The sequence below is a fragment of the Schistocerca gregaria genome, chromosome X (assembly GCF_023897955.1).
Source record: "Schistocerca gregaria isolate iqSchGreg1 chromosome X, iqSchGreg1.2, whole genome shotgun sequence".
In the NCBI taxonomy this organism is placed as follows: domain Eukaryota; kingdom Metazoa; phylum Arthropoda; class Insecta; order Orthoptera; family Acrididae; genus Schistocerca; species Schistocerca gregaria.
This window is the reverse complement of record NC_064931.1, coordinates 728,810,776-728,932,671: the sequence shown is the minus strand read 5'-3', so window position 1 is coordinate 728,932,671 and position 121,896 is coordinate 728,810,776. Positions and strand designations below refer to the sequence as shown.

Sequence of the window (121,896 nt, the reverse complement as noted above, 5' to 3'; positions counted from 1 at the left end):
GGCGACAGCTGAAAGGCGTTGCCTGTTTCGGTAGTGGATTTGCAGGCATGGAATCTCTCGCCCTTGTAGGTTTTGGGACCATGGTGCCAGCAGAAGTCAGGACATTTTCGGCCCTATGTGGCTTTTTCCAGGGGGAGTGGATTTGGTATCCCATCAGCGGATGTCAAGATGGATGCAGATGAGTTGACATGGTTATTAAAGAGGAATAGTATAAAATGCTCTCACGGAGTGAGCATGTGAAACATGGAATGGGTAGAACCACTGTCAGAGGTGTTTACTTGTTGTTGCTGATAGACCTGGCCTGCTAGCTCTTACACTGATTTCAGCTGCAAGAAATCAGGTCCTCACCTCGCGCTCTGCTCTGTTTTCCATGTGCTGGTGACAGCCTTTCGTGATGGTTGGGTTTGACATTATTTCCATGCTTCATCTCTACATGGTGTTGAGGTTCTATGCTTGTATGGATACTGAACTCTTGATGAGGAGAACACCATTAGTATGTCTGTCTGATACTGTAAATTTAAATTATTCTTTAGCAAGATTAATTTCACTAACAACGAATCACCACTGTCATCTCTAAATGTCTTTCTCTTCATGTTCTGTAGAAAATGGTTAGTGTTAAGATGTTTTCGTGTGCATTAATGTCTGTATTTTCATGTAAACTGCTACAAGTGTATGGCAGCTTAAGAAGGCATCACGTTAGTGAGATGAGCACCAGACTCAGCTGTCTGAGAGAAGCAGTGCATGGCCACCCTCCTTTGGCACATGGGTAGGTGCTAATGGGGCACAGTCGCTGGTTGTCCCTCATGAAAGATGACTGGCTTTTGTAGTCTGAGGTCAGCATCCATTGTGGACAGAGCAGTGCTTACCCAATCCCCAGAGAAGGGCATGCTGATGTGACACCAATGTTGGCTGAGTGGCTGCTGCTGCAGCAATTAATGGGGACTATCACCACTGTGGTGATGTCAGAAGCCAATCTACTATCACCTCACGCACTGTGCCCAGCAGTGATGTCACACCGACTGTCAGATTGCAGATAGAGATCCCAATCTTTCTTGTTATGAGTTGAGTGTCACACACACACACACACACATTACTGACAATAAATGGGAACTGCACTAGAATCAGTCAATGTGTTTCCCATTTGTCAAGTTAGAAGGGCATATATATATATATATATATATATATATATATATATATATATATATATATATATATATATATATATATAAGGAGGAACATCATGTAATATTGTTTTCTTATTCAGTGATTGCAACTGACTGTCACGATCGCCAGTGGAGAAGATGGAGAGTTAGCTCCTGCCTAGACAGACCATGTCTCCTATGATTGTAACGCTCTGTTGCCTTGATGGATGATGGTTTTGGACACTTGTTTCTGTCTACAGTTTATTTTACTGCTGTATACCGAAAAACTCTGGAGATTTTATAGGGTTCCAGGAGAAAAATAAGATACAGATGGAAACCCATGATAAGGTCTTTCCGCACAGCATCTGGCTTCATATCCTCCATTGGCATCGTGTCATCAGTCACGATCACACAATAACAAACAACATTGTGAGATGTTCTGGCTATGGTCTGTCTGTGTAAAAAGTCATATTTGCTGCCAAATGGGTGGCCTAATGGCAGGCATTGGCACCTATAAGGTCGACACTCTGTAACGTCTTTGGATTTATGTCAGGCAGTTGCCCAAGAGGCATGGATATCACCTCAAGATAGGGTAGTTATCTGAGCCACAACTGGGCCTCATGTACTAGGTGTGGGAGGAAGAAGCTGCATCTGAAATGCACAACACGCAGTTACCTGTTTCCTGTTCCCAAATTAAGCTGTCACCCTAGAATTAATCAGACTTCTAAATAAAAATGTATTATGTCAAAATCACCTTATAATTACTAAGTTTACATCACAAGTTTTGGCAGTTTATTAACTTTTAAATTGTGATTAATCCACAAAAGGCTTCGTCGTGATAGTAAAAATTCAGGTTATGCATTCTGAACATTATGAAGCAGTACAAATATGTCAATGAATTTTACATCATATTACCACATGGTAAAAGGATAAATGTCTCAACACTCATGTTGAACCCTGCCATTTACAAAGAGCATCTAGTATTTTCAGTTCATAGCTGGCTACTGATTGCCCATTGAAAGAAAGCTTAACATTTATTTCAGGTGTTTCGGATTCTGTCTTAACACAGCCTAGGGACTTTGCTTTTCTATGGTTGCAATGTGCGACATTGCAAACTTGTGGAACTGGATCTCTTCTGAATTGGAAGGAACACTCTTGTGCTGTAGCATTCTTCTCTTGTATGTTGGGAAGCTTGATGTATGTAGGGGCACTGTGTGGATTATGAGACTCTTTCAGTTGTGCTGCTGGCTGCCTCCTTGTCAGTACTGACACATCGAAAAAAGTGTGCAGAAGAAAAGTATCTGAGATTCGCAAGCAGCTGATTCATTGGCCAAATAGTCAGTTATGAAACAAAAATTACATGTTACATATTATGTGAAAACTGAAATCTGATGTTTCTTAGATATAAGTCAACATTAGTGACAGACCTTACAAGTTCCTCTAAGCCCTTAAACTGATTTTGATCAAAAATAAAGATATGTCCTTCAGAAGTGTAAATGCTGTCAGACTGATACACAATAATTTGTCCCAAACTCAAGAATATTTAAAAATGAAGCTAGGTAAAAGATAATTTTGTTGCCTTTCGACATTTATAAGGCTGTTTTCTTAATATTTCCACTGAATGAGACAACCGTGTTCCAACACTATCAGAGTGTCTACACAAAACACTACCACTAAAGGTCAAGGGATGAATGATAGTTTCTTCTATAAAAATAGTATCGTTGTAGTAACACAAGAAATTACGATTATATCATAAGGAGCACTTTGACATACGTGTCTATCTGGATATGTCTGCAACATATATATGGATATGTCACATACTACAAATAAAATAGATGAAAGAAGTATGCTGAGGCTCAAGTGTAGACTAACTTGTCAGTCATTTGCTGCAGTTTCACATTCACAAGACTGAATAAGCTGAATGAAGTTTCCTTCAGCAGGCGATATGCAATTATAAATTCTCCAAATTGTTTGGTCTCTATCTCAGTTTCTTTCAGCTTTTCATTTAGCGAACAATTGTGCAAAACCCCATCATCACTCCATCATTCTACAGTTATTTCTGCCATACTCGTCAAGCTTATTCTCCAAATTACCTCTCTTGCACAATATGAAATCGACAGATAGCATATCCCAGTTTTACATTCCTGTTAGGTGCTATTACACTCTGATACAATGCAGTCCTCATGCTTTTCCAAGAATAAAGCAGTTATCCTGAGTTTGTACAACCTTCCCTTGGAGGATAGCATGAAGCTACTGAGTAGTCAGAACAGCATACTAGCACTCCATTTTCTACAACGATCACCAATAGTCAAGATAAATAAAACATTGCCTTAAGCTCCTGATACTTCTCAGTAGAAATCAGTTCGAATAATTAATGACTCCTGAAGTCACGTTTTTAAGAATAGTTTGCAAGAGATAACCCAGTATGAAATTTATAATGAACCAAGGGGTAAAATAAAATTTAATCTATTCCATGATACAACTGTTTGTCATGTAGTGTACACACATTACAGAGTAAGAACTAAAGATGATTGCTACAGGAAATCAAACGAAACAGATATATAACTGATACTACTTCATATATTCAGTACTGCCAGTCATTACTAGTACATATTTCAGAACATTTTTTGACACAATGCACCATTATAAAAGATAACTATTACAACAACATGGCAATTCAGTTGTAAAATTGTACTATGGAAAATACAAAGAAATAGTGAAAAGAAAAGCTAATACATAAAGACTTGAGAACCATAAAATCAAACTGATTCATAATAAGAGTAAAGTGTAACAACAACCAAGTTGTACAGCAGGCTGGAACATCACTCAAGTGCACAATATACGTATGAGCACTTAGCTTAAAAACATATTACAAAACTTGATGTCACGTGAACTTTCATAGCAACATTGTCAACACAGGTCAGGAAATATGTGACCTCACAGAAATATGAGCTAACAGCTATAATACTAATTACACAGTACCCTCAAATAAGAGTTAAAGTTGAGAAAACAAACTTTTCTTATAGAAAGCTAGATGCATTATATAAGTGCAAAACGTGCGCAAGTAGTGTATCAGAGTATTGTAAAAAGAACATGCACATGCAAATTTCAGCGAATAGCCTATTAATCACGAAATTCGAAAGCAAATTTTCGAAATAAAAAATTTCAGTTTATCATTATTAATCACAACCTAAAACTGGAGTTTATTACTCTACAATGCAACACGATTTTTCATTTTTGCGTGATTTTCATTGTTCTTCAGGTACTTCCTGTGCTGTTTTCCGATCTGTTATTAGGTTTTTCCTACCACATACGGTTCTCCATAAATCAAGTGAACTTATCTTTCATTTAAACCTAAATTGCATGTAAGGTTAACTTTTTTTAGTAAGCTGAAGTAGTTGGTCACACCTTTGACACCCACCTGGTAGTTAGGTGGAACCTTTAGTTCATTGCTGACATACCATAGTGTTGTGAGGTTAAATGTGGTTTTACATTTTCTTAGAAATGAATTCCCACAAGTGTCTGAATAACACAAGCGTATTCCATTGTGCTTGTGGTAGCTACATAATTGCTAAGCAAATAAAGGACTTGATACTTTTGGGGAAAATATCCACCACACATACTTCGGTATAAGGCTTGGTGATCAAGACGAAAGCTGGGCACCACGAAAGTCATGTAGTACATATGTTGAGGGACTGAGACTGTGGAAAAATGGGAAAAGGGAATAACTGTCGTTTCAGTTTCCTGGGTTTGGAGGGAGCCACAAAATCATGTATATGATTGTTAGTTTCGCGTGATTAACATTGAATGTCATCACACAAAAAGTGAGAAGGATCTAAAACATCCTGACATTTCTTCAGCCTTATGACCAGTTATGTATAGTGAATCTCTCCCTATTCCAATTCCACCCAACATTCTTGAAGATTTGCAACAGGAGAGCAGTTCAGACAATGAATGTTATGATGGTGATAACTCGAAGCTGGAAGAAGATCCTACACCAGAATTGTTTATTCATAATGAACTAAATGATTTAACTCATGACGTGAATCTGGCAAAAGATGCTGCTAGCTTGTTTGTGTCACGACTGAAAGTAAAACATCTTTTATTTCCCAGAGTATCGTTCTCTTGGTAATAAAATTCTTTAAAGAAGAAGACTATATGGTTTTTTGTTGTAATATTGACGGTTTATTGAATTTCTTTAATGTCACTTATGATTCAAGTCATTGGAGGTTGGTTGTAGACCTATCAAACCGTAGCCCGAATGGTATACTTTTACATAATGGAATTTTTTTAGTTCAATACCTGTTGCCTATTCAGTACACTGTAAGGACACATATGAAATACTTGGAATATGGAAAACATTTTTGATCAGTATGTGGGAAACTGAAAGTAGTTGGAATGTTACTTGGTTAATAATCCAGCTAAACAAAAGTGTCATGTTTCATTGTGAGTGGGACTGCCAAGCCAAAGACATGCACTGCAAGCCAACTAACTGACCTGAATGAAACACCCTGCAACTCAGTTTATGGAATATAACAAATGGAGCAATTGTTCAACCTAGCAAGATACCATTACCTCCTGTTTACATCAAGCTGGGATTAATGAAACCTTTCACTAAACCACAGTGAAAAGCTGATGACTGCTTCCTGTTCTTGGTAACAAGATTTCCCAAAGTATTTTATGAGAAACTTGAAGGAGAAATATTTGTAGGTCTGCAGATCAGAAATTTAATGAAAGACAATATGTTTGAAACTAGAATGAACACAGTGGGAAAAAAGGCTTCGTTTACAGAAGCAGTGACCAACTTTTTCTACAAAACAATCATCTAAATTATAAAACCATAATTAAAACAATGTTCCAGAATTTCAAAACATGAGGATGTAACATGAGTGCTAAGCTTAATTCTAGACTTTCACATCCCTGCAAACTCTGGTGAAGACAGTGAAGAGCAAGGAGAGTGGCACCATCAGCATCTCAATGACTTGGAAGAGAGATATCAAGGAAGGTGGAATGCAAACATGATGGCTGACTATTTTTTGATGCTAAAGAGAAATGGTACTGGTGAAGAGAGACAATCAAGGAAGAGAAGTTTCGACCCATGTCAGAACAAACTTCATGCAGTGAAATCAGAGAAAAGAAATTAAATTACCACACATGTGCTATATTTTTAGAATACTTATTAACATATTTAAATGAGTAATGGGTCACAGTCAGTACTGACAGAGAATGTGCTGACGTCAGCATCAGCACTTCCTTATCTGCAGTGCCATATTAGAGCAGAGACAACTGCACATTTCATAACAGTATCAGCAATTCTTTATCTTCAAGGCTGTACTGGGAATCGCATCCAGACACATTCCAAGGGCAAAAAGGGAGGGAGGGAAGGAGGGCCTCCACACCCCACACAGTCCGCCACCCCATGTATGCCTGCTCAACAGCCAAATACGATAAAGTATCTGAATTACCTAAAATACCAAAAAGTTTATCAATTATGATTGTATTACTGACTTCCAAAATTCGTTAAAGGACTGGCTCACAAGTCACCTTGACAAATTTCATTTGAAGCTATATATCATTTGCCAAAGAATATTGGAATGGGTAGGTGGCATATTTCCTATACGTAGTTAAAAACCAGCATTTACTTACAAAATATTAACAATGGATTAGAAATTCGTATTTGTTGAACAAGATTTTTACCTTAAATACTATTACGCAAACCCTGAAAAAATGAAATCAAATCAAATCCTGTTTCACATTCAAGTTGCTCACTGTCACCAACAGATGGCTGCACTGTTGAAAATAAGCATAAATCGAAATTGGAACCTCAGTTTCTTACTGTCACCAACAGTTGGCTGTACTGCATAAAACGTGCATTGTCCGTTTGTTGTATCACCAACAAAACGCTGCACTGTAGACAAGGATGCCTCCAATGATAAAAACAATAAGTGTTCCTTTCTAAGTATGATGGTTGCTTTAAGATGCAACACAGTAGCAAATGAACACTTTTCCACATCTGTGATACTTCTCAAATGCAAAAACATTATTTCCAACAATTCTCCACATCAGTGGCGTTTGTCAAGTGTCACAATATTCTAAACTGTATCCAAAGTACGTCTGCAAGTTTAAAAAAAAAGTGTGAATGCCTAAGGGACGAAATTCTGAGGTCATCGGTTCTTAGACTTACACACTACTCAAACTAACGCACGCTAAGGACAACACACACACCCATACCTAAGGGAGGATTCGAACCTCTGGCGGGAGGGGCCGGGCGATTCATGACAGGGCGCCTCTAACCATACGGCCACACTGTGTGGCTGCAAGGCAATGAAAGTGCAAGTGTAGAAAATTTATTTTCCATATATACACAGTTGCCAAATTAATACTCAAAATTCTAATGCATGTACTCCAATGCTACTTTTCGGTACCTAATAGCAGTTGACGTTTCAGAAGGTAGACCTAAGTAATCAATTTTTTCTCATTAAATTATTTTTCTGCAGCAAACGATACTGTCCTGTATCTTTTTTTACCTGTGACCGTAATCTAGGAACTATAGGTTAGCGTTGTGTTTTTGTAAAGAACTAAGAAATTTAAGTGTCTTGAGGGAATTTCTTTCTGGTAATATAAACGATAAATATAATATTTTAAATTATGAAACTTCCTGGCAGATTAAAACTGTGTGCCCAACTGAGACTCGAACTTGGGACCTTTGCCTTCCGCGGGCGAGGCAAAGGTCCCGAGTTCGAGTCTCGGTCGGGCACACAGTTTTAATCTGCCAGGAAGTTTCATATCAGCGCACACTCCGCTGCAGAGTGAAAATCTCATTCTGGATTTTAAATTATATTTTCTTAAAAGTTATAGAGGAGTACCTACATAGTGAAAAAAGACAGGGTATGTGCCATGGTAGAAAAATGGTTTACTTGTATCCTGTACAAAACTAAAATATCATTATAGTATTATCAAAGATCCACATAGGTCTGACATACTGACAAATTATGTAAAGCTTACAGGCTCATAATAAGACACAAAAAGCTGCAAAAAATATCATTGCTCAGTCACTAAACAAAACCAGCGGTATATGGGAAAAAATCACAAAAGAAACAGGGAAATCATCATACAGTAATAGCAGAAGCCTAAGGATCAAAGTAGACAATGAAGAAATAGTAAATCTTGTAACTGTTTGTAGTTATTTCAACAAATATTTTACCAACATATGCCAAATACAAACAAAAACTAACAAAAGTTGTCCTCTACAAGCCCTACTGCCACTTAAAAATAAATGGGATTTCACAATTCACTTGTGTTAATTGTATCTTATGACAAAGCAATGGATAGTAAAAGTTATAGAAAAATTTGATAATAAAACCTCCAATGATATAAATGGTGTTCAAATTAAATTTTAAAGTTAATGACAAATTAAATGGTCAAACGACTTTGCCACCTAGTCGATTCACTTCTGTCGATAAGCAGTTTGTAAATAGATGGGAAGTATCCAGTTTAGCACTATACATAAAAGGAGATCCAGTGTGCTCTGACATCTATAGACCAGTTTGTCTTTTATCCATTTTCTCAAAAGCTCTTGCAAAAATAATATAAATTAGATTCATGTCATATTTTGAAAGAAATTGATCATAAATGGTAGAGAGTTTGGATTACCGGAAAGAAAATCAATAGTTTCAGCTGCATATGAATGTATAAATATCATTTCAGTGGGATTAGATCAAGGCCGAAATCCTTTTGGTATATTTTGTGATTTGTCAAAACTTTTGACCTAGTTAACTGTGATTTTTAATAAGAACACTTGATCACTATGGAATTAGAAGACCAGCTCTTAGTATCATTGAATCGCACCCACAAATTAAAATAAAAGCAGAAAAGTACAGCTAAAACAAAAGAAATACCTCTCAGAATTTTAACAAATAAGTCACATTGTACCACAGGGTATTATATTTGGATCCCTGCTGTTCCTGATGTATATAATAAACTATTTGCCTGTTAATCATGAAAAGCTGTGATTTTTCTTGCAGATGATGCCACAGCATAACTACAGACAATAATTTACAGGATATCACAATGAAAAGCAAAACGATACTAGAGTCTACCACACAGTTTATTGGATCAAGAGGCTAACTACAAATAATGAGGAATCTGAAGTAATACTCTTCAGGAACAATAAGAGAAGAGGAGTAGAGGAATCATCCCAATTACAAGCATAGGATATATATGTATTGAGAACAGAAAAATGTTAAGACTCGTCACAGGTAGCTACTTATTTGTGCTCATTCTGTTGAAAAATTCCACATCGTAATGTTGATCACGAATTTGATCAATGGAACAAGTAAGTAAATAATGAACTTTGGTAAGACCACATTTTTACAATCACTAGCGAATTAGGTTGAGTGTTATTTGTTCTCCAAAATATTAACTAAGTAGCAGCAGATGACACTATGCAAATATTGTATTTCGCATATATTATGCTATCATGACCTAGGGTCCCCCTCCCCATTAACCATGGACCTTGCCATCGGTGGGGAGGCTTACGTGCCTCAGCGATACAGATGGCCGTATCGTAGGTGCAACCACAACGGAGGGGTATCTGTTGAGAGGCCAGACAAAGGTGTGATTCCTGAAGAGGAGCAGCAGCCTTTTCAGTAGTTGCAGGGGCAACAGTCTGGATGATTGACTGATCTGGCCTTGTAACACTAACCAATATGGCCTTGCTGTGCTGGTACTGCAAATGGCTGAAAGCAAGGGGAAACTACAGCTGTAATTTTTCCCGAGGGCATGCAGCTTTACTGTATGGTTAAATGACGATAGCGTCCTGTTGAATAAAATATTCCGGAGGTAAAATAGTCCCCCATTCAGATCTCCGGGCGAGGAATACTCGAGAGAACTTCGTTATCAGGAGAAAGAAAACTAGCGTTCTACGGATCGGTTCATGGAATGTCAGATCCCTTAATCGGGCAGGTAGGTTAGAAAATTTAAAAAGGGAAATGGATAGGTTAAAGATAGATATAGTGGGAAATAGTGAAGTTCGGTGGCAGGAGGAGCAAGACTTTTCATCAGGTGAATACAGGGTTATAAGTACAAAATCAAATAGGGGTAATGCAAAATCAAATAGGGGTAATAATGAACAAAAAAATTAGAAGTGCAGGTAAGATACTACAAACAGCATTGTGAACGCATTATTGTGACCAAGATAGACATGAATCCCATACCTACTACAGTAGTATAAGTGTATATGCCAACTAGCTCTGCAGATGATGAAGAAATTGACGTAATGTATGATGAGATAAACGAAATTATTCAGGTAGTGAAAGGAGACGACAATTTAATAGTTTGGGTGACTGGAATTTGAGAGTAGGAAAAGGGAGAGAAGGAAACATAGTAGGTGAATATGGATTGGGGGACAGAAATAAAAGAGGAAGCCACCTGGTAGAATTTTGCACAGAGCATAACTTAACCATAGCTAACACTTGGTTCGAGAATCATAAAAGAAGGTTGTATACATGGAAGAATCCTGGAGACACTAGAAGGTATCAGATAGATTATATAATGGTAAGACAGCGATTTAGGAACCAGGTTTTAAATTATAAGATATTTCCAGGGGCAGATGTGGACTCTGACCACAATCTATTGGTTATGAACTGTAGATTAAAACTGAAGAAACAGCAAAAAGGCGGAAATTTAAGGAGATGGGACCTGGATAAACTGAAAGAACCAGAGGTTGTAGAGAGTTTCAGGGAGAGCATAAGGGAACAATTGACAGGAATGGAGGGAAGAAATAAATAAGAAGAAGAATGGGTAGCTTTGAGGGTTGAAATAGTGAAGGCAGCAGAGGATCAAGTAGGTAAAAAGACGAGAGCTAGTAGAAATCCTTGGGTAACAGAAGATATATTGAATTTAATTGATGAAAGGAGAAAATATAAAAATGCAGTAAATGAAGCAGGCAAAAAGGAATACAAACGACTCAAAAATGAGATCGACAGGAAGTGCAAAACGTCTAAGCAGGGATGGCTAGAGGACAAACGTAAGGATGTAGAGGCTTATCTCACTAGAGGTAAGATAGATACTGCCTACAGGAAAATTAAAGAGACCTTTGGAGAAAAGAGAACCACTTGTATGAATATCAAGAGCTCAGATGGAAATCCAGTTCTAAGCAAAGAAGGGAAAGCAGAAAGGTGGAAGGAGTATACAGAGGGTCTATACAAGGGCGATATACTTGAAGACAATGTTATGGAAATGGAAGAGGATGTAGATGAAGACGAAATGGGAGATACGACACTGTGTGAAGAGTTTGGCAGAGCACTGAAAGACCTGAGTCGAAACAAGGCCCTGGGAGTAGACAACATTCCATTAGAATTACTGTCGGCCGCGGGAGAGCCAGTCCTGACAAAACTCTACTATCTGTTGAACAAGATGTATGAGACAGGCGAAATACCCTCAGACTTCAAGAAGAATATAATAATTCCACTGCCAAAGAAAGCAGGTGTTGAAAGATGTGAAAATTACCGAACTATCAGTTTAATAAGTCACAGCTGCAAAAACCTAACGCGAATTCTTTGCAGACGAATGGAAACACTGGTAGAAGCCAACCTCGGGGAATGTCAGATTGGATTCCGTAGAAATGTTGGAGCATGTGAGGCAATACTGACCTTACGAGTTGTCTTAGAAGAAAGATAAGTAAAGACAAACCAACGTTTCTAGCATTTGTAGACTTAGAGAAAGCTTTTGACAATGTTGACTGGAATACTCTCTTTCAAATTCTAAAAGTGGCATGGGTAAAATACAGGGAGCGAAAGGCTATTTACAATTTGTACAGCAAGAGTTGAGGGGCATGAAAGGGAGTGGTTGGGAAGGGAGTGAGACAGGGTTGTAGCCTCTCCCTGATGTTATTCAATCTGTATATTGAGCAAGCAGTAAAGGAAACAAAAGAACAATTTGGAGTAGGTATTAAAATCCACGGAGAAGAAATAAAAACTTTGAGGTTCGCCGATGACATTGTAATTCTGTCAGAGACAGCAAAGGACTTGGAAGAGCAGTTGAACGGAATGGACAGTGTCTTGAAAGGAGGATATAAGATGAACATCAACAAAAGCAAAACGAGGACAATGGAATGTAGTTGAATTACGTCTGGTGATGCTAAGGTAATTAGATTAGGAAATGAGACAAATTAAAGTAGTAAAGAAGTTTTGCTACTTTGGGAGCAAAATAGCTGATGATGTTCGAAGTAGAGAAGATATAAAATGTAGACTGGCAATGGCAAGGAAAGCGTTTCTGGAGAAGAAAAATTTGTTAACGTCGAGTATAGATTTAAGTGTCAGGAAGTCGTTTCTGAAAGTATTTGTACGGAGAGTAGCCATGTATGGAAGTGAAGCATGGACGATAAATAGCTTGGAGAAGAAGAGAATAGAAGCTTTCGAAATGTGGGGTTACAGAAGAATGATGAAGATTAGATGGGTAGATCACATAACTAACGAGTAGGCATTGATTAGAATTGGGGAGAAGAGGAGTTTGTGGCACAATTTGACAAGAATAAGGTACCGGTTGGTAGGTCATGTTCTGAGGCACCAAGGGATCACAAATTTAGCATTGGAGGGCAGAGTGGAGGTTATAAATCGTAGAGGGAGCCCAAGAGATGAATACACTAAGCAGATTCAGAAGGATGCAACAAAATGACCTAGGGAATAGAAATTTGGTGTCAGCTATGTGATATATTGTAGAGGTTTCACCAAACTAGTCTTTAGCTTTATTACCAGACAGTAATGATCAGAGGGGTCAATATCTCTTATAAATACTTTGCAATGTGAATACAGAAGTTTATATCTCGCAAAAATCATTAACAGAAATTTTATAGACTAATAAAATAACTATATGCAATGTCTAAGAATTATTTGTGGATACTTTCAAAAGAAGAAAATAAATGTTTAATACTTTTCGAAGCTTTGTATACACAAAATATACATTTGTATGATAAATAGCTAAAAAGTCACGATCCTTGCAATAATAAAATTCCTATCTCCACTTACAATAAAATTTTGGCCGAACAGCTACAGCAAATAGTATGTGTTTGGTTTTGTACCAACCAAAGATCTCGTTGTTAGCAATGAAGATTTAAATAACAACCTTGGAAAGGTACTTTGGTGACTATAATCTTTGCTAACTGTTGTTGACAAACATTTGCGATGCCGGGAGGCGTTGTTAAGAGGCGTTGAATACAGTGTATCTGTATCATGTTCTGAAAACAATACAATAACGTTTGACAAAGTTTGTTATGTTCATTTACTGTACGAACGTAATGATGACGAAAAGTGGGACAACAAGTGAACACATTATATAGTGGAATGTAGTATTCATTGGTGTGAAGGAAGTTTAATTTTGTTGACTTACTGAGGTATAGGCCACCATGAAAAAGAAAAGCCTTATTAAAATTTATGGAGTGCTTCGACAGCTGCGTAGCTTTTCGCTGAGTGCGACATCTACGAAATGGATTGAACCATCCGGATTTCGTACCCCCATCAATGTGTATAACTCTTTAACAAAGTGCAAGGTTCCTTTTATAACTAGAAACAAGAATTTCGTGTACTGGTATTCGTGTGGACCAACAGTATACGATTCTGCGCATATTGGACATGCAAGGTATTTAAGCGTGTTACGCTGATAGTAACAGAGAAGTAGAGGTAGTCACTGATCATTTTTTTAATGTACAACACATTATTTCTTTTGCCTTAGAGCCCTGGAGTATTACTTGTCAGGTATCTCCTGACGTATTTTAGTAGCAAGTCAGCATTATGTGTATCGTGACAAGGTCCATAATCCTTTAATCACAGCTTTGTACGTTGAGCGTTGTTAGTGACAGATCCCCAAGACAAGAACATTTTCCTGACTACCATAACAGATTCATTCTCTATTCTACCTCAAACTGGTTGGAGATTGGTGCCTCATAGAGGTTTTCTCGCTGCAACTGAACGATCCACGTACAAGTCATAGACATATGTCGTACATGATTTTGTTTCTATCACTATTTGGTTTTGAGTGAAAAGTGAAATGAATTTCTCTAGCTGATGCCACTTGTGAACAAAACAGATGAATACTGTGTTCATTATGTGATGTACATTGAGATAGTTTCATTGCGAAGACAAATTAAAAAAAAACAACTAATGAAGACAAGAGAGACGTGATCATTCTCTTCATGAAACTGTTGTTGTTTGTATATATGCAACAGTGTTACTACACACAACCACTCATGAATTGTTGTGGCCATCTGTGTAGATAAATTCTCATCAGTCACCAACACTCAACTGACAGTATGGGTCATCAAGCTTTATGTTATTAGTTTGAAACTACACTTAATTACATATTTATGAATGATTAGTCATTAAATAGAAGTTAACATATCAACACAAAATCGTATAGATTGTTTCAACTTGTGCCGTGAATTATAGGACAACAACTGATTGCACAATGCAATAGTTATATTTAGCATCAGCATAGTATTTGCCATAGATCTTGCTGCAATGCATAAGCTGTACAAATCATTGCGTACATGTAGCCCTACTTGTGGAACAAAATAATGATCTTTACTTATAGTGACTTCATCCTGTGTAACCATTTAAATGAGTTAATGCTTCATGTGATTGTCATGTCGAAAATGGGATGAATAGTAGGAAACAAGAACAAAGATATACAAAATATTAATTATGTAATAATGAAAACTGTAATTACCAGCTCTAGGTGCTTGGGTTGGGTTGTTTTGGGGAGGGCGACCAGACAGCGAGGTCATCGGATTAGGGAAGGATGGGGAAGGAAGTCGGCCAAGCCCTTTGAAAGGAACCATCCCGACATTTGCCTGGAGCGATTTAGGGAAATCACGGAAAACCTAAATCAGGATGGCCAGACGCAGGATTGAACTGTAGTCCTCCCGAATGCGAGTCCAGTGTTTAACCACTGTGCCACCTCGCTCGGTGCAGCTCTAGGTACTATTTCTTCTCCATTGTAGTTTCGAATTTTGAACAAGGCAGTTTCATTTGCTCTTAGCAGTACCCAAGTAACTTCACCCTCCTGTGGGTCTTATAAATAACCTGACGCATTAAAATATTATTAGAGAGGGAAACTGGAACAGGTAGCCAGATTTATATGTATAGTGAACTAGATAGAGAGGCAGCAGTGACATGTCTAAATCAGGAGCTTGTAATGTTTACCATTGAACAGTAGCATGGAGAAGAACTGTGGCTCCAGTTTAAAAGTACAATTAACCATCCATTTTATACAGCCGAAAGTTACATTCTGGGCCCTCCTTATATTTTTCACAGTATATGTAAACTATATCGACGTATTATGCATCAAAATGCCCATCGAAGGTGTATGCATCAGCTAATACAGGTTTTATGAATTTACTTTGCAGTTTTAGTTTTATGATTGAAAGTGCATTAAATGTGAACCAAACATAAACATCCAGGAGTGTTATCCCAATTTAATTCTCACATCACTGCAAAGATAAGTGAAATAGATATTAGTCTCAGGGACACCGAGAAACAGCTGAAATTATTAAAACTAAACAAACTGCTAGGGCCTGGTGGACTCTGTATCACTTTCTATATAGAATTTGTGGCAGAATTAGTCCTTATTAAATAAAAAATTTAAAAAAAAACTGTAGATCCCTCGGACAAAAAATTATGCCCAGTGGCTGGAAGAAAGCACAGGTCATGTTTCTCCAGAGGTTCCCTGCTAATGACTGTTCAAACTCAACAGTCATACACCCCATTGGTATGCAGTGCACTATGAGATTGAGGTTGTTATAACCCTCAAATGGGGCCACCAATTTTTGTAACAGGAGGGGGCATGCTGTGGGCTTTGTGCACATGTAAAGAATAGTTGTCTCCATGTTACCAAGGTAAACATGAATTAGCAAAGTCAGTTTAATCTTAATTTAATTAAGCAACAATAAAATGAAGCTACACTATATAAATTAAGTCAGTGTTTAATTACTAAATGCTGTGTACAAGTCTTACCGCACAGTAACAACATGCTCGAAGTGTTAAGGCAGCCAACCCCTTAATAGGTTGCTAATTATCTCATACTACCACCTCATTCTGTGATGGTGGCAGTAGCTGAGAGTCTCGGTCATTTTCTTGCACAAATCGTATATTTTTTCTCATGTGGCATGTAGTTTATTTTATATTACTGCTGACAACTTGGATGACTCACAGCACAACTTAGCGCTGGTTTAGCTGAAGCAATAATGAAGGAACCCATACCATGGGCTTGCGCTTGTAAAGCGACAGTACAAGACAACATTATTTATGGTTGATGCACTTTATATAAATGTGCCTGCTTGAGTTTTAGTAGAAGTTTGTACCATCCTTGCAATCTGGGTATTTAAGGCAAGACCACCTAATTCCCTGTGGCACACAATGTTCCACCATTGCCTTTCCACATGGTAGTCACTGAGGAATCGCCAGCCTTACCATTATAGAAGACTGGCAGTACTTAGCAAATCCCAGCTCAGGTTTTTCAGACCCTGCCAGGGAAGACTAAGCACCTGGGGGTGTTCACCATTTAGCAAGGGTCTCTTCTTAACAGGAGATTTGTGTCTTCTGGATATGAGCGAGCATATGCACTTTACCACTGCTACAGAGTTGTTTTCTGCCATCGGTCTTTCACTTTGCTCACCTGCTTTCCTATTCTGTGGAAAGTTAATCATGATCTACATTCCAGTGACCAATTCCTGATATGGATACAGCTGCCAGAAAGAGTAGTTCTCTAAAGATGGCTGCCATGAGTGATCCTCAGCAAAACAAACAGAAAGCATGATCGACCACACAACTGGAGCATCAATTCCTAAGTCCTCAGGACAACTAAGAAGACAGTCTGTTCCATGGTGGGGTGCAGTATGTTGCTCTGCAATCATGACCCTGCTTAGGTTTAAGTTCAAACCGTCTGTTGTATACCTCAGAGTTTTTCAAGTCGCGAGAGCAGAATGTTGCTGTGTTATAAAAGAGAGCAAACAATGATCATGGCAGAGATGCCTGAGCTCCCTAAACATTTCCACTAAGTGATTGATTTTGTGGGAAACTGTCAGAAGGAATTTGGTCAGAGATGCAAGGTGCGCACAATTACTCTTTTATGAAGATTGGTACCTTCCAGAACAGCAAAGGAGATATTGCCCAGAATAAAGTGGATCATTTTGCTCACATAAGTGCACCGTCAGACAGGACCCAGCTTTCCATCAGTGTTGAGTAATTGCTGAGAGGGGAAGCAATGCCTTCAGTTCCATCAATGTTGGAGGTTACAAGTGCACTTTCTCAATTTGGAAGCAGGAGTTGGCTCTGTCAGTGTCACATGATACATCACCAGGTCATGACAGTATTCATTCTACATCTACATACAAACTCCGCAAGCCACCATATCGTGCATGATGGAGGGTGCCCTGTAACACTACTAGTCATTTGGTTTCCTGTTCCACTGACAAATAGACTATGGAAAAAGCCTGCCTGTATAGCTCCTTATGGGCTGTTATCTCTATAATCTTTTCTTCATTGTCGTTACGCATAATGTATGTAGGCAACAGTAGAGTTGTTCTGCAGTCAGCCTCAAATGCTGGTCCTCTAAATTTTCTCAATAGTGCTCCTTGAAATAAATTTCAGCTTCCCTCGAGGGACTCTTTTTTGAGTTCCTGAAGTGTGTCTGTATTACTTGCATGTTGTTCAAACATAACTGGTAACAAATCTACCATGCCACCACTGAATTGCTTTGATGACTTCCTTTAATCTGACCTGGAGCAGATCCAAAACACTTGAACAGTATTCAACACTTGGTCACACAAGTGTCCTATTGCAGTCTCCTTTGCAGATGAACCACACTTTCCTAAAATTCTCCGAGTAAACTAAAGTCCAGCATTTTCCTTCCCTACTGTAATCCTTACATGCTCATTCCATTTCATATTGCTTTGAAACATTACACCTAGATATTTATTCAGTGTGATGTGTCAAGCATATCATTATTAATGATGTATTTGAACATTATTAGTTTGTTTTTTCTACTCATCTGCATTAACTCACATTTTTCTACATTTAGGGCTGGCTGCCATTCATCATGCCAACCATAAATTTTATCTAAGCCATCTTGTATCCTCTTACAGTCACTCAAAGATGACACCTTCCCATACACTACAGCATCAAGAGCAACAGCCACAGACTGTTGCATACCCAGTCCACCAGATCATTTACATATAAAAAGAATAACAACAGTTCTATCACACTTCCCTGGGGCAACCCTAAGGTTAGCCTTATCTCCGATGCACACTCACTGTTGATGACAACATACTCTGTTTTGTTACTTAAGAAGTCTTCAAGCCACTCACATACATGGGAACCTATTCTGCATGCTTGTACCTTCGCTAACAGTTGACAGTGTATCACTGTGTCAGATGCATTACAGAAATCAGGGAATGTGGAGGACAGAAGCCATTCACTCTCAAGGAAATTTATTGTATTCAAACTGAGAATATGTTCAAGGATTCTGCAGCAAACAGATTTTAAAAATATTGGTCCATAAAATCAGTAAGTGGGTCTAAGGCTTCTATTCAGTCACTCATTGACAAATCTGGTGTGGCAGTAGACGATATCAGAAGTAAAGCTGAAGTTTTAAATTTCACCTTTAAGAAATCGTTCTCGCAGGAGAATCGTACAATTGTGCTGTCGTTAGACCATCACACAGAGTCCCAAGTGGATGAAAAATCAATAAGCATCCTTAGTATAGACCAACAACTGAAAGAGCTGAAAACAAATAAGTTACCAGGTCCTAATGGAATTCCAATTACAGCATGATGCAGCACCCCAATAGCAATGTGAAAGGAATCCTCCTTGATTTTTTAAACTTTTTTTTGAAACCGAAAAATTTGCTAACTCATGAAAAGAATCTGTTATAATCCCCCTCCTCAAACCTGTAAATAGATTCATGAGTAGTATCAAAGTGTTTCTCTCAGCAGCTGTGCGGCGAAAAACTCAGAGCACATGATCAACCTCTGCCGTGTATGGATATTAGAATTCAGACAGCTATTTAGTCATATTCATTATGGGTTCAGGAGATATCATTCTACCTTGATAACTGGACTATGCTGGAAGTGGTAGCTTTGCTGCGCAGGTGCCATCTAATTTTTGACATAGAGAAGCCCTACAATATTACTTAAATGCATAATATCCTTTAACAACTTTATGTATCGGTCTTTTAGGGGTGTATTACAGTCCTGCTACGGTCCTTTCTTTTGCAACATTATTTTAAGTATATAGTTGGTAATATTCTATCAGATTGTTTTATACAAGAGAATGGTGTCCCACATGGCAGCATTTTAATGTGACACTTTTTTTTTTTAATAGCAGCTAATGGTACTGCATCCATATTAAAGACCCTGTGCAGTGCACAGTGTTCATGGATGGTTTTTCAATTTTATGCTCTTTTTTCCAGCCTCCCAGTGACCTTACTGTAGTTGCAACTAATTCTTAAGAGGTTACAGAAGTAGACAGGCAATAGTAATTTACTAGTTTGGCCATACAAACCACAGTCGGCCTTTAGCATCACCAGTCAGCCTCTTCCATCTTTCTCAGTCCAAGCTCATATTTTCTCTGCTCCTATCAGCCCTCTCCAGCAGTAGTCTTTCCCTCAGTCTGCTGCCTCTGATGTCTTCTTCCACCAGCTGCCTGGTGATCTGGCCTTCTCAATGCATTATGTGCCCGTACGACTTAGTCTCCTCTCGCTAATCACAGAAATTTGTACAACTCTTGCAATTCACAGTTTTTCCTTTTTCTCCAGTGAACTCCACCCTTCACTATTCCAAGACTATGTCTCAGAACAGCATCCTCAAATGTCAGTAGTTTTCTCTTTGTCTTTGTCTGTGGACAATACTAGTTTTAAATTTTCTACTGAAAAATCTGTGTGTGTTCTTTTTAACCATTCCATAAGTGTTTTTAATCTTCCAGAAATTGAAATGAGGGGCATGATTTTTAAATTTTAATTTGTTGAGTTTTTTGGGCTTCATTTTCTACAAAAACAAACTTGGTTGCAACACTTGAGACATCTAATAACACGGCCTCTCAGAGAACTCAATATTTGAAAATATGTAATCCACATAACATGGGGAGTACACAGAACACATTTACTTTAGATCTATAGAGCCTTTATGTGGTACTGCCTTGATTATGGTTGTTATCTTTGGCTCTGCTGTGCTATCGCACTTGAAGATTCTCACTTTAGCCACTGCAAGGGAATCAGGGTGGCCACAGGGACATTTAAGACCAGCCCTATTTCCAGCATCTGTGCGGAAGCCAGGGGACCACTCATGATGCGGCAAGTGTATAAAATCTATTCCATACTGCAGTTACTGAGCAAAGAGGTGAAATGGTTAGCACACTGGTCATGCATTCAGGAGGACAGTGCTTCAGATCCCCATCCGGCCTTCCAGAGTTAGATTAACCTTTAGTAATTTGATCTTGTGCTCCACCTCTAATGACTGGGTTGTTGATGGGATGTTAAACTCTAATCTTCCTTCCTACTGCAATCACCTGTACACCATATCATTTCTGGTCCACCAAAGAAGCCCAATGTGGCAGTTTTTTAATAATTATGTGAGAATAATGAGGTCCTTTTGGAAAGGTTTTCTATTTTCTCACATGCTGAGATTTCCCCAGCTCTCTCCAAATAATTTGACAAATGAACCAAGCAGATAAAGTGCTTCAGATGATTCGGGAGTCTACGGTGTCTCTCTGTGACCACAGAAAGGAAGTGGTATTCTTCTGGGTAACAGGACATGTCAGAATCCAGGGATATGGGGAAACTGACATTGCAACCAAGAATGTATGTGTTGCCCACTTATGAGCCATTTCCTCATTACTGAGCCAGGAAGTTATAAACCATTGTGAGACAGTGTGGCTGGAAGAGTCAGAAAATAAGCTGTGTTCCTTGAAACTGACTGTCCAGTCATGACAATCCTCCTTTCAGTCACGAAGAAGGAATGAAGTTACATTTACCCATCGCTTTGTACGTTGTAATCTTCTAACCTAAGACTCTCGCTCTTGTGAGAAGACCTGCCAGGCTGTGGCAATTGTGGAGTATATACGTCAAAAAATTAACTTTTAACTATTTGTTTTGTACTTGAACAATAGGGCAGCAGTAAATTGAACTGGGAATCTACCCTCTATTCCAGCTGACAATAAGACAAATGTGGTATGCATTTTGAAATTTTGTGAGTTGTCCAAACTGTTAGATTGGAGATTTTAGTGTTGTTAAGAATCACTGGTGCATCCATTTTTTGCCTTGTGTGTGTGTGTGTGTGTGTGTGTGTGTGTGTGTGTGTGTGTGTGTGTGTTTTCCCCGCTCCCCCCACAAGAGACAGACAGTTTAGGAAATATGTTGTTCAACAATTATAACATTGTTACTCATTTTAACAACATTTGTCTCCCCCGACTTTAGTATGATGCTAAAGATCTTGATGTTGTGCGTCTAAAGATCTTGATGTTGTGCAGCTAAAGAATTCTATCATCATCATCTTATTAGACGTTCAGCCACATCATTTATCTTTAAAGTGGTGCTGTTTTGTCCCATAGTCAGCATGGTTATTTTACTTTGTAGTTTTGTTTATTTATTTATTTACTGAAGGTATAATTTGGTAGAAGTTCCAAGACTTTTGTATTTTTTACTGCTATCAGTCCGTCATTTAAAACTATTTCCATTCCCAGGTCTTGAACTTCATTTTATGCCACTGGACATAAATGAAACCAGTATCATTTGTTAATCAGTGCTTTATGACAGTTTTTACTCTTTAGTATTGTCCACGTTAAGTTGGACGTACGATGAAGACCACAAGCCAACCAGAAAGGAGCCTCGAGAATAGGTGTTATATAAAAATTAATAATAAGATAAATAAATGAAGACTGAGGTTGTGTAATGAAAGTAACTTTATTGTGGAACAGAATTAGAGCAGAAAAGATTAAAATTTATCATTCCATTATCATTCTGATCATTATAAAAAGAGCACTCACTTGAAGTGAATGGCAGAGGGTGAAGAAATTGGTTGTAACGTTACTGAAAAAAACCACTCAGGCATTTGTGTGAATGTTTTTAAGATAGCCATGGAAAATCTGTTTCAAATTTGCTGGTTGTGCATTTAAATCTCATTCTTCCCAAACGTGATTCTGTTATTATGCCAACTGTGCCTCATTATTCAATAGTAGAAGAAAAAAAGGACAGAAGAAAGAATGCAGCAAATACCAACAAAAAAAGGACTGGTGGAGTTCCAGTTTGGTGACAGCTGAAAGACAGTAGGTTTTGTTACAGGACTGTTCCGTAGTTACGCAGTCGAGAAATGGTGTCGTGTGAGAGATAAGAGAGGTCCAGATTATTCAGTACAGGCCATAAAGAAACCACCAGGCAAGGTACCACAGTGGTTAATAAATGGGCTCATATTCATGAGAAACAGGGTACAAATTGTTATGTTACCATTCTGATTTATGATTTCTATTGTTACCTTCAGGCTCTTCAGACACACCTATTACTAAAGACTTTACATTGTGTTCCTTTCTCATTCATTCATTATCATAATTAACTATTTGGTATCCACTGCTGGTAAAGACCTCCTATACACTTCTCCATTCATCTTCAATTAGGCCATTGCTTTGGTCACTTCTCATCACTTGGAATCTAGTAGAAAGCTTCCTGGTCCTTTTACTATCCCCTCACCTAGTTACATGCCCAGCAAACATTACAGTCATAATTATGTCTTCCACCTCAGTCAATTTCCTGATCTATTTGCTTTTCCTGTTTCTCACACTAACTGTAAGTGTGTGTTTCATTATTGTTTGTGGAGCTACCCTTAATTTTTGATTTTTTTTCTCATCAAAAATCTATATGAATGGCAGGCAGCAAAGTAAAATTCGAACACAAACTGAGAAAGTTTCTCCTTGATGATTCCTTCCATTCTGTAGAAGAAAGTCTATTACTGTACTGTGTATAACATCTTGACTAGGACTTACTAACTCACAATATCTGTATATCTTTTTTTTTTTATTTTTGAAAAAGAAAAGAAAATGCAATAATGTAAAATGATCCATGGAACATGAAACTAACTGTCTCAGTCAAAAGTTGAAATACACGCTGATTGTAAACTTACATTTGGCAAATATTGGAGTCCTAGTTTTAAAAATGTTGTTTGATTTACTGAGAGTACACCATTCCATTTTTACTCTTCTCTTTATTCCTTGTACTGTTCATCCAGTTGTCTTCAGCTGCCTCAAGTACCATATTAATTCTCATCATTTATGTCTGTCACCTCACTGTTAATTTACAGAGTTTTATTTGTGATGTTTTGACTGTATATTGTTTTAATCTTACTAAAATTGTTTTAAGGTCAGCTTTGAAACTCATTTAGTTAAGTTATTGCATTAGTCATTTAAGGTAATCTGCACTATAGCTAAACACTCCAACAGTATCAGAAAACGGAGGTGTACCAAATATGTGCCATTAACAAATATTCATTTTTCTTTTTCACATTTTAGGGTTCTGAAGATTTCCTTTAGCGCTGCTGTAAGACTATGTCTGACATGGAATCTCCTTTTTCAATTTGTTATTATTCTGATTTAATGTAATAGAAGCTGTTGCATTAATATATGTTTGCTTCACACTCAACCAGTGCCACGTTTCTCAAGCACTATTAACTTAATTGAAATTGAGTCAAGAGTTTTCTCAAAATTTACGAATCCCAGGCGAAGGTGCAGTTCATACTAAATGCTCTAATTTTGTGCCTTCTTTCCATTTCTGTAATTGTTTGTCCTACAGTCCCCTCCCAAGAGGTGGACTAGCTCTTGCTTCACATTGCTGATAATCTCTCCTGAATAGTCTCTCTAACACACTCCCGATCCCTCTTTCCTTAAGACTACATTTCACTAGGCTCTTCATCTTTCAGGTTAGTTACAGGCTGTCCATATAACTGTCATGTATGTTCCACCCCTTAATTTACATTACTACTGCCAGAGACTCTTCCATATCAGAAAATGATAACCATTCTTCCATAGTTTAGAATATGGAAACTGGATATTTACACTACTGGCCATTAAAATTTGCTACACCACGAAGATGACGTGCTACAGACGCGAAATTTAACCAACAGGAAGAAGATGCTGTGATATGCTAATGATTAGCTTTTCAGAGCATTCACACAAGGTTAGCACCGGTGGCGACACCTACAACGTGCTGACATGAGGGAAGTTTTCAACCGATTGCTCATACACAAACAGCAGTCGACTGGCGTTGCCTGGTGAAACGTTCTTGTGATGCCTCGTGTAAGGAGGAGAAATGTGTACCATCACGTTTCCAACTTTTATAAAGGTCGGATTGTAGCCTATCGCAATTGCGGTTTGTCGTATCGCAACATTGCTGCTGGCGTTGGTCGAGATCCAATGACTGTTAGCAGAATATGGAATCGGTGGGTTCAGGAGAGTAATACGGAATGCTGTGCTGGACTCCAACGGCCTCTTATCACTAGCAGTCAAGATGACAGGTATCTTATCTGCATGGCTGTAACGGATCATGCAGCCATGTCTCGATCCCTGAGTCAAGAGATGGGGACATTTGCAAGACAACAACCATCTGCACGAACAGTTCGACAGTTACCCCTGACGCTGCATCACAGACAGGAGCGCCTTCAATGGTGTACTCAATGATGAACCTGGGTGCACGAATGGCGAAATGTCATTTTTTCGGATGAATCCAGGTTCTGATTACAGCATCATGATGGTCGCATCCGTGTTGAGCGACATCGCGGTGGACACAAATTGGAGGCATGTATTCGTCATCACCATACTGGCATATCATCCAGTGTGATGGTATGGGGTGCCATTGGTTACGCGTCTCGGTCACCTCTTGTTCGCATTGACGGCACTTTGAACAGTGGACGTTACATTTCAGATGTGTTACGACCCATAGCTCTACCCTTCATTCGATCCCTGCGAAACCCTACATTTCAGCAAGATAATGTGTGACCGCATGTTGCAGGTCTTGTACGGGCCTTTCTGGATACAGAAAATGTTCAACTGCAGCCTGGCCAGCACATTCTCCAGATCTCTAACCAATTGAAAATGTTTGGTCAATGGTGGCTGAGCAACTGGCTCATCACAATACGCCAGTCACTACTCTTGATGAACTGTGGTATCGTGTTGAAGCTGCATGGGCAACTGTACCTGTACATACCATCCAGTCTTTGTTTGACTCAATGCCCAGGCGTATCAAGGCCGTTATTACAGTCAGAGGTGGTTGTTCTGGGTACTGATTTCTCAGGATCTATGCACCCAAATTGCGTGAAAATGTAATCACATGTCAGTTCTAGTATAATATATTTGTCCAATGAATATCCGTGTATCATCTGCATTTCTTCTTGGTGCAGAAATTTTAATGGCCAGTAGTGTAGCATTATGAATAAAAAGTTGAAATCGTGAGCTAAGGGATTTATTCAGTCGCACTAGATGTGTAATACATTATAGCCGACAAAGTAGATTGTTTGTCTGGGAGGACAACAGTACTTACTGGAACTACGTGACATGCAGTATGCTCATGTTTTTTGTCCTCCTCCTCTTCATTATTATTATTATTATTATTTATGTAGTGAGTCTTCTAGAAATTAGTAACTGTGAATTCAAAAAGCAATTAGTCTCTGAATTGAGTGGACATGATAGAGTACCTGTTATATTCTATGTCAGTTGTATAAAGCAACTGGCCCATCTTAGCACAGTAATTTGTTGTTTATTTACAAAGCAATGGAGTGTACCTTGTGACTGGAAAAGGTGCAGGTGTTTCAAGTTATTAAGAACTGACAAATGACAGATTCATGGAATTACAGATTTATACCACTTATGTTAACTTGTTGTATAATTATGGATCATGCTCTGTATTCCTGTATGATAATGTTTTCTGAGACTGAAATACTGTTCAGCAAGAATCATCATAAATTCATGAGGTTCTGAATTTGTGAAACCCATACACTCTAGTTGCACAAGACCCAGAATTCTTTGATAGTGTTATGCAAGTTGATGACATGTTGTTCAAATAATTTATAGGAATGCATCTGGGTGACATCCTCAACAACTGACAGGTGCACACCTTGTCATTTTCAAGGCACAAATGCAGCAAGAAAAAACTGTGCAAGGGAATTTAAAACTTCAGTTTGCAGATCATATCTGGAAAGATGCTACACACACACACACACACACACACACACACACACACACACAAGCATCACTACGCAACCAAAGATGACCAATGTAAGAAGTTAGTAGAATAAGGTTTCAGTGTCCATTGTCATTTTTGTTACATGACATGATCATAATATTGTTCCATTTGCCATAGTTGTGCATCGTATTAACTCTCCTGCTGTCAGTTGCATCAAGCAATGTGCTGGTTTCACACATGTTCTTAAAAGGCTCCAGTACACTCACCGCAGTTAGATTTTATTTCCATGGAATTATTTTGGATTCATTTAATGATTGCTTCAAAAAAATTTGAATGTTCTTTTAATTGGTTGGTCAGTACTTCATTATTGCAAGTGTGTATGGAAATTTCCTACTTTAACTGCTCAGGGTGCTAGGGAAAGGTTTAAATTTTGCACCAATGACCAAGCGTTTACCAGTTGTTGGTTTTATAAGTTCTGTTGAACAGGCTGTTTTGAAACTACCTCCTGATGCTGCAAAAGAGGTTAGGAGGGAAGCATGCTATGTGTTGACTGGGGCACGTCCACCTAAGAGTAATGCAATGGCAGCTGAGAGGGCTGCTTTATGTTCTCTCAGAGTAGATCTGGATATTTCTATTTTACCCACAGACAAGGGCAGTGCTACAATAGTGTTGGACAAGTAGGATTACTTTCAGAAGCTACGGTGTTTACTGTCTGCTTCAGCATATCGTAGGATCGGTGCTGCCCCTGCAAAAAGTGTTGAGAGAAACACTAATAAGCTCCTGAAGAAAAGTTCCTTGTTACAGGAGATTATCAAAAATCCTAATTATTATTGTTGTTTCCCCCTTAGATTATATGGTCTTCTAAGATCCGTTAGGAAGGTGTTCCTTGTAGGCCAAGTGTGAGTAACATTGATGCTCTGACATATCATTTGACAGTACACCTTGCTACTCAGTTAAGCTGACAACACCGAGGATACAAGGCCTGCCAACAAATTTGTGACACCATGCTTGATGGCCCACGTAAACTGATACATCACGAAGCCTGCTGATGCGCATTACTTAGTCACAAAGTACTGCAAAGAAATCGCGACTGGAGTGCCTAATCACTTTGCTTGAATTCTTCATTTAACAGTGATAAATTGTACTTAATGACCTACCTTCCATTTGAACTTGATTGTTTATATAAAAACAGGCCAGTAGCAAATTACTTAACAGAGATGCAGTTTTGTTTATTAATATGAAAGGTACTGGTTATACCCTACAAATTTATTCCCATGAGGTAATGAGTGCTCTCTACAAGGGATCTCAGACTGATTCCATATTCCTAGGTCTCCAGAAGGCTTTTGATACCATTCCTCACTATTAATCAAATGGTGTGCATATGGAGTATCATCTCAGCTGTGTGACTGGATTCGTGATTTCCTCTCAGAGAGGTCACAGTTCGTAGTAGTAGACAGTAAATCATCGAGTAGAACAGAAGTGATATCTGGCATTCCGCAAGGTAGTGTCATAGGCCCTCTGCTGTTCCTGGTTTACATAAATGGTCTAGGTGATAATCTGAGCAGCCCCCTTAGATTGTTTGCAGATGATGCCGTAATTTACCATGTACTAAAATCATCAGATGATCAATTCCAATTACAAAATCATCTAGAGAGAATTTCTATATGGTGCAAAAAAGTGACAATTGGCACTAAACAAAGAAAAGTGCAAGGTCATGCACATGGGTACTAAAAGAAATCCGATAAATTTTGGGTATACAATAAATCGCACAAATCTAAGGGCTGACAATTCGACCAAATACCTAGGAATCACAGTTACGAGCAACTTAAATTGGAAAGACCACATACATAATATTGTGGGGAAGGCGAAACAAAGACTGCGCTTTGTTGGCAGGACACTTAGAAGATGTAGCAAACCCACTAAAGAGACAGCCCAAAATTACACTTGTCCGTCCTCTGTTGGAATATTGCTGCGCAGTGTGGGATCCGTACCAGGTAGGAGTGACGGAGGACATCGAAAAAGTGCAGAGAAGGGCAGCTCTTTTCGTGTTATCGCACAACAGGGATGAGAGTGTCACTGATATGATACACAAGTTGGGGTGGCAATCACTGAAACAAAGGCAGTTTTCTTTGCGGCGAGATCTTTTACGAAATTTCAATCACCAACTTTCTCTTTTGAATGTGAAAATATTTTGTTGACACCCACCTACATAGGGAGAAATGATCATGATAATAAAATAAGAGAAATCAGAGCTCAAACGGAAAGATTTAGATGTTCTTTTTTCCCACACGCCACTCGAGAGTGGAATGATAAAGAAGTAGTATTAAAATGGTTCGATAAACCCTCTGCCAGGAACTTAAGTGTGAATTGCAGAGTAACCATGTAGATGTAGATGTACTAGCCATATTTTCAGAGAGGGGAAGAAAATATAAACACTGAAAAATTTCTTGTGCAGCTAATTTCTCTAAGAGTCAAGATGCATTAATTACTTGAAATGTGCACCATAAGTGCAGCAATTATTCAAAGGAACTCTGACAGTAAGTTATCTTGGGCTGTGCAGCTTGACATTGTAATTTGTTTTGAGTACATCTGGAAGTATGAGTATATGGTATGTGGTAAACAGTGCTTATTAAGCATTCAACAGGAAGTGTATGTCAAATTATTCCAACAAATTCAGAGTTTTGTTTCTACCATTTTCAGGAGATTGTACAGCACTTACACTTTATGTTACTCACTGAGCACAGTATCATTCATTTAAAGAGTAAAGGCATTTTAATCTGGGCTCAACTGGAGGATAGTGACAGGTAGCAAGCAATGAATGTTATGTAGTAAAACAAAAAATTGTCACACTATGCCCAGAAAAATTCAGATCTTTGTTTCCCAGAATTTTCTAAACACTGTACAGCACTTATGTTTGATTTTACACTAATCACTGAGCACATTATGCACTTCATTGAAGAGTAAAAATATTTTGCATTCAGGATATGTGGAAATATGTAAAAGGCAGTAATAAAGCAATATAGATATACATAAAAATAAAAAATTATTTCAAGTTGTGGCATAGTGTTTGAATCTGCTTCTTATTAGAGCCTTGAAGAGGCTGTACAGGAGTTTTATTATTTTTCTTTTTTTAAAAGTTATTTGGTACAATATTTACAGTGGTCTATATAATTTTCTTGTACATTTCTGGCACAATATGTCAAGGACAACAATTTGCACACATCCCATCATTATCCATAATTATTTTCAAAATGAGTTCAGCTGCTACTGCTCACTGATTCAGCAGCTTCGTGAAGAGATGTTTTACAAGCAACCTTCGCAGAGTCAAGTAACTGTGTGCAAAAACTGCCACAGGAAATTCATATGGGAATTTAAAACTGCCTCTGTCCAATCATCTAATTAAATTTAACTGCATATAAATTGTTGTGTATTTACCAAGAGTAAAAAAAAATCTGTGCACTCTGCACACTGAAGTTTCCTTATCAATGAGTGACAAAAGAAACCAACAATTTATGTTAAAATTGGATGATCAGATTCAACATTTTTTTTATTACCGTAAGCGATACTGAAATTAAAAAATAAGTCACTAATGTCACACCCACTGATCTTGGTGTTTTCATCACAGGTATGAATCTCTACACTGCCGCAACTTCTTTTGTGGGTGCACATTTAGTTCTAAGTTACTCATGAGCGTTAACTTCTTTTCAGTTTCCAACAACTGCCTAAATGAGATACAACACTGAGGTCCCGATAATTATCTATGAAGATCAACTTTTGCTTCCAGAGAACCAGTATGGAACTTCCTTGGCAATTTATAACATATGTTTAGTTCCTTACTACAGTATTCAGTTACCTGCATTCATCCATTATTAGTAAGCCAAAGTGTGAGTTTCTAGGGACAGTTGATACTCTTCTCTGAGCTTAAACTCCATTTGTCTAACCAAGCAATAACTTTGTTCAGGAACCTATAATACATGTCTCCTGCTTTATTGATGAGAGGCTTCTGCATGTCTTCTTTATGCTGAATTCCCTTCAGAGGTGTTTCAACATTGACAATGCCCATCCATATCCTAATCAAATTTATAAATTTAGCTGTACCCTCCCAGTTCTGTGCACCATGAACTGATCACAACTCTACCAAGCTACTTTCAACATAATAACTGAACACTTAAGTAACCAGTTTAACATTTTGTCTTTCTGAAGAGGAACGCCACACAGCTTTCACTGACATCACATAACTGTATTTTAGCAGCTTTTGACTTTCTGTATCATATACCTCCCTAATTGCAGCAAAAGATGCATCCCTAACAGTATTAGGATTATCAGGGATTAACCAAATCTGGATATCAAAGTGTTTGTGTATGGTTCTTCAGATTTATCCAGTTCTTTCTTATGCACTTTAAAAATATGAACAGTGTCGGGCAGAAAAAAACAGTGGTCTTTTACTATGTGTTGAGGATGGGTACACAAAAATGGCTTGTGGTGGATTTGCAAAATGTGTAACACATTTTCTATTGATGGAATTGTTATCTGCAACAAGTGAAAAAATTTGAAAGCCAACAGCATTTACACATACTGTAAAAATACTACATGAAACAAGCTTTCTACATTCTGTTTCTTCACAGGCAATACATTTACCTTATTGAAAGGAAAAAAGAATACCCTGAATCTTGAATACATGTGCACCGTTTGCTATATTTACAATATCCAAAGTCATTCCAGTAATATTTCCTGCTTTCGAATCTACATATGGCTTGTGTAAATTTCATCTAGCATAAAGGTCATGAACAGATCATGTGGTTCCTAACGTGAAACTTCTTCCGTCGAGTGACTTAATAAATTAGGATTACTTGGGTTCACATTTATATTGCAGCTAAGCTCCCTTAATGAATTTGGATGAGGTTCAATGACAGAACCAGCTGATCATAAAAATGTGTAAACGTGGAGAAAGACTAAACAAATAATCAAAAGCTCTGGATAAAATTTATGAAAAGCCTTCAATTGTAGAGGCAGTGCAGTTTGTGACTTCATTAATGAAACAACCTTCTTCTTACCTTCTTTGACTGGTAACATTTCAAGAAGGGGTAGTATAACTTGGATGTGTAAATCACTCTTTCTGCTACTAATTAAGTCTGTACATAACTTCAGTACATTTTCAGCTTCAGTTACACTGCTTACGGTCTTTCATAGTGTGTTGGCAACAGGGTCTACATCCTTTGTATACAGTTTGACACTGAGGTTTCTGCGAACAGTTATGCACAAATTATCATGGAGAGTTTTCTTAAAGCTAAAATACAGGAACAGTACATAATCTTTCTTCACAACTTTACTCCACAGTTCATTCACTGTAACATTTTCACTTTTTCTCACTATTCATCATAATCTTGAAAATTATTTTTCTTGTCCCCCTTGTTTGCAGAAGCTCTTGCTATGCTTTCACATATAGTCACTTCCAGCCCTTGTCTTCTTTGCCTTGGGTGTTCTTGTTGAACATTTTGTCTTGAGCTCAAATAACTGGGATAGTTTGCTAATATACAAGGGATAGCAATTTCTTTAAACTGGGGTTCTGCAAAGGAAGTGTTCATCTTCTCCCTGTTTTCCTGTCAGTTGCAGTGTTTTGATGAATTAGATCACGTGAAATAAAGTGTTCTTGATAAACCTGGAAAGCAAGAAAAAGAAAATAATTTCAGAAAAAATTTTAAATCAAATAATTGTACTTGCACATCATCTGACTGTAAAGATTTCGCATTTGTGAAAGCATGCAGTACACCTTTGATAGCAAAGAACTACGACTACCTTAAAAGTATTTTGTTTTTAATTATGCAGAAACAGAAACAACTATTCATAAAACAGAACATTTTAGGACCAAAATTTAGGTATGCCAGAATTACATTTGTAATTACTGTAGGGAGTTTTCACTAAATAAGTTGTTTACAGTGTCACATATAGTTGTGGCGTCCTGCCCACTGATCTATTACAGTGTGCCTGAAGGATGCTGCCTTTCCTGATAGCTATACAACAATTCAAGCAAATCACATTAATAGTTTTTATTACAATAAAGAAGATTGACAACACTTAACTTTGGATTTAAAACGAGTTGTCGCAAGCGGGGGCAACATGCGAAAAAGTCAGTGTCCTTCACTATCTACAATGTCCACGCAAATAATGAATATGGTTCACTAATAACAGCTCCACTATTGTCCATCTTCTAACTGTCCCAACGAGGCTGGCAGGAGTGGCACTTATATTATCTTTGTATAGAGGCTGCTCCTGTCGTCGTGCAATCCTAGTCATTGGGCTATTGGTTACCGTCATCTCACAGCCTTCTCTGCTCCTGTGTTCATTTTCATGCTCTCACTTTTCGATATGCTGGAACAATAGTCTTATGTAACTTATGTACTGTAAAGTTGACACTTATTGAAGCCGGCCGGAGTGGCTGTGCGGTTCTGGGCGCTTCAGTCTGGAGCCGAGCGACCGCTACGGTCGCAGGTTCGAATCCTGCCTCGGGCATGGATGTGTGTGATGTCTTTAGGTTAGTCAGGTTTAATTAATTCTAAGTTCTAGGCGACTGATGACCTCAGAAGTTAAGTCACATAGTGCTCAGAGCCACACTTATTGAAACACACTAAATCTGAACTATAGAAGTCATTTGCACAACACTTTCAATGGAACTGTGCAGTGATAATGGAGCCTTTGCAGTTATGATTTATTGTTATGTACCACTTATATACAATGAAATTAACTTTGCTTTCTTGTTATAAATATAACTTCATAGTGATTACCACAGAATGTTCTAATGGATTGAAGTTCTCCTGTCAAATAGCATGAGTCCACTTCTTCATCAGTTTGGTGTTATTTGAAAATTTGAACACAGGTATTTTTCCCCATATCAGTAACTGTCAGTACAGCCTTGTACACAACACTTATTCGGCATAGTGTGATGGAAAACAAGTATTTTCTGCTGGTGGAAGAGATGTATAGTAAGAACAACAGTTTCAGTAACTTACAGCTCAACAGCAATCCACTCACAGTAAAATACTATTGCCATATTACCAGTATACTCTTTAGCTGTGGGCTGTTTGACGTGATGTCATGATGATGTAGCAAAATTGTTGGCTGGCATTGTTTTCTCAGAGGTGTCAGTTCAGTCCACTAATAGGTCGGTGTGAGCATCACATTAAGAACTTGGCAGATTTCTTATGTCGATTAGAGGGACTGTGTCTGAATGATTGTGATATTTCAGTACAAAGCAGAGGAATTATAGACACAGGCATGCTGTTGCACCTCAACTGACTCACTAAATCTCCTGATCTAAACCCCACAGAAAATGTGTGGAAGTATTTAGAACTGTGGGTAAAATCTAGCAGTCAGTATTCCTTCATTTTGGTGGGTCTATGGGACCTAATCATCAGTGAGTGGCTTCAACTGGATATGGCGTACCTGAACAAACTTGTGCTCTCTCTTACTTCTGAAGTTGAGACTGTTAACAAAGCTACGTGGTAGTGGTATGATGTCTTCTGAGGGTGATTTTTCTGGTGTTCTTACATTTACACATAAATTTAAAAGTAGTACTCGTTGTGTGTGTATCTACACACATGAAGAAGTGCATCATTCTCCTTTCCAGTTTCATATTATACACATGCATATTAAGTGAATAAATAATCAGTGCATTGTTAGGCCTGTTTAAGTAGTGATAAAGTCCATGTTTGGAAATGAAAAGTCATGAGATTGAATCCCTAGTTTTGACCTCTCATTTGTGTCAAAATTCACCAGGAACAACATGTAATTCAGATTCCTTGTTATACTGACCTACTACACTAATTAGAATTTCCACTTGTATCTGAAGTGTTTCTATTTTCCTCACTACTATTGTTTACTTCATTATTGTCCATTTTTTATTCCAAATTAAATCTAAGTTGATTAATTAATTTCAAATTAATTTGTATTTAATTTACCACTGCTGCTCATTCCCTATAATTTCATTTTTCCATTTTTTGTTTTCCTTGGAAACTGATTCAGCTCATTGAATAGTGTGTCCCTTTTCCACACTTTCCCTTAGCCAGTGAGTCATTCATCAAAGCCTGCAGATGATTGTTAATAAGTGTTGTAAACAATCACAAATTTGATCATCCCTGAGAATACAGGCCATAGAGGCCCTTCCTGGCAGCAATTACCAGTGAAACAGCCAACCCTGTGGGCAGCTGTGCTAGGACATAACCCAGCACTTTTTGTCACTCATCCCAATGTGCAATCAAAAACACTTAATTCTGATGAGTTTTATAGCATGTTCTACCACTGAATGCCTGTGTTGTTGTTATGTCATACATGTGTCTTAAACTCAACTTCTCCTCACATTCTGTTCATCCCTCATGTTGTACCCTTCTAAAGGCTGAATGCATAGTTTATCAAGGCAGTGTTCAAGAGCTTATGTTTGCTCCGATTTAAAATCTAAAATATTAAGTACATGGGACACAAGTGAAAGAGAAATAGAAGTCTTTTGCTAAGCACATACAGTGAATCAGACATTTTTAATCTCAGTCTTCAACAAATCACCCAAAATCAGTGTGGTTTCACCTTCCAATCAGTCTTGTCAGTGTGAACATGTTATCATTAAAGAGAAATTCTAATATAGAGCTACATCTAAAATATTGCTCTGCAGCGAATTTAAGGAAACTGTTTCACTCTAATGACGTGAGTATGATAGGTGAAAAAGTCCCCCAACAACAAAACTGGCAATTTGCAGTCTGGGGCATGGAATATTAGGATCCTTTAATTTAGTATGTAAATTAGAGAATTTAAAAGGAGAAACTAAAAAGTTTAAGTTCAGTGTTGTGGGAATTAGTGAAGTGCAGTGGTATGAAAAACAGGAATTCTGGGTCTTACAAATGCATGGTTACCAACAGAAAATGATATAGTGGCAATACAGGAGTTGGTGCAATAATGATCAAGAAAATAGGAATGCAAGTAAGCTACTATAACAGCATAGTGAATGCATTACCATAACAAAGACAGACATAAAGCCAGCACCTGCCACAGTTGTCCAAGTATTCATGCCAATGCCTTGCAGATACCAAAGAAACTGAAGAAATGTATAATGAGATAAAAGAAATTATTCAGATAGTGAAGGGAAATGAACATTTAATTGTGACGGTGGACTGGAATTCTACAGTATAAACAGGAAGAGAAGGGAAAATGGTAGGGGAAACAAATGTAAGGGAAAGTTGTCTGTTAGAATTTTGCTCAGTAAAAAATGTAATTATCACTAGCATGTGGTTTAAGAACCGTGAAAGAAGGTTTTACATGTTTAAGAGACCGAAAGATGCCAGGACGGTTTCAGACGGATTACGTAATGGTAAGACAAAAGATTTCAAAACTAGATTTTAAACTGTGAAACATTTCCTGGGGTAGGTATGAACCCTGGCCATAATTTGTACAGCTTAAAACAGAAGAAATTAAGAAAGTTATAAAACGAAGGTGATGGAACTTGGATAAATGGAAAAACACACTATTTGTGGGAAGTTTCAGTGGAAGCATTTGTCAGCAATTGACTGATACAGGGGAGAGAAATATGTTATAGAAGGTGAAGCAGTAGCTTTGAAAAATGAAATAGTAAAGACATCAGAGGCTCAAATAGTCAAAAAGACAAGAGCCAGTAGCCTTAGGTAACACATGAGGTATTGAATTTAATTGAAAAAGGAAAGTATATAAAAATGCAGCAAATGAAGCACACAAAATTGGTACAGATATCTAAAAACTGAGATTGATAGAAAGTGAAAATGGCAAAGTAGGAATGGGTAGAGGAGAAATGTAATGCTATAGAAGAGTGTGTGACTGTGTGAAAGATAGCTGCATCCAATAGGAAAATATAAGAGCTCTTTTGAGAAAAGAGAAGTATTTGTTTGAACATTCAGAGCTCAGATGGCACGCTAACACCAAACAAAGACAGGAAGGCTGAAAAATGGAAGCAATATATGGAATGGCTATGCAAGGGAAGTGAACTTGATGACAGTCTTCTACAAAGGGAAGAATCAAGATAAGGTGGGAGAATTGATGCTGTGAGAAGAATTTGCCAGAGCACTGAAAGACCTGAGTTGAGGGTGGGGGGGGGGGGGGATGCCCTAGATGATGTTCCTTCAGAATTATTGAGATCTTTGGGACAGGCAGACATGAAAGAACTATTCTACATGGTGTAACAGATATGAGACAGTCAAAGTATCCTCAGACTTCTAGAAGAATATACTGGTAATAATTCCGATTCCAAAGAAGGGAGGTGATGACAGGCATGAATATTATCAAACTACCTGTTTAATAACTCATGGTTGCAAAATACTATCATGAAATATTGACTGATGAATGGAAAAACTGGTAGAAGTTGACCTTGGGGAAAATCAGTTTCGGTTTCAGAAACTCGTAGGAACACACAATGCAATACTGACCTTATGTCTTATCTTAGGAAATTAGTTAAAGAAAAGTAAACTTATGTTTATAGCATTTGTAGATTTAGAGAAAGCTTTTGGTAATGTTGACTAGAAAACACTCTTTGAAATTCTGAAGATAGCAGGGATAAAATGCAGGGTGCGAAAGGTTTTCTGCAACTTGTACAGAAACCAGACTATAGTTATAAGAGAAACAGTAGCTGAAAGGGGCGTAATACCAGGTTGTAATTTATCCCCAGTGTTAATCAATCTATACATTGAGAAACCTGTGAAGGAAATCAAGGAGGAACTGAAATTTAGGGATTACCATTGATATTTTAATTCTATCAAAGATGGCAAAGAACTTGGAAGAGCAGTTGAACAGAATTTATAGCGTTATGAAAAGAGTTTGGAAGATGAACAATTATAAAAGTAAAAAGAGGACAACAGAATCTACTAAAATTAAATTAGGTGATGCAGACCAAAATTACAATAGAAAACTAGACACCAAAGCAGTAGGTTAGTTCTGCTATTTGGGAAGCAAAGTAAGTGATGAGGGCCAAAGTAGTGATATAAAATGTACACTGGCAGTAGCAAAAAACAATTTTTGAAAATGAGAAATTTGTTAACATTTACTGTAAATCTAAATGTTAAAAAAGACCTTTCTTAAGATATTTGACCACATTGTAGCCCTAGAGCATAGAAGCTTTTGAAATGGGGTGCTACAGGAGAGTGCCGAAGATTAAATGAGTAGATTGGATCTCTAATGAAGAATTAAAATATCAGATTGGGGAGGAAATAAATTTATGATGTGATTTAACTAACAGAAGGGATCATTTGGAGGATACACCTTGATGAATCAAACAATCATTAATTTGGTAATGGAGGAATGTGTGGAGGGTAAAAATTGTACCTGAGAGGATGTTGTCATCATTAAACTGTACAGTAGAGCTGCAGAACAAATAACAACTGTCATTTCCCCTTGCATGCAGCCATTCACAGTACCAACATAGCAAGGCAATGTTAACTAATGTCAGTCAATGATCCAGACTGTCACTCCTGCAGTTACTGAAAAGACTGCTGCCCCCTCTTCAGGAATCATATATTTGTCTGGCTCTCCACAGGCACCCTACTATTATGGTTACACCTATGGTATTCCAATCTGAATCATTGAGGCATTTGAGCCACCCAACCTAGGATTTAATTTACAGATTACAATTATAACAATCCTGTGATTTTTATATTGTACATAATTCCAGGCATTAAACACTGACTTTTTTTCTTTCTTTGCAGCTGTTACGTGAGGTTTGATATTGTACGAAGAATATTAGCCAATCACTTTGGAATGAACGTTGTTTTTGTTATGGGAATTACAGATGTGGATGACAAAATAATTAAGATGGCACTCTCACAAGGTGAAGACATTAAGACACTGACAAGGCACTATGAGAATGAGTTCTTTGAAGATATGACAAAGCTGAATGTTCAGAGGCCATCAATAACAGCACGTGTTACGGATTATATACCTCATATTATTGCATTTGTCGAGAATCTTTTAACAAAGAAGCATGGCTACATCACCAGTGATGGTAATTTATTCCCAAACAAAACATTAAGCACGTATTTTTTTTATGAATAATGAAAGAAGTAAAGGTAACCATATGCTGCATGCTTGAGACATTTAACAGTGGACCAATAGTGAAACTAGACCGAAAATGTTACCATGCTTTCAGACATTTTTCTCATTTGAAGCTCACACACACACACACACACACACACACACACACACACACACACACACACATATATATATATATATATATATATATATATATATATATATATATATATATATATATATATTCCTTGATGACTTCACTTTCCTAGTACTGCTGTCCAATAGAATGAGGGATTATGTCAGGTGAAGTGGAAGGAAGGGTGTAGAGAGTAGATGTTGATGGCCTGGAGAGGAAATCAGCAAAGAAACAAAGTAGGAATGTGGCATAAGTGATTCTGCTCTGGGCAGGCAGAGGAAGTTGCTTGTAGAGGAAGTAATGGAGTTGGCTACCGTCAGAGTGGTGGGGAGTTGGAGGGGGGGGGGGCAGAGGGGGCCTTGAACAGGGTAAGAGGGAGACCATGCAGACAAAAGTGTGACATTAGATTAGTGTAATGAAGTGGAAGGCATGTGGACACGGGAGCATATGAGAAGGGGGCTAGTGGAGACAGAGTACAGGAGTAGGGGGATTCGAGAATCAAGGGATGTGTATTAAGGACATTGCTCATCTATGTAATTCAGAAAAATTGGTAATTAGGGGTTAGGTAGAGAGATGGGACACTTCAGATTGCACAGGTTGTGACACAGCCATTGAAGTCAAATCTCTTGCTCTTCCCAACTATTCCCTCATCCTAGTCTGGCTACAGTGCCAGGACAGTGTCGTCAGCTGGGACAATATAGCAGTGCAAATGTATGTGTGTTCTTTGTTAACGCTGATGAAAGACACTGTCCAAAAGCTCGGCAATGTTTTCAGTGTTATTTATGTGCTTGCACGTGTTGAAACATGTAGTGATTACCTTTACTCCTTCCATTATTTGTCTTCCACTTAGTTCTTTACAGTATAATTTTGACTTTTTGACACTGATTACATTAATAATAATTTTCATAATTCATCTCCTGTTGAATTCCTAAACAGTTGGTATTATAATAATTTGGTTTCTGTGAATGTATTCTAATACTTACTCCTACTTTAATATTTACTGTCCTTGAGGTGTACTAGTTAAACATACTGTAACTAGTCCTTGAATGTATTTAAATTCTGTTGTCTTACAAAGGCAGGAGGTTGCCTGTAAACATGACTGTACTAGGCACTTTACAGTAGTTGAGGAATAGCATTAGCATCTGACCTCTTAGCTACCATTAGTTTTAAAAACGACACTGAAAAACTGTGGTATACTAACAGAATGTAGTTAATTATTGAAGGACAGTTTGGTGAAGAGCTGACTAAAGAAAGAATAATAACTTGCTGCTACTTCCAATTCTGCTTATGCTAATAGCAGTGATGGTAATGATTTTATCCACATTACTTGTACTTTACAAAAACATGATGAAGATATCATATAACACTGGTTAATAAAAGTTACATTTGCTGCCATAAGTAGATTTCAGGAAATAATTATGAAGTTTCTGGGTCCTCGTGATGCTCATTACGTTAATTAATTAAAAATTATAAGTAATTAACATAATGAGCATCACGACGATCCAGAAACTTCATAATTATTTCCTGAAATCTACTTATGGCAGCAAATGTATCTTTCATTAACCAGTGTCATATGATATCTTCATCGTGTTTTTGTATAGTACAAGTGACTGAAGTGATGCTTGTTAGTGTATCATTTTGCATTATATTTACTTTATAATAAGTAACTTTGGAAATTAAATGAGGAACAGATAATGCTCCTTTTGGAAAACACTCTTTGTATGCACATCTGATGCTCAAATCTTTCTGAATTGTGATTTAATTGAACAAGCATCTGTGAAGCACTAAACTCACCTTTGGAAGTGTGTGTTTCAAATCCCTACCAAGCCATTTTGATTTTGTGTTTTCCTTAAATCAACTAAGGCAAACTGTGGGGGTTGGTTTTTTCGGAAAGAATGCCCCCCATTTTGTTATGGTTAATCTTTAATAGCCTCTTTGTTATCTGAATGTTAAACTGTAATCTTCCTTCGTTCTTCGACAATATTTTATGTCCATCCTTCATCTTTAGAAATATTTTCTTCTTGACACATCATGTAAGTGAAAAACTTGCTGATTATAAAATTTGAGAAACCACTTTTCTTTGATTGTCTGCCAAACCCAGTGATGAAAAGTTCTCTACAACTCAAAAATCAAACTAAGGTAAATTACAAACATTTTATTATGTTTGCAAAAGATGACATTTACTGTTATTTACTTCTGAAGAAACATTTGGCATCAGATGCCCAAACTGTAACAATATGCAGGCTTTTCCTTAGTATTTGATCATGAAGCCGAGTCTACTACATTTTTAAAATTTAATTTTTTTCATGAAAAAAATAGTTGTCACATAACACTGTCCCAAACGTAGACATGATCTGTGTCAACTTTACAATTTATTTTAAAATGTATTTACATGTACCTCACAAGAAAATAGTAATTAGTTAATGGTTCCATAATACTTATCTATTAGCATATTCAAAGATATAGTTTTTGTTGGAACCTAAACCACAGTTATAAATAATTTTATTTTGTATTCTGTGCTGTATAGAACCTCATACCCCGAACTCTTGTCTTAAAAATTGGATACAGCTGCACTATGCTCTGTTGGGTAATACACAAAAGCTTTATGTGGAGGTAACTTAAGTAATGGAAGACATATTCTGTACCAAGCTGTTTTTCCAACAAATGAAGTTTGTGCATGAATGCATCAGTCTAACCATGCATGTAAATCATCAATAGATCCTTGCTTTGCAGTGACACAGTAGATCCATGCGTTGGAATGACATATGGGCTTATAAGTGCCTTGTTTTATATACAGTGTGGCTCCTCAGATTGGAAAAAGAGTCTAGAATTTTGCCTTACCAGATCATCATATTGCACGATGATAATACGTACCACCATATCATGCTTAAACATCTCACTAAAAGCCTTTGAAATGGCAGTTATTGACGTTATGGTGTCATACAAAATACCACAATTTACTTCAGGTGCTCAGGATGCCTCAGGGGCAGACTATTCCACCCATCTGCCTGGGAGGTATGTTGTGAGTGCTCGTGGCTGAATGTGCCCCAGGAGGGACAGTTGGCGATAGTAAAGCAAAATGGGTATTTGTCTGTTATTTTTTATAGCTTATTTTTCCTGGGAATAGTCAGAACATTATATGACAGCACAGATAAGTCAATGAATACTAAACTTCCCCAGAGAGAGAGAGAGAGAGAGAGAGAGAGAATCTGTTCAGTCTGAAGTAGTAGCAAAATTTGTCACTAGTACAATATAACATAATGCAAATAATGTTGATAAAGCGAGAGTTCAAAGAACGGCCACTGGAAGATTTGCTGATCACTGTTGTGGTAAACAAGCACGACCTGCAGCAAAACTGATGAGTATATCATTTGTTGTCAGCAGTCCGATATTTGAGGCCATTCTACATGATAGGTTGACCATATTGGGGCCAGTCTGTGGAGGCAGGACTGCCTAGTATCTTGATGATCTTGATGCCAGAGTTTGAAGTGCTACCCAGAGGGAGCAAGTTTTCAGACTTTCCAGAAGGCTGCCCAAATTTCTGATGGTCCATTGAACAAAAGGTAGCAAAAGTATTGTGAGATATAGAGAATAGATACAGTCTAAATTATTATGAAAGAAAATAGTTGAAAATCCTGGACCCAAGGCAAGAAATGGTATTGTGAAAGACAACCTCTGAAGCATTGAGTAGCATTCAGGCACATAATAAGGTGAAAGTTAGCATAGCTCAACTATTAAAGTTGTGTTCTTCATCAGGATGCAATCTCTCTCTCTCTCTCTCTCTCACACACACACACACACACACACACACACACACACACACACACACAAACTTGCTACACCTGATTACATTTGGAAATATTTCTCTGTTTTTAAGTTCAACACCCTTTCAGTTATTTTTGAAATGGTCTTTCCTTTTTAATTATATGCTACACAATTCCAAGATTTTCAAAGCTTTATTGCACAGTAGTCAGTTAAATAATCAACTGCTCTGCAACATTTGTCACCTGATTTATTCCTGTTTCCTTCGTCTTCTTCTGTGTTTGCCGCAACACAGCAGGATTAGTTAATGTTGAACAGTTGCCCATATATGATCTGGCTGTTATAGTTTAAATATGTAGCTGCATCTCTTTCCAGATGTTGCTGTCAATTACGCTTATTAAAATTTTCTGAGTTGTTATGCCTTGGTCGAATGAGTTTCTTTGAGAAACCCCACTTGTTGTTCTCTTCTGTGGATAAAAAATTCGGAGGGGGAAGGGGCATTGGTTCAAATCCCTGGCGAGCTATCTGGTTTGCTTATATGCTTGTCATAGGTAGATTGACATCCACCCATCTGTATTTGCAACAGCCGGTCAGGGTGGCCAAGTGGTTCTAGATGCTACAGCCAGGAACCGCGCGACCGCTACGACCGCAGGTTCGAATCCTGCCTCAGGCATGGATGTGTGTGATGCCCTTAGTTAGGTTTATGTAGTTCTAAGTTCTAGGGGACTGATGACCTTAGAAGTTAAGTCCCATAGTGCTCAGAGCCTTTTTTTTTTTGTATTTGCAACAGAGACAGTACAGTATTGTTACCTTTACATGATTGATTTTGTTAACCAAATGTGCCTACAGGCGTATATATTATTAGGTCAGAAGACAAGTGAAGAATAACTTATTTCATTGGGTAACCCTGAACCCAGAAACATGTGAAAAACAGAATGAGGAATGCAGTAAGAATATCTCAATCATCAGTTGAACGATCACCAGAAGCAGGTCACACATAGTGCTAAGTCCTTCACTGGCTGGGTAATGCAATATCTGATTACACACATCATATTCAGCCCTCCAGTGAGGCAAACCTCCATCTGGACCCTTGCCTCCAGTGCTAATGCTTAAGACTAGTATGACACCCAGTGAAACACAACAAAGACAAAGAAATGCAACACCCACCATTGCAGCTCTTATACCTGGGCTCTTACATGGTGACACCATCATCAAACGGAAACTCCCATGCATGATATAAAAACAGCAGGCATAGATACCGAAAATAGTTCAGAGTTAACATGGAGACTTCAAACCCAGATGTTGCGCTGGACTATACAAAACTACAGAGAGAGCTTGTTGTTGTTGTGGTCTTCAGTCCTGAGACTGGTTTGATGCAGCTCTCCATGCTACTCTATCCTGTGCAAGCTTCTTCATCTCCCAGTACTTACTGCAACCTACATCCTTCTGAATCTGCTTAGTGTATTCATCTCTTGGTCTCCCTCTACGATTTTTACCCTCCACGCTGCCCTCCAATGCTAAATTTGTGATCCCTTAATGCCTCAAAACATGTCCTACCAACCGGTCCTTCTTTTTGTCAAGTTGTGCCACAAACTCCTCTTCTCCCCAATTCTATTCAATACTTCCTCATTAGTTATGTGATCTACCCATCTGATCTTCAGCATTCTTCTGTAGCACCACATTTTGAAAGCTTCTATTCTCTTCTTGTCCAAACTAGTTATCGTCCATGTTTCACTTCCATACAAATACTTTCAGAAACAACTTCCTGACACTTAAATCTATACTTGATGTTAACAAATTTCTCTTCTTCAGAAACGATTTCCTTGCCATACAGAGAGAGCTATGAATCAGAAAATTAAAGTCTAGGGACATATTAAAAACCACACAGAGACTTATCATAAGACTCAGTCATTCAAAGGTCTGATCAATGTGCTTCCTGTTGACCGAACGGATGGAATGATATTAAGGGTTGAAAACCTATCAACCGCTACACTAGAATTGTGTAATTTGCTATGAAGACCATGCACCAGAAGGTCTAAAGGCCTGAATTTAAATTTAGATCTACAAGAATCTGATAAGATATGATGGTCATCTGTACTCCAGTCCAGCAAAAACTAGGAAAGAATGTTATGTATATACCAAATAGTCATGAGAACCTTATAGTTAAATGCTCACAGGAAAATAATGTTTAATGCAGAAATCGGTGAGCTAAGACAGAACTACATGTGGACACAATGGCTCTCCAGTAACCTTATTCTCGTGATGGTCACTTGTGACATACAAGACATCAGAGTAATAACAGGACACAGAAAATCTAAGGCAACCATCATTGTAACAAACCAAAAGTGACTATGAAACATATCTTGCACTTATGCACGCAACTCTTTGCCATGGCAGAATTGAAACAATTCAGACGGGTATTGTTGATTACAACTCAGCACACAGATGAAGTTGAACCCTACACTAACATGATAAGGCACAAAGGCTTTTTTTGCTGAGGAAAAAAATGCCTAGTTATAATGGCAGATGTCAAATCCCATTCCAAGATAGGGACATGAGATAAACATGTTACGAGATAAACTTAACCTATATATCACAAACAATGAAGGACACTCACTAACATATAATGGTGTAGCAGGGTTTCATAGTAATATAAATGCAACTGTATTAAAGAGAGAACCCTTGATGTAATACAAACATGGGAAGTTATACCAAATGTGATGCTCAGTGAACAAATCGCAATTCACAGAATTACTATATCAGAAAGGTACGCACAATAAAATACAGATAGGTGCCTCCTGCTATGTAAAGCAATGTAGAACACACATAGAGACATAATTGAACAGTATCATCTAGACAACACACATGGAAGCATAGTCTTCAAACCTCTGCAATTGCTGATGCCATAGGAAAAGCCAAAAACAAGCAATCCTACTGACTGATGTAACACACAATAACTGCAAGAGACAGGGAACACAGACTACAGCAATATAGGGGCAGTGAAACAAGGTATCAGACACTTTTATTAACCATTAAAACACAACATTGGCTGAATTTATACTGTAGCAGGTCAAATGTTGTTCTTCCACTGTGGTAGAGGTTAGGATGGCAAAGCTGCACCCTATGTAGGTATTTTAGGTTGGAACAGCAGACTTGGAGGACAGAAGCCAATCAGCCGGATGTCACAAACTGAGTAGAATACTTGTATTAACCATATGGGTTTCTGTACATTGTCTGAGAAGAGTATGCACCCAAGACTTGTGAGCACAGCCTGGTGTTGACCTGTGAACCGTGCAGAATAAGGCAGCGATGGCATATCGCAGAGCTCACTCTATGGTGTTTGACCTGGGCGGCAGTGCTGGGCTGGCAATGGCTTGTGCTAGTGCTGCAAGGCATGTAAGCTCCTACTGATCTCTTAGCAGTGATGGCTGGCAGTCACAGCCTTGCTGCTCTGAACCACTTGCACAGCCCTTAGTGCTGGGGAAACAGTGGGGAGCCAGGGTGGCATGGGCAGCTCTGAACTCCTGCCAGCCAGAGTGGCCGTGCGGTTCTAGGCGCTACAGTCTGGAACCGAGCGACCACTATGGCCGCAGGTTCGAATCCTGCCTTGGGCATGGATGTGTGTGATGTCCTTAGGTTAGTTAGGTTTAATTAGTTCTAAGTTCTAGGCAACTGATGACCTCGGAAGTCAAGTCGCATAGTGCTCAGAGCCATTTGAACTTCTGAGCTTTACGAAACAAGTGGCGGTTGACAAAGGAACAACAGTTACTCAGCAGATGTTGAAGAGATAAATGATCCAGGCCAATGGCAGCCCAATGTCCCAACTGGGTGATGTCTGTAGTGGATCCCTGGACTGCAAGATATCAGTGTGACTACAGTGATTGCCAGCTTGGTTGATGTATTCCAGGACTGTGATGGTAGTCTGCTTACAGTGGATAATGACTAAATGCTCATGTGGCTGGATGGGCATATATAAATAATGTCTTGGTGACTGCTTGTTTTCCTGTTGGTACTAATTCCAACCATTTTTTTAAAATTCAGAATAAACTTTTCCATGTTCTATCAGGGCTCCATGATACTGTATTCACCTGCGTAAGCTGCAGTGCAATAGGAGAGCGTCAATGTGTACCTCATGAACCTCCTGTTACAGCTACTCCAGTGCAATACCGACCCACACTCATCACATGTTGCACGCTATTTGACTAACCTAGGGAACATTTGTTGCTCATTTTGGTTTTTCTCACTATCAGTGATGGTATTCTTTACTCATTTGGCTCATACCTGAGACGAGCATTTCTGACACATGCCACTAGTGTATGTTGACATTACTGTTGTCTTGAATTTTGTTATTTGTTGTCACAAGAAACATCAGTGCTTTGTACAACACAGTTTACAATGATTGGCAATTTACTTACTGTGAGATAAGAGGTGTCCTGAGGTATATCAAAAACTGCTGTACATATGTTTTTGCATGAACATTTAGCTATGAGAAATGTGTGTTCTTTATGGATTTGGTTCAGTTTAATCAAACTTCGGAAACAGGCTCATGTGTGTTAGTGCAAGGAAATGTTCAAAAATTTGACTGAGGAAATGTAAAATCCATACACGACATCAACAACAGAAGACAAAACTTGGATATAGTCATATGAACCAGATACTAAGCAACAATCAACAGTTCGGGTGTTTAGAGATGAGCCAAAACAGACAAAAGTAATTTGTTCACTAAGTGCTTCTGAGAAAATGATTGCTGCTTTCTTCACTTACACTGGATGTGATGCAGTCATTGCTTTAGAGGATGAAAGACCCAAATAGTATTCAACAATTTGCGTGGTGCAAGTCATCTATTAAAATGAGAAAGAAAGCAAAAATATCGCATCGTTCATCATGATGATTCCAGCAGTCACACGACACATTAGATAACTGATTATTTTAGACCTGAGTTTCTCCCAGTGTATACAGTGTTCTAATAACTTACAGGATTGCAGCCAGTGCTGTGCAAGGGAATTGAAAATGTTAGTTTGTAGTGAGAAATTCTGAAAACACACTCACTCATTCACTCAATCAGTCTGTAAACATTAGTGTGTTTGTAAAATGTAAACTTTCACGGCCGGAACTGTCATGATTAATAAAATTCTTTTCCGGGCTATTATGCCGTGGTCTGATGGATTTCGCATTGTAACCCAACGTTTCGTCCCCATCTGCGGAGGACATCTTCAAGGGGGTTCGTGGCTTCTGTTAACTTCCGAAACACACACTGTCTCAGTGCAGTCAGTAGTGAGACAGTGTGTGTTTCGGAAGTTAACAGAAGCCACGAACCCCCTTGAAGATGTCCTCCGCAGATGGGGACGAAACGTTGGGTTACAATGCGAAATCCATCAGACCACGGCATAATAGCCCGGAAAAGAATTTTATTAATCATTAGTGTGTTTACATAAGGTGGCTGTCTGTTGTATTCCTTGCAGCTGTGCAGTGTCATACTTGGTCAAACTATCAGGGCTGTGAAGGACTGGTGTACTGAGCATAAGCATCACATCACACTTACAACAGCTGAGCAGATCGGCTATTGTAGAACATTGTCATTATCTGTATGCACTGTGGATATACAGTATACATTTTGTTGGCATCTTCAGAAATGCCATTGTTGACTTTATTATGTTGGTTTGAAAATGGGTCTCAGCCTGAAACTAGTCATCGAATGAAAAATAAAAAAATATATGCAACCTAAACTGGTTTTTTGTTCTATTGATTGTCATGACACTTTTCTTTCTGTGGAATATAACAACATGAAGATTCTGCCATGCACTTCCAGCTATTGGGATAGTGTTATTAAGAAATTAGTTGTAATTAAATTAGTGAGTTACCCTACAAAGAGATGAAAGTTTCTTCTTAAATTCTGCATGGAATCCTGCTCACACACACACACACACACACACACACACACACACACACACAGAGAGAGAGAGAGAGAGAGAGAGAGAGAGAGAGAGAGAGAGAGAGAGAGAGAGAGAGAGAGAGTCATCTTTCCAGAACTGCTCTGCAAACAAAAGTTTTAAATTCTCTTGCATAGCACTTACTTGCTGCAGTTTTGCTTTGAAAATGATGGAGTTGTCACCTGGTCAGAATATGGATGCTTGTCAATGACATCACCCAAGTAGATGCTTGTAAGTTATTTGATGGAGAAAACACAGAATTAAATGTGTCACTGCCTGTATTCACTTGACTTACCACGTTACAATTTCTTTTTGTTCCCGTATGTCAAATAAAAAAATGCACGGAAAGTGATTTTCATCATCTCGAGACCCTTTTGAATCCTTACAAAATCATGTTTTTTATGTATCAACATCAAATTGGACAAAATGTTTCCAAAATTGGTTGAAATGCATATGAAAATGTATAAATCTTAAAGGTAAATCCTTGGAGAACCAACAACACAATTTATGCGGAAAAGCATTTCCCTTGCATTGTTTTTGTAAAAAGTTAAAAAGAAGGCCCTTTTATTATCTCCATTAATTTGAAAACTCCAGGCATTCATTTATTTTGTACTCAGTCTCTCATAATTTTTGTATCCAGTATTTCATGGAGAGAAATATTTGGTTTCAGCTTTCTTCTTATGGGTTCACTGTTTAATAATCTCAGCAGTTGTTAGTCTTTTACATGTTTCTTGAGAAATTAATATCTAAAAATATTTATTTGTTCTGTTACTTATAAAAAGCACAGTGCCGATCTTAAGGCTGATTTATACCAGTCAAACAAAAATAAATATTGTAAATGTAAAACAGGGAATGCATATTGACACCAACATGAAAGTAATGATCTTGAAGATGTACTTTTAACATGACAATGAAGACTTATTGCTGTGTTACTCAAAAATGCACTTGTAAATCCATAGTAATAGATGTGACTAGTAGCAATTAAATTGTAAATAATAAATAAGAAACTAATGTTAATAGTTCCCACTATTGTCCAATGATTGTTGTATAATTTTCTTTGTACTTGTAGAAATTAAATACTTACATTCTCAATTATTCATTACATGGTTGTCCATTATTAATGTTAATGCAGGTTTTTGTTTCAGGTTCTGTGTATTTTGATGTTAAGAGCTTACCAGGTTATGGTAAACTTGTTCAGGTTGTTATTGATGAAGAAGAAGAGATTTCTAATTCTATGGAGAAGAGGTCTCCTCAGGACTTTGCTTTATGGAAAGGGTCAAAGGAATACGAACCGTTCTGGCTAGCACCGTGGGGAAAAGGCCGACCTGGTTGGCATATCGAATGTTCAGCAATTGCAAGGTACTCTTATACTATACTTATTACCATTTGATACTGTACTGTACTGCTCGGGTTAAGACAAAACTAGGGAAAGTTGTAGTAAAGGTCTCGAATCGAATTACACACCAATAAGTGGCTTCCAAATGTTCAGAGCAACTTTATATTGTTTACATCTAATGAATACATTTTGAGTTGCTTTTGAATATGCAACATAAAGCTGTGGGGTCCGAATGGGTCATGGTAGAGGTGCTGAAACATTCTGTTATGGATCAGGGTTTGGTACACGTGGATGAAACAGCAGTCAAGTAGACTGGAAGTAATAACACATTTATTCAGGGTACAGTTACAGGAAGAGAGAAGACTAGCAGGTAACTGTACAGTTCAATATGGGTTACAGGAAGAGAGCACTAAGCAAGTAACCATGTAGGGAGTTACTAAAGGAGATAACACCAGGCAGGTAACTTGTTGAAATAGCATGATGGAGCCTTAGGAGTGAGGTGTAGAATGGGGTGTAGGTCTGTGAGTTGGTTTCCGCTGAGAGAAGGATTCACCAGTTTGGCGGATGTCAGCACTGGTCAGGAGTTACTCCAGGTGAGTAACCGCAGAGTGCTCAGTGCAGTGGCCCGTCATAACTCCCAGCATAGCCTGTTCTTGGAGGCAGTGTGCTGTCCTAGGTACTGCTGAGACAACAGTATACAGCACAGACTAGTTTCAGGCGCATGACTTGTGAACAGAAATAGTTCCAATCTGGCTGCACCTGCAGTCGTCAAAATTAATCCCATCGGGCAGTGAAAGTAGCGCTTCGCTTTCAGTGTTGGCGTCCTGAGTTCCTGGTGATAATAAACTGCATTGTATTTGTTGTTGTGCTGGCTGCTCCCTGGAACTGGTATTATCGAGCTAGTGTACCCCTTCTGTCTTGTGGGGAGGAAGAGACGGTGGCACTCACCGGATGCTGGACAGAGGAATGTCGACAGGTTTCTACAATGGGAGCAGTGCCGCCTGCTGCATGATGTGGGATGTCCGATTGTGTCTGGTGAGCCAATGACGGTCATAGCCCTGACCCCAGAACTGCTACCTGACTTGTGAGAGATGTCGTGAAGTGGATGTTGTGGAAAGCCCAAGTGTGACAGCAAGCAATGGAGCGACCAAGAATGAGTGCAACTTAAAAAGAAACATATTAAGACTAGGATGTTGCAGGACTGATGACATAGAGCAGTCAGGAATGAATGTAGAAATGAAAAAGGTGGAGAACTGGAGGAATCAGTTGAGTGTGAAGCTGCCAGAGGATCCAACATGGAGAAAGCGTGGCAGGGAAAGGGCATGCACACTGGAAGAATGCTTCATTGCATGTGTGCCACTCTGGTATGCATGAGAGAGCACGGGAAGGAAGAGAGTAGAATGCCAGAGAAAGCAGTCTGTTGAGTGCTTATTGCCAGAGTGGGCATAGACACATGGAAAAAAAGGCAGAGCTCCAGAGCATGCATAAGAGCCCAGAAGGGAATAATGGGATAAGGAATGAGGAATGAATGGTCCCTTGGAGCTGAGGCAGCCATCAGGACGATGACGGTGAACCGGACTCATCGCAGGCTGGCGGAGCTGTGGGTACCAGATGACCCTGTAGGCCAGAAGACCCCAGAGGCCCGAGGACACCAGAGATGGATGGAGGGTGACTGCAGAGGGTCTGTTGCAGCAGAATTGAACTGGAGCCCCTTGGCCAGCTGTGCCACCCTCGAGATGAGGGCCTGCTATGGCTGTGACATGCATGTGCAACAGGAAGCAGCATCATGTAGCGCAAAGAGGGCTGAAGGTGGATGTGGGACAGATCTCGATGCTGCTGGAATGTACTCCAACCCTGTCTCCCAGAAGTTGGAAGACATCAAGAGTAACAGGTATGAAGATCATTCAGAAAAGGCAAGAGAGTAGAAGCAATACTAGATCAAGGCAGAAAAACAGTCAAAGACAGGCCAGAGGCAAACAGAGAGCTTGGTGTGAATAACTGATAAGAACGGGAAAAGGCAGCACTAGAGCCAAACAGGCAAAAGTTGGCAGACTTAGTAAGCAAGTAGAATCTTCACTAAGAACAACTGAGGGTGAAAAAGAAGCACATCATCACCGAACCATGTAAGGGATGAACCTGGAGAAGAAGTCATGGAGCTAGTGAAAAAATCGCGATCACACTGCTAGTTTTTCTGTCTGAAGCATTACCACTCTCAAGAAGGCAGTATGCACGGCTATAATGTTCTAATGCAGCAGGAAGCAGCATTGGGTGGCTGGAGAGGTGGCAGCTGGATGGCAGATGAGACTGGGATGCTAGGATTGTCACCAGTTCTGTTACATGGACAAGAATGGAGCAAAGAATTTGGTGACCTTTGGTGACAACAATTAAATGGACAGAGCACCATGGAAACTGTGTTGCCAATAATGAAAAGAGATGTCACAAAGAAGAGTTTTATCCTAAGTGCCGTCTGTTACAGTGGACAAGCCTACAAACCTGTGAGAGTGATCCAAACTTTATCCTCATTGCCGATCTTCAAAACAGTGACTCCACCGAAGAAAGATCACCCATGGCTGCAACCTGTAGAGCAACAGGAAGCAGCATCAGAGCTGGGAGGCAGTGGCCAGATGGTGAATGAGAGGAGAATGCTGTGGGGCTATAACTATCCTCATCACCAATCTATTATGGATTGGGTTTCAGTACATACAGATTAAACACCAATCAAGTAGACTGGAAGTAATAACACATTTATTCAGGATACAATTACAGACAGAGATAACACTGAGTGACTAACAACACAGAGAGCTGTGAAAGGAGGTAACATAAGACCAGTAACTCTGTTGAAGGAGTGTGATGGTGCCCTAGCTGTGAGGCATAGCACGGGCCTAGGTCTGCAAGTTGGTGTCCACTGAGAGAAGGATTCATCAGATCAGCGGAGGTCAGTGCTGGTCAAGATTTACTCTGAATGAGGAACCACAGAGCAGTTGGTGCAATTGCCCAGTGTAACTCATAGTGAATATTGGCATAGTGAAGATTGGCTTCTTGGAGCCCATGCACTGGCCTAAGTACTGCTGAGGCAGTGTGAGCTATTTTCACACACATGATTTGTGGAGGGAAATAGTCCCAAGGTGGCTACATGTGTTGTCTTCGACAGGAACATCACAAGGTGGCAAAAGCAGTGCCTGATGTGGTGGTGTCCTGCATTCCCAGTGATAACAAGCCGCATTGTATGTGTTGTCGTTGTTGTGCTAGGAACTGTTATCATCGAGCTGGCTTGCCAATGCCTGTGCAGGAAGTGGATGATGCCTAAAGCATAGGCCAGCTATGGGACAAAGGTGTGCATGTGTTGCAGTACAGTTGTAGTGCAGATGTGAATACTGCATCCCTTCTTCCTTGGGGAGAAGGTGGTGGAGCCACCGTGGCTTATGTAGCAGCAGTGCAGCATTGGAGTCAATACCTACCAGTATAGTCATTGTTTTCCAATGCCTACTGTATGGCCATGGGCAATAGTCAAATGAAAAGTGTCATTGCCTATAATGATGTCAGAATATAATTGTGTACCAGATATTTTTTCTGATAGGTCTCTAAGCTTCAGTGGTATACAGGGAAAGAAGACCCATCTACATGTCTATGAGTATCAGAGTACTGGAAGAATCAACTTGTCTATGGTTATGAAGTTGTTTGCACTATGGAGGAATTTAACCACGTAGATTGGCCAGGTGATGCATAATACCAGTTGTTTCAAGCTTATGGGAAGATTTTAATATGAAACTCACAGCGTAGATCTATGAAGGTTCTTACTGGGCTGCTGGTTTTTCCCAGAATTAATAAATTAACTCATTTAGTGTATGGCTTGGTGCAAACATTTTGTCATTGATGCAGGTTGGGTGACTTACATGTCTGATGTTTTAAGTGTAGCTGTGTCTCAGGTGTCTTAAATGTAACAGCTTTGTATAGGGGAATGTAATGAGTGTCTGTGTAGTGTAGTGTAGTGTAGTGTAGTGCTGTGTTTGTATTATTGGTAATGAGAGAAGGGAGAGGGTGAAACAAGGTGCTGGCGCACAGCCTACTCATCTCACAACCAAGCCAAATCTCCCCAGCTGATAGCTGGATCTCTGACAGTGGTGTCACATGCCCTCACTCCATAAGGCACTGTAGAGAGGTTTGGAATTAAACACAGGACTTTGACATAAAGTCTGATGATCAGGAAGTCTATACCATCACCTCTCCTCCCTTTTGACAGCCAAAAATTGGTGATGAAATTTTTTTCACCACCCTGTTTCAAACCAGCTACATTATAGTCAGTAGAAACTGCACTTGAGTGCATTTATAACCTGAGCTACAGATTTCAAGGGCAGAGGGAAAAAAGGGCCAAGGCAAGCGCCAAGGGAAAAAAACCTCTGCGATAGTCTGGATGGGGTAGTAAGAGCAGTAGAGGATTACTTGCTGCCTGCAACAGATCATGCAAGGGTAGGCTATGTTAGTAGTGGGTATCATGCATCGTTACTTTGTCAGAGCTAAAGTTTGTTATTGTAAAGGCAATCCAGTGCAGCAGTGCATTGTGCTGCGGTGAGTCTTCTTCTGTGCCATGTTGGTTGAGACTTGGCATAACATCAAGCTGCTATTGGTCTGTGGTAGATCACTGATGTTCGGCATCTTCTGTTTACTACATGGTGCAATTCTGCTGCAGTTTTCCCTTGTGGGGATGTCTATGACAATCTTTTGCACATTGGTGATGAGTGCTGCCTTCCTTTCTTCAGTCTTAGCTGTCGGCTTCACTGCCATTGCCACAGGGACAAAGGACATCTTCATGGCACTGTTCTCCTGCAACACTGCTGGCATGGTCACAGGGACAGACACACTAGGAATCTTTTGCTTGCAGGCGGTATTCTACATAGGTGCAGGAGTGGTCATCGGGGTTGGCATACCTGTTGCTGAACTTAGGCATTGGTCAAACACTGTACACAGTCACCTCAAGGTCTCCTCGTTCTCTACAGAGGTAGCTCTCTCTGCTGCCATGAGGGCCGCTGTGGCTTCCTCCATGGCAGTGCGGAAGTTGATGCTGCTGCTCTTCTCAGGGGTGTGAACAACATGTCAACTGTCCACCTTGGCGGTCATCCCCGCGGTTGGCAGGGGGATCTGCTTCTGCACTGTCCCTCAGCTGTGCCGGGCCGGTTTGTGCCCATCGTCAGTGCCGTCATCGTTGCCTCCTTCTTTTCTGCTGCATTGCCGCAGCCACCTCACTGCCTTCGACATGGTTGTGGCTTGAAAAAGCCTACCAGCTGTGCCAGCTGGTGACTTGTAATCCACCACACCAGGTGCAAGTCAACAGAACTTCTCTGCTGCACTTGTAGGTGCAGCTGTCATGCTCGCCAGATCACTTGACGCACTGCGCTGTGTTGCGGCACTACTTGGTGACGTTGCTCTCGCGCTGACACTTGAAGCACTTGGGCTGAGGGTCCATGCCAGACAGGAGAGCTTCTACCATAACAAGGAAGTCCAACAGGTTCTGCAACAGGAAGCTGTCACCCTCACCATCGGCCGTTTGCACGGTCACGGCATAGAGTAGCCGTCTCCTCCTGTTCGTCCAGTTATGCAACCTTGCGGCCGTTTTATCGAGACTGGCATGCAGCAGCCCTTCTTGGAGCACCGCCTCATTGCAGCATCTAGATAGCCACCTCAGAAATGCCTTAGTCATCTTCATTCTTCCGGGGGAAGGCATCTTCTCACACGTTGGTGGCGCGTCGACGATATGGGCGGCCACAGCGCTCTTTATCACCCTTTTGTTGGCCATGTTCGCTGCCAGCATAGAGATCAGTGAGCCTGAATTACCAGTCTTGTAGACCACCTTGTTCTTGGCACAAGTTGTAATTAAGTCAAACAGCACTTTCCACATGCCTCTGCATTTGACATACAAATGGGGGACAGACTATGATTTGTTTTCGTGAGTCTTCTCCCCAAACTGAATCAGTGCCACTTTAAATAGTGTACTTTGGAGCTATACCAGTCCCACAAGTTCAGTCCTGTGCAGAAAAGAAACCTCTGAAACCATGTGAGAATGCAGTGTATGTGGATTTCACTGATGAAATCTTCTTGTCTTGTGCTCTGAGTCACAGTGTCATTTTGGAGCAGTTTTTCAACAATTTCCTACTCATCCAAATCAGATTTTTAAAATAATGGTTTACTTACTGTAACATGTGTTACTCATTCTCTAAGAAGATTACATCCTATGTTCTTCATGGTTTATAGGAAATGAGTAAATGTTTGCTTGTTCTGTGGGGAAGAAGGTGTGGGTGCTGAGAGTCATCCGTGATTGAGGCCAGGTTATTATGGAAATGAAAGATGTGTTGCAAGTTATTGTTTACAAAAACTGCCACTGTGGGGAAGAATACGGGTGGCACAGGTTGTGAAGCAGCAGCTGGAATACAGCATATTGTGCTCAGCAATGTGTTCCATTACTGGTTGGTTAACTCTGTTCTTAGGCACAGCTGATGAGTGATCATTTTCTCACTTGGGTAATTGACTGGTGGTCACGTCCACTCAAAACGCTGTGCAGGAATTGTAGCAGAGCACCAGCATGACTTAGCTGGCTTCACAATGGGTCCTGCCCTTAGTGGGATAAGACGAGCCTATGATAGGACTGGAGTTAAATGTGCTGGGTGGGTGAATCAGGCAGGCCTTGCATGTAGGTCTTCCACAGTGGTATGACCAATGTGACAAGGGACTGGGAGTGGGTGTGGCATAGAAATGGACCAGGATATTGTATAGGTTGGGTAGATAGCAGAATACCACTTTAGAAGGGACAAGAAGGATTGTGGCAAGGATGTCCTTCATTTCCGGGCACAATGATAGACAGCCAAAACCCTGATGAAAGACATGATTCAGTTGTCCCAGTCTGGGGTGATATTGAGTGATGAGAAGGGCGCTACGTAGTAGCTGGTCCTTAGGTGTGGTTGGAGGGTTAGAGTTGTGTGATCATAGGGTGCAGAAAATCTATTTATGGACTAGCTTTTGAGGATATTGTCTGTCTAGTGAGACCTTCATCATACTGGGTAAGGGAATTTTCATCATGGCAGATGTGCTGTTCACACTGTTCAGACTGTACAAAAGGGAATTTTTGGTGTGTAAGGTTTGGCAGCTATCAATATGCAGATACTGTTGATGTTTACTGGGCTTGATGGGGACAGAGGTATGGATGGAAGCATCAGAGTGGTAGAGGCCAGTGTCCAGCAAGTGGACCTATACACTTCTGTTTGAGGAGAACCAGGACAAGCAAAAGGAAGAGTAGTGGTAGATGCTGTGTAGGAATGAGGATTGGGTGTCTTGGTTTTGGGTCCAGATCATGAAGATATCATCAGTAAACCTGAACAAGGCTACGAAGGTTTCCTCTAGATGGCTCGTAAACAGATTGGCATAGGAGATTGCCATGCAGATTTCCATGGCCATGCCACAGATTTATGTATACCTTCCCTACAAAGGAGCATTAGTTATATGTGAGAATGTAATTAGTTATGCATAAGGAATGATGTGGTGAGTTTGGTGGGATATCACTGGCTGGTCACAGTCTGGTAAATCCTGCATTTGGCTCCGATGCTTCTGGAGTCTGCCTCAGGGTTATTCTTCCAGTTCATCAGCTGGTTCAGTAGCTGGTCTGTTCGTTCACCTTAATTACAGACCTCATTTCTCATCTTCCAGTTCACCGGTGCACAAGAAAAATGAACTCTTAAATCTTTCTGTGCAAGCTCTGATCTCTCTTATTTTATTATAATGATCATTTCTCCCTATGTAGGTGAACACCAACAAAATATATTCACACTCTGGGGAGAAAGTTAGTGATTGAAATTTCACCAGAAAGTCATGCAGTGAAAAATGCCTTTGTTGTAATGGCCGCCACCCCAATTCATGTATCATATCTGTGGCACTCTGTCTCCTATTTTATGATAATACAAAATGAGCTGCCCTTCTGTGAACTTTTTCAAAGTCCTCCATCAATCCTATCTGAAGTAGATCCCACACTACACACAGTACTCCAGAAGTGAACAGACAAGCATAGTGTAAGCAGTCTCTTTTGTAAAATTATTACATTTTTGATGTTGTCAGCCAATAAATCACAGTCTTTGGTTTGCTTTCCCCACATCATTATCCGTGTGATCATTCCAGTTTAAGTTATTCGCAACTGTAATCCTTAAGTATTTGGTTGAGTTTATTGCCTTTAGATCTGTGTGATTTATCATGCAACTGAAACTTAGCAGATTCTTTTTACTGCTCATATGGATGACTTCATGCCAGTCATAATTTAGAATCAATTGCCACTTTTTGCACCTGTACTGATATCTTGTCTAAATCATTTTGCAATTCTTTTTGATCATCTGATGACATTACATGACTGTAAATGACAGCATCATCTGCAAACAATATTAAGAGGATTGCTCATATTGTCCCCTAAATCATTTATGTAGATAAGTAACAACAAAGGACCTATAACACTTCCTTGGGGAACGCCATATATTACTTCTGTTTCACTCGATGACTTTCTGTCTGTTATTAAGAAGTGTGACCTTTTGGAAAGGAAACCGTGCATCCGGTCACACAGCTTAGATGGCACTCCATCGCACGTAATTTAATTAGAAGTTGCTTGTGAGGAACGGTGTCAGAAGCCTTCTAGAAATCTAAAAATATGTATTCAGTTTGATGTCCCCTGTCAATAGCTCTCATTACTTTATAAGAATAAAGACCTATTTGTGATTCACAGGAACAATATTTTCTGAATCTGTGTTGGCTATTTGTCAATAAATCATTCTCTTCAAGGTAAAATGGAAATGCCATGTGGCTATGGCCTCCAGTTCGGGTAGACCGTTCGCCTGGTGCAAGTCTTTCGAGTTGATGCCACTTCGACAACTTGCAGGTAGATGGGGATGAAATAATGATGATAAAGACAACAAAACACTCATTCCCTAAGCAGAGAAAATCTTCGACTCAGCCGGGAATCGAACCCAGGCTGCTGGGTATGACAGTCTGTCGCACTGACCACTCAGCTACCAGGGGCGGACTATTCTCTTCAAGGTGATTCATAATGTTCAAGCACAGTCTATGTTCCAAATCATACTGCAAATTAACATTAGTGATATGGGTCTGTAATACAGGAGATTCCTCCTCTTTCCTCTCTTGGGTATTGGTGTGACTTGTGCAGCTTTCCAGTCTCTAGGAACAGATCTTTCTACGAGTGTATGGGTGAGTATGGAGCTATTATATCAGCATACTCTGAAAGGAACCTGACTGGTGTACAGTCTCGACCAGAAGCCTTGCCAGTCTTAAGCATTTTAAGCTGGTTTTCCGATACCGAGGATATCTACTTCTAAGTTACTCATGTTAGCAATTGTTCTTGATTTGAATTCTGGAATAGTTACTTAATGCTCATTTTTGAGGGAATTTTGGAAAACCGTGTTTAGTGACACTACTTTATTGGTGCTGTTATCATGCAGTGAAGGTATTGATTGCATGTTGCCACTGCTGTACTCAACAATTGACCAAAATCTCTTTGGGTTTTCTGCCAGATTTTGAGACAGGGTTTCATTGTGGAACCTATTAAAAGCATTGTGCATTGTAGTTCACACTAAATTTGAAGCTTCAGAAAAACTTCATCAATCTTGGGAATTTTGCTTTCTTTTAAATTGGATGTACTTTTTTGCTACTTCTGCTGTAGTGTTCTGACCTGTATTGTGTACCATGGGAGATCAGTGCCATTTCTTATTAATTTATTTGGTATACCTCTTCAATTGCTGTCGATGCCATTTCTTTGAATTTAAACCACATCTGGTCTATGCCTACCTACACAGATTGGAAAGAGTGGAGGCTGCCTCCTGGGAAGGTGACAAGCGAACTGTTATCTGCTTTTTTGAATATATGTATTTTGTGTTAGTTTTTGGTCATATGTTTTCACAACCATTTACAGTTTGAGTGGGCTCCCGAACTAGTTGTCCAAGATAATTTTCTGAGAAGACATTCAGTATGATTTTGGATGACATTTTTTGCCTACCATGACTTTAGACATGTTTTTTTGCCAACATATTGGTAGACTGAAGTCACTGCCAACTATGATTGTATGAGTGGGGTATGTATTTGAAATGACACTCAAGTTTTCTTGGAACTGTTGAGCACAGGGGCTGGTAAAAGGAACCAATTATTAATTTATTCCAGTTGTCGAATATAAACTCTATCCATACTAACTTGCATTAACTATCTACTTCAGTTTCACTGTAAGGTAAGCTACTACTGATAGCAATAAACCCTCCACCACCAACTGTATTTAACCTATCCATTCTGAACATAGTTAGGTTCTTTGTAAAATTTTCAGCTGAACATGTATATCTGGATTTAGCCCGCTTTCTGTACCTATAATGATTTGAGATTCAGTGCTTTCTACTAGTGCTTCGACCTCTGGCTCTTTTCCAACACAGCCACGACAGTTTACAACTACAATATTGATTTTTCCTATGTCTGCCCTCTTCCTGTGTTCATCATGCGCCCTTTAAAACTGAAGCCCTTTCTGCATGTTCATGAGGCCCTGACAAAATGTAAAGTAAATCGCTTTTTATGAGAAGCTGTGACAACTCACAGTACTATAATGCTCTGCTGTTGCTGCTGCTAGGGGATCTGTCACTCAGCTGGGGAATCTAACAACTATAAGTGGCTCTTGAAACACAAAAACAAATGTGTGCCATGATGCAAACAGCAGTTCAGTTTACTACACAGAACTCTGCCTGATAAGAAAACAAATATGCATGAAATATATCTGCCCTGTTAGCTGCACATGCTAACATGACTGCTTCTGGGACAGGGGGGTACACTGGCCCTGGATTGAATCCACCTGGAGGATTAATGATGGGGAATGGTGTGCCAATCAGCCTGGATGTGGTTTTTAGGCTGTTTCCCACATCCCACTAGAAGTGTATACCTGGCTGGTTCCCTTGTTCCGCCTCAGATACATGCTACACAAACATTTAAAACACTTTCTCACATTCGAACGCAGAATTTTCACTAATCAGGCATAATGGGTGCCTTGCTATTTCCAAACTATTTGAGAAACTTACCTATGACAGAGTACTGACTCATTTATCTGAGCAAAGCTTGTTAACTGCCACTTGATTTGGCTTAAATCTTACCTTCATAACAGAAAGCAGAGGACAGACTGTGTCACTGGCATGAAACTAACATCACAGTAGGGGGAACGTAACATGTTATCTCACCAGACTTGGTACTGGGCTCATTCTCAGTTTTAACCTACACAAATTATCTTCCAGTGACTTTAGTATGGTTCAAAAACTTTAGTGTTTGGTGATAACACAAGAATACTCATTATTGGCCCAGACTTAATCTTAACAGGCACAGATCTGTTGATAGCTCAACAGGTCTTCAAGTGGTTCACAGCCAAAACTTCGGCTTAATCTTACAAAGACTCATATTATGCAATTTCAAATGAGCAAAAAGATTTGCTACCATCTGAAATAAACATTAATGCTTATACACAAAATGAAACACTTTGTGTACAATTCATTCAGGTTTTGCCCTTAGAAGTATCTCTCTCATTATACTGACCTAAAGACAACAGTGTTGGCTTATTTTGCACATTTTTGCTCACTGATGTCGTATGGAATTATCATCTGGGTTACTCCACCTAAAGTAAATGAAGTATTTAATCAGCAATAGTAAGCAATAACCTTATTTTGTTAAGTCTACACAATCTTAATACGAGACTTAAAATCAAATCTATGTAGATTTTGCCTCTTCGCATAGGGTTCAGAGCGGAGTTGTGTAATATGGATTGAAGGTGTTTAACATGCTCCCATCGGACCGATGTCCCCTCTGTTTGGTTCCCTCCCCCAAATCAACCAACCAACCATGTTCCTATGCAACTTAAAGCAAGAAATTGAGAATCCAAAGCAGTTCAAAAGAAAGTTAAAAACATACATCTTCATCCACTCTTTCTACATATTATCTTAATATCTAGATTCAAGTATTGAATTGTTCTTTTAGCTACATGGCAAGCAGCAGTGTTTGTTGTAAAGATGCGTGACAAATAACAAAGGACTGTAAACATGGGTTTCTATTTCAGGTGTAGGTAACTATTTTCTTTGAAAAATAGCAATGTAGTTGACTAAATATCAAGCTAAAGCAGCAGCTATTTGATATAAATGAGGAAACAGCAGCATTATTGAAACAACTTACTTTTTAATTTACTTGGTTAAATTTAGCTGTCATAAGCATGAGTAGCATTAAACAATGTAGTGACAGTATGTTCTTAATACAGCTAAAGATTAAGTTTCTCTGATTTGTCTGTCTGTTGTTAATGGGTCATGCCATGGTTACAATCAAAACATTTATACAATTGACATGAAAGTATTTAAAAAAGCAGATAGACCTAAATATAAAAATGAACAGTGAAAGTTTGACAGTGCAAGCTGTGTAGATTTTTCAATAAACAAAGGAATAGGAGGTGTTACATATGTAACAATTCGCTTTTCATGGAATGGCCTGAATATATACCTTTACTTGTTCCACATTCCTAAGTTAATCAGTTAACGAGAACAGGCAGTGAACAGTGGACAGGCATATAGAAATGACAATAAATTGCTTACTTAGCTTCTTCAAAACTGATGGGCAGAACCAAGCAATTTATCATTCTTTGTACATGCCTGTCCACTTTTCATCACCTCTTGATCCCTCCTCATATCAATATTATATTCCGCCCTTGAATTTCCAGAGATAAAGATTTTCTTTTCACTTTCTCTTTTATGTGTGGTATTGTTGTATTGTAAAAATGACTGTCTACTTTTCCATTTAATTGATTTTATGGTAAGAGCTATTTGTATATCATACTTAAAGTACAGAAATAGTTTAAGAATAAAAAAAGTAGCAACTCATGTAACACCTAAATTTTATGTATCCACTTTTCTTCTAATGCTGAAATATTTTGTTCTTAAAATGTGTCAGCTTTGTTGTGATGTATCAATATTTTTAATCAACCTGAGTGACATGATTCATCTTTGGCTTTTATGGCAGGTGAATTCATTGAAATCACGATAAAAATTTTCTATGAAATGATGTCTACTTTTAGTGCACTCCTGGGAGAAAGTATTGACATCCATTCTGGAGGTGTTGATTTACTTTTTCCGCATCACGAAAATGAAGAAGCTCAGTGTTGTGCACATCATAGTATCCCTCAATGGACAAATTACTGGCTTCATTCAGGTAAGATTTCCGTTGCTTACCAAACTTGTAATGTATCCAAGAATGCCTGGTAATAGTAATTAATTCAAATTTTCATAACTGTCCAGCACATATAATTCATCCATTTGAAATAACAAAGAATAGTTTCTAGAAAAAATTGTTTTAGTGTATATCTTTCTGTACTTGTAGGCTGAGGCACTTAGCAGGATCTTTTTATTTTATTTTATTTATTTTTATTTTATTTTTAAGGGTTCTGTGGCAATGTAAATCTTCTCCACATACATAAATTGAAGTCCTCTGCTCACTTCTGTCTGTGTGTTCAGCCTAATCTCAAGAAGTATTGCAGGGATTTTGATGCTGTTTTCACTAATAGTTGGCTTACATTAAATGTGTTCACAGTTATGAATATGGACAATAGTTGGTTGGTTGATTTGGGAGAGGATACCAAACAGCAAGATCATCGATCCCATTGGATTAGGGAAGGATGAGTAAGGAAGTCGGCCATGCCCTTTCAAAGGAACAATCCTGGCATCTGACTGAAGAAATTTAGGGAAATCATGAAAAACCTAAATCAGGATGGCTGGAAGTGGGTTTGAACGACTATTGTCCTCCTGAATATGAGTCCAGTATGCTAACCGCTGTGCCAACCTGCTCTGTGTGTAGAGTGGAATGACAACAATGAAAATTTGTGCCAGACTGGAACTTGAATCCACATTTGCCACATATCTCGAGCAATCACTTTACCGTTAGGCTATACATGCTTGACTCACAGCCAGACCCAAACTATCATATGTTGTCAACCTTGTGCCTGCAACCTGTACTCATACATCCATTATTTATATTCCCATATAGCTGAGACATTTTACCTGAAAGTCGCTTGCATGGTGTCGGCAGATAAATACGCTATTGCAGTGTCTGTCTTACTCCAAATTACGATGTAATGTTCATTTGGACATGCATCCATGCTCCAAAGGAACAGACACTGTGGAGACTACAGCCATTACAAAATATGTTGAATGTATTCGCAGTTGCAAATATGGACAACCATCAGCTGTAGAATGGAAGGACAAACAGTGCAATATTGTATGTATCTGCCAACCACATGCAAGCTTATTTCAAGTAAAATGTCTCACCTGTACAGGAATATGCATAATGGATGTACAAGTACAGGCTGTAGACACATGGTTGATGACATTTGGAAATTTGGATCTGGCTGCAAGCTGTGCACAAATAGCTAAATGGTAAGGTGACCACTTGCAATAATCGGAGTATTTGGGTTCGAGTCCCGGTCCAGCATAAATTTTCATTGTCGTCATTCCATTCTACAGCTGACAGTTGTCCATATTTGCAGTTGCAAATACATTTAACGTATTTAACAATGGCTGTAGTCATCGAAGTGCCTGTTCCTTTGGACGCACATGCATGTTTAGATGAACATTGCATTGTAATTTGGAGTAACACAGTCACTGCAATATCATATCGTATTGTATAATAGTTGAACTTGCTTACTAGGTAGGTTTGTATTTATAATTTATAAATATTTGATGCAAATTGGTTGGGCCATGATGAATTGAAGTCAACTGCCTTTGTGAAATGGACACTATTGCCATCAAGAGCATCTACTTCTACATCGATACTCTGAAAATGACAGTTAAGAGTGTGGCAGAGGATTCATCCAACCACCTTCACAATAATTCTCTATTTTTCCTCTTTTGAACAGCGTGCAGAAAAAATGAACACCTCTATCTTTCTGGGTAAGCTCTGATTTCCCTTATTTTATTATGATGATAGTTTCTCCCGACGTAGGTTGGTGTCAACAAAATATTTTCACATTTGGAGGAAAAAGTCGGTGTTTGAAATTTCATAAGACAGTCCCGCCACAACGAAAAATGCCTTTGTTTTAATTATCTCCACCCCAAATACTGTATCATGTCAGTAATACTCTCTCCCCTATTTCGCAATAATACAAGATGTGTTGCTGTTCTTTGAACTTTCTCAAAGTACTCCATTAATCATAACTAGTAAGGATCCCAGACCACACAGCAGTACTCCAAAAGAGGACAGACAAATGTAGTGTAGGCAGTCTTTTTAGTATATCTGATGCATCTTCTAAGTGTTTTGCCAAAAAAAACACAACCTTTGGTTCTTCTTTCCCAGAACATTTTCTGTGTGTTCTTTCCAATTTAAGTTGTTGGTAATTGTAATTCCTGGGTATTTAGTTAAATTTATGACCTTTAGATTTAATTGATTTATCATGCAACTGAAGTTTAACGGATTCGTTTTTGCACTTAAGTGGATGACATCACACTTAGGGTCACTTGCCAATTTTTGCACCATACAGATATCTTTTCTAAATCGTATTGCTATTTCTTTAGATGTTCTGATGAGTTTACTAGACAGTAAACAACAGCATCATCTGCAAACAACCTAAGCCGACTGTTCAAAATGTCTTCTACATCATTTATATAGAGAAGGAAGGGTGGAGGGCCTATAACACTATCCCGGGGAACACCAGAAATCACTTTAATTTTATTAGGTGACTTTCTGTCAGTTGCTACAAACTGTGACCTCTCTGACTGGAAATTATGAATCCAGTCACATAACTGAGACAGTATTCCATAAGCAAACAATTGCACTACCAGCTGCTTATGTGGTACAATGTCAAAAGCTTTCTGGAAATACAGAATCAATTTGAAATCCATTGTCAATAGCACACACCACTTCGTGTGAGTAAAGAGCTAGCTGTGTTTCATAAGAACAATGTTTTCTAAATCAGTGTTTACTGTATGTCAAGAGACCATTCTGTTTGAGGTTATTCGTGATGTTCAAACACAACATATGCTCCAAAATCCTGCTGCATGTTGATGATAATGATGTAGGCCTGTAACAACTTTTCAGTCTTCGGGTACAGATCTTTTGTCGAGGGAGCTTTTGTATATGATTAAGCATGGAGCTATTGCATCAACACACTCTGAAAGGAACCTAAGTAGTACACAGTGTGAACCAAAAGACTTGTTTTTATTAAGTGATTTAAATTGCTTCACTACTCTGAAGATGTCTACTCAGCTTCTAAGTTACTCATGTTGGCAGCTGTTCTTGTCTGTAATTCTGTAATACTTACTATGTCTTCTTTCATGAAGGAATTTTGGAAGGTGTGTTTAGTAACTCTGCTTCAGCAGCTCTGTGATCAATAATATTTCCATTGCCATTGCACAGAGAAGGCATTGATTGTGTTTTACCACTAGCATACTTTGCATACAACAAGAATCTCTTTAAATTTTCCGTCAGGTCTCAAGACAAAGTTTCAATGCACAAACAGTTATAAACATCTCACAATTCTGTCAAAGATTGCCAGTATAGGGGATTTAGTGTTCGTTTGAATTTGGCGCGCTTCTTTTGTTGAGCTGCAACAGTGTTCTGATCTGTTTTGTGTGCCATGAGGGATCAGCTCCGTCATTTGTTAATTTATTTGGTATAAATCTCTCAGTTGCTTTCAGTATTATTTCTTTGGATTCAATCTATACCTGGTCTACACTTACATTGTTAATTTTGAAGGAGTGGAAGTAGTCTCTGAGCAAATTTTTATCTGATTTTTTGAGTAGATATATTTCTCATTAAGTTTTGATATATTTTTCATTAATTTTTGGAGGATTTGGGAGTTGCAGTATTCAGTCTCACTGTGACAACAATGTGTTCACCAATCCGTTTTGATGCTCGTTCTTAGCTCAGTATTATTTGTTGCTAAGAGGTCATGTCTATTTTCACAACCGTTTACTATTCGAGTGGGCGGATGAATTAATTGCTCTAAATAATTTTCAGAATATGCATTTAGCACAATTTCAGATGATTTTTTTATGCATACCTCCGGATTTAAACATGTCTAAAAATTAGATTAACATGCAAAGATTCAAATCCGATCTTTGTTTCTCAGTGCAGCGGCAATGATTCTACATTCGCTATGAAACACTATTGTTGAGATTGTGTGACATTGTCATTTTCATTTTTGGTGTTTGTTGTTTTTGTGCTGCCTATGCATCTTCATGGATCAAGTCTGTGTTGTTCAGTACAGACATAAACTGTCATCTAATTGAAAGACTTACACTAGGCCACTGAGCCATATGAATCTATTGTTACCAAACTCTATACATCTATATATTTTATAAGTTGAGGTCCCCCGTCATGTTTTTCTGTCAATATGTGAAGGGTAATCTCAGGAACTACTGCATAGTTTTCACTAATATGTACACAGATTTAGGGCGGATTGGGCAGCATGGTAGTTTGCAGCTTCCATCATTGCCATGAGATTTCACTCTGAACACCAATTACATATGGATCACATGACATTTGTGTCTCCTGAGAACTTTCCTTGCATGTGCTGCTTAAACTGTTCAAGTTACATGAAAGTTATGTTATTCTGTTGCCTGATGATGATGTCTGCACTTTAACCATTACTCTATGTAGTGGCCCCTAAATAAAATTACCACTGTGGCAACCAAGATGTCCATCCAAACATGCTTAGTGGTTACTTAAAACTTTTTAAATATTTTTTCAAAAATATTTTAATTGTCTGGATTGTATACATATATGAATTTAAAATATGATTACTTGACTACTTTCTGTTGTTTTGTGTTTACAGGGATGAAATGTAGGCCCTGATATGTCTTGCCAATGTCTCTTACTGGCACACAGTACAGGAATCTACTGCCCAATTTTACAAATACATTTGTTCTCCCACAGCATCCCACTAGCAACCTATAACTTCAGCAAGGCAATACATCACTTCATTGCTCCTAAAATGGGTTTTGTGATACCCCAGAACATGTAAAACTAATCCTGTTGAGCAAAGCTGGAATGCAGTCAAGCATGACATATTGCCTGGAGCCCAGTTCCGGTCAATCACCATATGTTGTGGGTGCCAATTGTGGGGTCATGGATCACTCTCCAATGCTGTGTTTCATGCAGTTCATGTCACTTTGCACTGCTACAGTCATCAGGGCAAGAGAAGATGCAGCACACTCACTGACGGATGTTTGTAAAGAGTAAGGAATTTATAGGGGCCATTTAATGTCAAATAAGTTATGAATCTGGTGTGCCTAATAGTACGAGAACAGAATGGAAAACCTGACAAAATTACAAGTCAACCAGTGGATAAAAGTGGAAATCAAGAATTGACTTATTTTTATTTTATTTTATTTATCTAGACATATATTGTAAACATACTACAGAGACGTCAGTGATTTATGTTTCTGCTTAAAATGCCAATAGTTGTACTATTAAATGTAAGTAAACATTGTTTTCTACGTTATTTTTTTTTCCAAATTTGATAGACTGCCAAACATTTTAACATCTTTCTTTATTTATTGGCATCATTAGATAGAGTTTTCAATTATTATTATGTTTTATTTGGAATGCTCATTTTATTTATATTCTCAGATTGACTTTCATGTCTAGCAAGGTTGTAAGTGTTTGCTCTTACAGGGTATTGACTGAGCAGAGTGACATAACTGGGCTCGTATTCAAGAAAGCAGGTTTCAGAACCCTGTTGTAGCATCCATCTTATCTGTAGTTTTCTTGAATCACCTCAAGCAAACATTGATACAGATCCTTTGAAAAATCGAAATATCCTAAACACCTGTAGCTGAAATGGTGCTATTTTTCTGAAGACCAAGATGTTAATGAGGCATTAAACACCTAATTTCATCCATTCTACATAACTGCTTAGAATTTAACAGTTACATACAATTAGCTGAAATATATGACATTATTGTAAATATGTTGGTATAGTGTGCCATTCCATTGCCAGAGAGTCGAAATATTGCACTCCATTATAAAATTTTTGTTTGCAGGTCACTTACAGCTGAAAGAAAGTGGGAAAATGTCAAAATCATTGAAAAATACTATTTCTATTTCTGATTTCTTGAAGGAATACACTTCTAATGAATTCAGAATGTTCTGCTTGCTGAGTCATTACAGAAACAGTAAGTTTTTTTAGAATAAAATGCATTCCACCTTTGTTGGTATATTTAGTCTCATGCCTGTTTTTACTAGAAAGAGAGGAGGAAAATATCATATTATAGCTGGAGGGACACCACATTTTAAAAACCATTTATTATGAAAAAGTAATGTTTGAGTTTTTCTGCAAGTCCATTGTGATTTCCCATGTCTCTGGGAGTATCAGTAACACACAAGACTATCTGATGGAGAGAGAACACAGACACTGAAAAGATCAGAGAAACAGGACAGCTATGCAAGAATCATTGAGTGAACACAGAATCAAGATCTTATATACTGTACTGCCACAAAAATGCTAAAATGGTTTGAATCTATATAAAATCAGATAATGGAACAAAATTGTCTGTCCAAATGGTAGTCAACCATGATAACACCTAAACAAAACTGATATAATGAAAGCCAAAATACTAAATTATGTCTTTTAAAACAGTTTTACTGAAGAAGATCACAATGAAGTGCCTATGTTTAACTTTCTTAAGAATACAAAAATGACATGTACTTAACATATGGCGCGAACCTTATCAACCATACACCTGCTGTATGAGCCTCTTCCATTACTTTTTGTTGACTGCATTGTTTGTCCACTCATGTTGATGTTCATCCCAGCTGTGTCCTCCCGGATATTATCTCTGCACCTAATTCTCGGTATTCCTCTTTTTCCATCTGTTGTCGTATCAAATGCTGTTTGAGCTAGTCTACTTTCCATCATTATTGCTATATGTCCGGCCCAGTTCAATCTTTCTTCTCTAGCACTTAAGCAATGTTATGGTGTTTGTACAGCTCTCTTAATTTTTTATTTTTTTCTTATTATTCCATTCCATGTTATTTTCATCCTACTCCAGTCCACAAATGTATCGTGTTTTTTTTTTTAATTTTGAATATAACAGTTTTTCTTCATCTTCCTTTCCAAACATTAATGCTTCACATCCTGATAATGTTACCAGTATAATAGTCAAATAAGTGGATTTTGACGTTAGTACTGAGTGATCTTTTAAGATTTTACTGAAACTGAAAAGTGTTTTTCGATCTGTTAACTGGTCAACTGTCTTCAAAGTCTTTACAGCCAAATGAGGGTCGCTTTGGATTTTATTACTTATGACTGGATATTCTGTCTTACCTTCATTAACACGTAATCCTATTATCTCAGTGATTTTTCAATAATTTTGCATTATTCTGATTAATTCTGTTTTGGAACTATGTACTAATGCTGTATCATCTTTGTAGGCAAGTCTAATAACGTACACCCCCATTGGGGATAGGGTGTACTAAATTATCTATTGATCTTCGCAAGACAAGATTAAATACAGTAGGTGAAATGGTGTCCCCTTGTTTCAGTCCAGCATGGCTAAACAGTAGTCATGTGAACAAAATCGATGTCAAACTTAACAACACCATGCACATTATTTCAGGAACAATTAAGTCTACACCTTCACATACGGCTACGTGTTCTGAGTCATATACAACCCCCAAAAATACGACGAGAAGCAGCCTTGGTGAGGGAATACAACAAGATTGAAGCAAACCCTGAGCTATCGGTACTTATCGATATACCTGATCTGAGTATCAAGAGGCTTTGTTCAAGACATCCTCCTTTTGCTCTCAACAGCCTCACTGGGTCTGACATCAATTCTTTGAGAAGGGAATGGCTCCAGATGCTCCAACAGCTTGCCACCTAATGCCTTGTATTACTGAGGCAGTTCCTGGATTTGATCAGCTCCACAAGATTGGGTCAACTCTGAACCTACTAAGAACTGGGTATGGAAGATGTGCTGACTCACTCTTCAAATGGGGAGTGCTATCTTTGCCAGTATGTGACTGTGACGCACCTAAGCAGACTATCCAACACATTAGAGAAGAATGCAGTGGTAGAGCGTTCAGTGGGGACTTTGAAGAATTCCTCGTGCCATCCCAAAAATCCATTGAATACATACTACGACTAGATGTTTGTCCTTGAATATATGTAATGTAGAATAACGTGATCCAGTATTGAAATGCACTTAAATGCCATACACTAAATAAATAAATAAAGTCCAGTGAACACCCTAAAATTTTCAGTTCCTCCTACAAGTGTCTTTATGCAACCTAAAGTTTCCTTTATACACATTGTAACTAATCTGATCAGCTTTTATGGTATTTCAGATTCCCTCATTGTATTTAGGAGTGTCTGTCAGTGGATACTAGATATGCCTTTTTGAAATATAGAAACAATATGTGGGCGTGTACATTGAATTCCCACACCTTCTCTGTTATTTGCCTTAGAGTGAATAAATGACCTAATGTGGCTATATTTCTGTGAAAACCACATTGGTAGTCACCAATTAGTTCTTCAGTTATTGAGATCAGTCTGTTTAATAGGCATATCACAAGGATTTTATAAGTGATATCCAATAAAGCAATTCCTGTGCACTTATAACACAAACATAGGGCATGTAATTGTGTTTTTCCAGTAAGGTACGGTTTCTGTCTTCCAAATTATTCCTACTATAGACTTTAGTTCTAATTCCAGTCGTGATCCTTCATTCTTTAATATCTCAGCATATATCTGGTCTTCACCACAAGCTGTTTTAGTCTTTAATTTAATGATGGGGTGGTGACTTGTACATCAACTGTATCAGGTGCTTCAAGTTAAAGCATGACTGTAGATCATCACAGTAGAGTATTTGCAAAAAGTATGCCTTCCATCTTTTTGTATTTCACTTTTTTTGGTCAGTATTTTCCCATATAATCTTAATAAACTGTTCTCTTTCAGTAAATTTACGAAAAGATTTTTAAATGATACATTGGCTTACTGTGTGATGCTTGAAATCACCCTCTGTGCAGTATCCTGCCCACTCCTCCAATAGAGGGTGCCTAGGAAGCCACCTTCTCAGATTGACAGACAACAATTCAAGAAAGTCACATTAATGGAGTTTATTACAATAAGTTAAACTGACAATACTTAACTTCACATATCCACAGAGGTATGTTGCATGCAAATAATCAATGTTCTTTGGTACATACAATTTCAATACAAGCAAAACAAAACAGTTCACAAGTCAGTGCTGTAGAGCTAGTATGATGGCTGGTCTTCCAGTCCGGCAGCGGCTAGGTGGTGCGGTGCTAATATTCTCTTTGTATAGATGCCGCTACAGTCATGGTGTCGTCCTAGCCAGCATACTATTGGCTAATGCCATCTCACAGATCATTCTTGATCTTCGTGCCGGCACTTGTCATCACACCAGAAAACTGTTTCTCCTATCATATTGTTGTAGTATTCCCTTTTCTCTTGTCTTAGGGTTCGTTGTGTTTCCTGGCTGATTTTATAATATGTTTCTTTCAGGGTCATATTGTTCCTTTCTTGTATCGACACTTTCCTTGCATTTCTATTACCCAACACTTTTTCTTGGCATTTTATGTTAAACCAGATTTTGTTACAATATTTTTTTTCTATAGCTTTGCAAGTAACTTCATGAATACTATTCTTCAGGTGTATCTATCTGCTTTTGACATCTCGTTCATTCCTATTAGCCAGTCTAGTCTTTGGTAAGTTACTTCCCATTCCTTTTGTTAACGTTTCTTGTGTATTTTATTCTTCCATATTTTCTATGTTGTATATAGTAATTTCCACTCTATTTCTGTTTTCATTTTGAGGTGTTTTTTTTTTTTTTTTTTTTTTATTATATATATATATATATATATATATATATATATATTGTTAACATATGGTCTGTGTCACACTCTGAACCCTGGAGGTTCTGATGTCTGTAATACTGTTTGGTATTCTCTTTTGGATAGCTTCATGGTCAATTTGCTTCAGTACATGTCCACCTGATGATATCTGTGTCCCCAAATTAATGTGTTTGTACTGAAATTTTGTGCTGCTTAATGTGAGAGCATTTGTCATTGCAAAGTTTGTAAGATGAACTCACTACAAAGTGGTTAGATGTCAGTGTAGCTTAACTTAAACGTATCTGAATTTTCTTTGTGTAAGCTGAAGTTGTCCATGGTGGTTTGTAAATATTGTCCTTTCCTACTTTGCCATTAAAATTTCGTAATACAGCTTTTAGATTATGTCTGTGTATTTAGTTGTATGTGTGTTCCAGTTGACTGTAGATTTCTTCTTTCATTTCATCATCCTTATCTTCTGTTGGTTCATGTCCATTTAGAAATGCACCATATAACCACTGAGTCTGAATTGTGATGTATGATATTGAGTTATTAACATGTTTGAGTTCCTTTATTCAGTCATTTGTTAATTTATGAATGTAAAATCTGGTTCCAAATTCATGATGTTGACTGCAATCTCTGTACATTATTGTTCCGTCTCCTCTCTTCAGTGTCCCTGTTCCTTGCCGTTTTACTTCTTGGAGAGCTGCCATTTATAGCCTACATACTTCTAGTTCGTATACTAGTATTTGGGCACTTCCAGTGCGGTATAGTTTTTTGAGCTTCCAAGAGCCAAAAACGAAATCCAAAAACAAATTCCCTCACCATTGGCTAATTAATTTGACTACACTCCATTACCCTTGTTTAATTTTTCTTGCTGTTCGTCCTATGATCACTTTTTGAGACATTGTCCATTCCTTCATTTTAATTGGCAGAATAACATTTCTCTCACCGAACCTTTAAGTTTTTATTTCTCCTTTGTGAACTTAAATTCCCTTTCCAAATTTCTCCTTGACTTCCTTTACTGCTTTATCAAATTCGTAGATAACAAGGTCATATCTAGTGAGGGGCAAGAGAGAACAGCTGCCTGTTCCTATGCCCCCCCCCCCTTTTTCTCCAGAAAACATATCTTCCAGAACAGCAGTCACACGCTACCTCACCAAATAGATAGATGTATTAATTCAGTATTAATTTGAAGAAAGAAAACAGATATAATGCATGTTGACTAGTGGCTAGTGTTACAAAATCTGAAAAATATTATATCATTTGCTGCATGATGAAGATGAGTTGGTCCCCTTCTCCCTCCTCCCCCCCCCCCCTCCCCCACCCCGCCACCTGTGCTTTCCATTGCCCTACTCCAGGATACACACTTGTGCTCCCTGTACTTTGTCCCTGATACCTCCAGAATTTCAAGGTCTGTATTCCAATCAACATTGTTGAAAGTTTTCTCCCATTTTATAAATATAGGTTTACCTTTATTTAATGTGTTTTCAAGGATAAGTCATAGTGCTAGTATTGCCTCATGTGTTGTTACATGTCCTTAAGAGCCCAACTCTTCCTGGAGGTCAGCTTTTACCACTCTTTCCATTCTTTTGTAAATAATGTATATTAGAATTTTGCAACTGTGGCTTACTAAACCCATGATATGATAAAATTCTTACCACTCAGCTTCGCCTTCGTTGTCTCTATTACAGTCTTTTTATAGCATGAAGGTATTTCCACTGTGTCACATATTTTTTGCACCAGATTAGTTAGTTGTGACTCTTCAGTTTCTCACAGGGTATTTGTTGATCAAACAGTCCACTGCTGTCCAATGGGCACAATATTTAGGTGATCAGACATGTCGCCATCATCAGGTGTGTTGAAGAAGTTAGCTCCTGAGGATGCATGGCTGACTTATGTCCCATCCCACTGCAATCCGTCCCCTCTGTGGTCCGTGCCAGAGGGCATGTGTCAGCATCATGAAAACGCTTGCATCGTCATCTCTGGTAGCAATGATATAGTTGCTCTGTCCGCCTTGGGTGCTATATTGGCTTTGCTGGGCATCTTCTTAATTAAACCCAGTGCTGGTTCCCAAAGCTTGCTGGGATTATAGCTGCAGTCCCAATTGATAACATCTTCATGGCTTCTACAATGACACTGTCCCAGTATTTGGAAGTCTGCATCAAAATCCTGGTATGTTTGTATTCCTTGAGTGATTCTCTGATAAGCAGTCCCTTCTGACTACCAACTTGTAGGAGTACATTAGTCAAATATGCTGCTGGTGTTCTCAGCATCAATCTTGGATGGTACACACTGTTTGTCCAATATATGTCTTGCCACATTGGCATGGAACCATATATATATTAGCCTTCTGCAAACCGAGTTCATCTTTAACACTCCCCAATAATGCCTGTAGTTTATCGGGTGGGTAAAAGACAGTTCTTACATGGTCCTTTTTCAATATGTGCCTGACTTTTTCCAATAGCCCACCGATGTATGGTATGAAGGCCACGACTACCTCTTCCTTCATGATTTCTTCCATCTCCACATGTTCTACTGTAGTGGTGAAACTCTGAGTACCTGTCTTTTTTTTTTTTTTTTAAAAAAAGAAAACCAGATCTGAGGTATTCTAGTTCCTGGGGCAGACTGTATGCATCTGAGGAGGTACTCACCCTCGATACTGGTGTTTTTTTAACCCCATTCCTCTGTGCAGAATAGTGGCAGCTATCTGCATCCAAATACAGGTCAGTGTGTGTTTTCTTCTGATACACGTTGTGGCCCAAGGTGCCATTTGCTCTTCTCTTGACCATGACATCAAGGAATGGTAGTCTTCCTTCTTCTTCAGCCTGTAATGATACTTGAATTATGTAACCATTATGGTACCTCACCTGAACCTCTCAATACCAGTAATGTTGTTGTTGTTATTGTTGTTGTCGTCTTCAGTCCTGAGACTGGTTTGATGCAGCTCTCCATGCTACTCTATCCTGTGCAAACTGCTTCATCACCCAGTACCTACTGCAACCTACATCCTTCTGAATCTGCTTGGTGTACTCATCTCTCGGTCTCCCTCTACGATTTTTACCCTCCACGCTGCCCTCCAATGCTAAATTTGTGATCCCTTGATGCCTCAAAACATGTCCTACCAACTGATCCCTTCTTCTAGTCAAGTTGTGCGACAAACTTCTCTTCTCCCCAATCCTATTCAATACCTCCTCATTAGTTACGTGATCTATCCACCTTATCTTCAGTATTCTTCTGTAGCACCACATTTTGAAAGCTTCTATTCTCTTCTTGTCCAAACTAGTTATCGTCCATGTTTCACTTCCATACATGGCCACACTCCAAACATATACTTTCAGAAACGACTTCCTGATACATAAATCTATATTCGATGTTAACAAATTTCTCTTCTTCAGAAACGCTTTCCTTGCCATTGCCAGTCTACATTTTATATCCTCTCTACTTCGACCACCATCAGTTATTTTACTTCCTAAATAGCAAAACTCCTTTACTACTTTAAGTGTCTCATTTCCTAATCAAATTCCCTCAGCATCACCCGATTTAATTTGACTACATTCCATTATCCTCGTTTTGCTTTTGTTGATGTTCATCTTATATCCTCCTTTCAAGACACTGTCCATTCCATTCAACTGCTCTTCCAAGTCCTTTGCCGTCTCCGACAGAATTACAATGTCATCGGTGAACCTCAAAGTTTTTACTTCTTCTCCATGAATTTTAATACCTACTCCAAATTTTTCTTTTGTTTCCTTTACTGCTTGCTCAATATACAGATTGAATAACATCGGGGGGAGGCTACAACCCTGTCTCACTCCTTTCCCAACCACTGCTTCCCTTTCATGCCCCTCGACTCTTATGACCACCATCTGGTTTCTGTACAAATTGTAAATAGCCTTTCGCTCCCTGTGTTTTACCCCTGCCACCTTTAGAATTTGAAAAAGAGTATTCCAGTCAACATTGTCAAAAGCTTTCTCTAAGTCTACAAATGCTAGAAACATAGGTTTGCCTTTTCTTAATCTTTCTTCTAAGATAAGTCGTAAGGTCAGTATTGCCTCACGTGTTCCAACATTTCTACGGAATCCAAACTGATCCTCCCCGAGGTCCGCATCTACCAGTTTTTCCATTCATCTGTAAAGAATTCGCGTTAGTATTTTGCAGCTGTGACTTATTAAACTGATAGTTCGGTAATTTTCACATCTGTCAGCACCTGCTTTCTTTGGGATTGGAATTATTATATTCTTCTTGAAGTCTGAGGGTATTTCGCCTGTCTCATACATCTTGCTCACCAGCTGGTAGAGTTTTGTCATGACTGGCTCTCTCAAGGCCGTCAGTAGTTCTAATGGAATGTTGTCTACTCCGGGGGCCTTGTTTCGGCTCAGGTCTTTCAGTGCTCTGTCAAACTCTTCCCGCAGTATCATATCTTCCATTTCGTCTTCATCTACATCCTCTTCCATTTCCATAATATTGTCCTCAAGTACATCGCCCTTGTATAAACCTTCTATATACTCCTTCCACCTTTCTCCCTTCCCTTCTTTGCTTAGAACTGGGTTGCCATCTGAGCTCTTGATATTCATACACGTGGTTCTCTTCTCTCCAAAGGTCTCTTTAATTTTCTTGTAGGCAGTATCTATCTTACCCCTAGTGAGATAAGCTTCTACATCCTTACATTTGTCCTCTAGCCATCCCTGCTTAGACATTTTGCACTTGCTGTCGATCTCATTTTTGAAATGTTTGTATTCCTTTTTGCATGCTTCATTTACTGCATTTTTATATTTTCTCCTTTCATCAGTTAAATTCAATATTTCTTCTGTTACCCAAGGATTTCTAGCAGCCCTCGTCTTTTTACCTACTTTATCCTCTGCTGCCTTCACTACTTCATCCCTCAGAGCTCCCCATTCTTCTTCTACTGTATTTCTTTCCCCTGTTCCTGTCAACTGTTCCCTTATGCTCTCCCTGAAATTCTGTACAACCTCTGGTTCTTTCAGTTTATCCAGGTCCCATCTCCTTAATTTCCCACATTTTTGCAGTTTCTTCAGTTTTAATCTACAGGTCATAACCAATAGATTGTGGTCAGAGTCCACATCTGCCCCTGGAAATGTCCTACAATTTAAAACCTGATTCCTAAATCTCTGTCTTACCATTATATAATCTATCTGATACCTTTTAGTATCTCCAGGGTTCTTCCATGTATACAACCTTCTTTCATGATTCTTAAACCAAGTGTTAGCTATGATTAAGTTGTGCTCTGTGCAAAATTCTACTAGGCGGCTTCCTCTTTCATTTCTTAGCCCCAATCCATATTCACCTACTATGTTTCCTTCTCTCCCTTTTCCTACACTCGAATTCCAGTCACCCATTACTATTAAATTTTCGTCTCCCTTCACTATCTGAATAATTTCTTTTATAAAAGAAAAAAATACCAGTAATATTCTACTGTATTTCTGTTAACTACTTAACATATTTCTGAGACAACATTCAGATTTGATTTCACTTTTGATGCATCGATATGTTTGTATTGCAATGATATTATTCTTATGTGTATTCTTTCTTTTGTCACTATGATCTTTGACATACTTGTAACTCTGATTTTTGGGCGCGTAAGCGATAGTTAGTTAGTTGTTGAGTTGTTAGAGATTCGGACCTTGAGAAAGTCAAGTGTTGAACGTCATGTTGGTAAGATGCATATTGTAGTTGGCTTATAAAATGTGAGGAAGATGTTTTCAAGTATGTTTTGTATTGTGAAGTGATGTTTTGTGTTTACATGATATTGCAATTAAAAGGAAGTGTAACTTAAATTCAGAGTGCTGATTGCTTTTTTTTTATATCACCATTGTCCCGCAAAAGTGTAATCTTCAAGAATGATTTCTGAAGCACATCTACAAAACTTTTGAATATAGCAGAATAAAACCTAGGCCTCTTTGCATCTGGGCTTGGAATCATAACCACCTAGATTTTCAATGATTGAGCCATGATAATACAACGAGACCAGTGTGGGGAACTCAAAAAGATGAGTGCCTAGTTTTTTCATTATTACGTGAAATGACTATTAACTGTGCTCTAATGACACCTGCCACATAATATGACTGTTGTTGCCCGATAATGTAGTATTTAGCAGCGTGAGCAACACCACAATCGTTATTAAATGCTGTCCTTTTGTTGTGGTAGGGTTGTTAGAAGCCCCAATAGTGAATTTGTTGTTCAGGTGTGCAAGGAAGTCAAGGAGTTTGTCCCTTTCATGATGACAAACATGTCATATCCATAACGGAAAGAGCAGATGGGTGTCTATTTAGATGACGTCAGGACCTCTTGCTCAAAGTGCTGCAGAAACAAATTCACAACCACTGGCTAGAGTGGGCTGCCCATTGTGACTACCTCTGTTTGCTCATAGTATTCTCCATTAAATAGAAGATACATAAATGTTAGAACATGCCTGGAAAAATTGGTGGTCTTCTTGTCAAATTTCTGACCAATGAGTTTGAGTGACTCTTGTAGAGACACTCTCGTGACTCATGAAATGATGTCAAGGCTAACCATGATATCTGAGCCCTTCAGCCTGAAGGTATTTCACAAAATCCACAGAATTGTGAGTGTGATGTGGGGATTTATCCACATAAGTACTTTTCCAGCAAATATTTAGCAATTCTGATGTTGCTGACTGTGGGGCATAACTGCACCTCATCTTGTGGACCTTGGGGAGTCCATAAAATCTTGGTGGTACAGCTCCTTATGGTACAATTTCTTGATGACCCACTCTGGTAACATAGATTCCTTGAAAAGCGCACCGGTCTTGTTCTCCACCATCTTGGTGGGATCAGTGTTGATCTTCCTGTAGGAGTCATCATTTAGCAGTTTCTACATCGTATCGGTGTAGTCCTTGTAGGAGAGAATAACAGTAGCATTGCCTTAGTCAGCAGGTAAGATAACATTCTCAGGGCACACACTCAGGTTCCAAATGGTTGCTCTGTCTTCGCCAGTAATGTTAGACTTCATTATATATAATTTCCTGTGTTACCAAGATTTGATTTTGTGTAGATAGTTCTGTACTCATTGTCCAGAAAGCATGTTTTCCTGCAACAACAGGTCATTCAATCCCATAATATCTATATTCAACTCTTTTTCAAATTCTCTAACCTACCTACCTGATAATGTATCTAATGCTCCACACTCCAATCCATAGAATGCCTGGTTTTATGTTTTTGATGACAACGTCCTTTAAGTAGTTCCTGCATGGAGATCTGAATGAGAACTGTTTTGCCTCCTGAATGCTTCACCGAAGAGGATTCCATCAATATTAAACTGTACAGTAGAGCTCCATTTCCTCTGGAAATGTAATAGCTGTAGTTTCCCCTTGCTTTCAGCTGTTTACAAAGTGGCAAATTGCAAAACCATATTTCCGTGCAACTACTGAAAAGGCTGCTGCGTCTCTTTAGGAACTATATGTTTGCATGGCCTCTTCACAGGTACTCTACAGTGTGGCTATCTGTATTGTCAAGGTACACAAGCTAACTCACCAGGTCCATATATGAAGGTTGGAATAGTGGCAACTATTTATTCACAACTGATACAAAAGAGTTACATGTTTGCACCTGTTACTGTCCTTCAAAGTAGTCACCAGCGTTGTGTAGAACCCGTTGCTTGCGATATGGAAGGCGTAGTATACTGTTAGCAGAACCTATTCTGTTGATAGTGCGAATAGAGTGGTCTACTGCCTGTCGAATCTCTGGAACAGTTCTGAAGCGAATGCCACGAAGTGGTTCCTTCATCTTCAGAATCAAATCAAAATCACAAGGACTTAAGTCCGGGGAATATGGTGGATGGTACAGTACTTCCCATTCCCATCGACCGAACAGAGCAGCCACAGCTTGCGCTGTATGTGCCCGCGCATTGTCATGCAAAATTATGGATGGGTTGTGCAGAAAGCGTCACCGCTTCCTTCGCAAAGCTGTTCGCAGGTGATGCTGCAAAAAACAAACTGTAGTACTGTTCATTGACAGTCTTCTGTGGAGGAATGTAATGTGTTAGGATAACACCATAACAGTCTTACATGAGAATCACCATAACTTTCACCATACTGGTGAGGCTCTGACGCACATTCAACTTTTGCGGCAACCTATAATGATGCTGTTCGTTGGATTGGCATTTCAGTTTTGGCTCGTATGATGTGGCCCATGTCACATCTAGTATTATGATAAGGCATAAGAAAGCCTCTCCTTCGCGCTCATAGTGCTCCAAGTGCGTCTGAGCAGCATAGACCGCTCCATACGCACCATCAACAGTACAGGCTCTGCTGATGTGGTGCAACCCATCTACCTAGTGCACCTCAGACATGCTCTATGGGATTCAGATTGGGAAGGCGAGCATGTCACGCCATGCGTACAGTATCTTCTGCTTACAAGAAAACATCAGCCACTCTATGCTCTAAGAGGTCAAGCATTGTCATCCATCAGTACAAAGTGTGGGCGCACAGAACTTCGCAAAACCATACATGAGGGCCCAAGACCTTGTCATGATACCTGTCAGCAGTTAAACCTTTCCAATTCACCCTCACAATTTCATGAAGAGATGTTCGAATGACCAACATGATCCCTGCCCACACCATTAGGGACCCTCCTCGACACTTGTCTCTTTCCACGATGTTCAGGTCTCAGAATCGTATTCCACATGTTCAGATGTGAATCCGTCAAGAACCACTCTACAGAACAAATTGGGACTCATCTGTGAAAACAACATCGGCCCACTGTTGAGATGGCATGTTGACAACATACTCTATTTGTTTCCTTTTGTGAAAGGGGCAAACATACAGCAGGTCTCCAGCAATAAAGGCCACTCTGTCGAAGCCTTCTCTACACCATTTGTTCGATACAACACATCCAGTGGATCCTGTGAAAAAAGATGCCAGCAGCTGCACAGTACTAAGGTGATACCGTTGTGCGCTTACAGCCACATAATGGCCATCTCTTTCTGATGTCATACGTGGTTGGACCTGGCCTGGTCTTCGTGATACAGTTTTGGTCTCTATAAACTGTTGCTACATCCAAGAAACAACAGAACGATTCATGTTAAGCCATTGGGAGACATTAGTTTGCGACTGTACCGCCTCCATTATTCCTGTGGCCCTCCACCACAGGAAGTCTGGAAGGTGTTTTCACTGTGCCATAGTGCACTTTCTGTAACTGTGTACATGGCAATTGTGGATGTGTAACTACCTAGCAAATGCTACTCCATTTGATAGATGCCCTGACATCATCGTTGGCGTGGTTTTGCATTGACCAAAATGCCATCTTCCATGCACAACATGATCATACAGACATCTGTTGGCAGTTTGTATGATTATATCGTGTTTAGACACAGGACAGGGAAATGGCAGTTTGTTGCATTCATTTTGGATGCCTGTGTACAATGTACCTCTTTTGAGCTCTTACCCATGACACTAATTTTATTGGAATGAATTGGTTGCTTATGATAGTATATTAGAAGAAATGGTTCATGGTTCCACCTGCAAATTATCCATATAATCATTTATGTAAAAGTTAACAATAATATTATATAAGCAGGTATCGTAATGTATGGGACATTTGTACATGCAATACAATTTTCACAATCACGAAGTGTTGAAATTTCCAGAGATAATACCTTTAATTTAAATTTCAGTAGTTTCTCTCACCATTAACTCAAAGTTTGAAAAAAGGAAAAATGTGTATATATCACCACATCGAGATTCAAGTAAGCTAGCAATTATTATATTTCTCTTAATTAGTCTTATAGGAGTGGACTCTCCATATAGTTTTGAGCAGTGTAGTGTAGTGTCTAATCAAACTATACCTGATATAAATTCCGGCATCACAATTTTTTCTCAGTTTCCTAATATGATGCCCACGTATCCATGAGGAATGAAACTAAACAGTGTGCTAGACAGTGTTCTGATAAATGTGTCACCACGTAGTGCTAGGAAAATGTTTTACCTTTACCAGTTTATTTAAAATACAAATAATATTAATTTTTAGCAACATAAATGTTCTGTCTTTATTTTTGTTTTAATTTAAGCAGAAATAAGTATATGGCCTGTATGATTCTTACGTTCTGTAGCTGCCCAAGTTAGAACTGTTGAAGTGTTTTGCCTTTCATAAAAAAACACTGTTTTTGTTATTTCTTTTGATCTTGGGAGGCATCACTGCTATTTGATAACACTGCTTGCTTAATTACTCTTATTGTCCTTCAGAGAAATGATGTATGCAAACTCATGTTGCAAACTTAATTTCATGTGCACCTTTTAGGAAAGCAAACTGCTAAAAAATGCCTTTCCCAGTCTGATGAGATGAAATCCATGACCTGTTTGAAATCTTTTCCACAAACTGTGTAGCTGAATAAATGTTCCATTTTTGAATTGCCTACATACAGTTCACATCCATCTCCATAGCTGAGCAGTCAGTCTGGTACCAAGCGCCACGGGTTTTGAATCCGCGCCACACAGCATGGACCTCGATTACCACTAGAGGTCTCTACAGCTGTTGCGCCGCAAGCCACAGCTACGCGTGTTCCTGGCTCACGTATAACATAAGGGTGCCATGGTGGAACACATGGTCCCAGCAGCCAATAGCGGCATGCCTTATTATGTATGTAAGTGCCTGCTTCTCGCTCAGCTAGGCAGTCTGAACTCCGTGGAGTCTATCAACCTCTCAGCAACAGACAGCGTGTTTACAGTACTTTGTTTTCATTACAAGTGGACGTTGTGAACTCATTTGGTTCTCTCTGTAACCCCATTGCTTCTTGTGTGTTGTTGTCATAAGGTCTCACTCAGTCGTCCATCGTTGTTAGTGTCCGTCCTTTCTGTTCGTTTGTTTGTTTGCGGGCCGCTCTCCGTTTGGTCCCACCACGCTTCGTTCTTGGCCACCCCGCAACCGTTCCAGTCACGGTTACAACAGTCAGCATGTCTGACTGCCATGCAGAGGACCCGGGTTCAATTTTTCGGTACTGCCATGGATTTTTCTTTGATGGGACGACTGGAATGGGGTGCAGTCAGTCCCATGATGCCAGTTGAGGAGCTAATTGAATGAGAAGTAGCGGTTACAACATCTGAAATGCTGACAATGTCCAGGAGAGCAGTGTACAGTGTGTTCACCCCATCCCCCTCCATAACATTTCTAAATGATGTTATATGAAAGAGTATGACATGACGGTCAGTCGGCAGCATGTGGTCCTCTGGGCCTGACTGGAATTACATACTTACATTTAGTTTACACATCTGTACAAGTTTTTTTTTAAAGTGTCCTTACTCATATAGGACCAGTTTTGTGACTTTGTGTGAGTCATAATGTTGGATTTAATTTTAATTTGGGAATACTCATGCTTAGTAGTTTGGTGGCTACTCCTTACCATTGGCTATCAGTCTTTAAGTGTATTAACTCTTCTTGTGGTGTCCTATTTCACCTTTTATAATTTTTCTGTATTTTATAAAAGACAATAATACCTTGAGAGACTTGCTTATTGATGGTAAATTAATACTTTCTCATTCACATTTGGTTTTAGTTGTAGATTTGTAGTTGAATTTAATACCTTACTCAGTCGCGAAGACTGGGTTAAAATGATAATGATTTTTATGAAAGTTACTCATGTTTGTCTCATTAAATATCATTAAATATTTCACTCCCCCCCCCCTCTGCCCCCCCCCCCCCCCCCCCCCACACACACACACACCACCCATGTTTTCCAATTTCATAGTAAGCAGAATTTTGCACCATTATCGTATATGAGGTCCCCCTAACATTGATGGGTGGCTTGCTCTGAAAATAATTGCATCAGTAATTAAAAAAGGCAATTTTGCCCTATTTAACATTATGATATTATAAGGATGCCAGTTTTCTGTAACAGAGGTCTGATGTCATGTAGGTTTAAGTATCACGAAGATATCCGTGTTGTTGTATTCATTGTGGGGATCAAATTAAACCTTTGCTTTCATTTGTTGTTCTATTTTAGTGGCTTACTAAGGAAGAATTGAGCATGCGGAAGATTAGTATAAGCAGCTTTGCTCACACTGTGCTCTTGATGCTATGTTAAATTTTTCTCGAAGCGTTTTCTATGATTTATTGCTTTCAGGATTAGTGATAGTGACTTTTTTTAAGTTTACCTATGCTTTTTACAGGCATTGAGTTTACCAACTCGTCAATGGAGCACGCTCGAGGAGTGTATAGAAAGATTGAGGATTTTCTTGTAGACTGTGAAGCTTCTATAAATGGATATAAAGATACAGGAGTAATTGATGAACCTGAAGTTCTGAAGGTATGTTAGTTTTATAGCTTTATTGAAGAAATTGTAAATAAAGTACTGAAAGGTAAATATTCTCATTAGTGTATATTTTGCTTTTCAGTCATTAGAAGAGGCAAGGATCAGTATTCATTCAGCACTGGCTGATGACTTTGACACAAGTAAAACAACAAGTATTATAATGAATCTGATTCACTTTGTAAATAAAATGCTGTTAACTAAAAGGAATGTAAGTAAGAAGTATTATGTTCAGTTTTTATTAAATTTGTTATTGAAGATTATGTTTGTATTTAATTTGTAGAATAGAGAAATTTGTTTGATAATAACTTAACTCATCTTTATTAATATGCAAGTAACAAGTTGAGAGCAATGTCAGAAGAATGTCCACACTTTATTTATTCTCTATTATCCTGTGGTATTATATTCCAGATTATTCCTTTCATGTCACACAATATATTTTTTAATTGTATTAAATCAAAAATTCAGTTGATAACACCATTAAAATTGCATTTGCACGTAGTTGTTGACTAGTACATACCTTGACAAGCAAAATTCCAAGTACTGTTGTGAGTACAAGGGGAACTGAATGTTTTAACTTAGTTCGTGAACTGTCACAGCTATTTGTGTAAGTTTCCAAGATTTTAATATAGTCAGGTTTATGTAATTAATTCTGTAGATTGTACAATGGCCATCTGTTGTCTTCTTCCATGAGCACAGATATTCATCTCCAACCAATATATAAGATGAGCAGTATCAATAATGAAATTATGTGAAGAGGCAATCTCTGCAGTGCATTGTCTTAAATTGTTCTGAAAACTAATTTTCTTGTTTCTCAACTGGAAGAACAGATGATGATCAGCTGTGACTCAGCCTAGAGTTTCCACTCTCATTAGTTGTACAAGCTTTACATGTCATGCCATGTCCCACAATTTGGAATAAAACAGGGGCTGCCATCTTATCTCTGCATTTCTTGGTGAACCATCTGTACTCACCATACATAACTTTAGTCTTAGTGAACCATTATTTAGCTTAGGTTTGTTTGTGATTGGTATATTCTTTGTAGTTTGTGTGATTATCTTGTCGATGGACCTCAGAATTCTTTTTGTGGTACTTGAACTGTGCTTAGGCTAAAATGATCAGTTCATAACAATAAGCGTGAGTAGACAGGTATACGAGTGATCGTCCCATTGAGGTCTGGCTACTGGTTTCAGTAAATGGTGAGGAATGAAAGATAAAAATTTAAGTTTTCACTGAAGTGGTAAGAGTGGTGAACTCATAATTTTTAAACATATCGCAAGAGCAACTGCAGTAACAGTAACAACAACAAGAACAGATGGGTATGCAACAACAGCAGCTTCAAAAGTGAGAAAACAGTATCCATTACATATTTATATGTAACAGTAAAAATTTCAGATAGTGCAGAGTCTACTTTGCCATCAAATCTAGCACCAGTTTTCACATTCATGACATTTATTAAGGAGTGGATTACCAGTTCATGAAATCTGTACAAAAGGCCATGTAACTATCAGATCCAATGCACCTGACATACATCAGGCACCTCAGAATTAGTTTTTCAAAGAAATTAAGGCTGCAGAAGTTCAAGTGTGACCATGCAACTAAAATAAGAAAAAAAATATTAACCACCGTTCATCAACAGCCACAAAACAGTCAGGGGCGATGTACTAGGCACCTCACTGAGCACATCAGGCTTGAGCACAGACTCAGGCAGACTGTCCACAATCTTTTTCCCTTTGCCCAAAGCACTAACAGAGTTCGTCATTGACGGAACATCATACATTATCGTAACAGGGAGTGTGCTCCCTGCCGCCGTTGGATAAGCAGCTGCAGCAGCAAGCCGTATAACCCTAGCTTCTTATTTGTTACATAGTTTAATTTCTTTGCGTGTTTTTGGGTACTTGCATTGTTTAATTCGTATATTTCGGGCGTATTATAGTATTTGAGGGTTGTAGCATCGCGCCTTAGTACCTGAATAGTGCAAATTCGCGTAGTCGTCTGTCTTCTGTTTTTGTTGTGAACGGCCAGAGTCGGTTGGCCAGTCAGTGTGCTCCCTGCCGCCGTTGGATAAGCAGCTGCAGCAGCAAGCCGTATAACCCTAGCTTCTTATTTGTTACATAGTTTAATTTCTTTGCGTGTTTTTGGGTACTTGCATTGTTTAATTCATATATTTCGGGCGTATTATAGTATTTGACAGTTGTAGCATCGCGCTTTAGTGTTTACTTCGTAGATTCTTATTTAAATTGCGTGTGAGTTTCGTATAGGAGGTGCAGTTTCGAGTTTTAGTTACTGTAATCGTAAATTCAGCAGATTGTAGCGCAGTCGTTAGGCATTTGTACAGGTTAGTTGATACATTCTTTGCGTGTTCCGCTTGCGTTATCTAGGCACCGACTCGTGTTTCAGTAACTGTTGTTAAACATCGATTAGAATGGACAGGGACTGCGATTGCTGTGTTCGGATGAGGGCTGACTTGGCATCCCTTCGCTCACAGCTGCAATCGGCGCTGACTTCGGTCGCGCAGCTTGAGGCTGTTGCCAATGGGCACCACTGTGGGGAGCCGGACTCGGGTATCACGGGGATGTCAACCTCATCCCGTCTGTCCCCAGATCGGTCTGCCGCTGTGGTTGCCCCGGTTGCTGCCCGCAGTGGAGCTGAGCCCTCGCCTGTGGTTGATTGGGAGGTCGTTCCAAGGCGTGGCAGGCAGCGAAAGGCGTCCCCGGAAGCTGACCAGAAAGCCTCCCCGGTGCGTCTGACAAACCGGTTTCAGGCACTGTCTCTGGCTGAGCCAGATGCAGCTGCCTGCCCTGTTTCAGAGGATCATTCTCAGCCTTCAAGGTCCGGGCAATCGCAGAGGTTGGGCTTACTAGTAGTTGGGAGCTCCAATGTTAGGCGCGTAATGGGGCCCCTTAGGGATATGGCGGCTAAGGAGGGGAAGAAATCCAGTGTGCACTCCGTGTGCATTCCGGGAGGAGTCATTCCTGATGTGGAAAGGGTCCTTCCGGATGCCATGAAGAGCACAGGGTGCAGCCAGCTGCAGGTGGTGGCACATGTCGGCACTAATGACGTGTGTCGCTTTGGATCTGAGGAAATTCTCTCTGGATTCCAGCGGCTATCTGATTTGGTGAAGGCTGCCGGTCTTGCTTATGAGATGAAGGCAGAGCTCACCATCTGCAGCATCGTTGACAGAACCGACTGCGGACCTTTGGTGCAGAGCCGGGTGGAGGGTCTGAATCAGAGGCTCAGACGGTTTTGCGACCGTATTGGCTGCAGATTCCTTGACTTGCGCCATAGGGTGGTGGGGTTTCGGGTTCCGCTGAATAGGTCAGGAGTTCACTACACTCAGCTGGCGGCTACACGGGTAGCGGAGGCTGTGTGGCGTGGACTGGGCGGTTTTTTAGGTTAGAAGGCCTCGGGAAAGTGCGGGATGGGCTGCAATGTCAAAGGGTGCTTGGCAATTACAGGACGTGCTTGGATCAAGGAACAGTCGGAATTATAGTTGTAAACTGTTGTAGTTGCGCTGGAAAAGTCCCTGAGCTTCAAGCGCTAATAGAAAGCACAGAAGCGGATATCGTTATAGGTACAGAAAGCTGGCTAAAGCCAGAAATAAGTTCTGCAGAAATTTTTACGAAGTCTCAGACGGTGTTCAGGAAAGATAGATTAGGCAGAATTGGTGGTGGAGTGTTGGTGTCTGTCAGTAGTGGTTTATCTTGTAGTGAAGTCGAAGTAGATACTCTGTGCGAATTGGTGTGGGTGGAGGTTATACTTAACAGCCGAATTAAGTTAATAATTGGCTCCTTCTACCGACCCCCAGACTCCGATGATACAGTTGCGGAACAGTTCAGAGAAAGTTTGAGTCTCGTAACAAATAAATACCCCACTCATACGGTTATAGTTGGTGGGGACTTCAACCTACCCTCGGTATGTTGGCAAAAATACTTGTTCAAAACCGGTGGTAGGCACAAAACGTCTTCCGAGATTGTCCTAAATGCATTCTCCGAAAATTATTTAGAGCAGTTAGTCCAGGAACCCACGCGAATTGTAAATGGTTGCGAAAACACACTTGACCTCTTGGCCACAAACAATCCAGAGCTGATAGAGAGCATCATGACTGATACAGGGATTAGTGATCACAAGGTCATTGTAGCTAGGCTCAATACCATTTCTTCCAAATCCATCAGAAACAAACGCAAAATAATTTTATTTAAAAAAGCGGATAAAGTACCACTAGAAGCCTTCCTAAAAGACAATTTCCATTCCTTCCGAACTGACTATGCGAATGTAGACGAGATGTGGCTCAAATTCAAAGATATAGTAGCAACAGCAATTGAGATATTCATACCTCATAAATTGGTAAGAGATGGAACGGATCCCCCGTGGTACACAAAAAAGGTCCGAACGCTGTTGCAGAGGCAACGGAAAAAGCATGCGAAGTTCAGAAGAACGCGAAATCCTGAAGATGGGCTAAAATTTACAGACGCGCGAAATTTGGCACGTACTTCGATGCGAGATGCCTTTAATAGGTTCCACAACGAAACATTGTCTCGAAATTTGGTAGAAAATCCGAAGAAATTCTGGTCGTATGTAAAGTACACAAGCGGCAAGACGCAGTCAATACCTTCGCTGCGCAGTGCCGATGGTACTGTTATCGACGACTGCGCCGCTAAAGCGGAGTTATTGAACGCAGTTTTCCGAAATTCCTTCACCAGGGAAGACGAATGGAATATTCCAGAATTTGAAACACGAACATCTGCTAGCATGAGTTTCTTAGAAGTAGATACCTTAGGGGTTGCGAAGCAACTCAAATCGCTTGATACGGGCAAGTCTTCAGGTCCAGATTGTATACCGATTAGGTTCCTTTCAGATTACGCTGATACTATAGCTCCCTACTTAGCACTCATATACAACCGCTCGCTCACCGATAGATCTGTACCTACAGATTGGAAAATTGCGCAGGTCGCACCAGTGTTCAAGAAGGGTAGTAGGAGTAATCCATTTAACTACAGACCTATATCATTGACGTCGGTTTGCAGTAGGGTTTTGGAGCATATACTGTATTCAAACATTATGAATCACCTCGAAGGGAACGATCTATTGACACGTAATCAACATGGCTTCAGAAAACATCGCTCTTGTGCAACGCAGCTAGCTCTTTATTCGCACGAAGTAATGGCCGCTATCGACAGGGGATCTCAAGTTGATTCCGTATTTCTAGATTTCCGGAAAGCTTTTGACACCGTTCCTCACAAGCGACTTCTAATCAAGCTGCGGAGCTATGGGGTATCGTCTCAGTTGTGCGACTGGATTCGTGATTTCCTGTCAGGAAGGTCGCAGTTCGTAGTAATAGACGGCAAATCATCGAGTAAAACTGAAGTGATATCAGGTGTTCCCCAGGGAAGCGTCCTGGGACCTCTACTGTTCCTGATCTATATAAATGACCTGGGTGACAATCTGAGCAGTTCTCTTAGGTTGTTCGCAGATGATGCTGTAATTTACCGTCTAGTAAGGTCATCCGAAGACCAGTATCAGCTGCAAAGCGATTTAGAAAAGATTGCTGTATGGTGTGTCAGGTGGCAGTTGACGCTAAATAACGAAAAGTGTGAGATGATCCACATGAGTTCCAAAAGAAATCCGTTGGAATTCGATTACTCGATAAATAGTACAATTCTCAAGGCTGTCAATTCAACTAAGTACCTGGGTGTTAAAATTACAAACAACTTCAGTTGGAAGGACCACATAGATAATATTGTCGGGAAGGCGAGCCAAAGGTTGCGTTTCATTGGCAGGACACTTAGAAGATGCAACAAGTCCACTAAAGAGACAGCTTACACTACACTCGTTCGTCCTCTGTTAGAATATTGCTGCGCGGTGTGGGATCCTTACCAGGTGGGATTGACGGAGGACATCGAGAGGGTGCAAAGAAGGGCAGCTCGTTTTGTATTATCGCGTTATAGGGGAGAGAGTGTGGCAGATATGATACACGAGTTGGGATGGAAGTCATTACAGCATAGACGTTTTTCGTCGCGGCGAGACCTTTTTACGAAATTTCAGTCACCAACTTTCTCTTCCGAATGCGAAAATATTTTGTTGAGCCCAACCTACATAGGTAGGAATGATCATCAAAATAAAATAAGAGAAATCAGAGCTCGAACAGAAAGGTTTAGGTGTTCGTTTTTCCCGCTCGCTGTTCGGGAGTGGAATAGTAGAGAGATAGTATGATTGTGGTTCGATGAACCCTCTGCCAAGCACTTAAATGTGAATTGCAGAGTAGTCATGTAGATGTAGATGTAGTAACAGGCAACTGACCATATTTCATGTCTGCTGCTGTTCCACCCTGCTTCACATGGGAAAACAGTGTATATTTTTAAAACGCAAATTAAGATTATACTGTTAACAGCCTCCAAAGATGATACCCTCACATGTTACAAAGTACTTGCAGGTCCATAACCACACATGGTCGTTACCTTGTGGAAAAACTTCAGCCACAGGCCATGAAACATTACTGAACGTCCTCTGGCCAATACCATATGCACCTGTGTTGTGGCAGTGTCCATAGTTCAAATGGGCTCCCTTATCTGGGCCTCCATATACTGATATTTGCTGTGTTAGATACCTGCCGCCATACGCTGCAGGAATCTGAGATGACAACTGTTTTTCTTTTTTCCGTTGAGTCAATGGGCAGTCACATGGCTTGCCACCAGAATCAACTGCAGTTGTCATCCTCCAGCAACTTCCCTTTACTGCTCCTGTAATCACAGCCTCTACCATACTCTCATTAGCACTGTGCCACATTATCACAGTCATGAGTGACAGTGGGGCAAGAACCAGTGATAGACGTTTGACATAGTGAGCCTGTGAATTCTCATTGTGTTCGTAATGCTCATAAGACTCGTGTCTCGAGTGCTGCTTGTTACAGTGCTGTGATGATGGAGGAGGACATTCTGCAAATGTTAGCAGGCAGGGCATTCGTTCTACTGGACTGACCTGGAGTAACCCAAGGTAGTGCCAGCTAGGATAATTTCAAGGTACTTGGTTGTCTAATTCTATTAGGAATTTGTGTCATTTCATGCTAGATGATTGAAGTGCTCAAGACAATTTTATTGGATTTTCCCAAAGTTTTCCTTGTTTATTCTTACATCCATATGAAGTAAGAGTGCAACTGTTTATTTTTACACCTCTCTCACATTTTATTAGCATCGGTGGGCTAAACAGCAAAACCTTAACGCTTTTCTTTTGCTCAAGATCTTATTTAAGTCAAGTTATCTTGGTTCCATATCAAGCTAAAAAGCTCAATAATGGACAAATGTTTGGAGATATCACCAGATGTCACAGTTTTAAAAAAATGCTGAAATGGAAACTGAAACACAAGATACATATTGAGAAAGGATTTAGAAAAAATATTCCACTGATGCCATCAAAAAATTTGAATAATATTTCTTATGTACCAAAGGAACTCTCCACCAGGGTTCAACTAGGGCCATTGTGGAAATAATCATTTGCTCTTTGATTTCTTTCGACAGAGAAATATAGGCAACCATTTACATCAATACATACATTTCTGTACACCAAGTGGCAGCAGTAGAACACACATATTAAGGCATTGAAACCTGCAAGCTTTCAGAGCCAGTGGCTCCTTCTTCTGGCAGAAGGGAGAAGGGTTGTAGGGGAAGGAAAAGGGTTGAAGGAAAAGTACTGGTGAGATTTAAGAAATGGGGAGGGTTCATAAAAGTTGCCCAGAATCCAAGTCAGGGGAGACTTAACAGATGGGATGAGAAGGAATTACAGTAGATTTCAAAAACTGCTTATTTTTGTTGTTATACATTTCTATACTGCTACTCACTATCTCAAGTTCGTAATGGGTTCACAGCTCTAGTAAGAGTTGAAAACCCGTCAGAAGCTTCTGCAGACAAATTGTGAAGGTCTTCCAGTGTCCCTTTGAATGTTCTGAGGAAACATTCAAATATTATGTGAGGTAATATTTGTTCCTTGTCACTGCAGTCACACTCATAGTAGAACTTCCATCCCCATTGGTACGGCAATGCAGTTCTGATCCAATTCAGTACACACCAGTGTTGTTGGGGTGGATGAAAACTTGCTCGTCAGTCCCAGGGAGCTTTGATTAATTGACAGTGCTTCATGGAAGATTGTCCTTGCCATTGTTGAAGGCTTCTCGCATGTTGAAATTAATGTCCTACAAGCTGATTGCCGTATGCTGCGATGGTTTTCTAGATTTCAATTGCTGGGGTTCTGATGATGAAATTTCTGAATGGGTTGGTAATTCTGGATTCAGCAATTGCTGTGATCTTATGGATGGTGCTGAAGTATCACTAAGTACCAATAGCCATTGTATGTTTGCTGGGAAAATACACCCTACGATGAGGAGGTGCATTGGTTAACTGAACTGTGTGTCAATTATTTTACTGTAACCACTGGTTAGTCAGGGGGAACTGCAGTATTCCGTAAATGAATATGAAAGAGCTAGAGGTGATCTGAGGACTGTTGTTGTGTCACCTCAAGCGGTTTCTGTTAACTTCTGGAGTACATTGTTCCAAGTTTTGATGTTAGCTGCAACATTCCAGAGATGGCTTTTGTATGTCAAAGACCTGCCTATGGGCACACCTAGGTATTTTGGAGTTTTTCAATGAGAGTTATGTTTCAAGCAATCATCCAGTGTCTTCAGGTCTTATGTTAGTGTTGCTTTGGCTTCCCTGAAGCTTTGATCCTGAGCGATCAAAGCAATATCATCAGCATAAATAAATTTCCTGGTCTTTCTTTCTGGAAGATCGTATGTATACAAATTTAAAAGGAATGGGGCCAAAACTCTGCTTTCAGAGTTCTCAGAACACCTCCAAGTATCTATTGTTGTTTATGTTGCTAATTTGAATTGTTAGTTTGTGATGCGGAATGATGCTGATGAATTTGAGCAGGAGTTTGTCATGCCAGGCAGTATCGCAGGCTGTATTTAGGTCCAAGAGGACCCTCCTGTTTATCTTCTGCTTCTCAATGCCATTTTTGATATGAGTTGCTATTGCTAGCACCTGTTCCTCACATCCTCTTCCTGGTTTAAACTCAGCTTTCCCTGTTGGGTCATGTTTGTGATGGCTGACCGGATTCTGTTATAAATTAGCCTCTCCAGGAGCTTTAACATGACACTAAGGAGAGGCAGTTTTCAACTTTAAATGGATCTTCATTTGGTTTTAGTACAGCAGTGATCCTAGTTTTCTTGAAAAGAGGTGGAAGATGACCTGAGATATTTGCAAAAAGAAGGTGTCCAGCCATTTGAAAATACCAGGACCACAGTACAACAGAAACTCAGCATAAATACCATCAACACCTGATGCCTTCCTAGTTTTCATGTTCTTTATAACTCCTATGATGGTCTCTTCCAATTGGAATGGAGTGGAAAAACTCAGATGTTTGTGGAGCCGACTGTATCTTTACTGTTAAGAGGTGTCTAGTTTCTCTTTTGATGTGTTTATCTCTTGTTGACTTACAGGCGGAGATCGTGTAATTGGCCATATCATCTAAATTTGTGATAGATTTTTGTTGGGTGATGGTGTTTACTGTATTCAGCTTCCTGATTAAGAACCAGGCCTTCCTGCTGGACTGAATATGATCCAAGGAAGATACAGTTTCTTTCAATATTTTTTGTCTCCTCTGATTTAGTGAATATAGAAGGTCGGAGGCAGTAGCAGGATCAGCACTGTCTTCGAATTCCTTGTGAAGCCATTCGCTGTCTTCATTCCAGTCAGGAATGTATTATCTGCGACATCCTCTGGGTATGCATTATTTTGCTCCACTTCTCAATACACCAATGAATCTATTGTAGTTTTTGAAGGTTGGTTTTATCCATCTTATCTGTTTGTGTGGAAAATACAGACCAGTTGGCTTTTTTAATGTTCCATCTTGGCTTTGGATGGTAGTTGATGATGGGTATGAACAGTCCTCTCTGGAGGAATATTGTACGATGCTGACAAGAAGGGACTCTTGTTATGACTTAGTGGCACACCTCATTGGACATATTTGGAGATTCTGTGATAAAGGACAGGTCAAGTGTGTAAAGTCATCATACAGCATCCATGTCGCATTGTGCTTATGAGTTTCTCAGACCTCACACTATGTCAGTGGCCACATGCGCTGATACCGTCGACACAGTTGGGAACAAATGCAAGACCACCAATTCACTACTGCTGCTCAGAATAGATGATCTACGCATACCACTTATAGCATATCTTTTTATTTTTTTAATTTTTTTATTTTTATTTAGCTTTCTAGATTCTATGCAGTCTGTGGGATTCTATTATTTACAGGCTTTGTCAATTCCTTTGGTAATAATTGGACTGCAAGTAGGCTGAACTGTTCAGTTGCTAAAAACAACCCAAAACTTTTGTGTGAATTGATGTATTAAGAGAAGGGAAATCAGAGCTCACACAGACAGATGTACACTATGGGATCAAAAGTATCCGGAACCTGGCTGAAACTGACTTAAAAGTTCGTGGCACCCTCCGTTGGTAATGCTGGAATTCAATATGTTGTTGGCCCACCCTTAGCCTTGATGACAGCTTCCGCTCTTGCAGGCATACATTCAATCAGGTGCCGGAAGGTTTCTTGGGGAATGGCAGACCATTCTTCACGGAGTGCTGCACTGAGGAGAGGTATCGATGTTGGTCGGTGAGGCCTTGCAGAAAGTCGGTGTTCCAAAGCGTCTCAAAGATGTTCTATAGGATTCAGGTCAGGACTCTGTGCAGGCCAGTCCATTACAGGGATGCTAATATCATGTAACCACTCCACCAAAGACCGCGCATTATGAACAGGTGCTCAATCATGTTGAAAGATGCAATTGCCATCCCCAAATTGCTCTTCAACAGTGTGAAGCAAGAAGGTGCTTAAAACATCAATGTAGGCCTGTGCTGCAATAGTACCATGCAAACAACGAGTGCAAGCCCCCTCCATGAAAAACACGACCACACCACAACACCACCGCCTCCGAACTTTCTGTTGGTGCTACACACATTGGCAGATGACATTCACCCACACCCTGCCATCGGATCGCCACAATGTGTACTGTGATTCATTACTCCACACAATGTTTTCCCACTATTCAGTAATCCAATGTTTACGCTCCCTACACCAAACGAGGCATCTTTTGGCATACATCGGCATGATGTGTGGGTTATGAGCAGCCACTTGACCATGAAATCCAAGTTTTCACACCTCCTGCCTAACTGTCATAGTACTTGCAGTGGATCCTGATGCAGTTTGGAATTCCTGTGTGATGGTCCAGATAGATGTCTGCCTATTACACATTGCAACCTGCCTGTCAGTCAACAGATGAGATCGGCCTGTACGCTTTTGTGCTGTATGTGTCCCTTCACGTTTCTATTTCGCTATCACATCAAAAACAGTGGACCTAGGGATGTTTAGAAGTGTGGAAATCTGACGTACAGAGGTATGACACAAGTGACACCCAATCATCTGACCACGTTCGAAGTCCATGAGTTCTGCGAGGCACCCCATTCTGCTCTCTCACAATGTCTACATCTATACCTACATCATACTCCACAAGCCACCTAGTGGTGTGTGGTGAAGGGTACTTTAGGTACCACTATCTGATCCCTCCAACCCTGTTCCACTCGCGAAAAGTACTCAAAAATTGGACGAACCAGCACCTTATAAGCCACTTTTTTTGTAGACGAGTTACATTTCCCTAAGATTCTTCTGTAGAATCTTAGTCTTGTGTCTGCTTTTCCCACTATCTGTTTTATATGGTCATTCCACTTAAAATTCTTACTATCTTCTGGCGTTGCTACTTTCGTATAAACAACTGCATCATCAGCAAATATCCTTAAAGAGTATCCGACACTTTCTGTTAGATCATTTATATATATTGTGAACAGCAATGGTCCTATCCCATTCACTGTGGTACTCCGGATATTACCTTTACATCTGTCGATTTAGTTCCTTTAAGAGCAACATGTTGAGTTCTGTCTGCAAGAAAGTCTTGAATCCAATTGCAGGTCTGCTCCGATACTCCTTAAGCTCGTTTTTTTTTTTTTTTTTTTTTTTCAAGAAACACAGCATCAGCCTGAGCTTTGTTGTCCACTGTTCTGTGGATCTCGTGGAGGAACAGAGCGAGCTGAGTTTCGCTGGATCTCTGTTTGAGAAATCCATCTTGATTTTTATAGAGGAGCTGTTGATTTTCGAAGAACATCATAAGTCTTTAGCATAAAACAAGTTCCATAATTCCACAACAGATTGACGTCAACGATACAGATCTATAATTGTGTGCATCTGTCTTACAACCTTTCTTAAAAATGGGAATAACCTGTGCTTTTTTTCCAGTCGTTAGGTACCTTTTGTTGCTCAAGTGATCTACAATAAATTATTGGTAGGTGGGGAGTAAGTTCTTTCGCATAATCTTTATAGAATCTTATAGGTATCTTATCTGGTCCTGAAGCCTTTCCACTACTTGTAGCTGCTTTTCAAGTCTGCGATCGGTTATCTCAATATCTACTGAGGTGGTTGATATGGAGTAACTGGCAGTAGGTGGCAGTACAATGTACCTAATATGAAAAACGTATGTTTTTGGGGGTGGCCGGATAGTTTTGATCACATAGTGTATGTTAGTTTTTTCCGCATGCTCTTTGAGAGTGGAATAACAGAGAATTATTGTGAAGGTGGTTCGGTAAACCCTTTGCCCGGCACTTAGGTGTGATTTGCAGAGTAGCCATGCAGATGTATATGTATCTCTTTAGTCAAACAGTGTTGAGTGCTGTGGACATATTTGACCCCTACCCTACTTTTTTCCTGGGTATCAGTCAACCAAAAGCCTTCGTAATAATATGACAGAAGCATTCCCAAACTGTAATGCTTTTGTTGTGGTATACATTACACAGTCCAGTCACATTAGTGTAACCATTGCCTATGTTCAACATCACTGTGCAACAGCCACTCTCAGATGGCAGGTGGCAACACTAGCGGCGTAGCAGTGCTTAGGCAGCTGTGGTGCACCGTGGGCTGTAGACGACAGGGCTGAATGGTGGCCGTGGAGATGTGTACAGGTGAATATACATGCAACTCTTTAGTAACTGATGACCAAGATGAACCGAGGGGGCTACCAACAGCATCCCCTCAATGACCATTCTGCGAACGTTGCTGCATATTGGCCTCCACAGCACAGGCGCCTAGTTTTTGTGCCCGTGTCGATTGCTATTCATCGGTGATGAAGACTGGAATTTGTATTTCAGTACTGCAACTGGACATCAACTGAGTGGTGGCAGGTGGCCTTTTCAGGTGAATCACACTTTACGCTCCATTGGACAGATGGCTGCTGGCATGTATGGCCCTGCAACAGTCATCAGGAGTGTCCAGGCTGGAGGAGGGAGTGTTACAGTCCGCAAAATGCTTTTGTGGCATTTCCTGGGTGTTCTCATCATTCTGGAAAGCTCAGTGGATTATTATACGTATGCATCTGTCCTTGGGGACCGTATCCACCCCTATGTGCTGTTTGGTTTTTCGTCGGCACGATGGCACTGACTAGAAGGACAGAGCAGTGTGTCACACAGCTCACAGTGTATGCGCATAATTCAAAGAATGGCAGGATGAGTTTGCAGTACTCTCCTGGCCACCAAACTTCACAGATTTAAACTCATTCGTGAATCTGTGGGATCACCTCAATCGGACTGTTAGCACAGTGGATCCCTCGCCGGGAAACGTAGTGCAGCTGGCCACAGCACTAGAGTCCCTCCACATCCCTGTCAGTACCTTCCAGATAATCATTGGGTCTCTTCCTGCCTGTCTGCACTGCAAAAGGTGTTTATTAATGCTTTTGATAGGTGGTCACATTAATTTGACTGGACTACGCAGTTTAAAAAATGGTAAAATATTTCCATCAGTAAGTATCATCATCATGTTAATAATAAATAACTGAGGTTATTGTTTTATTTAGCATCAAATGTTTTGAACAAAAATTTTAGTCATTATTGTTAATATTGCACATCATTTTTAATTGTAGGATACTTATGTTGGTAGCCAGGCAGCTGGATTGGTAGCATGCTGCAATTTTGTAAAGAACACTATGGAATCATTTGGAGTAACTTCTTCTACAGGACAGGTAAGCTGTTCATTCTTATAACAGAGATGACACAAAAGATTGAAACTGAAATGCTTGCTCTTGAATAATTGCAAAGGAGTTATTTTGCATATTCAATCAGACTCCCTCTGATTGCTCCCCATATAATATTGCACCAGAAATTATACATGTACTGTTTCTATATTCATAACAAATGAGAGTCAAGACAGGAGTTCATTTCAGCAAGAAATACAACTCTGTATTGAAGGATAATGTGCTCTGCTTCACTGGTTGCTAGAACTAAGACTCATCACCATTTTAAATTAAATTAGCCATGAAGGAGGGTATGATGCATAAAATGTGCCACTGGCCAACTACACATCTCTTGTTGCTGTATCAAGTAAAAGGAAGGAGTTATACATATTGTAAACAAAATTGGGTATTGGCTTGAGGCCAAGGGTGACAGGATTTCTGAAACAGTGCGGTTTGTGATCTGTTGCACACTTCTGTAGCGTGTGTTTGTCACATATAGGCAAATTGAACCATATATGAACAACTGGCATGTAGAGTTCCACATACTAATGATGTAGAAGTAAACAGTGGCCACAAAAGCTTGCACGGACTAATTAGTGTGCTACAGCTGAGCAGCTCACCGTCAGATTAACTAGGAGTTTATGAAACATTTGTTTAAAAACATATATAAAGATCCAAAATAATTGGATTGAATTTCGAATTCCCTTTTGGCTACCCTGATTTTAAATTTCTACTATTTCTAAACATTACTTTTGTCAAATTGTACTGTAGTTCTTTGTTGATTCATTCCCCTGCCTCTGTCCAATCCAAACTAGTTCTCCACCTCTTAGCAATGTTGTCATAGTGCAGATATTGCAGAGATGAAGGTTTCACAGTATTTCAGGTCTCTAAGTTCCTCTGGTTGGTCAGGAAACATGGGGAGCTCAAATAGATGGATTTACCTGACTGCCATCTGTTTCCATCAGAAGTTTCTGATAGATTTGGATACAAAAGCTTGCTGAAAAATATTATGTTTATGTGTGTTTCAGCAAAAAAGTGGAGGGAAAAAGAATATTTACTGCTACTTTTGAATGCATGGGAATAAAACAACAAAATTCACAATAGAGAATTATGTAAAAACTGACACTCTGTTTAGCAGGATATAAGTGGATTTTGTTTTCTATGAGGATGAAACTGCTAGAAAGGTATGGATAGGTTTAAAGACCTGGATGAATTTAAAGTAAGAGTAATGTTGTTAATTTTCCTGTGAAAAGCAGCAAAAATAAATTAAGAACAATGAAACCCATGATTTTGTATGAGGGTTGGAACTTAAATGGTGGCAACTATTTATTCACAACTGATACAAAAGAGTTACATGTTTGCACCTGTTACTGTCCTTCAAAGTAGTCACCAGCATTGTGTAGAAACCATTGCCAGTGATGTGGAAGGCGTAGTATACTGTTAGCAGAGCCTGTTCTGTTGATGGCGCGAATGGGGCGATCTACTGCCTGTCGAATCTCCGTAACACTTCTGAAGCAGAGGCTGCAGTGGATGGGCACCACTGTTTTGGGTCAGCCATGTGCATCCAACAGACGTCCAGCTCTCCAGAGTCCTCCAATCGGTCCTCACCGGTGGCCAACCCAATTACTGCTCCCACTGAGGCTGACCCTTCACCTGTGGTCGAGTGGGAGGTCGCCCTGGGGCAAAGCAGGCAGCGAAAGACTTACCAGGTGGCCGCATTTAGGGCCTCCTTGGTTTGTCTGACAAAAAGGTTCCAGGTGCTGTCTGTGGCTGACACTGTCATTGAGCCAGATGCTGTCGCCCATCCTGTTTCAGAGAAAACCGCTCAGCCTGCAAGATCCGGGCAACCACAGAGGGTGGGATTATTGGTAGTCGGGAGCTCCAACGTTAGGCGCGTTATGGGGCCCCTTAGGGACTTGGCTGACAAGAAGGATAAGAAAACTAATGTTCACTCTGTGTGCATACCAGGTGGAGTCATTCCAGATGTGGAAAGGGTCCTCCCAGATGCCATGAAGAGCACAGGGTGCAGCCAACTGCAGGTGGTGGCTCACGTCGGTACCAATGATGTGTGTCAGTTTGGATCAGAAAAGATTCTCTCTGGTTTCGAGCAGTTAACAGAAGTGGTAAAGGCTGCCAGTCTTGCTTGCTAGATGAAATCAGAGCTGACCATTTGCAGGATAGTCGACAGGACCGATTGCGGACCTGTGGTGCAGAACTGATTGGAGGGTCTGAATCAGAGGCTCACACGGTTCTGTGACTGTGTAGGCTGTAGATTCCTCGACTTGCGCCAAAGGGTAGTTCGGTTTCAGGTTCCCCTGGATAGGTTCGGTGCCCACTATAAGCAGGAGGTGGCTACATGGGTTGCAGGGGCAGTGTGGCATGGACTGGGAGGTTTTTTTTAGGTTAGAGGGTCTCGGGAAAATACAAGAAGGGCTTCAGTCACAAAGGGTGCAGGCTGAACACAGGAAGAACATAGATACAGAAAACATTGGTATAACAGTTGTAAATTGTTGTAGCTGTGTTGTGAAAGTACCAGAGCTCCAATCACTAATAGAAAGCACTGATGCTCAAATTTTATAGGCACTGAAAGCTGGCTAAAGCCGGATATAAGCTCAGCCGAAATTTTTGCGAAGAACCTAACAGTGTTCCGAAAGAATAGGCTAAACACGGTTGACGGTGGTGTGTTTGTTGCTGTCAGAAGTAGTTGATCTTGTTGCAAAATTGAAGTAGACACTTCCTGTGAGTTAGTATGGGCAGAGGTCATTGTTGGCAACCGGAATAAAATAATAATTTGATCCTTTTACCGACCTCCCAATTCAGATGATACAGTTGTTGAAAGGTTCAAAGAAAACTTGAGTTTGATTTCAAACACGTACCCGACTCATACTATAATAGCTGGTGGTTACTTTAATTTACCCTCGATATGTTGGCGAAAATACATGTTTAATTCCTGAGGTATGAATAAAATATCATTCGAAATTGTACTAAACACATTCTCTGAAAATTATTTCGAGCAGTTAGTTCATGAGCCCACACGAATAGTAAACAGTTGTGAAAACACCCTTGACCTCTTACCAACAAATAATCCTGAGTTAATAACGAGCATCAAAACCGATTCAGAGATTAGTCAACACAGAGTTGTTGTAGCGAGATTGAATATTGTAATCCCAAAATCCTCGAAAAATAACCGAAAAATATACCTGTTCAAAAAAGCAGATAAAAATTCACTTGACGCTTTCCTAAGAGACAATCTCCACTCATTCCAGTTAATAATATAAGTGTAGACCAGATGTGGCTTAAATTCAGAGAAATAGTATCGACAGCAATTGAGAGATTTACACAAAATAAATTAACAAACGACAAAGCTGATCCTCCTTGGTACACAAAACGGATTAGAACACTGTTGCAAAATCAACAAAACAAACATACCATATTTAAACAGACGCAAAATCCCCAAGATTGGCAATCTGTTACAGAAGCTTGAAGATTAGTGCGCACTTCAATGCGAGATGCCTATAACAGTTTACACAACAAAACTTTGTCTCGAAACCTGGCAGAAAATCCAAAGACATTCTGGTCATATGTGAAGTATGTTAATGTCAAGAAACAATCAATGCCTTCTCTGTGCGATAGCAATGGAGATGCTATCAGAGTTACTAAACACAGCCTTCCGAAATGCGTTCACAAAAGAAGACGAAGTAGATATTCCAGAATTCGAATCGAGAACAGGTGCCAACATGAGTAATGTAGAAGTAAATATCCTTGGAGTAGTGAAGCAACTTAAATCACTTAATAAAAGCAAGTCTTCTGGTCCAGACTGTATACCAGTTAGGTTCCTTTCGGAGTATGCTGATTCATTAGCTCCATACTTAGCAATTATATGCAACCATTCACTCGATGAAAGATACCACCCAAAGACTGGGAAGTTGCACAGGTCACACCGATATTCAAGAAAGGTACTAAGAGTAATCCACTAAATTACAGGCCCATATCATTAACGTCGATATGAATCAGAATTTTAGAACATATATTGTGTTCGAACATTATGGATTACCTTGAAGAAAACGGTCTATTGACACACAGTCAGCATGTGTTTAGAAAACATCGTTCCTGTGGAACACAATTAGCTCTTTATTCACATGAAGTGTTGAGTGCTATTGACCAGGGATTTCAGATCGATTCCATATTTCTGGATTTACGGAAGGCTTTTGACACTGTACCACACAAGCGGCTCGTAGTGAAATTGCGTACTTATGAAATATTGTCTCAGTTATGTGTCTGGATTTGTGATTTCCTGCCAGAGAGGTCACAGTTCGTAGAAATTGACGGAAAGTCATCAAATGAAACAGAAGTGATCTCTGGCATTCCCCAAAGTGGTGTTATAGGCCCTTTGCTGTTCCTTATCTATATAAACAATTTTGGAGACTATCTGAGCAGCCGTTTTCCGTTGTTTGCAGATGAAACTCGTTTATTGACTAATAAAGTCATCAGACATCTGAATGGTGCAAAAAGTGGGAGTTGACCATAGATAACGAAAAGTGTGAGGTCATCCACATGAGTGCTGAAAGGAATTCGGTGAACTTTGGTTACAAAATAAATCAGTGTAATCTAAAAGCCGTAAATTCAACTAAATACCTAGGTATTACAATTACGAACAACTTAAATTGGAAGGAACACATAGAAAATGTTTTGGGGAAGGCTAACCAAAGACCGTTTTATTGGTAGGACACTTAGAAAATGTAACAGACCTACTAAGGAGACTGCCTACACTACGCTTGTCTGTCCTCTTTTAGAATACTGATGCGAGGTGTGGGATCCTTACCAGACAGGACTGACGGAGTACATAGAAAAAGTTCAAAGAAAGGGAACACGTTTTGTATTATCGTGAAATATGGGAGAGAGTGACACAGAAATGATACAGGATTTGGGCTGGAAATCATTATAAGAAAGGCATTTTTCGTTGTGACTGAATATTGTCAAGAAATTCCAATTCCGAATGCGAAAATATTTTGTTGAAGCTGACCTACATAGGGAGGAACGATCACCACTATAAAATAAGGGAAACCAGAGCTCGTACGGAAAGATATAGGTGTTCATTCTTTCTGTGTGCTATATGAGATTGAAATAATAGAGAATTGTGAAGGTGGTATGATGAACCCTCTGCCAGGCACTTGAATGTGATTTGCAGAGTATCAATGTAGATGTAGATGTAGAAGTGAATGCCATGAAGTGGTTTCTTCATCTTCAGAATCAAATCAAAGTCACAATCCAGGGAGTATGGTGGATGGTACAGTACTTCCCAGTGCCATCGACCAAAGAGAGCAGCCACATCTTGCACTGTATATGCCCATGCATTGTCATGTTAAATGATGGGCAGGTTGCTCAGAAAGTTTCGCTGCTTCTTTCGCAAAGCTGGTCACAGGTGATGCTCCAAAAATGAACAGTAATACTGTGCACTGACGGTCTATTGTGGAGGAACATAATGTGTTACGATAACACAGTCACAGTCGTACATGAGAATCACCATAACTTTCAGCATACTGGGCCTCTGACGCACTTTCAACTTTCACTGCGACCCGTAATGAAGCCATTCGTTAGATTGGCATTTCAGTTTTAGCTCATACGATGTGGCACATGCCTCATCCAGTGTTACAATACGACATAAGAAAGCCTCTCCTTCACGCTCATAGCGCTCTAAGTGCATCTGAGCAGTGCTGTAACACATCTATTTCTGCATTTGTTTCTGTTTAAAAAACACAGTGACACCGTTCTGTTAGACTGCTCACTCAGAAGTGACTGTTTTTCCCTCGACTGTGTGCACGCCGATGACATGGGACGGGCAAGTCCATTTGCTCGGAGGTAAGGTAGGTATGTCAACAACATGTGCTGTCAGTGACAATAGTAGATTCCATTGCATAGTGTCTCCACAGCAGTGTTGCCACTATTTAAGTTCCAACGTACATATAAAAGCATTGTCTCTCGCCAGTGACAATTTTAAAAAACACCAGCATGAAACATGCAGTAATTCATAAATAATTGTAATTTCTGCACAGGAAAAACTTTTTGGTTATAAAAATAACAGCTGTTACATATATGATTTTCATTTTGACTTAAAAAGTTAAAGCTGTCTTCATCTCAGAATCATTGCCTGTGGTTAAAGAAGTGATAAGTAATAGAAAAAAAAAATCTTTGTCTTTCCAAGGGTCAAACCCGTACCTTTAAATTTGTGGTCGGACAGTACCCATCAAGACACACCATTTTGATATACCATAACAAAATGTAATTTACTTTCTGATTACAAGTGCAGAAATGTCCTCAGAGAAAATGCTTTTGTATATAGCACAAAATATAGCCTGAAAGTCCATTCACTGTTTTTCATTGAATTAACACCTCCATTTCTCATGGCCTCATGTGATGTTATTGGAATTATTAATCCAGAGCGCTCTAGTTGTCAATTCTTCTTCCTCTGGCCAGCTCTGCACTGATCAAATGACCCCATCCTCCATTTTCTCTGGGTGGCTTCCAACTTGCTTGTCACTTACTGCAGAACTAGTGTAGATAAGCAGAGCAAATATGCTATTCACAAACTCAGGCTTAGTTTCCAGTTAACAATATATGCTGAGTGGGTCTATTATATTTAGGGGCTATCCATCCATGTGTGAGACATTCTTGAATTCTTAAGTATTTGTCATAATAGTGGATCATGTACATTCATAAGTGCTGGGATATAACAGCTGTCTCCCAAGAAGTATACTGTGGTTGAGATAGGTAGTACCAAATCTTGTGCAACTCTAATACTCACTACCATCCTATTATACAGCTTATGTTCACATGGAGAGTTTGTTTTGTCTTGATGTTAGGATTTATGGCAAAAAATTTCAAACACATGTTTGTATACAAAGTTTTGTTCCATTGCATTCCTTGATAGAATGTGAAAAGAATGATTGTTTATATGCTATTGTGCAATCAGTTTTTAGTCTAAATTTAATCTGCACTGCCTTTGAAGGTGGAATAATGGGGGGCTTGAAACATATTCTTTGATTCTGTGTTGAGAAACAGTTATTGGAATTTTCTAAGTAGATTTTTATGCTATATCAGGTCTTTTTCTGTGAGTGTCTGTCAGATGAAATTGTCCACCATTTCTGCCACACCATTCTGGGAGCCACATAAGATCATGACCTTTCATTCTTCCATTTGAGTTACCAATAACTGAGCCTCTATAATCATCTCACTTTTTATCACTGTGTGTTGTTACGTATTTGTTGGACATTACTGACTCCAGTTGTAACTCATTAACTGCATAATCACTGGCCATTGTGGCCAAGCAGATCAAGGTGCTTCAGTCTGGAACCGCGCGACTGCTACGGTCGCAGGTTCGAATCCTGCCCCGGGCATGGATGTGTGTAATGTCCTTAGGTTAGTTAGGTTTATGTAGTTCTATGGTCTAGGGGACTGATGACTTCAGATGTTAAGTTCCATTGTGCTAGAGCTATTTGACTAATTTTGAACTGTGTAATCAAAAGGGTATACATATCGAAAGGGTATACATTGAAAGTCAATTAGCAATCTTTGCCCAAGCAAATTTTTGTGAAGATCTGACCAGATTTTGCTATAGGTTTTATTAGATAGCATCTCCTCATGCATAATCACATCATCTGCATATCATACATAACCACATTACCTGCAAAGAGTCTGATATTGCATCTAATATTACCCACTAAGTCATTGATATGTAGCATTGAACACTAAGACATTATACTGTCATAGCTTTAGATAAAACCTAAATATTGAACACTAGGCTGCAAAAAAATGGCATTTTATATACTTTACAATATAAACCAGCTGAAGTGTCCTAAATAAAACATGAGAAAATACTCCTATTGTAATATTATTCTTCAACTAACATATACCAGATGGTATGGAGTGAAGCATCTGTTCCCTTATTCCATTTGTGAGTGGAACATGCAAGGGAATGCCTAGCAGTGTTACAAGGTATCCTCTGCCATGCACCATATCATTACTTGTGGAGTATGTGTGTGGATATAGATGTAGAACCAGGTTATAACAATAACGCTAAGGAAGATCAATGTGATTTAATAATTCTTTGTTGCTGTGCCATGCTGCAATATCATGGACTACATCTATTTTGTACTGACGTTGACAGTTTGACACAGTGGTTGGGAATGAGTTGAATGTTGTTGGACTTTACTACTCTCTTTACTCTGTATTGTTTCCTGCGTATTTTATTTTGTAACAACAGAAGTTTTGCGTGACTGAACTATTATCAGAGTCGTATGGACCCAAAAGTTTCATTCATGCTGTTCACATCTCTCAAGGTTGTAGTGAATGGCAACATTGCAGACCAGTGAATCTAAGTACAATTTCTGACATTGAGGATTACTACAAACAAAATGGCATTTGTGGCTAATAACTTTCATTTTAAGAAACAAGACTTCACATACCTACATTGATAATGTCTCTCTGTAGAAATTATAATGGATTAGCCACAGTATGCATTTTCTGTGTGAAGTGCACTGTCAAAAAGCCACATATACATTAGAATGTGAAGAATGGGGACAGCCAGTGCCTTAAAATTCTATAAGAAACATGACATACCAAGAGAAGACCTTCTATTCCTCTGAAACAGTATTAAAGACAGAAAATATTCACAGAACAATATGTGATACCACTGAGCTTTTTCCTAACAAGAATTGCATATGTCCTTGATGTAGTTGCTATTCCTGCATTTTTTGCTGTGCCTGTGCCAGCTGCTGATGGTTTGCTTATGTTTTCAGTTGCTGCTATTCTTGTTGTAGCAATACCACTAGTTGCTGATACCAGTGGTTTTTAGGACCTACATAATTTAGATTAACTATGTCCATATTACACTGATGTAGGTTCTGAAAACTCTCAGCCACTTTTGTAAACATGTAACATATTATTTATATGCAGTACAAAATCACATAGAAAAACAGCGGAAACATGTAGCAGGGCTGTTATACTGCAAATGACTAATCTGATTGTAGGGATTGCCAAGCCATTAGTATTGCAGGGTCATCATTGGAAAGTTGGGCTGCCATAGTTATGATTGTAGTTTCTTACCAAATATCAGCCAAATCCAGGTTTGTAGTAGTATACAAATGACATAATCAGATAACCAGGAGACTGAGTTTATTGTCATGCAGAACTGGCCCTCGAATTACAGCAGTGGTGTTAAAGGAAGTGTCTACTAAACAAGCATGTGATGCTTATGTGAAATGATTTACTGATGCTGGATTCAGAGAATGCTACTGTTCTATAAACAATAACATGAGAAGTTTCTTTCTCCACACCAGCCCAATACAACTTTGTGTTTCAATCCTAATGGTCATATAAAGAAGTTAAACACTAGCTGTTGTCTTCTACAGCATTTTTTAGAAATGAAAACATAATACTTTGTCAAAACCGTACTTCCAAACTTAGAAATATTTGTAATATGTCTCTGAGGACAGACCAGTGCTCTCTCTCTCTCTCTCTCTCTCTCTCTCTCTCTCTCTCTCTCTCTCTCTCTCTGTTGTGTGGGGGGAGGGGGGGGGGAGGTGAAGAATGTATTTTTTCTGATCGCTAAACAATTTTCCATCTTTTATACGTACCTATCCAGTGTTCACTGCCTCCTCCAGTTGGCAAGCAGTGATTTCTCATCATGTACAAATTACGTTCTGTGCAAGTTCTGCTATGGATTTCTCATAAATCATTAGAATCTGTTGAAAAGTGCAAACTGGATTAAGTTATGTATGACACAAATGATGTCAGTACATGATGAGACTACCTAGAGCAGCAGTATAGATCATATTGTGATTTGTGTTACCTTTGATGATTCTATCTATGAGTTCCAGGATCATCACCCTAGTATTTACCAAAGAGAGCAGCCTTGCAAGAATAATGGTGTTCACCGTTGTTCTTGCAAGGCTGCTCTGTTTGGTAGGTGTCAGGGTGGTGATCGTGAATGCAATGGAGAATTGTGCTAAATTGTTTCTTCTTAAGTATATTCTTCCACAAGACGAACTGTGTATGGTTAAGCGTTGACATCTGGTAAGATTAATTATTACCCATCGCATTAGCATATTTACATACTTACGCATAAAGGATGTCATCATCATAGACTTCTGTAGTTACAGTTCCAAGTGAAATGGAGAGACATCCAAGTCTATACATCCAGTTAAATACACACCATCCCACACCATGACATTGCCACATGATAAGAAATCTTTTTCATGAGTGTTTGTTTGCTGAGAAGTGTTTCTGTATTCATCTAATGCATAGCACGGCTGAGGTCCCAAAATGACAAGAACGTAGGATTCATGGCCAAGACTGTATGCATATGAATTTAAATCACTGAGTTCATTCCCATAATTGAGGCTGCGGAAGGGGAAAAGTGACAATATGTTATGCCTGCTTTCTCAGTTTATATGCCAGCTTCATCAACTATTTTGCAAAGCCCTGTACTGTGTCTTATACAGAGAAAGTGAAAGAAACCTACTGTTCCAGAATGAAGTATAGCAGAAGCATTGAATTGGCTGTGAAGCATGCACAGATGGTTCAGTTGCTAGAATGTTGCTCAAAAATGTAAAAAATGCTGATTCACTTCCTGATATAATAATTGGTTTTAATTTATCAGGAAGTGTCATTATGCAGTGGTTGTAATTTATCTGGAAATGTCATTATCCAGTGTTCAGATCATGGAAGGCATTGCCTCATCCTATAATGTTAAAGTGTGTGATCGTTTGATTACTTAATAATAATAATAATAATAATAACAATAATAATAATAACAATAATAGACTCAGGACACATTTTCTGTGCCTTCACCTTCTCCTCCAGCAGTACTGATGTATGCCCTCCTTCTTTTCCCCTTTACTTCTGTACCCCTTCATCCCTCCTTCTTCCTCTGCTTTTGTTTCCCCTCTCTCCTGACCATGTTCCTCTCCATATTGCCTCCACTCCATACCTCCCCCTTACCTTACCTCCTGTCTCCTTACCTCCCAGTCCCCTATCCCCCCCACCTTCTCTCAACCCCCTCTCCCTTGCTATCCCTTCTATGCTCCCTCACTCCCTGTCTCCCATATATCCTCCTCTTCCCCCTCTCATTGTCCCCCCTCTCTTATTCTCCCCCCTCTCTTACTCTCCCCCCTCTCTTACTCTCCCCCCTCTCTTACTCTCCCCCCTCTCTTACTCACCCCCTCTCTTACTCACCCCCTCTCTTACTCTCCCTCCTCCTCCTCTCTTACTCTCCCCCCTCTCTTACTCTCCCTCCTCTCTTACTCTCCCTCCTCTGTTCTTCTTTCCCCCTTCTCCCCCCTCACTTTTCTCCCTTCCCCTTTTCAGTCCATCTCCCCCCATCTCTCCATCTTCCTCCCACTGTCCATTTCCCCCTTCTCTCCCTCTTCCTCCCTCTGTCCATTTCCCCCTTCTCTCCCTCTTCCTCCCTCTGTCCATTTCCCTCTTCTCTCCCTCTTTCCCCTTATATACCTCTTCCATAGTCTCTGTCTTCCTCCTCCTGTCTCTTCATCCACTCCCTCTCTATCCATCATCTTCCTCTACCCTCAACTTCTCCTCAACATCTCACCTCGTCTCCTCTCTTCTCTCTTCATTTATTTACCCCTCTCTCTTCCTCACCTTTCTTCCATCTTCTCATGTTGGCCACCTCTTCTTCCTCTCTGTTAATAATCACAATTTGTTTCTAATTTCCTTTTATTTCAAAATAGTGCATTTTTTGTTATTAATGTCTGCTCCTTGCCTGTTTCTTACCATTATCTTATAGCCATGGCACCATTTGTAGTAGCTTTGCTTATATTGACATTTATTTCACAATGCCCTCACTGAGTCATAGATCTCTGTTTCCTTAGTTAAGCCCCATCCCCCTACCCTTACTTTATGTAACTTTCCTTAGTCTCATGTCAAGGCTTTTTTCTCTTGAACTTTGGGTTATTTGTTTGAGTCAGTTGATCAGTAGATGTAGCTTTGCATGAATTTGTTTTCCAGTTGTTCTTCTGGAATATGAATCAAATTAGAAGAATTTCAATGTGTTGATTTGTGTGTTACTTGTGGCTTGCTGCATTATCTGTCGAATGGATTATATCCTGTTTATACATACAGAGCATATAATAAAATATACTAAGATATGATGTAATTAGTTTTCTTCACAGTACATAATATACCTCTATTAAATACTTCTCTATTGTTTCAATTTATTTATTATTACAGAAACATAGTGAAACAACAGTCGCTGCCGATGTCGGGCTGGTTATCGATAGTGCATTGACATTCAGGAACACTGTCAGAGAATTATCTAAATCGTCACTGAAGGATAAAGATATTGAGGTAATTAATACTTTTGCATTACATACAGTTGTTAATAATTTGTCTGTATGCTAACATGTTGCAGGTTCTCTACACATATTGCAGGGAAAGAAATTTGAAACTGAACTTTTAAGAAAGAGATATCATATTTGCTTAACATGTTACAATCAGAATTGTGTGCCACACTTATCATAAGTAAAGAGTGGTCTGGTGGCTAGGAATTAATTTCGTTAATACAGAAAAGCTTGTCTGCACTGCCATCAAACTTTTGAAAGTCGGTATGTCACACACCGACAAATAATTCCTTATCTCATGTACAGTGTTGTGTTGACTTGGTAGTGCCCCATTGAGTTACCTTCGTAACTAGTAAATGAGTCTAGGTCTCATTCCTAAAAGACTGAAGTAGGTGGTAGGAACGTCCATTTATAGAAGTGAAGATAAACGAGTAACTTCTAATTATAGACATATCTCTTTCCATCCCATATTCTCAAACATTTTTTGAGAAAATGGTGTGCAACAGTATATTTAACCACCTTCCTGAGAATAACCTTTTAACATTGTCTCAGTGTGGTTTCTATAGAGGCTTCTCTACTCAGAAAACAATATGTGATCTCATAAGTTAAGTTTTGGTACAACTAAACATGAACTATTACCCTATTGGCATTTTATTATGTGATTTACTAAGGCCTTTGATTGTGTAGATGATACAACCGTTCTATTAGGGAAACTGAAGAATAATGGAACAGACTTACAGCTGGTTCACAGCAAACACCAGACTCCTTAATTATACAGAGACTCATGTAATCCAATTCCAACCAAATTGAAAATTCCTTACAAATACCAGAAGTAGCTTTCAATGAGCACCCACTGGATGAGGCCCCATGTGCAAAAGTACTAGGTGTTCAGATGGATTTTAAACTGAGGTGGTACCAGCATGTGGATAAGTTAAGCAAAAAGTTCAGTTCTGCCATCTTTGCACTTATAAATCTCACTCATTGTGTTGACATGTAGATAGGTTTGTTAGCATACTCTATATACTTTCACTCACTACTGTCTTATGGCATGATCTTCTGGGACAGTGCAGCTAAGGTTAAAAATGTATTTATCCTATAGAAGCATGCAGTAAGAATATTGTGTAAAGTTAATAACCGGATAGCTTGCCGAAGCTTCTTCAGGGACTGAGGGATTTTTGCAGTTACATACCAATATGTAAACACCCTAATTGTATTGTGTGTGAGTTTAACATGAACTGTGCAAATCATAACCACAATACTAGAAGTAAAATTTAATTTCCTTATGGATTATGCACCCCAGTCTAGGGTTAAGACATAATAATGATAACTAGTTGCTATGCCATGCAAGCCTGCAACACTCCATTGGCCATATACTAATATCAAAGAACTTTAGTGAAGAATTGGTTTGTGTTGTATATAAAATAGTACTGAGAAACATTTAATTTTAGTGTCTGGCAGAAGAGGTGGTGACAGTTCAGCTGATTGGACGATGGTTGCTGATCCAGTTTTTCTTCTTCTTCTTCTTCTTCTTCTTCTTCTCTTTCTCGCCCCCCCCCCCCCCCCCCACGGCATTACATTCTGTGTCTAGAGTGTTGTATGAATATAAATATGAACATGAATCTCAGTACTTGCTACGCATATGTGATAGATTTACTGTCTGATTTTCCTGTTATTCACTGCAGTGATTATTTTCAGAATCATGCTGAAAAATCAAAAGCAAATTCAGAGGCCTTGTTGAAAGCATGTGACAACTTCAGGGATGATCTTCGCAGTGCCGGCATAATAATTAAGGTACATCAACTCCTGACAATATTAAATGTTGTGTTCAACATGACTCTTTAATTCATTAAGAGGCAGACATAATAGAAATTTTTTTAAATGAAGTTTAACTTGGAATGAGATCACTCTAATCTTTAAAAAAGTATTACCAGTATTCATTGTGGCATTACATTATCTGGATGCAAGATAACAATTACAATTGATCTGTGGTTCCGTATACACATTCTTTGAATTAGTCATGTAATTATACTGTTTTCGTTTTTCAGGATCATAACAAAAAGTCATCTTGGGTGTACAATAAAGCTGGAGTTGATAGAACAAAAACTACTGGAAAGATGTAAACCTTAATGATTTATGAAGTTGTTGCATAATTTGAAACTAATTTATCAGTTGTCATTCTGTTAAAACACTTAAATCAGAACAACCATTGTTATATCCTGTCTCTTCACATTTATGTGAATTAAAGAACTGAACTTTTGTTTGAGTTTTATGATAGAATATACCCTAAATGCAATTTTATAATTTGCACCACATGAAAGAGTTTGAAACTCACTGTCAAAAGAGCTATCTATAGCAGCGAACAAGTGTCAGGTTCGGTTTTACTGTCTCATTTTTGTACAAAGTAAAATAATTGATTTAAAAGTCAAAAAGTAATTGTGCATAACCTTCTATACCTGAATTAATCCTCAGGCAGAAGTTTTCGCCATTATTCTCTGAAGTCAATGCTGTCACCGCTTAGTGGTTTTCTTGCCATATTCTAATTTCCTTGCTGCCTTTGTCATAGATTTTCATCACAATATAATGTGTGGTGCTTGGTTGTAGATGTTTAATTTGTGAGTGAAAAGCCTAAAAGTTGTGTTTAATAAAGATTTGTTTGGTTGCATATAAACCATTCGTAAATATATAGTCATGAAGTAATTAAAATACTTGGAATTATAATTAAGCTGACAGTGTTCTGAGTGCTGCAGTGTGGACTGTATAAATTACAGGATGCTGAAACGTCATAGATATGTTCATTATTCACAGTGCTCATTGAGTATGCTGGAAAAAAGTCGTTTCTGCCATTGGTTGAAAATATGGTGCTGCAATCAGTCAGAATGTCAGTTGTTCCCTGTTTTGACATCAGTATGCTGTTTGTCACTTGGTGACTCCTGAAGCTTTGGAAGTCCCTAGGTTTCTTGTTGAAAACATAATATAGAAGCATGTAATGATGTTGTCCACAGTACAATAAATGCCTATCATCTGCATTCTAGTGACCCCTTAGAATGTTTTAATAAGACTTTGGCACATATGCTCTCAGTTTACATTGGTGTTGAACAGAGGGCTATATGCAATACTGCCTATCATGGCAGTTGCATACAACACAGTGAAGCAATAGTTTACATGTCTCACACCATTTTTCCTGATTTGTGGTCAAGAGGTTGAAACAATAATGGGCACTTCATGTTCATTTTAACTTGATGATGGTCAGGATGTTTATGGCAAACAGCTAATCACCAGAACTGAAGAAATAATATAGCTGATGTCGTTATGGACATCTCACATCTAGGATAATGACCATGACTGTTATAATGATAGACACTGGCTTTTGAGCTGCAACTCAGGTTGGTGTATCAGAAATATAATTTGTGCCACTGTGGCTGGCACTGAATCCTGTGTTACCTATGAAGTCAAGGATGATCATCCTACATTGAGGAGAAAAAAGAGCCAAGACATTATCCATTTCCTTCACATGAAATTTTGTCATAGTCCTGAGGTGCAGATCTACAATAGGGGTTTCCAACGCAAGGAATGTGAAGCTGTGCATGGTGATTGTATGCGTCAGTGTAAGTACTGTCTCTAATGGCCTCGATGTTGATGGGACATCAAGGCACAATCTCCATCCACCCCCCCTCCCCCCCTGCTCTAAGTTACTCCATTTGAATGTCAAAAGTATTGTGCAGATGTATCAACATAGCCAAAACCAAGAATCCATCATAATGTCATATGAAGGACTAGACGCACGTAGCTGCTATCAACTCTGAAACAGCAGGTTGCTGTTTTCCGAGGATGAGGAGGAATTCTGTGTGTGGTATACCACAACTATGGTGAACTGGTTAGAGTTGTTGGCTTGTGAAGTATAGGTCACCAGTTTGATTTGGCCCCCTGCAATTATCATTTAAGATTTGTAATTTCTTGGAAATTCTGGGTGTTATTTGCTTACGAAATGTTGAAGTTCACTGGAACGTTCTGTTGATTCATAAATCTCAGCACTATCTGCTGAGGCAGGCAGTTCAGCTCTGTCCTTTGTTAGTTCATGTTGATGACCCTGTTCTTGTGACTGGTACTTGATTGCAGATTCTACATGATCATGTTACAGATACAAGAAGTTTAATATAGCATGTCTAATTAAAATCAGTTTGTAGATGATATGAACTACACCCTTGATACACTCGTTAGATGTAACAAACATATATTATCACAATTGCTGGAAAGCTCTTTGCCAAAAATCTGTCAATGTTCTGAACTTGCACTGTTTAGTTAGGTTGAATGTAGAATAATTCAACAAAATCTGAAATCTAGTTTTTCCATACTGCTTCAGTGCCATCATACTCCCTTATATTTTGCCAACTAATCACATTAACAACCTTGGTATAGTAGGTGAACATAAATATGCAGAAGGTTAAATAAAAGTAAAAAAACAAAAAAATACTTCACATTAATTTCATTTTCTTTCAGAGTGTACTAGGTCTGGTTGTTCCAGATTTAGCAGCATACCTTGGCACCACCACAGGTGTATAATTTAATATGTAACTAGAGCAAGAACTATTAGCCGTTCCTTGCTCTTTTTGTATTGTGCTTCTGTACAATTTATTAATCACTTTTCTTGACAGTGTTACCCACTCTACACCAGTGTTTGTGTTCTTTCTATAAACTGTTAGCAGAATCATTTAGTTAGTGTTTAATAAAAGATGGTCTGCATATGTGCATGTAAATAAAGGAAAGTGAACAGTGCATGGAAACTGCATTGTTTGTGTGGGCTGCTCCTAGCACTGCATATATTGTTAACACAGGAAGGATTTCTGATCCTGCTAACTTCATGCACAAGTTCTGACATTGGTGTCTCGTTCAATATGCCTTATCTGTCTAGGCTGACTGCTGTAAATCTCAGAGCAGTGAAGACTGAGACTACTAGCCACCTGGCATACTATTTAATTGTAGCTTCTATATGGACATATACAGAAATTGTTTCATACTGAGGCAGTATGTCATCTGTGCTATTCAGAAGGGATTCTGTCTTCATAAGAGATGTGTAGTGTCCTAATAGATAATGCATTCTTACAACAACAGACACATACCATTTCTGTGGTAAATGGACTTTCAGATCGTCATAAGTACTTACACATATTGGATAAATTGGTTACTTATACAATTCTGCATAGAGAGGCTGTTTAATGACAAAATAAATCAAAGACTTTAGTGTGCGCTTTAAAACATTTTGACCTGGATTAGTTTGCTATGAGCCCAATACCAGCTCTAAACTAAAAATATTTCTTAATAAGTTTGTTTCCATTCTTGAAAACTGTTTTCCTAACAACAACAAAATTAAATGCAGTAATAGAAACTCTTCAAAAATAAAGAAGAAGAAGAAGAAGAAGAAGAAGAAGAAGATTGTATCAATAAAAAGATTAGATTGATAAAATTATCGCAGTGTTTTCAAGTATAGAAGGGAAGATCGTGTAATCACAAAGTACTTTCATATTATAAATAGTGTCATAAAATATTGAGGAAGGTTATTAAAAAATCTGGGAATATGCATATCAGGTCTCAAACTCTACTAAGACAAGTACATAATAAAATTTTTAAAATTATGAAATACCACCAGTTGTAAAATTTTACAATTTATAGAGGTAAGATATAACAATCAATAATAGAAATTTTATTTACATGAAAATTGTATTGCATTGTAAACCTTATTCAGTGCAACTAACACAATGCAAACAGTTATAGAATGTTCTTCAGGTAATCCACTAAGGGATGCCAGGGGTAGGCTTACCATACCTTCAGGATTAGCCTGGACAGTCCTGGTTTTAAGTGCTGTCCAAAATTTGAGAATTTTATGACTTGTGAAGAGTGTTTTTTTGGACCTATGTATTTGACATTGCATTTTTAGACATTCGCATATGGCCAAGCCTCCATCAGCCAATCTTGGAGCAAGCACTGACATCAGTGGGGAGGCATAGCTACTAGTTCTGACACACATTTTTTCACTTATGTTTCGTCATTTGGCAGCACAGCAGGAGCAACGTGTAAATTTTGTCATGTGTGCAGTAACTCCTCTACATGTTTGGTCATTTATCACCACTATTCTTTTCTGTTTCATCCTTTAGCAATGGGCAAAAGAAAGTGCATGTTTAATGTTAACCTGCAACAGGAATACAAATTTTTGAAATTGTGTAATGACAGTAATAATGAATATGTTTTTCGTACTACGTACATGTACTGGAGAATTTTCTGTTACACATAAAAGAAAGAGCAATACTAAAGACAAAACAGTGGAATGCCATTAATGTTACTTGTTCACCAGACATAAGAGATTTTTTACATCTAAACTGGTTAAAAAGTTGAATGATCCAAAATTTTTATCTGCTAGTGCCAAGATAATTATTGTTAGTGTTACTTCACCATTTGTATATGATAATGTGTTGTGTTCTTTGGGAAACATGAATTATGTAACAGTAATGATGAATCAATAGCTCAAACAGAAGTGAAGTAAAACTTGTTCCAATTGTAAAATATTTTAGTCTGGAATAGGGAATTCAAGGTAGACTTTTAAATTTTGATGAAATGTCATGTGAAATTGCACAAATTTTGACTCATTATCTCTTGTAGCATCTGAAAACATACAAACATGGAGGAAAGTTGGTTTATTATATTGCTGATAAAACTACAGTAATTTTGGTGGTGTGAAGACAGATGGAAATGAAAATGTGTTCAGAAAACTTCAAAACAATTTAGATATAACTGTTTTGGGAATTGGTTATCCAGCCCACATTGTACACAAATCATTTCTGAAAAAAGTCATGCTTATTGAAAAATACAAATGCATAAATCAAGTTTAATGTTTCAATAAAATGTTGACTTTTAAGTAGTTTCAAAAATATGTCGTGGATTGGACCCAAAAGATGTGGTTAATATGTCCTGGGTTGGAACCAAAAAAGTATGGTAAGCCTAAACAAGGGAGAAATTATAGTGCTTATTCCAAAATTTCAATTATGTGACTACAGCTATTCAACCTCTACTTCTGTTGCTTTACTATTTTATTTGAAACAGGATGCAGAACTGATCCTATTTTCAGGTGATGAAAGTATCCTTGTAAAGTCAAGGAGAGAAGCATCAACAGGGAAAGTGGCAAATGTAATTTTTGTAATAATTATTTGCTGGTTTTGCACGAATCATTAGGGTAGCTCAGGGATGCAGGGCTCAACTTGAATTGACTATTTTTGCTGTAGCTGTATATGGGATGAAAGTGGGTCATATGTCTACAAACCAAACAGCCCACAGTGGATAGAGTGGACTACTGATTACAAGCTCCAGCACTGCCAAGATATTAATTTAAATATGTCAGTAGTCATAGGGTACATCTGTATTAAAATTTATTTATGATAGCCAAAAGGGAAAAAGGCTATTGACTTTCCAGCTATAAATTTAAATTAGATACATGACTTTGGACTGAAGTACTGCTTATTGTGACAACTAATTTTAAATAAGTGCTATGACTTTTCAATTGACAAAAGTGATGGGAATGCCCAATTGATGCTAAAACATGAAATTTCTTCAATTCTAGTAAATTTCTTGTCTCCCACCAGGACACTGTGGGTATTCACAAGAAAGAATTGTGAAAGAAATTTTGTGATAAAGGGGTATAGATGTCTGAAACATCATCAAGCAAGTTCGTGGTATCATAGGTAACACTCCTTTATGGATTACAAAATATAAGCACCTCAAAAGTGCAGTAGATGCATACATTAGGTAACCACTGGAAGTAATAGGCAACAGAGCAATCCAGAAGCATGTTTCTAGATTTGATAACAGTAGATTTGACCATCATGTGAGTGTTACAGAGATGCTTCATGAACCCAAATAGGAATTTGTGGAGGAAAGACAACATTCTTTTCACAGAACACTATTGAGAAAATTTAAAGAACAAGCATTGGAAGCTGACTACAGAACTATATTCTACTGTTGCGAACCTACATTTTGCATAACCACCATGAAGATAAGAGAAATTATGGGTCATACAGGGGCATACAGACAGTTGTTTTTCCATTGCTCTCTTTTTGAATGAAATAGGGAAGGAAATTACTAGTAGAGGTACAAGTTACCCTCTGCCATGCATCATATTGGGAGTATGTATGTAGTTGTGTAAATGTAGTCACTGTCCAATCTAGCTGAACTGCCAAAAGTACTGCACAAATAGCCAGCTTCCAACTACAGCATAGAAAGATAAAGTCCAAGTAACAATCCTAACATACTCAAAAAAAAGTCCAATGTTTAATTTTAGAGGTCAACAAATACAAATCACTTAACAGTCCTCGTAAACTGAATTGGTGTGTTGGTTGGTCAGTATTCAGTTTTAAGTACAGGCCTCATAATGGGCCAGTGCTATATGTCAATGGAAATGCAGGTAAGGGTCTGGTAGATTGTTGGTACTGAACCACCTGTAAGTTGCAGGTTTAGACTTTCATCCAGTAAAGATACAAGATTCCTCCTTAATTTAACCATACATAAGAGTTGTAGCACCCTGGTGTATTCTTGGATCAGGAAGGAGATAGGGAAGCAGTTGTAAAGGTATCTCCAAAGGAATGAGCAACTCCTCAGTGTCATATAGTCGACTTGTGGCTGGAGATAGTGATGCTGGGTTGTGCAGAAGGGCCATTGATGGTAGGGGCTCTCTGTCAGATGGGTCACTCCAGAGTGTGTCACAAAAGTCTGTATCAGGACTTGGCTTTGGATGAGGGTACAGATTGTATGGGTTTCATGCTGTAGGAAAATACAAATAGTTGTGACAGAGACAAAAGGAAGCACTTGCCGTATGAAAATGGTAACAACTGGTTCCAGTGCCAGGTCAGTTGATTGTGATCATTTAAGATCTTCTCTGGGCTACACTTGTTTTCTGCAAAAGTTCCAAAATGTTGTGAGAATGCCTCTAGTAATATTGTCGACAGCTCTCTTCCATGTTGAACCTGAAGGCTCAACCATCCAATCTTTTTCCTGATTGGATGTTGGTTGAGAAGGTGGGAAAGTAGTTTTGGAAAATGTGCGGTAAGTAAAAAATTCTTTAATTTTGAAAGAAGTTCAAAAATTCGAGCTATTCGTTGGGAATTTCGAAAACGCCGTGACAAAATCTTTCTGATATACTGGAAAAAAGAGTTCTTCAACATTTCCACATAGAATTTACCTATAATAACGTGGAATGTCAGATCCCTTAATCGGGCAGGTAGGTTAGAAAATTTAAAAAGGGAAATGGATAGGTTAAAGTTAGATATAGTGGGAATTAGTGAAGTTCGGTGGCAGGAGGAACAGGACTTCTGGTCAGGTGACTACAGGGTTATAAACACAAAATCAAATAGGGGTAATGCATGAGTAGGTTTATTAATGAATAGGAAAATAGGAATGCGGGTAAGCTACTACAAACAGCATAGTGAACGCATTATTGTGGCCAAGATAGATACGAAGCCCACACCTACTACAGTACTACAAGTTTATATGCCAACTAGCTCTGCAGATGACGAAGAAATTGAAGAAATGTATGATGAAATAAAAGAAATTATTCAGATAGTGAAGGGAGACGAAAATTTAATAGTAATGGGTGACTGGAATTCGAGTGTAGGAAAAGGGAGAGAAGGAAACATAGTAGGTGAATATGGATTGGGGCTAAGAAATGAAAGAGGACGCCGCCTAGTAGAATTTTGCACAGAGCACAACTTAATCATAGCTAACACTTGGTTTAAGAATCATGAAAGACGGTTGTATACATGGAAGAACCCTGGAGACACTAAAAGGTATCAGATAGATTATATAATGGTAAGACAGAGATTTAGGAACCAGGTTTTAAGTTGTAAGACATTTCCAGGGGCAGATGTGGACTCTGACCACAATCTATTGCTTATGACCTGTAGATTAAAACTGAAGAAACTGCAAAAATGTGGGAAATTAAGGAGATGGGACCTGGATAAACTGAAAGAACCAGAGGTTGTACAGAGTTTCAGGGAGAGCATAAGGGAACAATTGACAGCAATAGGGGAAAGAAATACAGTAGAAGAAGAACGGGGAGCTCTGAGGGATGAAGTAGTGAAGGCAGCAGAGGATAAAGTAGGTAAAAAGACGAGGGCTGCTAGAAATCCTTGAGTAACAGAAGAAATATTGAATTTAATTGATGAAAGGAGAAAATATAAAAATGCAGTAAATGAAGCAGGCAAAAAGGAATACAAACGTCTCAAAAATGAGATCGACAGGAAGTGCAAAATGGCTAAGCAGGGATGGCTAGAGGACAAATGTAAGGATGTAGAAGCTAATCTCACTAGGGGTAAGATAGATACTGCCTACAGGAAAATTAGAGAGACCTTTGGAGAGAAGAGAACCACGTGTATGAATATCAAGAGCTCAGATGGAAACCCAGTTCTAAGCAAAGAAGGGAAGGCAGAAAGGTGGAAGGAGTATATAGAAGGTTGATACAAGGGTGATGTACTTGAGGACAATATTATGGAAATGGAAGAGGATGTAGATGAAGACGAAATGGGAGATACGATACTGCATGAAGAGTTTGACAGAGCACTGAAAGACCTGAGTCGAAACAAGGCCCCCGGAGTAGACAACATTCCATTAGAACTACTGACGGCCTTGGGAGAGCCAGTCATGACAAAACTCTACCAGCTGGTGAGCAATATGTATGAGATAGGCGAAATACCCTCAGAC

At 39.1% G+C, this 121,896-nt stretch overlaps 1 protein-coding gene across 2 annotated transcripts; it reads left to right on the top strand.

The window, feature by feature from the left end:
• Nucleotides 1–13,282: 13,282 nt before the first annotated feature.
• Nucleotides 13,283–113,827, top strand: LOC126299072 (probable cysteine--tRNA ligase, mitochondrial). 2 transcript variants are annotated; one of them, XM_049990741.1, is made up of 11 exons: nucleotides 13,283–13,778; nucleotides 38,060–38,355; nucleotides 49,358–49,571; nucleotides 62,660–62,793; nucleotides 68,619–68,750; nucleotides 84,569–84,705; nucleotides 84,794–84,919; nucleotides 98,717–98,815; nucleotides 111,050–111,166; nucleotides 112,855–112,950; nucleotides 113,205–113,827. In XM_049990741.1, the coding sequence occupies exons 1-11, from the start codon at nucleotides 13,546–13,548 to the stop codon at nucleotides 113,277–113,279; spliced, it is 1,659 nt and encodes a 552-aa protein (XP_049846698.1). In that variant the 5' UTR covers nucleotides 13,283–13,545; the 3' UTR covers nucleotides 113,280–113,827. The 2 variants fall into 2 exon arrangements, with proteins under 2 accessions (XP_049846698.1, XP_049846699.1); XM_049990742.1 differs by lacking the exon at nucleotides 38,060–38,355 and having other exon boundaries at nucleotides 13,689–13,778.
• The last annotated feature ends 8,069 nt before the right edge of the window (nucleotides 113,828–121,896 follow it).

Bases quoted from the DNA above. Each gene is read 5' to 3' on its own strand.
- LOC126299072 (XM_049990741.1), top strand. From the start codon at position 13,546: ATGAAAAAGAAAAGCCTTATTAAAATTTATGGAGTGCTTCGACAGCTG. The intron at 49,572-62,659 runs GTACTCTTATAC...GTCTACTTTTAG, and splicing joins GAATGTTCAGCAATTGCAAG to TGCACTCCTGGGAGAAAGTA. The intron at 62,794-68,618 runs GTAAGATTTCCG...TTTTGTTTGCAG, and splicing joins AAATTACTGGCTTCATTCAG to GTCACTTACAGCTGAAAGAA.